The following is a 144,179-nucleotide window of genomic DNA, read 5'->3' on the forward strand; positions in this document are numbered from 1 at the left end:
CCCACTGGCCCAGGCACTCGAGTCTGAGTCAGTGTCCAATGAATGCCCCAATCATCCAGTGGTACTGCTGTTCCGTCTCTCTTAATATAGTTTTTGTTGGAAACATATCATGAGATCTCTGATTGAGACACAAGTGCTATCCTCATCAAGGCAATAGTATTTTTTGAAGAACAAGATTGTTTTGTAGATTAATACTGACCCTTGATTCCCATGAATGTAGTTATGCCATCATTGCTTTTTATGCATATTTAAAAGGCAGGGTAGAGCAGGTCTAGGTGTTCCCAGAAAACAGATTGTTTATGTCAAAAACCAATGCTGAAATAGTAAAAAATAAAAAAAATTAAAAAAAAAATAGAATAGATGTAGTAAGTAAGAACTATATTGAAAATCTTATTTTTTAAAAAAGAACAGCTCCCCCTGCCCTATCCTGACAGCTCCCAGGTGGGTTAGAGTCTGGAAGGCAGGAGAGAGCCTCCCAGGAGCTGCATGCAAAATAAGGACAAAGGTGAAGCATCACCAGGGTTATGTATCACAGGTTACTTCATCTCTCTGTGTCAGAACTATTTAAAAGTGTGAGAAGCATTATTTTGTTTTATTTTCTTTAAATTATGTTTATTAGCATGTGATACAATCTCGGTTCTCCCAACAGCCTGTCCTACTGCCCACAAACTGTGAGAAATACACAACACTCGCTGAGGTGTTACTCCCCAAGTGAGGGAGGGGGAAGGACTTTTGAAGCAAAACAAGGAAAATAATTTGGGCCTGCAAGATCTGCAGTTTGCAGGATGTCAATCAAGCTTACTATTTCTCTGCTTTGGGGAGAAAAAGTCTTCTCCTACTGTTTCCCAGGAAGGAACAGCTGCAAGAACTGAAAGTGTCTGCATCTATTTTCCTCAATAAACATGGGAATATTTAGTTTCAGCAAAACCAGATGGTTTACGCCCTGCGAATATGCTGGCATTTGACACCAGCAGCCAGTTTCACAAAGTGCATGCAGAGAGTGGGAAAGAACTCCTCTAAACTCTGGGACCTGACACAAGAAATGAAAGCTCTGAAGGCAGAAATGACAGATTGACTAAAAACCCAACCTTTATCCAGGGATCTCCAAGTGCTCTCTAAATATCATTAATCAGACTACATAACAGTCCATGAAGTGATTAAATTTTGACACACATTTCTTACACTGAGGGTTACACTCAAAATGAGAAGGTAAATAAGTTCCTCGGGGTTATGTGGTGAGTCATGGTCTGGTCTCCTGCATGCTCTGTCTACGTCTCTCCTCACTAATGCATCTCCAGTGTGCTGTGTCCTCAGCCATATTCCCAGGACACGATTTTTAAATGTGAAACCATTACAGTTAATGGCACAGGGACAGGACTGCAGTGTTTGCAGCATAAATCACCATAGCTGGGGCATCTGAGTGCTCTATGGGGAATTTATAACATGCTAAAGAGATTTATGAACAGCCCTCAAACCTCTTGCTAATGGCGGTTGCAGTGGGTGTTAAGTGACTGAAGATTCTTAATTATTTGATGATTTTTATTGATTTGTGTTATTATTGCTTAACATGACTCTGTAGTAACAAGGCATCTGTCAATCTGAGAGTGTTTTCCAGCCAGTGAATTATTAAAGTGTGTGATTCTTATAGGTGCTTACTGTTCTGCTGGACTGCTGGGAGGCTGATGTGGTTTGCTCAAGAATACTCATAGCTTGCAGGGCAAGGCTACAGAGGAGCTTTGGGCATCACATTCAGTGATGGATGCACCACATGTTCCTGAGCCAAATCTGCCCCTACTGACTCTCTGTAGGCTTGGGAAGGATCTCTTTTTACCTGCAGTTTCAGGGGGAACCTTCCCACAAAAGCACATTAATTCACAGGTTAGTGAAATATGTATTTACAGCGAATCACTAGGTATTGCTTCTCCTTAGAGCTACAGCCATGAGCCCTAAAGGGGTTCTAGTCCTGGTTCAGGACACAGCAAAGGTCTACAGTATCTCCTTCAGTCTCCTGGAGAAGAGCTGTGTTGTGCTCCAGTTTATCCCATCGTCTGCATGATGGAGGGTGTGCCACCGAGCACACCTGCCCTGCAGTTGAGGCAATGCTATAATTTAATATACTTTGTGATCAGCATTTTAAGAGTTTGAATTTGCTATTTCTCCATTATGTAATTACATAATAATAATAATTTAGCTAGCATAATATACGTGGAGTTTTGCTGTTGCTTCTTATGTAAATTAGAGATATTTAGCAATATGTTGCAAAATGGATATGTCTATTTCAGATTGAGATGTAAGAGGTTACTTTGATTCAGAATAAAATAAAAAGATGTTGGAAAGACCTATTTTATAAAGAAATGACTATTTAATTATAACTCTTTATCCCATGGCTTATTCACTAAAGTAGAAACTGCAGAGCTTCTAAGTGTTTAAATTTTAAAAGAAGACTAAACAAAGCCCCTCTGTACTTCTGTCTCTTTAGAGAAATTCAGATATTTAAATGTAGGTTCATAAACTGAAATTATATACAAATGGGGATTTGAGCCTGAATTTTGAAAAAGCAGCATGAACAACTAACTAAACATTAAGGAAATAGCTAATCTTTAGGTAGAAAAGAACACTTATTTTAGTTGTTAATCTGCTTATAAGAAAGAGAGACACTCTATATTTGAAGTGTGCTCCAGAAGAACTTATAAGGAAACTTAAAGTCAAATTTACATATCAAAATGTGTCAGACAGCTTGACTTCTGCTAAATTGTAACAAACACTTCTCATTCCTATTAAATTATGTGGCATTTTATTACCTATTAAGTAATCTAACTTAACCCTGTTGTTCCAAAAATAGTTCACTCACATTCAGTATGGCTCAGAACAGGAGGTGGGTGAGACCACAACAGTGAGTCACATTGACAGGTTTAAGCCTTGAGTCAGCAAAACCTGGCCTTACTCTCAGACCTGGGTGGGCTTGATTCAGGGTAGGCCATAGCTGTCATTTGAGTTTGGGATTGTACACTTGCTGTCCCAAAAGTGTATCCCAGAAACACACGTGGCCGTGGCTGGCCATGCTGCTCTTTCCCTGGTGCCAGCTTTGGCTGGCGTTGGTCATTCCAAGCTCCTGCTCTCCCACCCCACTGTGATTTGCCATCCTTGCCACTGTGCTGATGTGTTTCTGGGCCTGCACTGCAAGTCAGGTGTCTGCAGTGATCCCGATGAATAACAACTCCCTCTGGCTCTCTGGAAAGCAGTACCTTTAACCCACGTTGCTCTGGGTGACCTGGTGTACAGCAACCTCCCAAAGACGCGTGTCTCAGCCCAGCTGAGGACTGAACTCTGTGCTTTGAGGCTGGAACTGGCAGTGGCTGGTGGAGGGGGGGCTGAGCAGCCCCCAGAGCAGTGGGGTAGCTGTACCATCAGCGGGCGAGCAGGGAGGCTCCAGCCCCAGCTGCGGCTCTCGCATCCTCCTGAGTCATCCCCTGACTCCAGATAAGCGTTGCGCCTTATCGTGCCTCAGCCTGCCACCTGCAAATCAGTGATAACAACATTTAAATAATTCAGAAGAACGTAGCAAGGCTTAATGGAGGTTTGTAATATGTTTTAAACTCCTTACATACAGTAGTGTGGAATTTAAGGTATCGCTGTTACGGAGCGTGTTGCTAGTAGTGCTGTCTTCCTTTAATAATCCCTGCAAACTCCCTGTCTTCCTACTCTCATTATCAGTGCTAGGCTTTGGTGTCATTGTGTTGCTTGGACACCTTCTAATTTAAATATCATGTTTTGATTTCTGAGTGATAACTTCAAACACCAATTTTCTTCTGTTACGCTATGCAGCCTTTTGCTCATTTTAATGAAACCTAGCAACCATAATGTAAATTGGAAATAACTACAGCCCATTAGACTATTGAAATCTCTGAAGATTTGAATTATTCACTATTAACAGAACTTGTATAATTATAGGTTAAGATATCACTTAGGCATTTAGCATACATCAGCTCCACTGTTAATTTTTAGCTCTTGATCTGTATTAGTAACCTCAGCTTGCTAAATTAAAGGATATGCCTCCAATTAGCCTAAATTTAACATTCAAGAACACATCTCTGGTGGGATGATGCTTTTAAGTTTAGAAAATCCAGGCAATTTCAGCTGATCTACTAAGTCTCTATCACAAGTGGAAGAGAAAACATTTTCTTACAAACATTTCCGTGACTTTCACAGGGGTAAAAGAATAAAGAACAAAGCTGCATTTTTGTAAGATCCAAAGCCAAAAGTGTGACAAGCATTGCAATCCCCTGTCCCTGTAGGGATCCCAAAAAATTTGTACCTGGGACAGAGGCAGTTGGGTCATTGAAAGACGACCTTCAGAAAGCAAAACACTTAGTCTGAGGCAACAAGAAAGCATTGAGATACATAGAGAAAAAGGGAGAGCACTAACATTGTTAACAAAAAAAAACCCAAACCAAACCAATAGAGTAAACAACAAACAAGCAGAAAGTTGTTACTTTTGCCCAAGAACCTTGCCTGTGTTTAACACATCAGGGCTGAATAGAACACTTCTGTTTGTGCACTGAACAAGTTAGGTATGTACTACAGTGCAGGCAGATGTGGCACCTGTGCAATGTGTGGTTCTCGCAAAGTTTGGTGCTCTAAAAACAACACTGCACAAGCTGAGTGTCAGAATTAAGCAGCGTAAATCCCTCATTCAAAGCTGAGCTCCTTTTTTGGGATTGTCCCCAGGAATCTTCAGCATCTTCTTTCCAATTAAATGACCAGAGTGCTTTCTGATCAGAGTAAACTGTAATTGTCTGGTTAGGGATCTTAATAATAGGATTTCAGCTACCACTGGGAAGTTTTAACTCCTTCTTGAGGTTAAGAAACTTGGCTGCAGTATCTTTGATAACACTCAACATTTGTCTTTTTTCTTCTGAGAGCAATGAGATTACTTTCTGTTTGCTAGTGTATAAGTTAACTCTTCTGTTCCACCAGCAAGGAAAGATTCCTGGTAACCATCTGTGTATTTTTCATACCATTTGATCCCTGCTTGAGATGATTTGCTCGCAGTACATAGTCCTAGGTGATCACACTTCCACTTCTGGAAAGCCCTTTTAAAAGAGGTAGCTAGAAAATGGTTTAAGCTTCAAAGCAGATGATGAGTCTGTTCACATGTGCTGGTCAGAAGTTGGAATAGAATCTTAAAGCTTTTGTCTTGGCCAACACTGAGAAAAAAATACAGCTTTTGACAGTGTCATCTCTTATATCCATAAATTCAATAAAATACATTTCAGTAAACATGAGTGATCTTGTTAATGAGGAGAAATGCAGTCCACTTGGTAGCTGTATAATTGTGTCAAAAGTATAATTCAAAAAGTGGTTGCTAATATTGATGAGTGTCTCCATAGGGAAGCTCTGGGTGATAACAAATCCTCTTGCTGGGAAATCTGCTTATAAACTTATAATGGCAACCATTACAGAGAAGGGAGAAAGCACTAAACTGGAAAATGCTATTAAAAATGTAATAGGACCCAAATTATTCAAAGATTAGTCATTACATTCATTCAGCAAAACTTGTTGCAAAGCGTGGATTTTATTGGAAACAATTGGAATCAAAAGATTATACTACTAATACCTAACTATGGTGTATCCAGAGCAAATGAAAAAGAAAATTAACATTTTCAGCTCACAGCACACTGAGGATTTTTCCTCAGGGTTTTTTTCTTTCACTAAGGAAATTGGACTGTGTCGTATAAAACCTTTTGTCATGCTAAGAGTCACTGTAGAATGTGCATCTTTTTAGTTAGACCTCCAAAATTATGGGGGTGCCTCGCACGTTAGACAATTCCTTCTGGCCATGCCATATTCCAAAACCATAATGCCCATAGTTATCCTGCCAGCCTCCAAATGAGGGCTTTGGTTGATGAATCCTGAGATTTGTGACATCCTCCATGTGCTTGCAGTCCTGTTTCTGAGCAATCAGGTGTGGTCCGAGCACAGGCAGTACTGGTACTCCCAACGCCTCTGTTTCAGGAGGCTCCTTGAAGTTTTCATTCCTTTGGCTGTATTGCTTGTCCCTGATGCCAGCATTATTTGTGTCCCATGTAAAGCAGATGCCATCCAGTATAAAATCCAATAACAGCTCTGAGAGTAAGGACCAAAACTGAGGTGCCTGACTAATTCAAGGCAGCTCACTGATGAGCACATGGGATTTTTCATCACCCTTTGGAGGCTGCTTACTCTACTCTGTGGTTGCTGGGAATGCCTGTATGCCTGACTTGAGTGCTTTGAATCACCCTACATGGACAGAGACTGACTTCTCAGCCCTTGCAATGTCTCAGTAGAGCTGCCTAAGCAGTCTGGCCTCCTCCTCTGCCTCTCCTTGTGTGGGTTTATGCCTGAACCCTTGCAGATTTCTCTTTAAAACTGTCAAATGTGTAAGGAGTTTGGATTTCTCTCATCTACTCTGGAATTTTACCTTTAATTACTTAGAACAAAGACTTTTCCCATTCTAATTAAACACCTTTTGCCTCCAGTGCAGACTATTTGTGCTTTTACATGATCATTTACTTTTAAGATTCTGAAAGCATTTTTCACTTGCATACTCCAGATGGCTTGCCAGTGACAACATTCATGCATTTAGTTCTTTTCTCTCATTAAGCCTGTGGATTTTCAAAATATTTCTGGAACACAATCTTACAGTTTTCTCTCTCTCTCTCGCTTTTTCTTTTTTCCCTTTGCCCTTTTCAACCCAAATGCAAGAAAAAGTACAAAATAGCTGTTTCCATGTCTGACTTTGATGTTGGGGTTTTTTGGATGGGGGAAGAGTGGAAAGGGTTCAGGCAGAGCTTACTAAATTAGTGATTTCAACAGTCAGAAATACAACGGGCAGGTACAGTACTGCTCAGTTGCTGTAATACTTTAAATCTGACCTCCTGCCCAGCCTTCCTGGGTACATCTGCTCTGTGAATTGGAAGAATGAGCCAAACTATTGACAACCTGAGCTGGTAAGGTTTCCTCACACAGCATCACACAGATGCAGTCTAGCCATACCAACCCATTCACAGACAAGAAAAAAGTGTCCTGCAGCTGGTTAAGGCAGGCAGAGCCAGCAGCTGGATGGGGTGAGGGAGAACCTGTTCCATGCAGGGCACAGCCTGCCCGGTGTCCCATAACATCTCTAAATGCCTTTTGTCCCAGCTACACCTGTGCACCGATTAGTAAGGCAGTTAGAGCTGGCATGAGTTACACAGGAGGGAGAAAAGTCATAGAAATGTGTCAGTAAGTAGGAGTAGGACAAGCAGACTAATTTTTTTCCTTTTTTTTGTACTTCCCCGGGTGTTGCTTTTCTCATTATACCACTCTCTGCTAGTGGGGGAATCCCATTAATGCAGACTCTCTCTAAAGGATCAGGCCTGATCCTCCCTCTCAGGTGGGCTGGCATCCTTCTGTTGACTTCTGAATGGGGTGAGAGTCAGACCCACTGTGTGGCTGGGGAAGGGGAGGTTTTGGAAAACAAATTATGCTTTGTTAAATGGTTAGAAGACATGCTGACTTAAATAAGCACTTAGCTCCCATTTACACTTGAAAGTTTCGTCGTGCTGGTAGAGTTCTGCCAGTAAACTCCTCCTACATAATTAGAGGCTCTTTGCCTATAAGATGCATTCCAGTCTGGCAAGCAACATAAGCCATAACATCAAAACCACCACTTCTTTTTGATTTTTTTTTTTTTATTTTTTTTTTTCCTGGTGTTATTGTGTCTATGTAAGAGCTTTTGTTGAAGTAGTTATGTCATAAATCAAAAATCACCCTAAAAAACACAAAGCCTTCAAGTACAAACTAAAACCTTGTCTACCCAGCCAGATGTTACCGTGCTTTAAATACAGTTATGGAAAATCAAGGTAAATTTGTTGGAACGTGCTGACCACAACTGAACAGTCATCAGCGATGAAGTTAAATCCCATTCATCACTACATGAGCTAACCCTATATCCAGAGTGGTATAATCTAATTTGACTTTTTCATAGCTGTGGTTGGACAGGGACTGTTTAACTTGCCTTAAACTATATCAAATTTTAATAGGGCCAGAATGAAATCTGCTTTATTTCAGTTTATTTTTCACTAGCATTATAACATATTTATTCTGACATCTGTTACTTTGGTTGTCATCTCAATTAAGAGTGTTAAGCATTCTTCCTTTTAGGCTTTCATATTCATTTGCCTTTTTTTTGATACCATGAACTCTAAGCAAATCTGAGATCCCAATGGGAAAGAAATGTTTGTCACTTTGATACTCCACTGGATCTTTAAATGCAGACCCCGTAAAATTGTTTAATTGCCTAAGTTAAACTATTTTCAAGCATTAATATAGCGGATTATCAATACAAATGACAATATATCTTCTTAGCTGAGTATCACTTTCTAAAGGATGTCATTAGGCACACTCAGATCCACTTTCCCCAGCAGACAGTAGTTTGGTCTTTCATTTCTAATAGTCTACCACATTTTAATATATTCCTTTCACATGAATGTTGCTAGCTTTCCCCAATAATGCTAATGTTGCCCTTCAGAAAACAATTACAAGCTTTTATAACTGGCAAGGCTAGGACCTGAAGAAGTAACAGAAATTTATTTATTAGGCCCCATAGAAAATCAATACTATCTTACACATACAGAGCAAGTTTCACTCACTGATATCCAAAGTCCATCTGCTAATGAAGGACTGGAGACAGATTTGCCCCAGAACCAGTCACAGTTTGTTAGTGAATTCAGAGGAGGTAGATGTAGGCCTATACTAAATAAAAGAGAAACCTAATATTTCTCTGAGGTGCAATTAATTCTGCAGTGTGATGTGGACCAGTTCAATCAGCTCTGCTTATTTCCCAGACATGAGAATGCCCATGACCATGCTGTGAGTACCAGCTAACAACGTGACAGCTGAACAGTTTGCTAAGCCACAAAGCAGGAGATGCACAATGCTATATCCCGGTGATACCACTGGCAAATGTGACTGGACCTCATAAATAGCCAAGCTGGAATTAAACTAGGCATTTTATCTTTATTGCAGAAAGCACTGGGGGTTTCCTGCTTGCCACAGGTAGGGTTTGTGCCTCACTCCAGGCAGGTATTGTGGCTCACGATGCATTGGTACTGCGTCTGTCGTGTCACTGTGACCCCTGTAAGACTTAGCGTGACGATAATGCTTGGAGAAATCCCTGCCACCAGCACTTAAAGCTACAGAACGGACAAACTGAAAGGCTGAACCAGGAACCAGGAGTGCAGTAGAGTTCTGGCACATGCTTCAGTCATGGGATACTAAATAGACACAGCAGTTTTCAGAGGACCATGAGAAAGTCAAACACTTGGATATATTTTTGTATTATTTTTTGCCTGCAAAAACAGCAAAAGACTAGTGGCTGATATTCCACTTCAGGCCAGAGCCTCACATTGAAATAATGAAATCCTTGCTTCACTACTCAAGCAAACAGACCCAAGAGCATTTTTTCTAAACACAAACAAAAGTGATGCAAATGCAATTTTGTTTCTGGCACACAGCCTCCATGTGTATTGCACCCATTACTTTTGCTTTGGTGGCAGGCTGAACACAAAATATGTATAAGCCTAGATGGCTGTTTAAGGTCAATCCTGCCAGGCTAACAGTAGGGTTTTCTCTGACCATCTATTTACCATCCATCACTGTCATCTGTATCACCACAGGAGAGTACCATCTCCTCTTTGCTCTAAGTGTTTGCTGTTATCCTCTGCAGCACCAATTGATTTCCCAGTACAGATAATAATAAACACCCATAACAGTTACATAACCCACCCACAATTTTCCAAGAGAGGACATAAAAAATTATGCCTGTGAAAAGCAGAACCTTCGTCTTCAGAGACTATTGTGTAATTTTGGTAAATAGTCTTAAATGTATAATTCAAGTGTAGAAGTGGGAACTACGCAATTCCAAAGATTCATTAGTTGTTATGTAGCTTTTAGCTCCAGGCCACTGAGTGAATCTGGACCACATGAGTAGTGACAGAAAGTTGTTACTGCCTGGCAGCCAAGGGGAGAAGAGGTGGTGTTTCACCCCACTCAGGTTTTTCATGGGCTGCTGACCACAATACAAAGACCCTGGACTGAACAATGTGCACAGATTAATCATTTGACTCTGATCTGGGAATTATCCCTTTTGATCGGGGAGATAAGCAATTGCCCTGCATGGCAAGCAGTCTTACCACTGTCCTTTCTGTATTTATCGTATGAAAAATGAATCCACGCAGACCTGTAGCCAGTCCAGACTGTCAGAGTTTGGGTCATTGATTTCAGAGTGATTACCACTGCTTATGCTGCTGAGGAGCTGGCACAACAGGGTTTATATCCATTGATGGAAGCCAGATTTTTTTGTGAGCATTACATATACCTCTTATATATGTCTACCATAGATTAATTCTCCCATCTTTTAAAGTTATAAAACACGTTTCTCAAATTGCTTGCAATCAATCAATATCCAATGCACTGGATTCTTTTCCACCCTCTTGCTATACCAGATTTCATTAATTTTACAGCACATTGGAGTAAAACACAGAGGTTTACATTTTTGAGAGTGCCTTATGGTATTTTTGCTGGGAAACTACTTTCAAAGTTGGGTAAGGGTTTTTATCTTTTTTTTTTTCCTGTGCATTCATTAATCCAGTCTCAAATTCTGCTATTTCTGTCCTTTTCAACATTTGATAGATAAGAACAGGACATAGCACAGTACATTTAGAATTCCCATTTCACTGCAAACTTTTAATTTGCTCTATAAATCACATAACTCATTCTGCTGCTAGTGGAAGATATGTGTTCCCAGCAAATGATATACCAGGTATTAGTGGTGTTAAACTCTAAGAACTCTAACTTACAAGAAGTGCACCTGTCATTACATGTTTCAAGACATGGGCAGAACACTTTTTTAAACTGTCTCAAAGGAAGCAGCATGGGTGCAGTCTCATGCTTAAGAACAGCCATTTCTGCTTCTTCACATCACATGAAAAGCAATAAACAGCTGGTGTGATTAATGAAATTAACCACAACCTTCTCCAACCTGATCTGAGTATTTACTTAGTCAAAGCAGTTCTTTACTTCCCATGTGACAAAGCAACAGCAGTTCCTATAATAAATAAAAAAACCAATAATAAATAGTTCTGAGAATATGAGCTTTATGAATGTTTACTGAATGTTTGAACAACAGATAAAAAAAACCCCAAACTCCTCCAAACATGACTATATAACCCCATGTTTCCCTGCCCTGAGTTTCTGGATGTGAGCCGTAACGCCCCAGTGGCTCAGCTCTGCTCCGGTGTGGGAGAGAGGAGGGGACACAAACCCACGTGAATGAGGCCACTGGCCAAACTCCCCGTTTGTGGCACACCTCTGAGGCACGCACGCCCACAGAGGTGTGGCTGTGTTTTCAGTGCTGTAGGGCAGCCGGAGATAAGCTGGGGAAAGAGCCTGGGCAAGTGGAAGATTTGCATCTCCTGATGGAGAGCCCCATCACAGCGGGGTGATGACAGACCCGACGTGGGAGCCGTTTCTCACGGCTGGCTCATGGTCTGCACTGTTATCAACCTGAGCAGCACAGGTCAGCCTGGCAAAACAGCACCATGTTTACCCTTTGGTATTCCTAAATGAGATGTTCCAATATCCCTTTTTCATCTCTGCAGCTGCCATTTCATATTTATGTGGTGGCCACACATCTTCTCACCTGCCAAGAGCCTTTTACTCACAAAACATAAAATAAAACCTCAAAACATCTCATCCCAGCCACAGCAATATGGAGTTTTTCATCATTTACTTGGTTCTCTTTTCAGCAAAGAAATATTTCTTTGGGGGAGAGGCACAGGGACCTACTGATCTACTGACTTCAATGTCAAATTGGCAGATCACACGTAGTCACCCCAAAGCTTCTCTGTTGCCAAGTACCCTACTTTTCCATGGCTTAGCAACCTAACCTCCTGAAGGGAGATTTACTCAAGTAACATGCTGCTTTTCCCAATAGCATTTTCTCCTGCCGACACCCATCTTTTCAACAAGCAATTCCATGACCATTAGTGATTTGGCTTCACACTGGACCAAATAAATGTTTTGTGTACTTGAAGAAGATCTGCTGCATTTGACTGGAGCTGCAAATAAAGCAGACTAAAACACAAAACCAACTTTGGCTTCAAGGAAGAAAGTTCAGTGAAGTAAAAGTTTGGTGATTCTAACAGAGGTTAAAGTTATTTGACCAGGGTTGAATTTGAGCTTGTAAGAAGGGCAAATTGAGAACATGCAAAGACTTGAAGAATAGTTCCATAAACAAAAAAGGTACTTTATCAGATAAGCATTCACATTAACTTTTATTCAATCTCATTCAAGGAAGTTTTTTCTTTTGTACAAACAGATCATGTTAAGATTAGTTCTGAACTCCTAGAGAAAGTGGTTGTCTCTGTTTCTGAGCCATGACTGAATCCTCAATGAATAGAAGACAAAAGAGAGGTTTTGTGGCACAACAGCAGACAAATGAAGAGCCTACAATCCTGGGAGGGGACTGATGGGGCAAGCCCAAAGAGAGGCAGAGGCATCACCCTTTGCCTATCAAGGGAAGTCTGAGGTAAGGGAAAGGCAAACCTTTTTGTCAAGGTCTGGTGCAGACAGGAGAACCTTACACCCAGCTTGCCAAGCTCTTAGTGCAGGGGCTTCTCTTCCAGAAACAGGTAAGCTCCTAGCTGTGGCCTTGCCATACAGAATACATGAAAAAATAATACAAATAGCGTCCACCATACATTGGGATTAAAGAGGGAGGGCTGTGACATAATGCTGATTAGCCCATGACTCTATTCTGCTTTTTTTGCTTTGTTCTTCTTTCCCTAAAGTTTTCCACTGTTTTTATGTTTTCCTCTCTCATTCAAGCTGTGTTTGAGAAACCATTCCTCTCCATGGACTACAGTGGTCTTTGGATCAAATCCTACAATATATTTGCAGCTTGTTAAGTTACTAAACATGCTTGTTTCACAATCTTTGTGCTATATATTGCTTCATCAGATGAAACAATGATAAAATTTGATCATATGGTCTAATTCCAAGGAAGGCCAATACTCTACCCTAGTCATAACTAGCATGCCAGCTCAGGTTTTTAGTCCTTTGGAAAGCTGGGCTCCTCTAAGCACAGGCTTTCACTGCTGGGAGGTGGCCAGATTTACAATACAATAAATTACTTGCTCCTGGAGAGAATTGTAATCAGATAAATACAGTGAATTCTTTATACTGTCTGGAGGCAGTCACTGAACAAAACCCCATTTCATACAGCCTGATGTGACGGAGTTAGTGTAATTTTATAGGGATACATGCATTTTGCATGATGGCTTACTTTTAAGGATGTTTATTTTTTTCAGTAATGATCTCTAGGTTACCATCACTATTAATCCAGGGAAAAGCAACTTGTGGCTCACAGTCCCTTGCCCATATCAGTCCTCACTCCCAGTACATTCCAAGTATGATGCAAGTCTAAATTTATGGCTCATCAAAGCCCATTAAGTATGGGAAAGGTTTTCTCTCTTCTGATTTAAACAAATAAGTAACCATAAAGAAACCAAGAAGGAGAAAAAATGGTTCAGAATAGGTTTCTCTGCAGTAAACACTCAAAGACTGTGAAAAGACTATGCCAGTATCATTACCAGAAGATAAAGCTGGCATAAAGGAATAATACATATTTCAATGTTGTGAACAGTGAGGAAAAAAAAGAACCTTGCCCATATATAAAAGATGGTGGGCTAGTTTAATCTCAAACCCATAAGTGTGAAAAACATTTGGGGTTTCAAATGACTGCCTCAGCTGCTGCTTTGGACAAACACCTTTAATCAATAATTAAATTAGTAAAATCATGAGTTAAGTTGTTTGGGGTTTTGGGGGGATTTTTTGGGGCTTTGTTTTTTTTGGTTTTGGTTTATGGGTTTTGGGTTTTTTGGTTGGCTGGGGTTTTGCTAGTTTGCTTTAGGTTGTGGGGTAGTTTTTTTGGTTGGCTGGTTTGGGTTGGGGTTTTTTTTGGTTTTGTTAAATTTCTAAAATACTATACTTGCCTTAAGACACTAAAACTGCCTCCGTGTCTGAGAAACTAAGTGCCCACAACCATAACACGTTGGCTGCTTCTGCAGCTTTGTTAAGGAGACCTCACTGGCAGGGTTAGGGCCAGCTCAGTGCTTCTCAAGCTAGGATTATAATAAATATATGGCGACTTTGATACCTTTTTCTTGCTTTCCTTCCCCCTTCCTTTTCTTATTAGCTTTGGTATCAAAGACCTTCACCCTGTAACTCTTGTTACTTGGACTTCAGAATAAATGCATTCAGTGCCCATGAAACCCTACAGAGAGCACACTGAACATGGGTTGAGTGAGCAGAGGAGCACACTCAGTGAGAAACAGCTCTCATGCCTGTAACAATTCCTCCTAACTGCATCTGCACATCTGTCATTCATCTCTCTCTCTTTATATTTGCTAGCAGATTTATTAATATCTAGGCCACTAAGCAGATTTTCTCTTCAAAACCTGTGGCCCAAATTCTTAAGAACACACATTATATCCCCTCAAAAGGACAGAGAGGAGTGTGTCTGTTTACATTTGATTAGAAAGCACAGCCAATGAGTTAAATTATGACACATTTGCAAAGAAACAGTGGAAATTTGCTTGATTAAGAGAAAGAGTTCTTACAGATTTCTGTTTTCTGGTCAGTATCTGCCCTGCATTCAACTTGCCTTATGATGGTTAATTCTGTCAAAAGTATAAATATTACAAGCTAGGGAGTCAAGCCTACAAGCCAGCAGCTGTGTCCCCTGCCTCTTCATATCCAAAATGCTTCACGTTAAAGAAAACTGCAGCACAGCTACTTAATTGTTCAGCCACTTAAAGGACAACAAAACAAGTTAAGCATTTCTGAACCCTAGTCTTGCATTGGCTGCCAGTTCCCTAAAGAGCGTCTTTTCACCTTAGAACATAGTCCAGAACAGTAAGAGACCCCACAGTGAAGCCTCACATACAGGAGCACTTAATGAAACTAACACCCAGCGGTTTAAGAAAGACAAATTGTGCATTTCAATTTTCTTGAGAACATCCTATGGACACTGGAGTGGAAGGATTTTTTATACTGATGGCACAGGCTGGGAGAGTGCTCACCTGGTTCTGTTCCCTGGCCTTAGCTAATAACTTCTAGCATCACCCTGGGCACACTAATTATCTCCTGGTTACATTTAGAAAAATCCCATTAATAGCTTTTCAAAGCTGGCTTTTTTTTCAGAATTCTTGATGATGTGACATGATTAAATTGGGATTAAAGGCATTTCTAAAAATACATACTTGTGCAGACACATGTTGTTGGGTCCGATGCAGGAGAGAAGGTTAAATTATACAACATAAGCAGAAGTTCAGTGTATGCAATCGTAACAGTCCTTGCTGGACTTAATATCCATGAATTAATGTATGACAGGGGATAAATGCAGTGGGACATGGTGTGATTCCTGACTCCAGCTCCTGCTCTCCCTTCTGTGAAGCAGCTCCCAAGCCTAGCAGTTTACAACCCCCACTGCATCCCTGATTAAATATATCATTGCTGCTGGGGTGCAGGGCACTGAAAAGCAATGGAAGAGGCCACATACTTTTATTATGCAAGAATGCATCCATTTTGGTCACAAATGTAGGGATTAGCAAATCTTCAAGATGGAAGCAGAAGATCAAGGGTCAGAACAGAATTTTCCTGTCCCTAGCATTACATAAGTAGCGAACATTTGGGATCTCTCATGCTATCTTTTTTTTGGCTTTTTAAAAACCCTTTTCCTTTCCTTTCGTTGAAGCCTCTGACACTGACCATTATTCAAGTCTGAATCACACAATTGTTTGGTTTGGGAGGGACCTTAAAAATCATTGAGATCCAGACCTCCTGCCAGAGACACCTTCCATTAAACCAAATTGCTCAGAGCCTCATCCTACCTCACCTTAAGCACTTCAGGGGTTGGCCATCCACAGCTTTTCTAGGCAACCGGTTCCAGTGCCTCCCCACCCTTACAGTAAATAATTTCTTTCTAAAATCTAATCTAAATCTGTCTTCTTTCAGTTTAAAGCCATTCCCCCTTGCCCTATCACTAAAATGATGAAAATCTTAACAGGTTAATGGCATCATCCTGTGCGGTAAACTTTTTAAAATACAGTAGATTGGAAGAGTTCTTTGTCACAAGCACACAGAGTAGCTGCCTTTGACAAAAGAAATTTTTTTCAATGTCTGCTTTTAGCTTCAACTGTTCTTCAAAAGTGGATCACCCAGTGCTGACTTAAGGCAGTGGTAAAGCTTCCACATGATTTCAGTGACCCAACCCTTTGCCGCTGCTTTTATTCGATCCACCCAACACAATGAGTCAACTGATTGCATTTAGGAATTTGCTGTACACCTGTAATTTATTGTGCTGTCATCTCAGAAAGCAGTATTGTTGAAGAATGACATAGTCTTTCCTTTAGAATTTACTGCCCCAATAAAATTATTCACCCAACCTCCAGTTCCTAGAAAACTCCACAGAGAAAATCACATTTTAAAGAGGGTCCTTCCTTATCAGTAACAACCAAGTAAAAAGTGAATCATTGCACAGGACTCCATGTGAAATACAGATGGCCTTAGAGTGGCAATCAAACTTAAAAAGTTCATGTTTCACAGAAAACATTAAGCTGGGTTGTTGGAAAATGTTGCCCTCACACTTTGAAGCATTTTTTGTTTTAATGTGGTTACCAGTTGTTTCAGGATGCAAGGAGGAGCCCAACCCCCACACAGGGTAGCTGTGATTCAGATAAGGGAGATGCTGAGTCTCATGCCAATGGCTGAGTCAGATGAGTGACAACACAGAAAATCCAACCCAGCCTTTGCTTTGAGTCTGGTACCCATTAAAAGCCACCTCCCAAGGACACGTGTGACACAAAGCCACGATCATGAATGAGCACAAAGCTGGTTTCTCCTAAACCCTCCCACCCACGAGGCTCAGTGTAGAGGAGTAGGTTTGCCAGGACTGAGGAGGTCCATCCTCCCCTTCCCATGCTGTTCGTGATGCCACCACTGGGCACAGCACACACACCGTGTGACTCAAAGGGAAAGCAGCCACACCACGGAGCTGCTGCCCCCATTGCTCCATCAGGAGTGGCGTGCTTTACAAACACTGATGTGCAAAGACCCAGAAGTGCTTCTGCTATGGATTTACTACTCCATTCAAGAGTCAGCAAAGTTATGCATGAAAACTCAACAGCCTTAACATTCTGCCAATGCCTCACAGTTAATGTCAAAGAGTTTTGAAGAAAAAAAATCAATTCCAGAAACTTGAAATCCCACTACCTATGAGATCCAAGTCCACACCAGTCCTCCTTTTTTTTTTTTTTAATTAGAGAGAAAGCTCAAGATTGTTCAGCTATTCAGCTGAATGATTAAAGTATATAATTTGCATGAGTCTTTAGAAGATATACAGAAATGTAGAGCACCATCCAAATTTTGCCGCAAATTTGCTATGGCTCAGTCACTTAAACTCTCAATTCTCCCTTATTCTTGCCCATAAAGTAAAGCCAATTCTAATGACTGCTCTTGTGGTAGAACTACTGGAAGATTTAATTAGCTAATATTCTTCCAGCAGGGGAAATACGTAAAGTACTCAGCAAATGCTGAATGTTATGACTAGTGCAGGAACAGTGGTGGATAGTAAGAGTGCCAGCCCTTTTAGCTGAGGGAGATGTAGAAAAAGATCTGTTTATTGAGATGGAACCAAAATTGAAATGGGTTCAATTTTTACAAATTTCCACAATTTCACATTCCAGAGCTTGCTTAAAACCCCAGACATTATGAAACCACACAACCTATTTGCCACTTTTTGAAACCAGGAGAGTGACTCCCTCATCTCCACAAACACATGTCAGTCTTGCTTCTACTGCTTCTTCACATACAACTTTCCATTACATATTTTAAAATCTCCATGGCAGGCAAAATGAATTAGTTCAAAAGTCTTATGGAAAACTGGTTTATAGACTTGTTTGATAAATGCTGTGTTTCAGCCTAGGATGGTTTTTCCTTGCACATTAACAGATGAAAGCTACCAGAAATGATGATAAAGCACGGGGTAAGAAATTCAGGTAGTATAAAAGTACTCTTCAGCTGGCTTAGGATGACTTATACCTTGAGGATCTGGACAAGAACCAAGAGGAAGCTTGCCAACAGAGCTTTTCCTCAGCAACTGTCTCTTAGAGAGGCCGTTGCAATCCCAAATAATTTCCTCTATTAAACCCCTGTTCCAGCTCAGGAGTTCCTTCCTTTTGCTGTAGCAATGGGAAAATGCAACCAACAGCATCAGATCCATCTGTACAAGTAGTTTAACTACACAGATCCATGATTAGTATTTTAATTTGTGCACTGTGCTTATCAAAGAAGCTTGAGAGCCAGCTTCAATTCATAAGGAAACATATTTTTCAAAGCCATCTAAGCCAACATGTTCACAAAAGAACACTATCTGACTCACTGAAATCAAGATCCTCCTCAGCAATAAAAACCTGGGGAAAGAGAGGATTTGCATCTTGCCCAGGATGTCAACAGGATTTGCTCAATGACAAGAGACACACTGATCACTGGCAGCCTAAAACCAGCACAGCAGGCATCAGCAGTTAGTCCTGTCCTTGTAGATACCTTAGATGTGTTCATAATTTCCCTCATTTCATCAGTTTCATTAAGATGAGAATGCTCACATCACCAAACATATACATTTGGTGAAACAAGCTTGCATGATAAGATTACACTCAGTACTGGAGTTTCACTGCTACCAGAACGTGCAGCTCTGTGCCATCAGCTGCCATTACTTTTGTTCTCAGTACCCCCATGCAAACAGGCCCCAGTACATAGTAAGTGATGGCAACTGACATGGGAGGTGCCTGGGGCACAGAGAGAAATTGATGTTAGTGCTTCTCTGCTGCTAGGATACAGTCCAGGTTTGTGGTTTGGGCTGTGGTCATTAAGGAGCCCAGCAGATTAATATTTTTTCTTATTTCCCCCTTCACTGTAGCATTCAATTTTGCTAGGTTTATATCTTGCACAGAAAAATGTACTGCTAAACATAGATGAGAAAAATATATACTACATACAGAAAACATATCCTCTAGGAACCTTCCAAAATAATTTCCAGGTATCATATTTTTCTAGTTACAAAACAACACCTCAGTATCTTCAGCCATGCATAGTGACATGACATAAACCTAACAGTCATATCAAGGAATTTATCCGTTTCCATCTTCTTTCCTGCTACCAGCTGTATGAGAATCATTTACTTAAAAGCAACTTTGGAACACAAGTATTTTGACCTCAAGTATATCAAAACACCTTCAGGCAACCTCCCTGCAGGATCAGCTGAGTATAGATCCATTTCCACCATGACATGAAGAATAATGTCATTTGATCTCAGTCTTTTTATCTTTTCTAATGCTTTTGTCTCTTTTGCCTACTCCTCCTGTTACCTGGTGTGCAATATGCACCTTAAGAGATCCAGGGTACATTGTCTCAGAGAAACAGCAATTAATTATTAAACCTGTCTCTATAACAGCCTTCCAGGTGTTGAGACAATCTGTAAGCTAAGCACTGATGTTTATCTCTGTAACACAGCACTACTGCATGAAACCTGTCAGCCAAACTGCTGCACAAGCCTTTTCATTTTATTAATTTTTATTTTATTTTTTATGAAATTGCCTTACAATGGAAAAATGCCTATTTACAGAAGAAAAAAGACAATTTGTTGTTAAATCCTCCCTTTTGTCCAGTTCTGGGCAGGCATTTGTCACCATACAAAACATCCCACTGATTTCAGCACTGTCCTTATCACCTTTGCTGCGTAAGCAGTCAGGAGCTGGAAACCTGGAGCCAGGCTTCAATGCAGCACTTGCCATTTCCAAGCCAGCTCATTTCTTGTGGGATTACACATGTCTACACATCATCTGACTAATTTTGTCTGTGGAAGGGGAATGGAGTGGGTGAGGGCTGAGAATCTGCTGCCAGCAAAAGAATCCCAAAATTGTGGGGTGAGATTTTGTGCCCTCCAGTTGCCAGATAAACTTTTGGGGATTAGATTTCCTTTGTCTGCCTTTTTCAGTATTATTGCAATTAGTTTTTTCATGGTCTGTAGCAACACATTAAAAATCCCTTTCAGGAATCTAAAACTATTGTCCCAATCACAGTGCAAAAACCCTAAAATTAACTTAATAAATGCTAGAAGAGCCCAGGTTTCTTATGGGTTTGTTTCTCATGATTATTTGGAGGTACAAATGGAGGCACTTTTTTTGGTGCCTAACTACTGTATCTGCCTTATGAATTTTTTGGTATCTTCTAAGATAGAATGTATCTGCTGCTTTTCTTTCTGGCATGTGACTCTAGGGTTCCTCTCTGCTCCAGCTGGCTGCCTGCTCGTACAAAACTTGCAGGAATTCAATTAGCTTTAAGCCCACTCTCCAGCAGCCAAATTAAACCAACTAGGGTGTTCCACAGTTATCCAACGATGTGCAGAACATGATCACCCTATTTCCTGAGGAAACCAGACTAGCAATTCCTCCTTCTAAGAGCTAATCACTTGCAATGGATGTTTGAAATAAATAGAAAAATGAGAAGATGGCAAAAAGGCCAAAGTTAGGTAATAAGAAGTCGAACATTCTATTGTGCAAAAAATGAACATTAGTCACAGTACAACGCTGACAGCTGGCACCAGCTTTGCAACCATGCAAGGCATTTAAAGAAAGGATGGGCAGCCAGGAGGGAGGTGGCAAGGTGGCATTTTGTCCCAAATCATCTTATATATGCAAGGCAGCATGGGGGAAACTCCACTTGAAGGGAGCTAGTAGACGTATAAGCAAAGGTGTCAAATGAGCAGGGATGAGCTTTTCCACCCTGGATCCATGTGCTGATCTAGGGAGACTGACCTGCCTCCAGCTTTGCCCCAGCTCCAGCTTTGTGACTTGCCATTCACCCCACTCGTGGCTCATCTTCTATCTTTCATGGAAACACTCCTGCTGCCTCAACCCAAATGGAGCAAGGGGAAACTTACTTTGTAAATCCACACACGAGCAGGTGCTGCTATGGGAAGTCAGCAGACAGTAACTTTCTGCATTGTTTGCAAAAGAGGTGTCTGCCCACAGGGCAGCTGGTCCTGGGGAGGGACTATGTTTTCAGGCACCTTCTGTACAAAAGTGAAATGCTTGCACTTTCCAGTATCGGGAAGGGATAGGGAGTTAATGTGTGTTGAGAGACATCTCAATGTGTTTCTGGCATTTTCTGGGTTACAGGAGAGATCTGAGCTCTTTTTGCATGGGTGAGTACTGCAGTTTTGGATGGAAAGAAAACCCAAATTTAAAGAACTCTTGTAGCATGTTTTGGCTGAGTGAAGAGCAGCAGCAAACAGCTGCTGGTGTCTGAATGGTAGGAAATGTAGGCCACAATGACAGAGACAGGACACAGAACAAGGTTCTGTGGAGCTAGGACTGCTCACAGGTTTGACTGTTTCAGTATCCATGAGGCAATGTCATGCATTCCATTTGACCAAGTGAAGGTGAGCCTGGAATAAATAAATGTGAGAATTACTAGCTGAAGCAGTAACAAATAGACACGTACGCTTTGCCTCTAGAAAAACTGCTCTTCTTCCTCTACCTGCATCAAGAGCAGGAGCTGGCTCTTATCAGCTTTTCCCTTTTCTAGCTCTCTGCTACCTTGTTCCAGGGAGCTTTTTCTCCCCTGGCTAAGCCTGATGCTTTAAGGCACATGAAGGCTTTAAAGCTGCTTACAGATTGCAAAGTGACCTTTTTTAGACTTCAGACTGAGATTGACTCATGTGAACTCAGTCTCTGAACATGGGTAGCAAATTGTCTTTCATATTTCTAAACTGTCAGATAGTTGTTAGTTATAAATAATAAATGTCACATAGCTTGCAAAATACATACCCAGCCTATCTAAAAATGCTTAATGCTTGTGGTAAGTTTTTTATCTCCAAGTATTGTTATCTTAACTAGTGGTTTTTGCCATTGGCCTCAGAACTGCCTATATGAAGGAAGGAGAAAGGTAAATATCATACATTAAACTCTTACAAGGTGAAGAAAAGAGAAGGGGTAATCCAAAGAGAGAACTTGGATGAGACCCAGGAGGAATGAGGATGGACTTGTGCATGTATTAGCCATCATGGTTGCAGAAAAGCTGTGCTTTATGCCTCCTTGTTGCCAGACACCAGGCAGGAGGATTTTCTGCAAGCACCATCCTCATCACCTGGCCTCTGGGAAAGGCAGGACAGGAGGCAGAGTGGGTCCCCACTCCTCCCAGCTGCACCCCAGGGCTGACTGCTGTGCCAGTCTGCAAGGCAGGAAGGGGATACATATCTTGGCTCCACGTGAATGTTGCATGATTCCTCTTTCCTCTCTGCAGTTCACTGAGCTCTCATTTCCTACGCCTCTGCTACTGCAGTTCAGGCTGAAAGATAGTCTTCGTAATGCCCAAGCTTGTTTGCTTTCTTTGGGGATGTTTATTTAATATCTCCTCACTAATGAGTCAGGTTTTTTCTGTGATCCACAAGGCATCAATATTGCATGTGCTCAGAGACCTGAAGGCTCAGAAATACATGGATGCTAAGCACTGTGTATTTCAAGCGGCAAGCGTTTTGTTAACAGCAACAGCTAAGCAAGCCAGGGAACAGCCTGAACTCCTGGAGTCAAAGCAAGATCAAAGCACAAAGGTTAATGGGCAAAATGCCACAGGAGCCATTCTGCAGTGGGAATTTATGATTTACAAGCGTACCAGCAAAAGACTGCTTTAATCACTAGATTACGCTAAGTACTTGCCAAATTTAATACAGTAAACCACTATTTTTTTCCTACTTCAGCATCAAAAAACTTCCCTTCTTAAATATAGAAACATATAATCAGATTCTTATCAAATGCTTTCCCCCTGCTTCCCCAAGAAGAGTATTAATATTATTGATAACACCATCAAGATCTCTGAGAAAGAGGCCCAGAGGATGAGGGCAGATTTTACCTCTTCCTCCCTGTCCCTATCCTTTTTTCTGCCTCCCATGACTATTTGCTTAGAGGCACTTGTCCCATTTGCCTGTGCTGCCCTCTGGGTTATTTTTCTCCATGACTTGGAGCTGTCCTTTGAGCACAGAAATTCCCTGATGCCCTCCCCAGTAGCCCTGTGTACCTCAGTTTCCCAGCATGCTCCTTGGACAACAACTTTGCCAAAACAAGGAGGGAGGGGATGTTGAGGAGCCCCCCAACCACATATCCCCAGTGCCAAGGATATGCCACTCAGAGGGTCACCCCACAGCCAAGGGAAGCTGCTGCAGGAGAGAGGCAGCAACCCTGGCTCACCACCTCCTGAAAATGGCATGCTAAAAATTCTATTGTGTGCTTAAATGGTATTTATAGATGCCATCAATCACAGAGGTCCTAAACACATTAAATCAAAATTCATTTAAAAACCAGTGATCTTCAAGACTCCTAAAAACAGCTCAAAAAATGATGCCATTATAGCCCTCTCCTAAATTTCATGGTTTCAAGTAGGTCTGTGATGCTCGGCAGGGCTTCATTTACACTGAAGCTCAGTGCCTGACACTGGTATCCATCAAAAAGGGGAACAGAGACAGCAGGAAGCAAACTCAGACTGACCCTTTCTGTTACAGGGAACAGAGCTCACAGCTCCCTTACCTTAATGAAACAAGAGTCAGTGATGTAACATCAGTACACTTTTAGTGTAGAATAAGCTAGAATCAGTCTCACAACCTTCAGAATTAGTAAAAAAAAAAACCAAAAAAAAAAAAACCCCAACAAAAAAAAACCCCAAACAAACAAAAGAGAGCACAAAACCAGAGCCCTATCTCTAAGCCAAGGCAAACAGCTGACCTCTTGCTCTGTTTTTAAACTCCAACCCACCCCTCCCTGTCCCTGACCATAACTGGGCACAGCTGGGTGCCCGCTGCTCGACTCCAGCTGGGGGGAGGTTGAGGCAGCAAACAGAAAACATATGTGAACTACAGACCTTGCTAAATTAGCTGTATGCAGTATTTTTCATTCTTGATGTGGTGGCATTTTGGGCAGTGTTGGAGTGCTCACAGGGGTGCAGTTTCTTTGGCTAAAGCTTGCTTTTTGGCCGTCTGAACCTAATTTATGCAGCTGTAGCAGATGTGCCATAGCCAAGGACACAGGGATAGCAGCAGGCAGTACCAGTATACCAGCAGTATGATAGGCACAGCTCCTCAGTCATCAGTGGACACATATATTGCTATCCTGAGTTTGACTCTTTGGTCTAAAATAAGTAACCCTCTTGAGTTTGGATTTTCCTGGCTACTTGTGTTTTTATTTATGTTTACCAATTCACCAGCGCTGCTTGCAAAAATAAGATAGCACTTACAAGCTATTCTCAAGAGAAGAAGCATTTTACATTCCAAGTTTTACTAGAGCAATGGTACTAGAAGCAGAAATAAGGAATAAGCTAGCGTGTCTCGTTGCAGTAATGCTGCTTATTCCCTGCATAACTAACCTACAAGGGTGGAGGAATACTAAGTACCATGTAGGCCACTGATTTTCTTATTCACGCAAAACCTTCACTGCAAGTTTAGGCAGTGCCTATACCTATTGTACAACAGAGTATTACTGTGATGCAGTTTGCTTTTTCTTCATTAATGTAATTTGTTTCTATCCCTTCCTCAGCTCCTCCTCCGTTTTTTTTTGGTTTTTTTTGTTTTTTTTTTTTTTTGGTTACTCTTCTGCAGATAGTCAAACCACAGGCAGCTTTCTTCTAGAACTTCTAGAAACAAATCCAATTAGTTAACATTGTGGATGGATTAAGATTTAAGACTCCACAGAGGAGCCTGGATGGTAACCTTTTACGTTAGCTAGTTCTTTTTCAAAAACAAACAAGGATGGAGGGCAGCACCACATTTAACTTGGGGACTGGTGGGTGGAAACCACCAGATAATTAAAGATCTCTCTTTATCGCCCTTGAAAAGGGAGGGTCAGATAAGGCAGGATATGACCCATTACCGGCAAGGACAGGTATGTAGGTCACTGTGTCTCATGGAAAGATGCAGAGCAGAACCCGAGCAGCAGCCTGCACAGTGGCCCAGATCAAAGAAGAAATTGGGGACACCTTCACACAGAGCTCTGCCCATGGATCAGGGAACAGCAGAAAAAAGAAAAACACCATACCCAGCTCTCTTCTCCCTCTGGAAAGACAAATTATCATCTGGGCTGCTGTCAGGAGATAGCTGATAAAAGAAGTAAACCTTTAATTAAAAATTCCTAGGATTTTTTAAGGGCCAGAAATAGAGAGGGCAAACAGGTGCAGGGAGTATGCAGACAGCTGCATGTACAGCATGAGTGACTTCTGCTTGATCCCACTCTTCCTGGAGTTCTTTCATCCAGAAAAACTGTCAAAGTGAGGAGAAGGGAACAAAGATTTCCCTCCTAAGGCATGGAATGCAAATGAGGCAGATGGCAGGACTAATACAAAAGTTTCAGCCATTCATTTCTTGGGAATGGGTTAGGAGAGATCTGAATCCGGCTTCAGCAGGGTGAGCTACCAACTAGTCTGCAGCTCTGGCTGAATAGCTGATACTGCTCTTGGAAATAAAAGTTGCCAGCATGTAGATGCCAATAAAGTCCACACGGTCAGCTAAAGCTGATTGCATGAGAGAATGCTGGAGGACCAGCTACCCAGCAGGAGCCACTAAGGGTGGAAAGCAGACAGTCACTTCTCCACTGCTTTCTAGTGATGACTATTTAGATCCATGTGACTCCAGGAGGCACCATGCTTGTCACCTGCCGGGCAGTTCCCTTGATTATACGGTGTTGCACAGCAATAGGACCTGACTATTTCCCTGGACCAAGACATAGGTATTTCAGGACACAGTATTTTAAATAACTGTTTATACAGTAACAGCTGGCTGCAATGAAGTCATCAAGTGTTTCTAAGGTTACTTAGTACTGCAGAAAAATCAAAAAAGAATCTGTCTGAGCTCCTTAAACATGGCCTGTGTCCCAAAGGGTGCTACAAAACCCATGAAAGTGGCAAGGGCTCAGCACTGCAGCAGAAGTTGCTTTGGGTGCTAGCAACCCAAATTTTGGCAGTCTTTGATCTAACCAGCTTGAATATTGGGGGAGAATCCTAACACTGCAAAAGCCTCTTTTATGATGAGGGTGATTAAATACTGGAGCAGGTAGAAAAAAGAAATGGTAGATGCCACACCCCTGGACACTTCCAAGGCCGGGTTGGACAGGGCTCTGAACAGCCTGATCTGGATGAAGATGTTTCTGATCATTGCAAGGTGGCTGGACTAGATGGCCTTTAAAGGTTCCATCCAGCTCAAATATTCTATGATCTCAATTGCACCAGCCATTCATTCTGCTCTCGTCAAAAAGGTACTGCTGCACTCTCTACTTCTGCTGCCACCACCTCTGAGCAGAATGCTGCCAGTTTATCAAGAATATCTGCCACCAACAGAGCTTATTAGAGGCTAAGAGCTGTCTTCTGTGAACATTGAGTTGGAAATGAATTTTCCTTTTGCATAGTAATAAATCTGAATGTTGCAACCCCCTGGAAAATAATTGTTTAGGATTGATCATAATGGAGAAATAATTTTTTTTAGAGTATGCCTGTGGAGTTTTTGTGTCATTATGAAAACAAACATGTTATATGGAAGAAGGAAATTTATTTTTTAAAGTCTCCAAAAGTGAAAGTAGGACACTTCACTACCATCCAAACTTTGCAAAACATTAATTTCTGTAGAACTGTGTTTTTTACTGGCCTGCAATAGCTGTAATTGGGTATTGGTTTTCTGTCCAATTCTAATCAGTATAGCAATATCCAACAAGGTGTGCTGAAAAATTATATCACATTATGTGGGCAAAAATGTACTTATAATGTATTTGTAATAACAAAAGAATGAGGTTGATAAATGTAGTTTATTTCACTCCAGGGGGGTGGTATGAGAGATCTGCAAAAGGTGGGACCCAGGTGAGCCTGTGCTAAAAGAACTGCAGGAAGATCTGTACCATCAAATCTCTCCTAGGGAGCAGCAGACAATATGAAAACATTAGATTAGGGGCAGTGTGGTCATTTTAAGCCACTTTGCATTTAAAATTGCCAAGCAAGCAGAAGGTTGAGAGACACCAGGAACACAAAACCTGTGTTCCAGTATTAGTAAGTCAAATTGTGAACTGATGTCAGGAATATGGTGATGATGATGATGTCATGAATTTCACAATATTTGGTGCAGTTTCCTACAGCTCTTGCTCCTGCAACTGTTTCCAGCCTTAAAAGTTTAGAAAGTATTAACCAAGCACTTCAAACCAAAAAAGTAAATAAAAAAAGCCCATCAAACTAATTATTAAACTGCCCCAAACTCCCAGGGTTTTCCAGCAGACAGCTCATGCTCTGTGATGGTCTGAGTTGAGCTGATAGTGCTGACTGCTCAACTGGAGAAAATTTTATTTTCTTGAGGGGAAGGTGACTAAGAGGGGGTATCTGTTTTTAAAGATAAGAGGCTAAAGTACAGTGGCAGTGTGGTTGGTAGGAAGGAATAGCTGTAGTTTTCACATGGCTTTTTTTGTCTGTGTGAGAGTTGGAGCTAGGAGAAAGCCTAAAAGTGGATCCTAGCTTTCATGGCAATCTTTACTTGCTCCCCATCTCTTTCATATATTTCTTACATAGCACTACAGAAGTTTTTGGACACCTGGGAAAACGCATCACTAACTGGGATATATATACACATATACATGTGTGTATATATTCATATATATCTGTATATGTGTATTTTAAATATCGGCAACCCTTTAGTCACCTTGGGCTTTGTAAAAAGCAAGAGCCACAACATGCAAGAGGTACCAAAATAAGAATGTAGCTGCCACAAATCCATCTTTAATCCTCCTTTAATTACACGGGCTAGTGGGGCATTAACGCTGAGACAGTGCCATGCCGCAGAGAGCTCCAGCAAGCATAAAGGAAGCAGCAGCACCTGATGATGCAGGACAGTGTGAAGTGAAGGCTGTAATTAGGAAATCACTTTATTGTGAAGCAGGCAGCCCAATGAAAGCAGCTGATGAGACCAACTGACTGCATCTGTATTGACAATAGCCTGCTAGCATCGTTAATTTGTCATTGCTTTCCCCCCATCCCAGCTCATCTCTGAGTGCATAGAATGAGGTAACCTCCCCACACCATAATGACCAAAATCCTCAGTGAATTGCTTTGCTAGAACTGGCCTGAATTTCTGTGTTGTGGTGGCCACTATGTCAGGTATGGGGGGGAGAATTTCATCTCTGGGCTCACCTATGGCAAACAGCCAAGAAAGGATGGCTGCATCCTACTCCTGCTTCACACATGCTCCCTCATGTGTGAAGGACATGGAGCAGATAGAGAAAATACAACTAGGCAGTGATAGATGCAGAGGAGTAGACTATGCTCAATCCCAGAAGAAAGATAACAACAAATGCAAGGCACTTCCACAGAGCTCTTCCTCAGCAAACTTAAAATGCTCCTCGCACAATTTAGTGAATTCATCACTCGTGGCTCTTCTGAGAGGGGGTCAAATTCCAATGACCCGTTGTCCTCTCAGGAAGACTGAGGCAGAGGGAGAGAGCAAGGTGCTTCTTTGAGGCCTGACACATGAACAGAAAATGAGTCTGCTAACTTTCAGTGCTTAATTCTGAAAAATTTAGCTTATATGCCTCAAAAAGACCTTTGGAAATCCCTGACTGATCTGTCCCTTGCATCTGGTACCCCATACTCTTTTCCTCTCTGAGGGTATTTTGTGCAGTTTGACTTGGAGAAACTGAGAGCTTCTCTGTGTATGCCGATGGACTAGCCCCCTGCTTTTCAGCTCAGCTGTTAATGCAAGTGGAAATACACCCAGGAAGAAGTTTGCCCTTTTGCTGCCCTTGATGCACCTAGACCGAGCCTATGGCATTTTGGGTCTCAAGAGCTCTCAGTCTAGCAGCTTGTGAAAACATTCTGAATTTACTACCCTTTTAACCAGCAAAGAAAATAAATCTTCCTTGCTGTAAATGCTAATGTTGGTGCACTGAGAAATCCAAAGGGAGGCTGCAGAGGGAGAGAGAAACATTCCCCATGCGATGATTAAAGTGCCAGTTCATGAAAGCTGACGTCAGCGCATGCTTTCAGGGTGGCAGAGCACTTTGCATTTATCCTTTCCTTGTTTGTGCTCCATCTGGATAGGCTCCAGTGGGGAAAAAAAAAAAAAAAAAAAAAAAAAAAACCAGAGGGAAAAGGAGAAGATAATGCCTTTCTAATACACTTCTGAATTCCTTTGGTTTCACACAGGGAGGAGGCTCTCAAACATCTAGATTCTGCTTGCCCAGTTCAGTGAGATAAAAGAAAATTAAGGCAGCCAGTGCTCGGGCCAAACTAAGTCATAATTAGATTGTCATAGCAAACAGTCAGCTGGGGCAGCTCAAAGGAAGACCAAAGGAGAGCACACGGTAAATAACATCTTCTTAGGATTTGATGACTTGCAGGGACAACCCTGTTTCCCATCAAGAAGATTCATCCCAACTAACAACTGCTTTCATATAAAGTTTTGAAATTTTGAAACTCAAAAAAGCTACTCAAGTAAGCTCCAAGTTTCTGCTAAATATGGTCTGGTGGGAAGACACCCAGGAGCAGTTCCCCAACTCCATGGTTGGGAGACAGGATAAGCACAGCCAGTGCTAGGCTTCCTATTGAAGCAGATATTCCTTCCCTAGGACAGAGCAGCACAGGAATTGCCACAAACTCCTCTTTCCATAAATGTTTGGTTTGGTTTTTTTTTTTTTTTTTTTTATTTCTGAGCTGCTATTGGAGTCAGTGGGAAAGGCTTACCCAATCACTATGGTCACACACATGCTGCAACTGCTCCAACAATTACACTGCAGGGTTTCTTGCTGAAGATGGCTACTGATAATTTGGTTTTAGAGCTACACACTGGTACTGTCAGGCAGCAGGGATGATGATTGTGCACGACAGTGGTTTTGGTCTGTGGTCACTCTCATAGCTAGCAAAATTACTTGGTACAGACAGATCATGTTGATAAATACGGGAGTTAGCTTGGCAGTAAAGCTGCCTCTTAAACACTTTAAATAACAGCTTTGCATTTACTGGAACTATTCAAAAGAAATAACTTTTCTTTCTCCTCAGACATGCTGATGATTTAGTGTTAGTTCACATTCAAAAGTCAGGATGGCAATACAAAAACATCAAAAGGTTCCAAATCAGTAATATTTTTCAGCTGAAAAGTAAGTCAAAAGGCAGACATCTTGCAGTGCTAAATATTCTGAAAATAAATAGCCTTTGAAATAACATTCTGAAATGAAAACTTGCAAAACTTTTAGGTCCACTTTTCCCCATTATTTTTCTTTCATCAAGTAAAAAATGAAAGACAGACCAACAAGAAAAAAAAATTCTCCATTTCATCAACCTAATTACTTCTCAGTAGGATCCACTTTTTTCTGTTCTGGAGGACATACCATCAACCATGTAAACAGATCTGAGATCGGACCACTAAAAATCCTGACTCTTCTACTCCACTCAGTGTGCAAGGATCCCTTCAGAGCTCGGCGCAACCTGCAACCTTGCACCTGGCAGGCTGGAGGTGGAACCTGCAGCTAATCACTGGGTGTGGGAATGCAGATGGGAGGGCAGTCAATTTCCCTGTCGTCTCCCTTCCCCACCCCACAATTCTCGGGTCCCCGGTTTCCACCGCAGCGCTGCCCAGTGTCTGTGTGTGCACATGGAGCACCGGGGCGGAGCTGATCCCCAGAGCAGTTCGCTGCTCCCCACCCCTCTCTCCCCCCTGGAACAGACTGCCAATATTTTGCCGAATTTGCATTCAATCTAAGGCGGAAAATAGGCGTTAAACTGGCACAGCCACCAGCCCCTCTGTGTTAGTGATCCAGTGATAAGTTGTGCAGTGGTTACAAAACCGGGCTGTGTCTGTGGAGCCAGGACTGCTGGGTTTAATCTCCTGCTCAGTCACTGACTCATCATGTAGCCTGGAGAACATAGTTTCACCTCTCTGCACATAAATTTCATCATCTTTCGTTGGGGGGGGGGGGGAAATAAGGCGGGGGGGGGTAATAAGGCTATCTCACAGGAATGTCGAGACACACAAATTACTCTCATGAATATTTGTAAAATTCTCCAGATGATGCTTCAACAAAGGCAATAAGTTTTTTGTTGTTGAAGAAGTAACAGCAAGGGGAATGTCCTAATTGTCAGGCTGGCTTATTTACTTACCTTGTACCAGAGATTTCTGGCAGCTGTAACAGAAGGATGTCTCAGGTAGGGGAAAGGGTGAAGGGATTGTTTGACTACTGCAGTAGGATCAGCAGCAGGAAAAGGTCAGCTCAAGCCACAAAAACAAGTACGTGATAGATGAATGTTATGTCAAAGGCTAAGTGGCATTTGTGGCATTTTCAGCTCAGATGCACAAGCAGCTTATGTAGATGACACAGTGATGCAATAGGTATGTCTAATCCTGTTATCAGTGTTCCACACAGTGCCATGTCATTTCTCCAGAGTACATGCTGAACTCTGGTTTGGGACTTTAGAAGCACTTAGATACCTGAAGTTCTGCTTTTGCGCCTTCTCACAGGTGCCATTTTTCCTGCCTACAGCGAGGATCTCAGTGTCTGTCCTCCACCTGGGGCTGTCTGGGAAGCTGCTGGGTATGTCAGCACCTCTGATCCCCAGAGGGTCTGGGATGAATCCTCAGGGACATGACACGATTCATGCAGTCACTCGGTTTGGCTGTGGGATGTTTAGAAGCTGCTGTAACCCAGGCCCTAGGGGCTGTACTTGCAGACAGGCAAGGTTTCCAAGGGTTCCCAAGTCTGTGCTGAAGTAATATAAGATGGTTGCTGAGAGAGCTAAGGAGAGAGACAACCTGGAAACTTTCAAAAGATGCACTCTTGATTTTTGTTGTCTAATCTATCCCAGCTGTGTCCTCCCCACTTACTCCTGTGTTTTCCTTTGATCTGAAAACTGATTCAGAGGATACCTGCGGGCAGCCTGGCAAGTGCAGGTAAATCCCTCATGGGTGGAGAAGAGCTGCTGAACCCGGCAATTCCTGTGTCTTTAACCAGTGCAAGAATACAGAACATATCTTCTGTCTCATCCACCCGCTGGTGAGGCCCTTACACAAGGCCCAACTTCCCTGCTGCTGTTGAACTGAACCACAGCTGAGCAACCCTGGCTGCTGTTTCACTTTGAGGATTGTCTCCTATCACTGCCTAAGCCCATTGGGGCCCTCAGGTGGTGCTTTCCATCACCTAAGCAACACAAAGGGTAAATAAAGGGCTTTCCTTCATGGCTAGTTTTTAACACCAAAAGGAATTTTTATAAAATTTTTGATGGTTAAGATAGAGATACTTTGAAGGTATCATGCTCCTTTACAGCCATAATAATTTTACAACAATGAGAAAGCACTCTTAGACGTCTGGAAGCAGCTGGCTTCTCCAGCTGAAATAACTCACTCCAGGGTCAGCCCATGGATCAGTGGCAGGAATTTCTGACTTCTCACAGAACCATGTCCCTGAAGCACCCCTAGTCCAAAGAGACTATTAAGTCCTTCTTGTATGGAAGCAGAAGGCCTGGAAACTAAAAGCACCCTATCACAGAAACACATTCATGGATCCCATGCTTCATCCAACAGAGAACATCAGCACACTTTCATACCCAACTGCTACAAATCCTGCTGAAGGCCTGCAATTAGGGAAAACCCATAGAGTTCAGCAAATGATGTTTTCTCAGTGAACTTAATGCAGTTATGACTTCATCATGAGTGACAATTTCATAGATCACAGAAACGGAAAGACATAAGGAAACTTCCTATAGCCAGTGAATAGTTCCAATCACCCCTTAAAAAAGCTCACTTATGTTTAATAGGATATATTTTCTAAAACTGCTCAAGTCCTGTGGTTTTTTTGTCTTTTCCCTTGGGGTACTGTTCTCTCCAATGGTCACCACCAGAAAAAAATTTTTGTTTCTGCTATAATGGTCATCAAAAGCATCTGAAGATCATTTTCAAAATGAGTATGAGAAATCTGCCATTCTCAGAGAGATGGTGAAACATCTGATATCTACCAAAGTTAAGAGGTGGCAAGGACACTTAAATGGAAGATACTCAGCATGTGCTAAGTTAAAATCTGCCAGTCTTTCTTCCTCCTTCTTCCACAACGCCCTTTTTCAATACAGACTCCTAGACTCCTGCTAGAGATGCTTCTCAGGTCCCTGGTTAAGCAAACCAGGTGCTTGGAACAGAATTAGTTTTAACACAATAATTCACAGGACCATCTCTCTCTGTTGTGCTCAAAGATCTATGATACCCAGAAAATTTGTTTTATTTAAATAATATATGAGCTACTTTATGGATAGATCTTTTTGTCCTGTTGGTCCCAAAATCCCAGATACCTTCCTTCTAAAAACAAAATGGGGTGCTTGGAGGGGGAGAAGAGCAAGCATTGCAAACCCATGATCCTCCAGTAGCAAATTCATTAAAAATTCCAGGAAGAGTAAATCACAAATATGAATAGCTGTAAAAATCCAGAGCTTTTCCTTTCTTTAGGTGGGGTTGTTTCACCTCAGTGTTTTAGCAGAATATCCCTCAAAGTAACAAAACTCTTGCCCAGATGTCCCAGGCTATCACATACTGCCTAGCTGTTAAAATGACATAATTTGCCATTTGCACATGTCACCACCTAGAAGGTGGTGGGAGGAAACATTTAGCAATCTCCAAAGCTGAACTTTCCCTCTCTTCCCTAAGTTCACTGAGCACCTAGACTGGATTTTGGGGCAAACTGACGCTAGACCTGTACGAAGAAGAATGAAGGCACTGTACCGTGATGAGAGGAAGTAGTCCATCAGCAGTAACAAAGAAGGCCAGAATTTAAACTCCAGAACTGCTGAAGCTGTAGGCAAATGTTTGCCGACACTTGTCAGGCTTCATCTCTTCCCTGTTTGAAGAACAGATTATTTCTCAGGACCAGGGAACAGAGTAATATTTACTCCAATTGTCCTTCTTGACAACCTGAACAGCTGGCCAGTACCCACAAAGGTCCTTTGGATAGTGACCACTCATGTGGGCTGAGTTGTGGCTCTTCTCCAGAGGAATCATTCATAAAGCCTGTTTTCTTGGGGTGTTAGAAAATCACAGAAGAGCGCTTTTCTGTGTTGGGCAAGACAACCACTGGCCAAAGCAAAATCCTTGGCTAAAATGGCATCCAACTGATGCATTTTTCCATACAAGACTCGAAGTTCTTTCTAAGCCTCTCCTTTTGTGCTTCAGTCGGCAGTCTGTCTATTCATTATCTGCTGAGGCAAAACGCCATAAGGGCATTTGAAACCAAGGGCATGTCCTTGCAGAAAACAGGAGAAATGGACAACTGACAGGTAAGATTACTTCCTGATTTGATGTGACATTGAATGCAAAGTATCTAGACCTAATCAGCTGTCAATCATTCCAGATTCATGTTACCTTAATAAGCATGGAGGGATCATTCTGCAGTAACATCTTCACTTAAATGATTTTGCTTGTGGAACAGCTGCAAATTGCATGGTTCCTGATTTATTTTTTTTAATGCCAGCACATTTCACCACATACTTGAGTCTACAGAAGAAAGATGCTAGAAGATACCTCCATAGACTAAATAAAAACCTGCTAGTTCCTGGTCCAGCTCCTACTGTATTTGTGAATTAAAGCTACACCAAAGCTACAGAAAGTATGGGAAGTCTCCTGTTGCATTACCAGAACACAACCGATATAATTTAAGCATCCATTAAGTTCCCAAAAGCATCAGCAAAGGCAGCATTCCTTACAGGGCCAAATGCTGTAGGGAACTGCAGCTCACCATTCAAAAGCGAAATCACCCAGGCTCCTGCACAAGAATTATTTCCACTCTAGAATCCTTCAGGATAGTGAATGAGCTAAGAGCCATCTTTCCTCTCACTTCCCAATGGGCTGCATTTCTTATAATTTAGGTTTTAGAAGCTCAGAACAAAAATTAGCTTTCTAAGTGAGAAAAAGGGACGTTCAGTTATTTTAGCAGGGGGCACAAGCATGAAACCCAAGAAGCACTTGTACCCATCTTGAGGCAGGACAAACCTGATGTGAGAGACTGCAGCATTTTGTAACTCTAACTCATGCTCCAGGACTCCCACCCCACTTCCTGCATGCACACATGATTTGGAAAGGTGAATCAGTACTGAACTACTGTTCTTGAGTTTCCTTTGAAATACCTAGTACTGATGAAAAGTTCTGTAGAGAACTATTTTCTTGTTATTTCTTCCCAAGCCAAGAGTTGTATGAGCAGTGGCTATCAAAGTTCCCAGTAGGGAAAACAACTCACAAGAACAACATTTCGGGATGAGAGGACATAGCAGCCTTTGGATATTTGTTCAGCTTCCGCACAGATGAGGCTTATAGTTTTCCAATGTGTATGAGGCGTAGGTGCTATGGTATACACTGAAATCTTGTCTCTTGGTTGGAGGTTATGCTTGCTTCCATTTCCCAAGCTAAATAAATACCAGGTAGATACTTAATGAGCCACAGCTAAGACAGGGACAGGAAGAGCAGTCTGTGCTGCACTGGAACAAGATGCAACTGCTCCTGGTTCACATTCTAAATATATCCCCATTTTGTGCTGCATGTAGAGCTCACAGACACACATCTGTGGGTAATATGCAGGTAAATAAAAGTCCTACTATTAAGAGCCCCTATCTTTGACAGCAGATCAAAGAAGAGGAGAATGCAACCACAGCCCCTGAAACCTGACTGTGCAAGTTGTACTCTGCCCACCTCTTTTTACCTTAGCAAGGACACTGTCAGAAGTGAAATGGAAAAAGGAGAAGTCTGAACACCTTCTGCATGCATAATAATAAATTTAGGAAACCCAGAACACTTTCTTCTGGGAAACATTATAATTTTCTACTAATCTGCATTTCTGGAGTGGAAATGTAGTAGACATCACAAAATATTGCACCAGTGCATACCTCATTTTTGCTTCAATAAAATTAAGAGGTTATGTATTTAACATAGGAAATAAGAAAGATATTGGGAAACGAGATCATGTGGATCTTGTGAAGAACCTTTTGTACTAATAGAGCACATGAATTGGCCTGCAAGTTAAAAACAAGGAAAGTCTAATTTCCAAAAAGGATGGTCTCTGAACTCCTGATTAGAATTAAAAAAAAACCAAAACAAAACAAAAAGTGAAAAACAAATTTGCAAGCTCTTCTGTGGATAATAACCAGGGAGACCTGAACACAGCAGAGGTCCTATGAGAAGGATTCAGCCAAGCTAGCTTGCAGGAACCACATTTTTGTGTAGACCCCTTACTAGATGCTAGTGAAGAAATTCATCATAAGACTCATTCTGGAACCAGCTCCCATACAGGGGAGGGCAGGAGGATAAAGGATGTCCCTGGGCTGTTTAGCCCTGGAGGAAAAGTGACAGATACAGCCCAGCTCCACACCCAGTCCCAGATGGAAGGAGCCTGGAGTCCAAGGCAGTGCAGAGTTATTCTATCTGTGCTGCCCAGTACTGCACCAGGGATACCATGTGGATCCAAGTTGTTCAGAAACCAGTTTAAATATGTTTCCATGGCATTGTACTTGCCCATGTAGAATCACCTTAGCACCTTCAACGCAATGGTCTTGCTGGAATATAACATTAGAAATTGCTGTTTATCTCACACCTTACTCTTGGATAATACCAGGTTGTAATCATGGACTTCTCTTTAACATTTTAAATAGAGGGTTTATAAGAGAAAAGGACAGATGCACAATTAAGAAGCCAAGATGCATGAACAGGTGTTCTTGCTTTGTGCAATTGAGTAATATTCATGAAAGAGAGAATTGGACCCCAGAATGAAAGAGCTTTTCACACTTTGTCCTGGTTGCAGCTGGGATAGAATTAATATTTTTCATAATAGCTGGTTCAGTGCTGTGTTTAGGATTTTGTATTAGAATAACGTTGATAACAAATCAATATTTTAGTTGTTGCTAAGTAGTGCTTACTCTAAACCAAGGACTTTCATATTTCCATGTTCTGCCAGTACAAGAAGCTGGGAGTGAACATGGCCAGGATAGCTGACCTGAGCTGGACAAAGGGATATTCCATGCCATAGAACATCATGTTTACTATATAGAGTGGGAGAAGAAGTCCAGGAGGGGCTGATTGCTGTTCAAGGACGGGCTGGGCATCAGTCAGAAGGCAATGAGCAATTGTAGTTTGCAGCACTAGTTTTTCTTGAGTTTTATTCCTCTCTCTTCCTTGTTACTTCACATTTCATTACAATTATTACATTTTACTTTATTTCAGTTATTAAAACTGCTCCTATCTCAACCATGGGTATTACCTTCTTCCAGTTCTCCTCCTCATCCCACTGAGAGGGACTGAGTGAGCAGGTGTGTGGTACTTAGTTGCCTGCTGGCATGAAACCACAGCATTACTTTGAACTTCATCCTCCACCTGATGGTCGCCAGAAGATAACTCTTAAATACATTACTGATCAACATTATTCGGCATAAAAATCCCTGGGCAACCAAGAAGCTTCATTCATATCCAACAGGTTTATTGTTCTGCTACTCTCTGTGTCACAGCAGAGAGCAGCCACATCAGAGAACGATGTTTGTTCCACTTGTGTTACAAAGGGGTTGTTTTAATGTTATTTTCTGTGTCAGCCTTACGTTGGCGCTTCTTAGTTCTTCTTCGTGACACAACCCAGCCAAGTAAAGAACCCACCAGGACCCCAGCTACTGCAGTCACAATGACAGCCCAGTAGGGGACTGAAGATTCTGTTTTCTCCAAGTTGAGATCTGAATTTCCAAATCCACTATTTCTTCGTGTGGAAAGAAAAGGTTTCTCCTACAAAGGGAGAGCAAAGGTTTTATTGACCACAGATCACTCAACGGGCAGTATTCCAACAATATGACACTGCCCCTTCTCAGAGAGAAATGGTAGATCTTTAGACAATCAGCTGGTTTTGCCTTCTCTCTATCTTAGCCCAAACATTGTCCTGCTCTGAAAATTCTGAGAACACAAAAAAGAAGCCACCTCAGAATCACGAGTGGTGGCATCACTTCCTAATTCGCTTGCTGCAAACAAGCAAATGGAAATACACAGACACATTAGAACTAGCTTTAATGAAAGACTTTCCATTGCAGTGAGGATAAAGCTTTTTGTCTTAAATCTTAAGTAGATTTCCCTGTCTGTAACAAAACAGGGTATATTTTAGCTATTTAAAACCTTCACAAAGATACTCTTTTAAAGAGCTCTACCAGTGTGAATAAAGGAGAAAAAATAGAGGTGATTAATGGAGAGAGCACCTTGACCTTTACTTACAGGGTTTGGACACCTGAGTTTTGATCTGTCATAGGTAAAGTTGTTGTAAGTCTGCTTTTCACCAACTGGCTCCAGCTGAAGAAGAGAAAAGCAATGTTAAACTTAATGATGAATCTTTTGCTTCTCCGACTCTCTTGATTCAGACAGTTACAACTTCTTATCCAGACTTTTGCTGCTTGCAGTAATGAAGAAGTGTGGTAGAAGGAGCAGAGGAACGTTTGCAAACATTTTAACACTTGTGAACTGGAAACATTAAGAATCTGGTGTACTGGCTGCAGAATAACGCCCTTGGAGCAAGGAACAGGATAAGCATTTCTTCCTTTTGCATTGCTCTGAATACAATGCATATTAAATGTTCAGCTAAAGCAAAGTGGTTCACTCTTGCACCCAGTTCTGCCATGTACTCATCTCAAATGGCAGTGTAAACCACAAAGGAAAAAAACCCATATGACAGATTTTAGACATATTACTTAACACATTACTTAAAGAAAGGTGCCTAGGTGTCATGGTGATGGGAGTTACTTCAGAAATGACAGAGTTACAGAGAGAGAACGGGACAATGCCAACCTTTACAGTCTTCACTCAGACAAGAAATTCCCTGGGAATTTTAGCTGAGGCTGGGTTCACAATCTTGCAAGAAGTGACTTACACAGAGCCTTTTATGTTATCAGTTGGCAGCTAAGTTGCAATAGCTGACCATAGGCTCCCCCTGAGCCCATTTCCAGCACAACATAAAATATGCCCAGGCTAATAGCAGGCAGTTGTTCTTGGCCAGGAGTGCACATAACACTGGTTGCCATAGTTAAGCTAACAAGTAGAGGCTTGCTCAGTCATGTTAACTGAGGTGTTTACAACTGTTGTATGGACATGCCTGAAGTAATGACTACAAGATTGGTCCATAGAGAGCTGCAAAGTTGTCATCCAGCACTTCTGGGAATGCATTACAGAGCATGGCTGTTGCTTCTGCTATTGTTCATACAGGCATTTACTGTCCTCAAGGGATTAAAGTGTCAGCTGCATGCTGAAGAGAAACAATAGAACAACAAGACCAGCACAACATGCATAAGATTCTCATATGGAAACACTGAGAATACTTTCTCTCTCTTGTTAATTTTTAATAAAAAAAAAAAACAAAAAAAAGCTAGTTAAAACAAAAAAAAAAAAAACCCCCCAAAAAACAAAAAAAAAAAAAACCCCAAAAAACAAACAAACAGAAAGAAGCTAGTTAAGACCAAAAAATAAAAATATATGAACCACAGAAAATATAATGAGGGAAGAGAAGAAAGCTAACAAGTGAATAGAAGATTAGAAGCAAAACAGGATGCCAAGCTTTGCTGATTGTTGTAGGGTCCTGATGGACTTTTTTATGACTCCTAATCACTTGGCCCACCCACCAGCTAATGCAGCGAAGACTGAATTTGGTAGTTTTTTTGTACCTTAAAGGGAACAGCTCTGTTATTTGTACAATGTGTGGCTCATATCTTGCAGCATTCTGCCTGAGGGGCAACTGGTTATTTGTAGATAATTGTAATTCTTCCCATGCCAGGGCACTTGGTAAGGATTCTGGCACAGAGCCCAGACAAAAGATTATAAAATACAAAATTCTGTAGCCACCCGTGCTGACTTCATCTCTATGCAAACTGTTCTTCAGGAGCATTAGCTTCTGGGCTTTGAAGATGACAGTATCCCCGAGTCCATGAGCATACAGGACAAGTTCTGGAAGAAACCCACAGCTCCTCTAGAGCATGTGGCAAGCATGGAGGCAGAACACAAACCAAACACTCTGTCCATGTGTCCCTTCACCTCGGCCAAACACCTGACAAGGTGGGTTTGGGACCAGTGGAAACCCCTTAAAACTGCAGAGTCCTCTGACCTCAGAGAGCAGGAGCACACTTTGTTTTGCATGATGCCAAAAGGGCAAAGAACATTATGGCGAGGGAGAGACTCTGCAAGCCATCCCCATCCCTGCATACCCACACAGTGGCCAGGCACAGTCTGGTCCTTTATGTGCACTGACAAGAATCCGTGTCATTTGGCCATAAGCCTGCAGCCTGTCGAGCTTTTCAGGGAACAGGGAAACAATACAGCCTTACAGTAAGCTTGCACAGCCTTGCCGTACAAGGACTGCAAGGGAAAAGCAGGGATGTGTTACAAGAACTAGATTTAAATAGTAAACAGTAATATCTGCAGTTGCCATAGACCGACAGATCTCTATGGGAGGGAATAGTTGTGCTTTGCATCAGTAAGAACCTGATCCCTGCCACCACAGTAGAAAGCTTTTTGTCAATATCCTTATATGCGTAGGAAATGAGTGACAGTCTGGACAGAAAAAAAAAACAACTGGTGGCATAGGAAAAAAGACTGATGGTGATTCAGGAATGAGTAATGGCCAATAGGAATACCACATGGCAACAGAAACCAATTTTAAGACCGTCATGTGCCCAGGTACTGCCCATTTTCTTTTTTTCTTTCTCAGCCATGCTCCATTTGAATTTTTCATTTGCTTGGGGTTTCTGGCCCACCATTAGCCCTGTTTAAGCTTTGAAGCAGAGTGAAGCCTACCAGCCTGCTGTCATCTGGAGTCCCAGACAGGGAAACCTGATGAAAAACAGGCAGATTTGCTGTGTGTGCACAAATCAATTACTCTGAGCATGTGCTTGCATTGTACATTCTATAATCCGGGACCTACAGCTCACATGCTATGCTGGGCAGCTGCACAGATTCCTGCCTTGCATTTTCCAGTCTTTACTTTCAAGCTCATTTCTTATCTCACTCAAACTTTTACTTGGACAGAAAAGAAATTCCCCTCCATTTATGTTTGTTTCTTGTGCAAACCAGGATGCAGGATTTCTGCTAGCACAATGTATTTGGCTACTGGTGTTTACCTGACAAGGGGAGAAAATGCTGCTGTGGCATAAAAATGCCGTAGTCTTCCTTCTAATGCGGGGAAACAATTCTGAAAGCAACTGTGACTTTGGAGTTATCAAGTCTGGCATGTACCTCTGACACCTTCTTCTAACACTATTCAAAAGCTATTCATTTCCCCCAAAATGACAGATGGAATGTGATTATAAGCATCTTAAGTTTGATTTCAGCCCCCCATTAGTTTCAGTGACTCTACTAAAACTGCCTCATCAGATACAAGAGTGGGTGGTGCAACATGTCCACACTATTAATGGCAGCAAAAATTCAGTCACATATATGTTTTCCTAATAAATATAACAGGATTCACTGAAGAAGAGCAAGATCATTGAACAGACATTTTCAGCAAACCTACAGAACTGAATGTTTAACTAGGCTGACTTTTTGTTTTAATGCAAGTTATTTACCAAATCAGAAAGGAATTTTTCATTACATTAAGACTCTTGAGACTTCCCATTTTGAATGAGCAAAGACCTACAATGTTTCATGCAATATGATCACTTTGGATTACACTCCTAAGCAATGCAGAGAAGAACCTCAGAGTTGAGCAACCCCCTCTTGTTAGGATATCAATTTTATGTCTTGCTTACTCTTTTGTTTCAGACACCTTTCTCATGATCTTTTGTAGATACTGCTACCACAAACACATAGGGATCTAAGTTATAATCCCTTACCATATTGTTCCAGAGAGCCATGGCCACCTCAGCATATCCTCTTACACTGAAATGAAAGCAATCTGCAGCAAAGAAGCTCAGATCTGGCTTGCTGGTCTGCAATAAAAGCAAAAATTTGTTTCTCAGCAAATTTCAATCTTTGAGATCTGACATATTATATCTAATAGTGTACTGTACTTGATATACCCACTTCACAATTTTGGTACCTTCCTAAAGTCAACATGCTCATGTTTTCACACTGGAAATAAACTTAGGTGCTCCTAACTATGAGCTGATTACTGCACCTTGGGACCTTCTGTGTAATGCACCCTGCTCAACTTCAAACAAAAATTTTCATAACAAAGCTAAACTTATCATTAAGCCAACAGTCACAGCTGTTACATGGACCCTGCCATTGACCCACATTCCATTTTGTACAGAACTGATAGTAAAGTGCTTATTATTGCTTTTTAAACTTCTGTGACTCAGACTTACAACATTTCAAGTGTTGAAATTTCTGCTGAATTTCAGACAACAATAAAAATGGTGGGCTTATCCAGCTGTGGTAAATGTCTCTCTTAGGAGGAATTTGCCTCATCACTAGCTGTATGGTGACCATTGGTTGACCTTTTAGGCTAACAGAAAAAAAAATGGGGATGGTATGAAAAAAGTATCAGTACTAAGCAAAACCGGGTTGTTTTGATGAGGATTCATGCTGGATATTTGTATCCTAAACTACACAGCATACATAATGCTAAGGCTGGAGAAAATAAGGAGAATCAGTGTTTGGTTTCAAAGACTGCTTCCTGTTTCCATGCTTGGATAAGTCAGAGATTCAAGTGCTGGTCTCCATTTGAAGAAAACCTGAACACATTCCATAACCTAAATCGGGAAACTGTGGTGAATGCTAACCAACCTCCTCAACAAGAGAAGCAACATGCAGTTCAGGGGCAGTCAGAGGGTGCCTTGTTTATGGGTGCATGCTATGAATGTTTCCTAAAGCCATTTTGATTCACAGGCAGCACTGTGAATCTTCTTGCAAGACTTCCTGTTCTCTCCTCTTACCACGGATTCCACGCTGTGCCTCTAGACTGTGCAGAGAGAAGAAAACACAGTCCTTGTGCCATGGACCTTACTGGCCCCTGCATAATGGAGAAGCAAAACAGGACTCACACTATCCAGGGGCAGCAAGGTGTTCCGGAAGAATGGCTGGATGACAGCAGCAAAGTCCTGCCGCTGTTCGTACCGACCGCTGCTGATCAGCCGCAAGGCTTCAGCCTGCGTGCAGTCAGTGAAAACAGAGCAGTTACTTGCAAGGCTCATCCAACATTTGTCAGCTAGCAGAAACATGCAGATTAAACATCTTTCAGTGAAGGAAGCCATAAATTGTAAAGTGTAAATCCAGCTCAATGTTATAAAGCAGTCAAGAAAATGGCTAAGAAAATAATTTGGTTCATGAGGAGATTTTTCATGAGGAAAATGCACAGAAGCTGATTATTTCAAACAAAAAAAGGTAAAAAATACCAAGTTGCTTAATTTAAAAAAAAAGAAAAAAAAAATCAAACCTTATAGAAACCAAAATTGCATAATTGCAATGAGATTAAAATTTGCAGAAAATTATAAAAAAAAAAGAACAAGGTCAACATTTTTAGAAGTGACAAATGAGTCCAGAATGCCAACATGAGGCTGAAGTGCACTTGATTTTGCAGAAAGGTGTGCTTGAATTAAAATAATACTTAAACATTGAAAAATTACCTGCCACTTTCAAAAATTATGGTCACAGACATTCATACAAATAAAAAAAACCCCATCTCATTGTTACTTGCCATCTTATGGGTATAAATGCTAATGCTCCTGTTCATATCTCAAAACATTCCTAATCCCTCTTCCTTAGTTAAGGAAAATGACCCCTCTAGTAGGCTTATACAAGCATTACCCTGGGTGAATTTCTTGAGCTTTGTCAGATTCATTGGACTACAGCCACTGCCAGAGCCAAAATGTAGAACATGATGTGATCTGATACAGTGATTCCTGTATTCATAAGAACATCGATGGAAAAAGCTTCTGCTCCAATAGCTATTTATAGCCTCTGTTAATTTTGAGTGAATCTTATGCCTGAGGCTATGAAAAGTTACTCTCAAATAGCAAGCTGGCCCATGGTTGGTTTAGTTAATTTCTTCTGCTAAGAGTAACCGCAAAACAGCTGATGCAAGGTCATTTGTCACTCTTGCAGTGACATGTTAATTCATGTGAGCTACTCATTGGACTCATAACAGACAAACACATATCAACAAAGTAGCCATCATTGCTAAATCCTTTTTGGCTGTTGAAACAGCAGCTGGAAACAGATCTGGTCTCCAACTGCATCCAGCTCAGATCTGAGGTCAAATCAGAAAGCAATGTGGAAAGTCTTGCACTGCTACTAACTGGTTATCTGGGTAGGGTTTTGATTAGGCTGTAGCCGAGTTGTCTTCCAGTTATCTCTCTCTGTACTGCTGAGGATATGCACAACAGGAAGGGCAATGAGGGAAGCAATATGAAGAGACACAAGTAAAGATGACCAGTTACAGAATCAATGCATTACCTGAAAATCTCTGTTAACTCTCTTGATTTCCTGTAATTCAGAAGAATTTTCCTCTGGGTTTAAGAAACATGGGCAAACTTTCCTTCAAAGAAAGAAATACTAGAGTTAAAAGCCAGTATAGAATAGTTTATTCACCACTGTGTGTCTGCTTCAAGAAGCTCAGGATAGGTGCTCAAAGCTCATATGCAGAAGGGAGAGCCACCTTGGTGGCTTAGGAATGGACAGATATGTCACAAAAGAAAAATCTCTACTGACTTACTTATCAAAATGAACACCTACCACAGGCAGAAAGAGCTGCAGGATCTGCAACTCTTGAGTCAAATGCAAAACAGTGTTTAGTGTGCCACACAGCAGCAGGAAATCATACGTATTAGAATAAGAAGAAAACCCATCCCATGAATGGGCTTACAGTAGAGTTTCAGACATCTGGGAGTGTAAATTTAAAAAAGACAAATTTTTCATGTAGTCTAAGTCCTTGCACCACTCAGTTTTATTATGTTACCTTCATAACAAGAGGTAATAGCTTGTGCTTCACTGAAATTCATCTTCTAATAATGTGCTTGGAATGAATACGAAGATATTGAACAAGACCATCAATTCATTATTTTCCCTTCCAGTGTGTTCCTGTATTTTTAAAAATCTCTGCCTAACTTAATTGGAATTCATTTGACATCACCTGGCAACTACTGGTCTTTGTTATACCTTTCTCTGCAAGATTAAAGAGCCTTTTCACGTCCATTCTGATGCCTTTAAAGACACTGCTGCTTTCTAAAACAAGTCTCTCAACCTTCTCTGAGTTAAGATTTTGGTCTCCTTTAGGTGTGAGGAGCTGTTCCTGGTTGTGCTCTGCTGCATGCAGCACAGCCTGCACCAGAGGTAATGCAACACTGGATACAAAGAGAGGAATCAGGGATGTCAGCCTGTGCTGCTGACCAGCAGATGGATGGGTAAAAAAAGCCTTTGAAGTTCAGCAATCATATGTTGACTTGTGCTGTGTCATGCTGCCTTACAGCTGAGAAGTGAGAACTCTGCTATCTACAGGTGCAGGCTTTTTAGCTGAAGTATTGCAAGAAGTAAGAGAGAGTTGATGGGAACTAGTGGATCAGGTAACGGCAGCAATGCACATAGCTTGGAAAGCTCAGTGTGGATGTCCTCCTGTAGAAATTGAGACAGAGCCAAAAAAACATCGCTTTATAGGCAAAGAGCTGTTTTGCTCACTTACTTAGCTGTCAAGGCACACTCTGAAGAGCTTGCTGTGATTTGACGCAGCCCAGAGAACTCCAGCATCTCCACCATGTTGATAAAGACTCTTGGGAGCTGTGAGGATTATAATAACCAGACACACAGACATGTTACAAATAACAGAACATGATACCACTACAAAGAGCAAGAAGTGCCATCCGTAGGTCAGGGAGCCAGTGCAAACTGCACAGCCTGCAGCCAATGGCATGTGCAAGGATGATGTATAAAAGGAGGGGGAGGGAGAAATACAGTGGATGTCAGCCAAAAAAATTCCAGCAGCTAGTACAAACTAGCTGAAATGCTGTCTCGCTCCCTGGGACATTTCCATTTGCTCTAGGGTAAATGAAACTGTTCATGGCTGGTTTAGCCATGAAAACTGGCTGCAGGGTCATGGTATGTTTGGTCCACAGCATAAATATTGTCAAACACACAGTTTTTCTGAAACTGCAGCTTCTTTCTCAGGGCATTAGCTAGTACAGTCATTGAAATGCAGCACTGAAGAACAGTCTGACTCCACCTATTTGAAAGATGACCTTGTATGAAACATAATCACTGACAGTCTATCAGAGGTGAGAAAAACATCAGTGTACTTGCCAGGAACATAGCTTGCTAGGGTATCTTAAAAGCTTACCTCCTTATAGAAAATATCCAGAGTGTCCTGAAGGTGCTTTACATAGTTTTGCACTGAATAGGTCTCCTATTAAAAATAATTTTAAAAGAAAAACCAAAAAATTGAGTCAGTAATTTTCAGGAAACAACAAGATGATCTGTAAGATATACCAACTCGGTGCTCCTTTTTTCTTTTGTTGGCAGATGTATTTCCAGATCAAGAAGTTTACTGGTACATGTACAGAGGTTATATAGTGCTTATGTTTTTATAACATTAATATATTCCTCTAATCTCTGTAGAAAATCCTGAGGTATCTTGGGATGCTTTTCCCTGACTATATTGATCACATTTTTGGATTTTGTGCTGTCTTTTATGGGACCCAGAGCCTTATGAACAGAAGAAGATCTTGTTTTTCAAACTGCCTATCTGGAGAAACTGATATGAAGGCAGTCAGATCCCACAAAGCCCATAAGCAAAACAACTTTGTGACTGTAGTTACAGAGGTGTAGCTGTGTGGACAAAGGCTCCAGGCAACAGCCTGTAAAGGAAAGAGCAAAACAGAGAACAGTGCTGGTCATTTCAACAAGCTGGGGTACAGACCCTCAGACTGTGCCACACAAACAGTTTCAGAGGGCATGACCACTCACAGCTAAAGAAAAGACATGTTTTTCCCTATAAGCTGATGTTATTATTTTGGGTGTCATTCTGAAGCAAGAATTGGGCATCCTCAGTAATTATTGTGCGGAAATGTTTTCCAGAAGACTTCACTTGTGTCCCCTCACATGCCTGAGACACCACACTGATTACTTTGTCCAGTTAAGCAGGGAGAGCTCTTCAGCTTAATCTTTGTGTTTTGTTCAATATGAGCAGGTTCCTAGTACTCAAATAATGCATTTCTCCAGAGCTGCAGTGACCCAGTATTAAAAGATGTGCACTTGTTTCTGATACAATAAAGATGAAAGGGGCAGGACTTCTAAGTGCTTTTTAAACAAAGAGGAACTTTGGCTCCCTGAGAGAGAGAAAGGCTATGTTTCCAGGGCTGGTCACCTGCCAAATGCCTGGATGAGCATGCCTAATGCAGAGATACAAACCTTGTCCAAGCAGTACTGGCATAGGTCGCTGCCTCCAACAAGGATGGTAATCAGCTTCCAGTCTTCTTTGAAGTTAATTTTCTAATGGCACATAAAATAAACATATTGCAGCATCCATTGCTTAGGCATGCAGAGGTAACATTCACAAATGGGGCTAAATGGGCACAGACAGTAGGGCAGAACAAAGGAGGTATGCTGAGTTAAGCTGGCAAAAGAAAAGCATCTCTCCAGGGGCAAAATCTGAACTGTTTGCTAGTCTGCTGCAATTCACCTTGGCTCCTGTAAGGAAATTCCCTTCAGCAGACAAACTCTGTCAGGGTAACCAAGCACGGAAATGTGTCTGTGGCAGCAAGCATTCCTAAACGAATGTCACCTTCAGAACAGGGGTGGACAGGAGAGATTTGCCAGCCATGGCTGCACACTGCAGGCAGCATGGGGATAAAGACGTGTGGGAATGGAGGCTGGAGTGACTCATGTGGCTGTGGAAATGGAGCTGCTGGGGATCCCTGCCAGCTGGGCAAGAATTACCCCGTAGCCAGGAGGGGCAAGGGGTGCCCCAGGGAACAGACAGCTGGATTAAAATAGAAGAGTCCAGGAGGCTGGTGACTTCACTGAGCTCATATAAGGGCAGCTGCAGCATCCACGTCACCACAAGCTAACAATAGGCGCTGCTGAGAGCTGGATCTCATCAAAACATTTTGTAACATTCAGTACAAAGAAAGGAATCAAAGGCAACTATTTTTAGTGTAATGCATTTACATAACAAACATCTGCGAAAGGATCCCACAAATAGAGGGAGGGCCTGGGAATCACCCAGGTCTGAATTCTCCTCTTTAACCAGCAATTTGCTCAGAAAGACTTTCATGAAGAGGCAATGTTATGGCAGGGATACACCCCTCTCCCTTTTTTAAAAAAAAAAAACAACAACAAAAAAAAAAAGCATAAAAAGCTGTGAATAAACTAAAGCACGACAGCCTCTCCTCTTCTATTCTATTGAAAAGCCATGCCAGCTCTCTTCACTCTGCCAAACAATTGGCAATGCAGAGTAACTGACAGTGGGGTGAGCATGCAGCATCCATCAAGAGTTCTGGCATGGAGAGCCACATGCTTTGACAAATCCTGCTTATTCGGTGCCTTCCTTTCCCATTCAGTCTGAGCCAAGGAGCACCAGGCACTCCTGTTCCCTTAGAGGGAATGCTCTCCCTGAACCAATAGCTCACACCCAGACAGTCTTCCACTCAAATTCAGCCAACACTCAGAGCAAGACAGCCTTGGGTTTCTCAGATTTCTTCCCCTCCCTGCTTTTGATGCCCTTTGTTGCCCTCAGTGGAGATGGCACAGCAGACTGGTCCACAATGCTAGATCCCCTACTAATTCCCTAAAAGATCATGCTGCGACAGAGATTCATCCATTTCTGAGGTTTCTGGTCACTAATTAATTATTTGCCTGCTCAAAACTAGACTTTGAGAGGGCTTTTTCTCCTGCAAAGACTTCATATTCCCTCTTCCCAGTATTGTGGATATTGTGACTCATGTTGGTCTGCAGACCTACCTGCTTCAGCCATTTTACACTCAGCCTTTATGACCTTCACCTTGAAGGTTGCTGCTCAACAAAGCAATCCTGTGATCTTGCCAGAGCCTTCAGATTTCTCCTCTTCCTCAGTACCATCCTTATATCTCCTGGCTGCACTGCAGCCTACATTAGGGGTAATTCATCTGGCACATTCAACTTGGAAAGCACAGCAGAGACAAGGGCTTTTCTTTCATCAGTAAAGCATGCTTCATGACTCAAGCATCCCATTAACTACAGTCATCTCCCAGAGACCCCGACAGCATAGAGGTGTGGCGCAAATCCCACTCACCGAGCTGCTTCTCATCAGCTCCACCAATGCATGTGCTTGGGCTGGCATATCACTAGGAGAGAGAACAGAAGATGTTAGATGTGTGCTCCAAAAGCACATCACCTTCTTGATCCCCACTCCTCATCACAGGGGATCTCAGCATCAGCAGAAATCAGAATAAGGAAAGTGATGCCTGAAAAGGCTGAGCAAACACTGAAGGACCAAGTTGCACAAGTGAATAATCTGATCTGAAAAGGTTTCAGCTGGGATGGCTGCCAAGTGGCAGGCAACTGGTATGAGTTCTTCCCATCTCTGACTTGGCCTTAGTACATTTTGTTTGGGAAAAAACACTAATACCCAGATGCACAGAGACATTGAGTTGCATAACTCGCTTCAAAAATCTAGTGGGGGAGTTTGGTGCTGACACAGAAGCTGGGCACCTAACCAGCCTTCCTGATCTGGCCTTAAATTCCTATGGCTGGAAGAAAGTGCTTACATTGTGGGACTGCCAGGCTCGAGAGTCCCAGTCCAGCTCTGGACAGGATGCAACATCCACAGGCCAAAGCACAAACCATGCTGAGACACCAGCTGGAAATGAGCTCCTGATATACTAGAAAAAGACTGTGCTTGAGCTAATAAGCCCTGCCTGTCTCCAGCAACTACACAAACACAGTTACATTATTTGGATTCCTAGAACCATATTGATCACGCTGAGTCAGCTTTGCTCAGGGAACCTATGAAATATTTAGTAGCTATACAGGCTTTGATAGTTATCCTAAATCTCTCTTCCAGCAGATTTAATTGTTGTTAAAGGTGTCACAAAAAGCTTTGGAAACAAATTCTCTGAGTATTCATGGAGCAGGCACAGTGTAAGCCATACAAATTCTGATATGTTTTGGTTGTTAACAGACTAGTAAATTTTTTCTTCAGGAAGAGAAAGGAGTTATTTCTCAGCTGTTTTGTTTTGGTTTTTTTTCCCCTTTGCACTGCAAACATGGATAATTTTTAATGCCATTAGGGTAGAAGTGGGCTTCTATTTGTTAGTTTCAGGCACATTCTCTAGAAATCAAAGAATAAAAGAGATGCTCATGAATTTTTTCCTCATTACAGGTATTGCCTCACAGTGAATTAGGGACCTGTACACTGAAGACTGGGCCAAAAAAGGTACCAGTTGAATTACAAGCACAACTAAGGCATTGGCTCAAAAATTATGGGCAGAATTGGACTAAAGAAAGGAAGCTTGTGTCTAATTTAGAAAAAGATAGCAAATAAATCCCCCAAATACTGAATTGATTAAAAAAACCAAAAACCCGAAACTCATAATTAAAAACATCAGATGGCAGAAACATGCTGAGTACCAGCAGGTCATCAGCATTACCTCAACCCTGACATGCATCACAAAGGTAACCTGCCAGTCCATCACTTCTCACTCCTTTGGGATTGTCCTTACCGTGCTGCAGCATTTCTCTCCGCAACGTTGAAGCCAGCTGTTTCCTTAGAACTGCCAGTGGAGAAGCCAAAGAGGTTCGGATTGAATTTCTTCAAGATGTCTTAAAAAGAGAAAACACAGTGTTTAACCATTCACAGTACAGCCAGCAGTGTTGCCTCCCTGCAGAAGCAGGAGCCCTTTGAGAGGTGAGAATATTGACCTGTATTTTCCCCTCATTCACTATGACTTACAGGAGCTAGAGACACACCTGCTTTGGAGACTCTAGTTACTGTCCAAATTTCATCACTGCCAATATTTCTCTCAATGGGCCTCAGGAACCAAGGCCTGGTGGCCCAGGAGATGCATAGATGGATCCTGGGCAAATCACTAGTCTTGCATTTGTCAGAATATTTGTGATTGCTTTCTTTCATGTACCAGAAGCAGATTCCCTGAATATGGCCCTCTACCTCTCACTCTTCCAGCTAGATAATAATACTTGTGGCAGAGAAGGGAATTTTTAAAATTTTTCTAGATTTCACTGAAACTTTTAGTGGGGAAGCATGACGTCTGAAAACTGTTATTGTTACTGTGTCCTAGTACTGCTGTCTGAAACCTCTTCATACAATCTCATTTATAATGCATAAATGAATTGTGCCTTCTATTTTTCTTCTAACACAGTGATATGCCTGGTACAAGGCAAAGCACATCAGATTTTTTACTGACAATGTCAGGTATTGTCAAACTGCTCCACAGCATGGATCACATGCAAATAGAGCAGCCATTGTAAACCAAGTGCCTTCCAATGTATTGTCACATTGACCACTTAATAGTTTCTATGGCAACTACAGGCCCAATTACACAGAACACTAGGGCAAAAATTTATAGTACTTTTAGATTTTTTTTTTCCACTGCTATGTAGCAACTTGAAATCATCTGGAAGAACCACAGCTTTGCCAACAATCCTGGCTAAATGGACTGGTAATTGTTTCATAACCCTTCATTTGTCCACAGACATTACAGTCAGTCACTGGAAAGCACAAAAAAAAAAATAAGGGAGGAACAGGTCTGCCATGAACTTCTGTCACCTTTAGCACATTTACTCCTAATTCTTTTGGCCAAAAGGACGATACACTCACATGCAGGTCCTGTAATGTGGAGGGGCTGAATCAACTTTACAGCTAATCAAGTCAGTCTGGATCTCAGCTCTCACTCACATGAACTGCTTATACCCACAACAGATGGACATCCTCACTGTTTTCAATGAATGACCATTTCCAGATGTTTCCTAGCACGTACTTAAACCACTTTCAGTGTAATACTCAACTTTTGCTTTTCCAGGATACTCACTGGGTAAAGTAGCCTGGATCTCCAGAGTGTCATCACCCCCAATACTACAAAGGGAAAGAACAAAATCACCCAGTAGGGTTAATCCTGCAGCCATCTGTCTTATTGTCACCACATGTTGTTGTAGCTGCCCAAGAAGGAAAAAATAACCTCCCCTTCCCCCCCCCCCCCCCCAAAAAAATACTTGCTTCAAACAGGACTAAGGAGATAAACCACAGGAATTCAGGGAAAGCAGTGAAAGGATAACTCGCATTAAATAAAGCAAGGCAGCACTAAGATAGAAGCTATGCCTTCAGGCTGGGAACAGACCATATTGGGAGAACTGATTTTTCATCTGGACATGCTGGGATACCTACCACAGAAAGGCATATTTCCTCACTAAAGCTGCTCCATGTCACCTTGCTGAAGCTCCATTTGCACGCAGTTATGCATAGGAGAGACTGCATTAAATATTCATTAACAACCTATTTGCAATGCTGCAATGCCAATGACATAGAGCCTCTGCCTCACCATTCAACACTTGTCTGTGTGCAGAGCCAATATACTCTTACACGTCTTGTGGCAGCCCCTCCTGAAAATATCCATGCCTGCAGACACGTGCAAAGGGATGAAGAAAGAGCAAAGAGGACAATGTATACATGCACACACTTATCAACCATACGTGTGTCCATAGGGAGCAGGCAGTTTCCTTCCACTCTAGCATGGATATTGAGCTTCACACCCTCTGATGTGCATTGTTTTCCCACTTTGCAATAGCAAAGGTGTTTGGAACATCTTCACTGAGTATGCATGCAGTGCTCTTGCCATATTCATGCCAACCCACACCCACTGAGACCTTCCAGCATTACATACGGCATAGATAATCACAGCAACATTTTGAATAAGCTCCAGAGAGACTAGCAAAAGGCTAAAAGGTACTGTGACATAGAACCATGCTTGTAGCAATCAGGTTGTGATAACACATATGCACACAAAAAAAAAAAAAAAAAAAAAAGAAAAAAAAAAAAAAGAAGCAAGAAAAAGCCCACAAAAACAAACACAACCCACACCCCGCCCCAGACCCCCACTCCTTTTCTCTTCCAGTCCTGACTCCTCCAATCCTTACCAAGCAATAATTGCTGTCAGCACCCTTCCCCTGAATTTACATATACAAAGATGTAATTACACAAGCAGATGACCCACACTTTTAACTGTGCGCACAAAAACAGAGTTAAAAAAAAAAATAAAGAAAAGAGCACTTTCACTCACCTCCAGGAAAGTCCCCTCCAGTCTGTTTGTAAGTCTGGTACTTTGGCTCCTACTGCAGTCTGGAAAAGAAGGAAATAACAACTGATAAAATACTGAAAGAAAAAAAGCCCTATGAATTTAGGTAAGATAGACACCGTGTTTTGAAAGTGCTGAAACATTCTTCTAACATTACTCTGCAGCCAGCCAAGCCTTTGCAATATCCCAACTTTAGCATAAGTGGTCTGTGTCCTTATTCACCACCACACCCTGGCCTGTGGGCAGCCCTGCATCTCCCATACTTCAATTTTCTGTGCTTCTCCTCATATGCAAAAGGAACTCATCTAAATAGCAGACCATGGAGCATCAGAGGAGATGTAGTCCAGCCAGAGGACATCAGAGTGTGAGGTCAAGGACATAAGAGTTTAAAGTTGCTACTCCTACTGTTTTAGCAACCCAATGGGACCCAGATTAAAATCAACGGGTTTGTATTTGTTTGGATTTTTTCTGATGGAAAATGCTTCATCCTGGCATTTCCCAAAGACAGATGATTTTGAGAGACTTAATAACCCAGGAAAAAAGCCTCAAACACTGATGAAAAATCCCCATCCAGTTTTAGCTGTACATAAATCAGAGAAGCTGCTTTTTAATCTGCCAAAAAACCAAATTTTTGGTGTACAATCCATTTTTCCTCTCCTGGATCCAGTCTGCTACTTAGCACACAGACTTGATGAGGTGTAGACAGGATTTTTTTTGCCAGTATAGATAAGCATGTTGGTGCATCTATTGCTTTCACTGTGCATTGGTGCTAGAGAAGTCAGACAGATGAATTCTAACCAGTGACATGACTAAATTACTCAATTTTTCATTAATCTCCAACTGTAGCTAGATTGAGACAGCCTTTCTTCCTGCACTGTGAACTTTCATATCCTTCAAAATTAAATAAATACATAAAGCCATCAGAACAAAGACCTCTGTGCTAAATTTGGGTGGCTCACAGGATGGGGAGAGACCTCTAGCAAGGTCAGCACCCTGACTCACATTCAGGGCAGCAAACATGAGAAGGGGTTCTTCTGCAGCTTTACAGTTTTTTAGTGGTCTCACCTACTTTTGTATTCTTCAAAAAGCCATGGCACCAATTCAGCCATAAACACTGACTGCATTCTGGGATCTTAGGAGTACCAGGAGGACAATCCATGCCTTGGTGGACTTTGCTGCTGCAGTGCCCCTGTGCCAAGGATGGTTATCCCACACAATGTGCACGTGGCTGCTGTGGGAGGTGTGAGTATGTGCACACATGTGGAAAACACTCTGCCACTTTTTATGCCCCCCCCCCCCCCCCCCCCCCCCAAATAAATCACTCAATAAAACCCCCTAACACACCTTGCTGTGGCAGTGGCAACTGGTAGGAACTGCATGAATAATGACATTATGAGAACCTGCCTTGCTCAGCTCTTGAGACAGAGATCTCAAGCACCATAATCTGGCCCCTATGACTATGGTTTTCTGAGATATTTCATATATGAAAATAACTAATATGTTTAAAACAGGAGATATGTGCTAGTGCACATGCCTAGCATTTGATGTGGGGGAGGAAATAAAGCAATTAATTTTAAGAGTCATGGCAATGGATAAAAGGGAGACTTGTAGGGCTTTACTGATTTCTTCTAAAAAAAGCTCAAAGCTTTACAGCAGGGGAAAAGCCAGGATTACATCAGGTCAAGCAAAATCAGGTTCAGAGCTAATGAGAAGGTGCATGATGCATAATGAAGGCATGCACACCTGGCTGTAAAATAAGCCTGATCATTTAAGGGCTTCAGACCCTTCAAGTCCCTCTGAACTCAATGGGAAGAGAATCTGCTGGAATGAGCACTGGTTTAGTTCAGGAGTTAAAATTCATGGAAACTGTTGACGCAAATGTTTGCTTTCATCCCATGCCAGAACAATTCTGCAGGGCTGTGTAATTCTAGAATTTTTTTCTCGGAAAACTTCAGTGCAGATCTGCAGTATTCCCTGCTATTTTTTTCCTGGGGTCTATCTGAGGTTTTTTTGTGCATACTTTTTGTTTTAAACCTCCATTTCTTAGTACTTGAAATACATCAGAGCTGTAACTGGAAGACATCTAGGAACGCAACCCAGGAAGCAAAATCTGAAAGCAAAACTCTGAAATACAGAAGTATCAAAATTATGTCAAGTGCGAAGCATTTCATTTTGCAATCAATTATTTCCATGGGAGTTTTCAGCAAAATGTCTTCTTGCATCAGAAATATCAACTGCTTTCACTTCTTTTTTTTCATGTCAGATGAGACTAATCCTATAAACAGACACTTCCCTTTTCAAAAACACTTGAATAAACTGTATGCAATAGAGAAAGGGATCCCATTTCTGTCCTGGCCTGAACTATTCATTACTGGATTACACAATTGCCAATGTCACTCATACCCCTTCAGGCTATTTCTTTGCAGAGGGAACCAGGTAGATGAGTTTTGCTTTGCCAAGCCAAAGCAATTTGCTTTCTATCTGATGACGCCTGACGTGACAACATCTGGGTAGAAATCAACAACTGCTCTTCTCATTGCAAACATGGGAATGCAGCAGTACTCACAGTCAGGGAATCTCCAAGTGCTCCTATGACTTTGATGTCAGCAGGCCGTAGCTCATGGACTAAAAAGCAGTAGGAGAATAAAAGCAGGATTACTGACAACTGACAAAATACTGTTTAATAGAATAAACATGCAAGTCTTAGGTTGCAATCTGATGGCATTTTTGCAGACTTTTAAGGTAAAAAAAGCTTCAGGTTCTGTGTGTCACCTAGGAAAAATGCATAACTTCCTGCCTTTGGTTGCAACAGTGCATTACGTTAACATGGAAAGAAATGGAACTTAAAACAGCTTAGGTTAAAAATGAAAACAGACAGGATATGTTTACAGATGCATACATTCAATCTCTTATAACTGACTTACAAGTTTGGGTGATAGATCAAGATTTCCTATTAAATATCTCCCTGTAAAATCTTCAAACTGCATACAGCACTTGCACTGCACTGCTTATCAGAGCACATTCCAGCTTGTTAAGTCACTGACCCTCCTGAGCAATTTTAATCTGCCACGTTGCTGTATGATGAATGATGTATAAGATACATGCATACAATAAATGTGATCACATTTATCCACAGAGACACACCTGCTGTCATGCAGAACTCACTGTGAATGGCAAGACAGACTTCTTCCCTTTGCTGCTAAATATATCAGCTTTTATGGTTTACTTTCCATCTAGGATGTGCAGTTTCAACATCTTATTGCTTTTAGAAACAAAAGATGAAGTTTTTCCTATGTGTGATTTTAGGTTGGGCGTTCCTTCTCACCTGATGTTGGGACACTAGTGGATGGAGTGTGACCAGGACATGACAGTTCACTGCCCCAATTCTGAAACGAGATGAGATTGTTTAGTCTTGTAGCTAAAAGATAATGTGCAATTCATATATAGTATAGTTGTACAGTGTAGGGAAAAACCAAGTTAAAATATAGATCCTAGTTTGGTGCCTATGTAGCTCAACAGTCTTTTTACACCTCTTTGTGGAACACTATCCAAACAATCATTACTTCTGGTGACATTTTCTAGCCAAAGCATAAACTCTACCAAAGGCAAAACATTTCATCTTGAAATACTGTTTATGACAAAGTTCCATAAGGATGACTATATTTCCCTCTCCACTGCCTACAAATTTTGTCCATGACCTACAAGTTGGGGTCTCCAGGTTTGAAGTCTTGCTCTATCTCAAAAGATATCAGATGTAAAAACAAATAAAGGTGAACAATAAAATCCCCTGCAAAGTTATCATGTTACACTAATGTATTATATTATTAATGTATTATTATATTAGCTGGTAAAGGGTTTGAACGTAATTTCTAAGAGGAAGAATTGAGGGAATTGGGGTTGTTTAGCCTGGAAAAAAGGAGGCTCAGGGGTGAACTTATCACTCTACCACTGCGTGAAAGGAAGTGTGATGATGCAGGAGTCTGTCTCTTCTCCCAGGCAACCAGTGAAGGAACAAGGGCAAATGGACTCAAGTTGCACCAGGGAAGGTTCAGGTTGGATATTAGAAAAATTTCTTCACTCAAAGAGTGGTCAATCATTGGAAGAACCTTATATATTCTATTATTATATTATCGTTCCCCATGTACTTTCCCAGGAACCTATCCTTTCCCTAGAAACTTTCAAAAATGGCTTGCTTTTACTGAATATAAAATGTGAAAAAACTCAAAGCTTTAAAAGTTCCAGCAAAGAAAACCGTTGGGTTCTGAATAATTGTACTTTACCATACATTTTTAGGTGACATAATACTTATTATGTATATTACACCAGCAGAAGATATTGAATCAAACACACATTGCATAATACCTTAGTTCACCAGCAGAGACAGCTGGTTAATGTCTCCCCATGCTTTTTGGTAACAAGCAACCATATTAGCCAAGAAGGCAGCAAGGGAAAAACTGGAATTGTTACAGTGGCCAGCCCTTGCAGGAACAATGATAGCTGTGTACACAGATCAAAAGGCCAGCCCTGCTAGAAGCAGATCAGGCTAGGGATGTCCTGAGGTCCCTTCCAAGCTCAATTATTCTGTGACTGCACAATTCTACCAGAGTAAAATTGCATAGACCTGTGGTCTTCAGAAAGCATGGTTGCTGTTAAAAAACATCACGACAAATTCATCTGTTCCTGTAAAAAGAAGTTGTAGTATGCTCCACTATCAACCATTAAAGTCTGGTTGCAGAGGCTAGAAAGGACAGATAGGCTTATTTTTAGATCAGAAAGTGTTACTTTACCCTCTCTCTACTTCTTTATCACTTCAAAAGCTGTTGCTGCTGAGATTCGGTGGAATTACCTATTAAAGCATAACTCTAGCTCTACTGATAAAAATCTCATATCAGTTCTGCAAACTACGACTTGCTAAGACAATGACTGCTGTTCTTTGTGACCATCATGGCACTTAAACACTTTGGTAATTGGGTTAGTCATGAGCACCCCCAGTATGTCAAACTAGCCCAGTCCATTTTGACTGCCAAGCAAATAACTGCTCCATTTCTTCAAGTCCTATGCACAATATCTGTTTCTGCAGTTTATTGAGCATGCCTCATGATAGCTGGTCAGTCATGGTGGAAATTAAGTCCCTTTGAAAAATGGAATTCCTATCACTTTTGTATAGGGTCACACATCCAATATGTAAAGGTGACTGCCCTCTACAGGATAAGTTTACTTGAGTGTAAGGAAGAACAGTGCCTCCAGAGGAGAATATCTAAACCTTCCTCACGTTATTTGGGGGTCAGGATTCTAAGACAGCTTCTCCATACTGTGAAGAACTTGCGATCTGAATTAATTATGCATTCCAGGTTACTTACTTTTGTTACAGTTTTAATACAATTGCACCATTAATATAATTAATTTTGTTTGGCTTTTAGGAAAACATTTGTTTACACAATGAAAAGGGCAATGCAAGGCAGAATTCTCTTTCCAAAAACTGGTAATAGTTTATATAATCTATAAATTCAGGATGATGTGTTAAAAGATGAGACACAGCTTTACATAGTTTGCCTAAAATGCAGCAAAAGATGCAACAATTACCTTTATTGGCTCTCTAGTGGGCTCCACAGGTGTGTAGTTGCTATTCCTGTACGTTCCCAGGAAGGGACTGTTCTGGAGAAAGAGGAAACAAAATAAGAGAAACAAGAGAAACCAGGCAATGAGCGCATGGCACAAACCATAGCAAGTGATATCAAGGTATCATATAACCAAGAAAGTAATTGCTTAAACTACAAAATGGGAATCTGGACTTTGAAAACATGCTTCTTCCTTAAAATTAATAAAAATTGTGTTTAGTACCTTAGGACAAAAATCACACATGCCAGATGCCAATTGCAGTTCAATATTTTCCTCTCCTAACATTCCAAATTAGACTTTATTAGAAGTTTAGTCCTTTCAAAAGGTGCTGATGTAGAATCTGGACAAACTGGGCATATCTTCTGTGTCGCAGCAGGCAGATGAAAGATTGCTTACTGAAAAGATCATTCTTTCCTCCAAGGGAGGCTATAGAAATTTCATTGTTATTTTTGTCCCCTACTAATGCAGCATGCATTCAGGAAGACACGCACATCATACAGGCTAAAAAAATTCACCTGGAGGCTCACTTACCTCAATCAAGAGAAATTCCAGCATCTGCATAAAGAAGTCTTAAAAAGCACTAAAATTAGAAGGCAGGTTTTTATGGTACTTAAGGTTGCCTCAAAGCAAATACTTTTCCATGGCTACTGGCACTTTTATCAATGACCTTTTCATTGCATTTAGGCTTACTAAAGGCTTACCATTTCTGCAAAAAAAAAAAAAAGGTCATATATCTCTTCAAGGGATATAAAACTTTTCTTTGCCTACTTCTGAAAAGCAATATCTTTGAATAAGAGTGAAAGGAAAGAAGCATAAAACCCACATTATTTGGCACTGAAGAAGTTGCTGAGTTGATTTAAGCTGCTTGGAAAGAATGCTGGGTAAATGAAGTAGGATTAATTTGAGCAAATCAGAGGACTTCTGAAATATGCTGGTTAATAACTCAGGAGATTTTCCTTGTCTGACAGGATGGACACAATATGGACAAAAGCCTTGTGCATAACTTGAATGCCTGCCTCCAGACCTAAGAGAACTCAGAACTCAGCTCCCCAGTCTGTTCAGTTCTTCAGCCTTCTGGCTGGAACTGCTGAAGAAAGGGAGCCAGTTACTGCTGCCTGCAGCAGTCATTTCCACGTGCTGGTACCTAGCAACTGTCCTGCAAGTTCAGCAGCTTGTTTTGTAACTGCAGAAGCAGCTTCTAAAGAGTCTGAAGTATTCCTCTTATGGATCAGGCCAGGAAAACCAACCTGACACTAATCCAAGAGATGACAGATTCTGGGTTTTCAAAGCTCCTGTGATGCCCAAACCTCATTGATTCTGATGGGAAAGTTAATGCAGCATGTTCTGATGTTTGCTGCTTGAGCTGCCTCTGTACTTCACAAACAACGAAAAACAACCTCTGCTGCAGCTGCTAACACACAAATCAGCATGTTGTGAATCAGTATTCACGGCACAGCAAAGTGGCCATGGGACACCAGTGCAGGTATATGAGAACACCTGCTTGCTCAGAGGTAAACAGAAGCTTTAAGTAAGCTTATTCCAGATAGACCAAATCCCTGCTCTCTGCAGCACACACAGGCAGTACAGCCTCCTGACAGCCAGCTTCCAAAATGTGGGCATGTTTACCTGAGCTGGACAGCCAAGGACGATGTCAGCTGAGAAATCAAATGAGTCAGCTTTCTGGCCCACAGGCTGTAACTGAAAACAAAGACAAAAGAACGTGTTTTTTAACCATGTCAGCTCATCTTAAATTCATAAAATAATTCTAATTAAAAAAACTCCAACATAAATATACATTTCAAATCTATAGAAAGGTGCCTGTATTTACAGACCTAGATTTATAGCCAAGGCTGAAAGGCATCTACTTCTCAGAAAGAACATGGCAACCGCAAAACAAAAGAGCAGCTCTAGAAAGAAGCTTAAAATGGGAAGTGGAAAGCTACAGTGGATCAGTTTAAACTCCTGGAGGATTTTGGCAGGCACATGAAGTACCTTGGAATTTTGCCAGAAGGCAAGGTCATAAACTTTCTTCTCTTGCACAAAAGACATTAAGAGTCCCTCAATTTTTTATAGCTAAGCTTCATGATGGCATCTCCAACAAAAGGTTGTTTATGTGTAGAAGATAATACCAAATCTAATTAGAGGTACTGCTTGATGATTGCAAGCATATCAGTTGTTAAAATATTAATCCAAAGTATATGGAAGTTACTATTCAGGATCCAAGATACTGCCTCTGACTGCTGGGTACTCCTGCACTGCCATGCTAAGTAAAATGGGTTTGTTTAAGCAATCTTTAGTGACTCATCTTTATTGAGCTTAACTCATTTCCAAAAGTAGTAAAACTGAACTGAATTAAAGCCACTTTAATTCCTAATGAGACATTAACAACACAGGGATTTGAAATAAACATCTAAGTACTCTGTTTTAAATTGACAGATGCAGTTACAATTCTTTATTTGGTCGTTTCCCATAGCAGCCCATAGAAACATCATCCTTATTAAATGCTATTCTGCCTTGCATAAAAGTGGATGAAAAAGACTTGAAGTCACAAAATGACTGTGATCATGCACTGGGAGCACCCCTCTCCTCGCTGCACACTTAAAGAACCAAGAGATTCTAGGCAGAGAGTAGTGCCAAAGCCAGAGGGTATTTAACTAGTTAAGGAGAGACAAATACAAGGTCCAGCATTATTCAGGCCTTAATTGCAATGCTTATTACAGAAATATTTTAATGGCAGTCAGGTCTAGGTGAAGATCTCACTGTATGCAGAGCCTGTCAGCTTACCACAGTATTCCACAGAGCCCTGGCAAGCTGAGAATGGCCTTTCTGGCTCGGATGGAAGCAGTCAGGTGCAAAGTAGGAGATGTCTGGTTTCTCATCCTACAAATAAAAGCATAAAGGACATATGAGTGTAGAAAAATCCCCACACTTCCAATTTGGAGTTGCTGAGGCCAAATTAGAACCAGTAAAGAGAGATTGATGTTACTTGTTCTCCCTGCTCCATTGCAGAAAGGCTCCCAATTGTTTGGCAATACAAACTGTTCTTTAGCAGACCCACGAACTACCAGAAACACGTAGCTAGAGATGACTATGTGCCTCCTTGGGCAGATCCATCCAGAAGCAGTAAAACCACAATTTTCTATTATGGGCACATATCCTCTTCTGGTTCTGCAATAAGGATGAGTTCCTCTGCCTGGTTCCAGTTATCATTAGAACTGGAACCACAGGCAGCATTATGCTCTGCAGTACCTTCTGCACAGCTGTGAGTTTTGAAAGGATCAAGAAGCAAGTAAGTGTTTGGTGGAAAGCAGCCAGTCTGACCAAGCACACCGGAGCAGTCTCCTTTCTAAACAAAACTATACTTTAATACAGGGTTAATACAGGTACTGGACGATCTGAAGGAAATGGAGTTTGGAAATTTAAGTATCTTTTTTGTCACATGAATACTGAGATTAGGGTCACACATGACTGAAACAAGTTTTTTTGGTCAGAGCAGTTCTTCCTCAAAAGTTGAACAGGTTTTTTTCAGTGTGGTTTGGCTTGCTTTTTGAAGGACTACTGCCAAAATTTGCATAATATCTTTTGCCATGTTTAGAGACAGAATTTTCAGTTCAGGAACATCTGAATGTTGCGATAAGAAATTGAAAGAGCATCCTGAACTTCTTAAAACCTGAACTAATGCTTGTGAGACTACACAAAAAAAGAGTTCAGAAATATTTTGCTTCTTCTATTTTCATTTCTGTGCTCCCCACCATCAGTACCAAAATCCTTAGGGATGACTTCTCAGGGTCACCAGCTTCACACACAAACAAAAGCTTCACGCAAACAAAACAAAGGAGGCCTGTGAAACAAATTTGTCCGTAGCAGCACCTTTTCAAACTTTCACCAGGTATTGCAAACATTTTCAGAATCAGTCCAGTTCAATTATGCCAGAACAATTCCTGATCAATATTTTGCTCCATCTCCTCTTAGCTCCAGGTACATATGAAAATAGTTTCAGCTTTAGTGAAAGTTTGAGTATTTTCCTACATTTACAGCTTACTGGAACTTGCCATTCAAGGAACTGAGATATACATCAACATATACATATGAACTACATAAAACTACTTCCACGATATCATAGGTAAAATTCCCTTTTTGTCAGACACAGAAAAATAAGTTATTGGCATAAAGGGGAGCTGATACCATAGTCTTCACTGAGCAATGCAGCTATGTTGTTTTATGAAGTGCAACTTGATAACTTGTTTTTTATTAATCATGTTGTATTTTCAGGAAGAAAAATATTTATATACTTCAAAGAACATACACAAACACACCTCTTAAATCAAATTTTGACTCATTTTCCAAAACAGCAATTCATACTGACAGAACAATACGTAAAACTAAGAACTGCTTACTATATGAAGAAATCTGCTGTACTATACCAAAAACCAGCAACTTCTCGTAAGAAAAGCACAGAACAAAGTGAAACTATTTCAAATATAGTCTCTATAGGTAAGATACCCATTCTTCATCCTTTAAATGCAGAAATCACCTTTACATCATACCTGATCAAGAGGAACCTTCAGATTTTGGAGGAAAGGCTGGATGACGACTGTGAAATTTTCATGTGTGTCATATCTGCCGGACTCTATCAGACTCTGAATGCCAAGCTGCAAGAAACAAAAAGCCACCAGCAATACTTCAACAACATCTCTGCATCATAACTACTTTCTTTGTTTGGGTTTTCTGAGAGCACTGGAATCAAAAGTAAGTTTTCCTTGTGAACTTAAATAGCCACAGCCGTTGGCAAAAGAAGGCTGAGATGCTGCAAAGGAGCTGAGAAGGCTGGAACACAATGCTGAAACTGTTTGTCAGGGACAGGGTTTTGGTGACTAAACTCCCACCGATTAACCTCTACTCGGAAACATCATTTTTCTGAAAACCGCTGCTGCTAGTTTTGGTCACATGATAGGTTTGGATAGCATCAAATGAGCTCCTGCTGAATTCCTAGTTTGGGTAAATATGTTGCTAGTCAATCAAGAGCTCACCTCTACTGGAAATAAAGTAACTGTACCACTCTTAGTGGTCATACCTGGTAGGCTTTGATGGCGCCCCTCACCATTGTGAAATTTTCTGTGTTTTCTTCTCCTGTGAGAACACAGCTACACAGATAACTGTGGGGAGGTTAGAGGGAAAAACAGGAACAGAGAATCAAACATCTGATAATGCAGATACTGCCCTTTCTCATGCAATGCCCTCACAACATGGATGTAACAAAGGAATCTGTACAATCACACGTCTTTGTGAAAACATCTTATTGTCCTTGCTATTGTAATTTCAAACTTTAATCTTATTTTCTGCCTCACATGAATGATACTACTTTAAGTAATTTTGGTTTCACACTCAGATATATCAAAGTAGTGCACACTGTGTAGTTTGTTTCATTAATTTCACCCTGGCATCCAAAGGCCCTGCAGACTGACAGTGGCGCACACCAGAGCCCCTGGGGAACTAGAAAACAGTACTTTGAAGTGTACTGACTGTTTTATTTCTGAGCTGACACTTTTCCAATCAACAATTCCTTTTGCATTCCCAAGACAGAGAATTTGTCTCTGTCTGAAAGGTCAGTAAAGAATGCAGATTACCCATTGCACTAAAGCCTCTGAAACAGGGGAAACCTGTCTACTCCTCAAAAAATATATTGCTCCTGAAAAAAAAGGCCTGCAAATCTAAATGTTTGTGCACTTCAACCCCATCTTTAAGAACCCTGTTTCAGTAACTTTAATCCTAGCCTTTGAGGTGTACATTATGTACAGTTCTAGATATGGAAAACAGGTCAAAGCCAAGAGAAGGAAATGCCATCAGGCAGGGTGATGTCAGCACTGTGTGGGAAGGAAGTCCACAGGACTGTGCTGCTACCTTTAAACATCAGTTCAGATTATGAGAGAAGCACAAAATAAGAATACAAACAGGACAAAAGGAAGACAAACAAGCCTTACTCTGCCAAGTGAGTGGGACACTGAACTGAAGGGTCCACAAATAACTGTCTCAGAGCAGTAATGTCCCCCACATCAACCAGACTCACTAGAGCTTTTGGAACCTGAAAGGTAAGTCAGACTTTGGTTTAGAAGAAACTGGTTACACAGCCCACAGTGCATTTATTTTACCCCAAAGTCCAGCCATTTGACACTGTTTCCCTTTCTCCACCACTGGAAGGACAAAAAATTAAAAAGATAGAAAAAGGAACAACCAAACTCCACCAAACTCCCCCAACTCAGCTTTTGATTTTTTCCCCACACCATGGCTCAATATTACTATCTGTCATTTCAGACTGCATCTCACTACTGCAGATCGACAAGACAAAAGAATATGTTTTTTGTACAAGTCAACAGCATATGTTTGTTGCCACAATGGAAAAAAAAAAAAAAAACCAAAAAAAACCAAACAAAACCACAAAATCAAACAAACAGAAGAGCTAGCATCAGGCAGTCATGTTTCACTGTGATCTAGAATGCTGGGGTAATTTCAAAGTACTTGCCTCCTTGTGCAGAATATCAAGAGTTTCTTGAATCCTTTTGACATAATTCCCAGCTGAGTAGTGATCCTGACAGAAACAGAAGAGACACAAGGAATTTAGGTTGGGAGGCTGGAGAATCACATTATTTCACTTCCTTTTCTGCCCTACAACACTGTGGTCAGTAGAATGTTCTTGCTTCTTTCTAGAGGCTGGGGATTTTAAACATAGCAATTAATCCAAAACACAGGGAAGCTCGGTGAAATTTTGGATTTAAAATAAACCTTGTTGCGTAGCAGCATATTGAACCCAAATCCACTGGGCCCTTCATGTAAAAATGCAAGAAGGAACCCCATCTGAATGCATGCTGAGCAGCAAAACCAAGCAGCCACAAGCATGCTCATAGCCAGCTGATAAGCTCTCAAAATTATGTGAAATCATTGCTAGTCAAGGTCATAGCTATAAATAAGGCTATAAAACTTGGCAGCAGCAGCAAAGATGCCTAGCAAGGCTCCTGCAGAAGAAGCACATTTCTCAAGCACAAGGGGTTGCAGGAGAATTGAAAATTCTCATAAGAAGCGAGCATATTAAAGGCAAGAGAGTGAGAGCTGGCAGTGAAAGGTGGCCTCTCCCTGTTGCCTGCCCACTCAACTCCCATGACCTCCTTATGGCAGCCCTAAAGGCTTCTCCACAATCCAGAGAAGCATAGCATTCAAATAAGACTGAGCACTGCAGCAACTTCCTTCATATATACACCTCACCAGCTCCTAGCACCTCCCCACACTGTGAGTTATGGTGTGATGACAATTGTAGGGTTGCACCGCTTTGAACTACCACTGCCATTCTTGGATGTCTAAAGAGGCCAAGCTAGAGCACAGCAGTTACCACATCAGAGGAGTGAGGCATCCCTTCCCCTCCATTTTTTGCTTACAGTCAAAAAACAGTAGTCAAAGCAGTGGTTCTTATCCTGGAGTAAGCCAGACAATACAAAACCATCCTACTCTGCTGCTGGCAACTTTTTATATCAGGGTATTGCCAGCCACAACCCCTGTCAAAACATACAGCAGCCCACATATAATTCATTTTATCTCTGTTATGGCTTTATGATTTCCCTTGAGGTGTTTCTACACTGACACCACAGTTTAGGATAACCAGTGTCACTACTCACAGGGTCTTTGCAATAGATGCACAGATCATTGGCTCCAATATGCACTGTTATGAGCTTCCAGTCAGCACTGAAGTCAATCCTCTGTGCAATAAAGAAAAAAATAACAAGTCTGAATTTCTTTACCTTTGTGATATGCACATGGTGTCATTGCAGGTGGATCTGCTGTGTGAAGCAATGCCTATTTCTATTCATTCTGTAAGTTTGAAGGAGTCCCACATAACTTACCTGATCAGTTTTCATAAGACTCACAAGACTTCTTGCTTGCACTGGCAAGTGCCTGGAAAGGAGAACCAGTGAGTGAAAGTAACACCCGTATTGAGAGATCAACATTAACAGGCTTCAGACATCTTAAATCAAGTTGACAGATATTAGAAGGGTTGAGTGAGGACACAGTAGAATACTCATGTTGCTGTGGTCAAATTACAGGTTCACATCTTGGTAATAAAGTCAACATCAAATCAAACTTGATTATATCATATTATTGATGAATATAGATTTTACTCAAGTTCAGTAATTCATCTGGAACCATAAGTTCAGCTCCTATTACAGTGCTTAGCACCTAAAACAGCTGAAAAGCCAGATATGACAACAGTTGTAAGCAGAGGGCCTCTGTAGAGCTAGGCTGCTATCAATCTATTCCTTACAGACTAAAACACAGGAATCCCCAGTCCCAATACTTAGCTGACCACTTGACAAATATGTCCCTGAAAAACATAGGTTTCAGAGCTCACTGTGCACACACTCCTCATTTTTGTAGCCTGCACCTACAGTATGTAACTATACACTATGTGCACACAACTTTTCCAGAGAAATCAAAAATCCAAGAAACCTTCAAGGTTACTCAGACAAATTAAGATGACAGCTGTTTTCCTACAGCCAGGTGAACACTCTCTCTTTTTTCTGTACATATATATATATATGTATATATACACATCCACAGATAGACAAATAGGATCGATTAGATAGATAGATAGATAGACAGATAGATAGATAGATAGATAGATAGATAGATAGATAGATAGATAGATAGACAGACAGATATCTAAAGTGCAATGAGTTTTGAGTTACCTAGGCTGGGCACTTCAGCTTTGTTTGACTGCCCTGACAGATTGGTCTTCAAATATGCATAGGGGAGAGAAGAGAATGGAGTCAGAAAGCATTGACCTTCCAGGCAGGTCTGTGGTTCAGAATGAGCTGCATCTCCCTCCAGGATCTTGTTAAAGACACTGGCTATCATTTCTGGGAGCCTATCAGCTGACATTAATAAGCATGTACACTTGTTTTGTATGGCAACCAGAGTTTAGCTCCCCTTTGCAATGCTTTGTTTACTGTAGGAAAAAGAGAGGTCTCTCACCACACTGATCTAACACTGGCATGGGAGCATCTACTGAAGAATGAGCCCTGTCATACATCTACTATGTGACACTGTGTGCACATAGTAGTTCTTATCACCATTACCCTTGTCCAATGTCATAACCTACTTATTTATATCCCAAAGCTATCACAAGCCACAAGTGGTCACAATTTCCTTCTGCTCTTACTGTGGAAACCCCTAAGCTAGGCATTGTCTGCAGTACTGACACAGAGGAAAACACCACTTATTGATCTGACAGTCCAGAACATATTTGATTTCTCATTCAGTCAGTGAGATGCTGATGCATCTTAAGCCAATGCAGTCAGCAAGATCCAATGACATCTCGAATGAAGCAGTGCCAGTAATGATCCATCCTTGAATGGCAATTTCAACCAAATTTAGATCTTGACCAACGGAAACAGTTTGCTAATGGGAAATACAGATATTCACAATTCCTATCACCTGTTTTCTCCTCTCACTCTTAAATTCTTAACCTCCTTTTTTTTTTTTTTTTTTCCCCACATGAAATCAGAGACCTCAGCCAGGCTCTGCTTCAGCAACATTATTCAGATATATCCTTAACTCTATCATGTACTTAAGCACTTTGGCAACGCATACAGATAAGGCTTAGGAACATTTTGCTGTATGAAACCTGCATTACTACATTTTCATCTAGTTCAATAAAGGGCTCTTCAAAGTAGCCATGGATTTAATTTTAAGAAGCCCTTACACCTGGTTTCTATAAGCTGGTAAGGCTGCAAAATTATCTGATTTCAGAAATGTCCCAGAACCTCTGGAAAGCACTTTCCAGATAACCATAAAGCAAGACACACCAGGTAACAATTCTTAAATACCAGCATTAGCTGGCGGACTTTTTTTGCCCTGTGAATCACTGGAAAATGGATGGTTTTGGCTGATGAAGAATAAATGCTGAATTGCACCATCATTCATCCAGGATTAAATACCTAAAGCAGGAGAAACGTTTCCTTATGTTGCAATAAATTTGAGTACTTGACTAGGATGAATTCATCTTCTCAGGTACATCAAGAACCAAAACATTATAGGACAGAACCCCAAAAGAAGTATTTGAGAGCTCAAAAATAGTATTTTACAGCACTTCTGCACAACTTTCTGCAGAGTTATGAGACAGAGAAACAACAGAAGACAAGCAGAAATCTGGCATAATTGTTGTCTGTGTCTCCTTGCTGAACATTTACAAAACATGGTTACAAAACAAAGACAGCTCAATTTCATCATGTTTATCCAGTCCAGTCACTTGCAGGGTAAGTGAGAAAACTAATTGGTATTGATGAAAGAGGCAGTTTTCATTAGACTAGCATCCATCAACTCATTTCAAAGAGCTAACAAATAGCTATTTAATAGCAATACCTCAGTTGCTGATACAAGCTGCCCTAAGTCATAATGGTGACTTGAGAGGTTGTGTATCCTGCTTCAAGTCCTCCCACCAGACCAAAAAGCCTTTTTAGGATTTAGCTGATAAAGAATATGAGACAGGCACCTCTCTTATTCTTTCATGCAACAAACAAAAGCTGGAGGTAATCTGGATATATGCTGCATACAGTATGTTAATAAATTCTCATTGATGGCTGACACACGTTTCACTGACATACACAGTTACCTTCGGCCATTACCAAACACAAAAATGCCTTCTTTCAGTTCTGTGGGGGCTGTAGGATATAGCAGGGGACCTAGCACCCTATTTCTGTCAGAAATCCAAGTATTTACTGAGATTACCAGAATGAGTCAGAAGTTACACAGGGCCTACAGGAGAGCAATAAAAAAACCTGATAAGTCATAATAATCTTTGCTTAGATACAGCAAACACAAACACCTCTCTTGGCTTCTGAACTTCACTTCCAAGACTCCTTTGGGAAGCAAGAAGAATTTTTCTTTAAACAAACAAATTAAGGTCTGGGTAATAGCAACTCACAATGTCAAATCTAGGCACGGTCTGCCAGATTCTGTGCCCAAACTATGACTGAATTCAAGCAGCCATCTGTTTTGTTAATTAAACAGCACCAACTTTGAATAAGTATCCAGGGATTTCTAGCATAAGCAATATAGAAAAGCTCAACTCATGCAGCTTCCCAGGTGTGACTAAAAGCAGAGCCAAATTCAGGTGACTGCAAGACATCACAATCCCTATTATGTTGGCAGAATGGGCTCCAACTGTAGCAGGTCTGCAATGCACCAAAACCCATGGATGATGATTAGTAATTATCTTTTCTTAAGATTCTAGACTGGCTTTTTCCCCATCTCTCTCCTGTCCTTTCCTGCTTGCTTATCCAGAAATCCAAGGCCAGAATTATGTAAGACTTCATCCTGTTTTACTCCTAGTTTCTCTTATCAATTCATTACATATTCAATTTCTAAAAACATTCACATTCTCAGAGATTTACTGACTGATAAATAGATAAATGAATAGATGTTGAACAGGAAGAGTAGAAAACTCCCAACTGTTTCTGCCAGTTTCTTGTTTGTGGATTTCATAATGAGGACTGTTAGTTTCATTTGAAAGTTCAGCTATGAAATAAACCCCTACGTTTAACATGTTTTGAGCCAATTTTCACTCTAACTCAACTGGTTCTGCTTGCTCTTCAGAGCAAGTTGTGACAGCACATAAGACAGTTGAAAGGCAATTAAATGAAGCATCCATCACCTACAAATGTAGAACAAAAAACTACATACTCAGCCAGTGCTCCAGGAACTGCCTGGTTAAGGAATGCATTGGAATCATTCTCATTCCCAATACCAGTTGAGTAGCCCATGATTGTGACATTGAACTCTCGAAAGATGTCTGAAAAACAGAGGTGACAATGAAGGCAAAAATACTCCAGCCTGCAGGGACTAGAAGAACACACCTGCACTGCCACAGTTTTGCTCTCTGACAGCACAACTGCTGCTGGTCAACCTTGATGGATTCCAAGCAGTGGGGAAAGGGCCCACCAGCTGCAGTGACTCAGACAGCAGTGTGCTTGCCATGCCCTGCACTGGGACCAGCAGATAAGATGAGCAGAACTGGGGACTATGGTGTGCAGTTCTCTCTCAAGTTGTAGCGGTTAAAGCCTAAAACAAAATTATCAGTCATACGATGTTGACTTTGTGAAGTGAGCGTGAAGGGTCCTTCAGCTCAGCCAGAGCTGGTTTTCAGCTGAAGTATCTGGGTCTGCTTCACTGCCGTGCAAAATCTCATACTACTGACAAATGTGAGGAACAAAGCCTCAGGTACATGGTTCTGATGAAGTCACACCATGCTCTCCATAGTAATTCCCAAAAGGAATTTGGCAGAGTAACTTACAGCTGTGAGTGAACACGGCCACATTGTAAACTATAAAATCTACTTCAATCTCAAAGACCAAGTTTAACCACATTTTAGCGAGGGCTTTAGCAAATGTAATAGGACTCAATTAATCAATTGCTTATTCAATTTATACTCCTATTACATTTGGCTTAAAATAATGGTCAACACACAAAGGAACAGTTTACTGGCCTCTTCGAATGGAAGTTTATTGCTACAGCTGATCCAAACTGAAAGTCGAGTGGCTCTACATTAACAATAGACAGAGCTATGTAAAGTTGCAGGTTTCAGCGAAGAGAAAATAAAAATTATTCCCTTCAGGTTACACGTATGATTAAGGCAGCATTATTTACCAAAGAAGCCTTTGCAAATATTTCTTTTGGAAAAATTGTGATGGAATATTTATTAAAAGTAAATGTTGAGTACATCATGAGCACGGACATGGCAAGGTTATTGAGAAATTCAAATAATACTCACCAAAGAGTTGAAAAGGGAGAGGGAAAAGAAAGCAGGCAATTTCTATCTGTTCTCAGCTTCACTAATGCAGTTCACTAATTCACTAATTTTATTTTTTAATCGTAGCATCCTGTTTCTTTTAAAGGTAGTTCTTGTTAATTACACTAAAGCAGCTTTGAGATACTTAAAAACTCTCTATAAATCTACCAGAAATTAGTCCACTGCATCTCCTCAATCTTGCCATTCATATCTAGCAAAGCATTCACTTACTAGGTAGAGTTGTCACATTCTCCAACGACTCATCTCCTCCAATACTAAAATGAGAAAGAAAAATCCCAGTCACTGACCTCTTATTTGGCAATAAACAAAGTGAAAACCTGCTACACATCTTGGGGAAAAGCAAAGGGTTATTAATTTGGTAACTATCATTTTATCAGAATGCATGGAGATGACAGAAGTGGAAGTACTGTTGGGGAGAAGAGGTGAGGTTTCAGTGCTGAAGATGCTTGTCAGAAAGATTTAATGCTCTTGCAGATGTACAGGGGTACTATCAATCATTCATCAACTGGCAGAAAAATGCCTGACATATTTCATACTCAAATACTTAATTCATACTTAAGTACTGCAGATTAGAAGGTCAACTTTGAGGCCCATTCCAGCCTCACAAAGCCCCTCTAAGGCAACACCAAATACAGACAGCCCTTGAGTGACAAGAGAACTTCAGCAGTAGCTCCTCACTGCTCCTGCTTTCTGCACAGGGACAGATTTCTCCAGCTTTTGTGTTGACAGGACATACTGAGGCCACAGTCCAGCTTACACAAAGGTATTAATACAGCACAGAACTGCTTCAGTCAATATCAATAGAGCTACATCACAAAAGCAAAACAATTTAGTCTTTTATGACTGTGTGTTGCTATAAGTGGCAAAAGTCCTCTGGCCAAACTATTTTCCATGACACTACAAAAAGTTCAGAAATAGAAAACTTTGAGAAGTCCTAAAATCAACCAGTTCTGACTTGTTTTGTAGATTTTCAACCTGGCATCCCAACATAAAAATACAAACTGTTGCAGGCAGCCAAAAATGAAAGCATGAGAGAGATCAAAAATCTTGCTTAAAATCCACTGCTGAAAATGCTTTCCGTAAAGCTACCCTTATGAAAAAATCTTGATACACCTTCAAGAAGTGCTAGCCTGGGAAGAAACCTTTTTTCAGCTTTCTGACAGCTGAAAGACCCAAAACACATCTCTTCATCACCTTGGCTGAAGACTTACCTCCAAGACAGTCCTCGGTATTGAGTGATCACATCCTGGAGGGTATCTGAGGCAATTCCTGAACCAGCCTGCACATTGTTTTTCATTAACCAAATGAAATTAAAGAAAATTACTAATGCAATAGTAACTAGCAATACAAATACATAAACAAATACCATTTAATAATTTAAATAGAATGACATGGTTGTTTTATTTACTTTTTAATTGAGTGGATGTTTTCCAAAGCTTTAAAAGGCATCTGACTTTTCCCAAGCCTTCCTCCTGAAGGATACAACAATACCTTTAATAATTATTTAAAAGCATCATGTTGTATTTATGACATACAAAATGTATGATGGAGCTGTGGAACAAAGATGTGGGTCTAGATGAGCCAAATAACTCTTTTAGGGTTGCATTAGTCAACAGTGAAGAAAACATCTCAATCAAACACACAAAATGGCTAATGATATGAAACACTACATGAACTCAGCAGAGAAAATAAGCATGTATCAGAAAGAAGCACCATAACTCATATATACCAGTTTGAAAACCATTGTGCTAAATTGAAAGATTTATAACAGAAATGGAGAAAGGAGGAAGCACTCTCTACACTTACCTTGAAGGAAGAGGCAAGCTAGCAACTACACTCCTCCTAAAACCCCTCCAGAATTCAGCAGCAGAGCTCCTGACAGCTGTGATTGTATAATTTCATTCTAAATCTAGGTGCATATTAGTACTTGAGTACAGTACTAGGCAGCCTATTTGCTGCTTCCTTAGATTAAACCTAATACTACCAGAATACTACATTTTCTTCTATGCATAAACTTTATTGAAATAACAGAAGATTGGTGCTCAGAATGACTATGTACAGGCCAAGTGCAGCTCTATGACAGCAATACACCACTGCATGTTCTATGAAAGATTTTATTCCCAGCTCCTACAGACTATACTTAGAAGCAGAAACACTGCAGGGCCCTAGATATTACAATACAGCAACCACAACCATGTACAGAATATATTTCGTTTATTAATACCGCAGGTTTACATCAAAATGCTTCTATTTATTTCAGTAGCCTCCCATGTGTGGGAGCTGTAGCACCAAGTCTGCCAGAGAGTTGTAAAGGGCTCACAGTTTGTACACACAATGTGTTTGTTGTTAAGGCTCAGATTGTGAGAAACCTATGTTCCAGTTACATCTTTGTGTCCAGTGTTTCCTTTGACTGGCTGTAGAATTTCAATCTTTGACCAGTATGAAAACATAAGGCAGAAAGACATAACTGGAATACAGGATGTCTGGATTTTGAAACATATTCCTTCTTGACTACCAAAGATAATGATCAGCAGCAAGAATTGTATTGTGATCAAGAAATCAGCTAAGAGTTAAAACAGACACAATAAAATGACTAAATATCTTCTGAAGTGCATTGAGTCAGAGGGCTCTCACCCCATATTTCCTTATCTCATAAATGCTAAAATTATTAAAATGCTATTATCCCAAACCACTTAGCTGCATTCTGTTCCTGAAAGAACTGAGGCTGAAAAACAGGCTCATCAGTCCCTTCCTATGCAGAAAAAATAACTTTAAAAAGCACCTAACTTTAAAAATATTAACGTTAAGGTTACTTTAAAAAGTAACCTAAGCCTTGTGCTATGTCTCATTCATTTCAACAGCATCTAATCTCTTCTGCTTCCAATCCAGCAAACTACCTAGGCACCTCTTTAAAGGATTTGCCTGTGTTTTTGCTGGAGTTCAAAAGCAAGTGAATACGTGTGTGGGGGGAATGGAGCGCTGGAAGACTGACACCTTCTTTCTTAATCCAGCTGCTAGATTATAATCCATGAATGAACAGATCTTTGCTTCCGGGTACAATAGCTATTTCCTCTCCACTAGAGCAGGCACATGTTTGCAGTTTTACCAGGAGTAAAACCACCATCTTCTTACCGTCAAAGAATCCCCAAGGGCTGCTACAATTTTCACATCAGCTGGCTTTAAGGAATGCACTGCAATGGAAAGAGATACAGTTGAACCTGGTTAAGAAATAGCTATTTTTGCCATTGTCATTGTGATGCTCTGTTACATTGTTGTTGCAATACCCAAGTGATAAATCAGAAGTTCTTTCCAGCTCATCTCCTGTGATGGTAGCGCAAACATATGCATATTATTCAGTACTTAAATGGTTAATGTCACTACTGAAAAGGCAGGAGAGCAAGGAGCAAAAAACAGTAAGTGGAAAAATTATCCAGCACCAAAGTGAAGGTAAAACAATGCAGAATTACACAAAGCAGGAACAGCACATTAAACACTTCAAAAGACTAAGGAAAAGACAATAGGAAGTTATTTGAAAAACCGAATACTGCTAAATTCCAGACTAACATGAATGAAGCTGTATTTCCAGTTTCTTTCCACGACATTTAGGTGGAATAGCTTATAAGCTATGTCAGCACACAAATCTGGATTTCATCACAAGTTATTTTGAAGTTCTCCACTGGCAGTGAGTTCAGTGAAGCTACTTAGTCAGAATGCTACCTTGTGTGACAGTGTGGGATTGTATCTGTTAAGCATCTTCTGAAAAACATGACATCCTTTCTGAGCAATGTTTTTCACAGCCCAGCAAACATTTCAGCAAAAAATTAACATTCATCTTGAAGGACAGCTGAAGGTAATTGAACCTTAACATAAAGCAGGCAAGACTACCTGAAGTTGCAGGAGGAGAGGATGGAGACCTGTCCTCACATGGCAGCTGGCTTCCATAATTCTAAAGAGAAAAAGAAAGCTGAAGAGCATTTGGCTAGCAAATACAGTCAGTAGAAACTAGGATCTTCCCAGCAGAGGCCAGGTGGATAAACCGGAGCCTCTTCAGCATGTAATTAACAGACAGGTCTTGGTTGCTCAATCCAATAGTCACATTCAGTATTGCTCAGAAGAGTACAGCGTCCTGTACTGATAAAAGTGCTGTTTGAGCACGTGTTCTTACAGGTGTTTTCTGATATATTTTGTCTAACTCAAGGAGTACGTCCCTACCTGTGCCATGCACTCAGCCTCCAAGTCCCTCTGGCCAAAGACTTATTTCCCCTGTGCTGCAGAACATTTGGTTACCATACAGGAACAGATGCAGCAGAGTAACAGTGGGATGGTGATGTTGACACTTACTGGAGTTTGGTTAGGGTATGTGTAATTACTGTTCTTGTATGTCCTCAGGAATGGCTCAGCCTACAAAACAAGGCAATCTGAATCAATGCAAAGCAACAGATGAACACATGGAGATTTCCATTCCCCAAACTTCGGTTCTCAGATGTCTGTAGATGATTAGCAGCTTGATGCAAATAAAACACAGGGATTAAAAATAAATAAATAAATAAATGGCCTTTTTAAAACCTGTGTAGCAACAGTGTAAATCTGGGTTATATTTTTATTACAGAAGTTAGAGAATGCCCTCAGGACCCTGCTGTGTGTGGTTCACAAGAAGCTTGTGGTCCCACCACAAGTTATTCCCAGTGAATCCTGCAGAGCTATCCTGACTGGTACCATCACTGCTCTGTTTTCCCCCACTGAAGCTCTGCCGTTCAGTGTGGATACTTGATGATCTTGGTTAGGTAGGCCAAACACCCTTCCTTTGTGTTTTGGCTGCCAGTGATGTGTGACTGTGAGGAAGTTGACTCCTGCTTGCCCTCCATCCTCTCCTGGGTGAGTGCTCATGCTGTTCTTGATGGCAGTGGCACAAACTGTGGGGAGGAGCAGATCACCCTCACAGACCCAGAGCTCCAGGCACTGCATAAAGGCTCCCACAGAGCCTCAGCCACCCCCAGCACCTCCACATAAACACAGACACCCTCGTAACTTACCTCAGATGGACATTTGAGGACAAGCTCATCATCAATCTTCTGACTATCTGTCTTCTCCCCTACAGGCTCCAGCTGGGGGGAAAAGGGGATGCACAGAGGAAAAGCAGATGAGTATCAGAGAGCAATGGGTGATGCTGTGCTGCCAGTCATTGGAAACTACCTCTGTAGCACAGCAAGACAACTGCAGGGCACTGCACCAATGCTGGCAGCTGCCCCCATGCACTGTTTCTTTGTGTGCTGAAGAGGCTAATTGCCATACATCTGGAATGTGGCCTGCTGGTCAATGTGCCTGGCAGGCATCATCTTCCTGAGACACAGCCTGAACACACCCAGCTTTAACACACTCGGAGATTTACTGGTTTGAGATGACTGGGCTAACAATTCAGGTGACCTTTCTTCATATGATCACTCTTTCCCTTTACAAACACAATTCAGAAGAGATATGGCTACCTAGCAGATCTCAGGGGGGGTTTTGCTGCCAAGGGCAGGATGAAGTGAACAAGGAGAGAGCAACACAACCTTTATAAATCTTACCATGTTGTTCCACAAAGCACGTGCAGCCTGGGAATGAGTCTTTTGGCTGAAATGGAAACAATCTGGGGCAAAATATGATTCATCTGGCCACCCCTCCTAGAAAACAAGATAGGTGCTGTCACAGAGGCAGCAAATATGCGACGAGCTGTGTATTCTGTCTTCTCCCTTCCAGTGAGATAACCCAGCAGATTTCTAAACAAAGTATCTGCAAAGGCCTCTCAGGCAAACAGAATTAAACCAGGCCAGGGAAAGTTAGTAACTCAGAACCAAGAAGCCTTTTAAAACTCTTTAATACACTATTCCCAAAGTAATAAGGACTACAAACCACTGTGACTCTGAGTACAGAATACCTGGGCAGAGATATCAATTTCTTTATTTCCCCTGAGATTTACACATTACAGTCCTTTGAAACATATGGGTTTTCATACAAAAGGTCATTTACCAAAGTACTGTAAAGGACTTGATGTATAGGGAATGTAGAGCAAGTGCTTCCTTATGAAGAATTTGACCTAAACTATCTACTTCACGCCTGTCCAATTGCAGTACCCCAAATCAAGGTCTGTATTCCTGTTGCCCAGTATCTCATATTCTGTAAAAACATTTCATGCAATTTTGGATGGTAACTGAATATAATAATTAATTACTATGTCAGGAAACTGCTAGTTACATTTACAGCTGAAACAATTTTGACAAGTCAGTGGCATTTCACCAGGATTTAATGCAGATGTGGTTTTCTTGTTACTTTTACCTGTGTTTTTGGCATTTCTATATTAGTCAAAAATGGCTGCATAACCACTGTGAAATCATCCTTCGTGTCATACCTTCCACTCTCCACCAACTGGCGGGTTCTCTCCTAAAGAGTCAAAGAAAAGTTGTCATTGTTCCTTCTTCTGTGTTCAGCTCATCAAGCTGAACACCTCACCCAGGGGTTGCCCCTCCCTCCTGCAGAAGGTTTTCAGCTTGTGCCAGGCAGCCAATGCAGCTGCCTTTTTGAGACACCCATCCCGGGCTCCTTTGCAGAGAGGCAGCCTGGGGATGGCTGCCTGACTGACACGGACTGCCAGCCTGCTCAGGGATTAGGTTTTCTGTCAAAAAGATGTCCTTCCAGAACAACTTCCACCAAAGTGTTTTTGGTTTGGCTGACACACTGCCTGAAAATTTGTTCCTGAGTTAACCTGTTGTTTGACTTAGCCTGATTTTCAATAATACAACTGATCCAAAAACTGCTGACTCTATGACATACTCTACTTTCTATGGCTCTGTAATAATTATTCTTCTCATCTGTTTTGTTGGTTTAGTGAAATAGAATTGTAAAGATCCTACTTTTTTTTTTTAACCACAACTACAAATACATCATTAGAATGAGTGGAAACTGTCCCCCATTTTCAAATTACCCCATCTGTGGTCCCTTGATCAGCAGAAGGATGACATCAAACTTCTAACAAATGCAATGTGCCTTACCTGATACCTTCTGTTAAAGTAGATCAACTCCTTTAACTCATTGGAATCATTCTTAGGGTTTATGACACAAGGGCACAGGATCCTGTGGGATAAGAGCATGGCACTGAGATTTGCTCTTCCTTTCCCCCCGCCTTGCTTCCAAGCTGATAAGCTGCAGGATTAAAAGCTCTGAGAGGAATTTATTTGAAAGACCATTGAATGAGCACACTATGTCCCACCCCTGAGTTTCTTCATAGCCCCAATTCTTGAGCAGAAACACATTTATTAAGGATAAATTAATGAACAGAATGTGAGAGAAAGTTTCCATGCAACCAAAAACCACACTGTGCACCCATGGCAAGGTTTCAGCAGCAGGAGTCATCTCTGTGAGGAGAGGCCAGGGCTGCCTGTTCTGGACAGTGCTCCAGCAAACCAACCACAGGGTATGGCTGAGCTGCTCAGCCAAGCTAGAGGTGTCTGTGAAAACCTACCTAAGAATGGGAAGAAAACACCAGAGAGAGAGGAGAGAACGAGAGAAGGAACAAGGAAGAGGTGCTCCATGGCAGAACAGGCATTCCTGGAAAGGACCACAGTCTGTGGATGCACATGAGTGCAGGACTCATGCTGGAGCACAGGACAAGAGTGAGCAGGAAGGAGTGGCAGAGAGATACCAGATCCAGACCCCAAGCCATGCCTCACTGAAGGAGCTGAGGGTTCCCTGTGACAGTAACAAGGGTGGGGGAGAGATACTTGGAGAAAAATTGAACCTGGGAAGGAGGGAGGACAGGTGCTTTAACTGTTCAACTTCTTTATTTGTTAATTTCCCAATACCAGAATCAGTAATTAAACATTTACGCTCATGGACAACAAATACAGTTAAGTTCCCCAAATCAGGTCTGTTTTGCCTGCAATGATATTTGGTAGGTGACTTCCCGGTCTTTATCTTGACCCACAAATTTTCTTGCTCACAGTTCTTGTTTTCTCCCCATTGCTGGGGTAGGGTGAATGAGCAGCTGTGGGAGTGCTTGGCTGGCACCTGGGGCCAACCCACCCCAAAAAACTGTTGACAAATACACTTGTGCAACATGCTTTGCTTCAGCAGACTGTGCAAGCATCCTTCAAGATGGAGTTGCCACAAATTCATTCTAATCAGCTGAGAGTGTCAGAGGTTATAGAGTGTATCACAGCAAGGCTGGTAGAGCACCAAAACAATCACCAGGACTGGTGCAGAATTTTCCATCTTTAGAGAGCCATTCTAACCTGAGACATTTTAAGATTCTGTGAACTCATGTTGGCCACTTTTATTCCTCCCCTGAGGTTTTGATCTTTCTAGCACAAGGATATTTTTGGGATGTTCCATCTTCCTGGGCATGCCCCATCACTACTTCAGAAATCCAAATTAGAAGAAGGACTCCTTTCAAATATCCTGACAGTGTGACCACAGTAAAGCATCCCTGCAGCAGATACATGAGAAATATACACAGATCCTACTGTGTCTAAACTTGTCTTAATGGAGACCAACTAACAAAAGCTTTTACTTCCACAGTACATGTATATGAGAAGAGTACAAATCTAAATTGTGTTTTCAGAAGTTTCAGAAACATATGTTTGGCAACATTAGTAGACACATCTCTTTGGGTTGTTTGCTACTCTTAGAATAAAAAGAGAAGTCTTTCAAGATCAAGAACCTCCTTCAGGTGGTTCTTCTACTCAGTAGAATGGCATTTATTGTCCCACATGGGCTCTGCTTATCACCCTGTAAACTTGGCTTGCTGCCAGAGAGGCAAACGTTAAATTCAGCATGGCACTTTAAATTATGCGGAAAGATTACAGCTACTGTGAGACAATCTAATCTTAAAGGCTTTGCTAACTATCCTGTCCAGTGATTAGGGCCTTGAGATACCTGTGCACACTAGCCAGTAACCTTTGTAAAAATAAATAAATAAAATTTTTAAAAGAACTACAACTGGCTATTGGGAGTACCAGCTTTTCTGAAAACAAGCAACTCCTGCCAGAAGAAACTCGAGGGGACAATGCTGGACTCTATCTGAGTCACCAGAAGTCCACTCAGGGTGCAGGCCTGCCATCCCAGTAGTGGACTAACACTGATCTGGAAAGGATTGTTGAGCCATAAAGCAACAGGTGGCACAAAGAAGCATCCAAAACATCTACTCGAGACACTAAGCTGAGATAAAACTAATAATCAGCAATGAGATTACAGAGACTGAAAATTGCAGAAGCAAGAGGGAGAGTTTCAAGTGCAGAAAAGTAAATCTGTAAATACAACCAGAAAATCTTGTGTCTTAGTGTCTTCTCTATTTTCACTAAAGAATGCCCAGCTAAGCTTTCTCTGCCCTGGCTTGAAGTCACTTGCAGGGTAAACGTGGAGTCAAAAGTGCCACCTTCATAAGAAGCAATAACAGCAGGGCTCAGATACAGAGGCAGCAACAGAGACAGCTTCTTCTAAATGCTGTGTTGAAACCAAAATGTAGGGACGTGCACAGAGAAAGATTTTTGGTAGTCAGAAATACTAGATCCTTTTCCCTTTAAGAGAAAACTTCCCACGAAGACGTTGCAGCCTCTGTGAACAACGAGAGCTGTAACATAAATCATCTGCAAACCTCATAAGCAGTTTTGGGCAGTTATTGTTTTTCGATTGATGCAGCTCCCGGAGCCTCACTATGTAAAGCATCGTCACCAGGTTCACATATGCCCGTGGAACCTGCCAAGAGAACAAACTAATCCTTAGCAAACTCCTGGAGCACAGAGTGCTGGTTTTGTCCCTGCACAGCCACAGCAGACCCTGGTAGCAGCCTGCTGATTCAAGCATTGTGTATTATTTATAACAGAGGTGTTCAAAGTACTTTCTCAATAATTCATTCCCCACACAAGCAATACTAAATTACAGCCCCTGCCTGCACTGCCTAGTTCTATTCTAAATGTTGGTAGCTGGTCACTTGAAAACGATGGCTTCAAAAAGGTCCAAACAAGTTGTTATAGGTCTCAGCACGACTCAGACACCTGCTATCTCTTTAAGTATTCTCATAATTCTTCATATTGAATATCAGAATCTCTCTTAATGAGCACAAAAATATACTTATTTGCAGTTTAAATAACAAGCAAAGCATTTTCCATTCAGTTAATAATGTTTGCTCCACATTGTTATAATGTTTTTGATATTATTTGTCCACAGCACATCAACTACAACTAAGAACATCCTTATTCCTTTGGTAAAAGCTTCACCAGCCCTTTTTGCCTTTCCCAAAGATTTTCCTGTGAGCAAACACCTCTGGATACAGTAGTACTCTGCAGATGAAAGCAAGGAAATAAATTGTTAATCAATAATCAGTGACTGCTTTGAAAACAGAACAAAATCCCTGCTCCCACATACGAGAAAAGTTTGCTTTACCTCTTTGTGAAGTATGTCCAAAGCTATTTGTATATTGTAGGTGTAGTTTTCAGGAGAATAGTGTACCTGTTAAAACAAGATCGTTGAATTTTATTATTAGTTTACTCAGGCAGGGACAAGAATGACTAGCTGGAATCTCTCACGGTAGTGTTTATGTTTCTTACTCTTGGGTCAAAGGTAACAGAATCATAGGCAAAATGGTCCTGTCTCTGCTTTTCTTCCTTCCCATCACAGCTATCTCACTGGCAAGAAAAGATCCAGCAGCCATTGGATACCAGTGAGGGTGAAAATTCACAGGGTATTATCAGACATCACAACATCCTCAATTCCTAGGCTTGCTTGGGCTGGTCTTAAAAGCACAACTAACAACTCATTAACAGGGGTCAGATATAGGAGAGAATATGAGTTTGTGTAAAAGTAAGTTTATTTCTGCTGCATGGAATATTAGAACATGTCTTCCATATGCTCCTTGCCTGCCACAAATAATAACTGGCAAAACTTACATGTTTAGCTGGGAATGAAATCACTTCATATACTTGTCTTTCAGTGCCAACATTTCCTTGTTCCATTTTAATGGTTTAAACACTCTAGTTTTATTGTCTCAAGTAATCCAACACTTATTTTTTCACTTGTGGGACTACAACAGTCACATAAACTTTCTTACGAGAAATGCCTGTCTTATTTTCAGCCTTTTTTCTCTCTCATTTAATTTCATGCAGAAGCTGATTGAGAGCCCCACTTGCCTACTCTATAGAAGCAGACAGCTCAGATCCCTTATTCATTTCCTAAGGCACAGCTCACCAAGAGTGCTGTGGTTGGCACTATTTGTACTTGTGCCACACAAAGATGACTGTGATCTTGGATGCACACGCTGCACACACTCCCTTTGCCACCCACCCCAGTCACGTGAACAGGCACTTTGTGTTTGGGTTGACAGCAGAAGGTAGGAATGGTTAATTTGCTCCTTCCTTGATTTATAACCATCTTACTGTGCTGCTTTGCTGTTCTTTCTGATCCAAAATTAATCATGAAGGATGACAAGTATGTGCTCAACAGCCTGTGAGTAGGTAACCCTCATCACTGTGAGGAGTCTGCCACAGCCTCTCACCTCCTCTACAATCATACATACCAAAGGCCAGATACTGTATGTATGTTATATATACATAATATATACTACATTACATATAATTGAATTAGCATGAGCTAGTGCTTAGAACTTTTCCCACAGCACTGAAAATATTGAGAGTATCAAGTAAGACTAAGGAGTGTGACAATGCAAAGAGGAGTAAAAACACTTGGTATTTTATCTACGGGAGGTAAAGGGACTGTGCAACAAAAAGTTATCCTAGCTGGCAGCAAAACAAAGCCACAACAATTATGTAATTTACAGTGTTCTAAAGGTATCTTTAACATTATTGAAACATTATGCTGAGCAACATGAAGGTCTCAGTGCAGTTACATTGCAGAGCTGCGCAGTTAAGAAGTATGTTATTTTGGTCTCACCCACCGAGTTCCTCCCTCTTACCCCCTGCAATGCATAAAGACCCCGTGGATTGACTGGCCCAGTTCATGCTGCAGGGAACTTACTGGATTCTCGCAGATTTTGCAGAGGTCATTTCCTCCTATGAAAAGTGTTATGAGCTTCCAGTCATTCTGGAAATCTATTCTCTGCACAGAGAAGGAGATGGAATGGAAGTTTTTAATTAAAAAAAGGAGGGAGATGCCAGCAACATACTAAATACAAATTTCCCATTTCTCAGAGTACGTGGCTATCATTCCCTAGGCATCCACAACAAAAACAAGTTTGTAGTCATGACTGAAGATGTAGAAACTGCTGTGATCTAAACCAGAATTACAATATCAATGGCATCATGGAAAACTATTTGCTTCAGGAAAATATTGCTCAAAATCTATCTGTATGCTTTTCTCAGTAATATCTTGTGCATACAGAGTGACTCTTCTGCAGTCCTAGAAATACATCTTCATAGCAAAAATTATGGTATGTGTTTTACTGTGTGATAAATAATGCAGCTATCCTGCTGGTAAACCCTGGGGGACAATATATTTCAGACTTGCTGTGAGACAAACTGCAAAGAACAGTGGGGCAATATTAACTCTATCTAACAATAATCATAAAATATTGCAGCACTTTTTGTTTCTGCAAGGATTTTGCAAAGGGATAGCTAGCTAAATAGAGGTCATTATGCTACAGTAAATAAACACCTTCCTAGCTTTGAGCAAAGGTTCGGATATGCTTAGTAGCATGTTGAGGATGTTGTGCTCAGTATTCTAATGCTTTAATTTCAGTGCAAAACACAGGCAAGAAAAGCACCAACTGTGCATCAGCCTCCAGTGGTTTAAAAACACCTTTCTTCAAAGGCTAGAGGCAATATATCCCTGCTAGTAAACACACAGTTCAGTAGTTTGGTGTCAAAATGTGAAAAAAAATCAAAAAGAAGGAGAAACTTCCTCCTGCACTCAACAAGTGCTTTAAAAAGTGGGGGTAAAAATGATCTCTTAAATCAGAGATATATGACCTCTACTATGAGGTCATATATCTACTGCTGCATGCTTTCTATTCAGAAGGAACTTCACGAGTTATAGAAAAACATTTATTACCTAAATAAAAGATATTTCCATAAATTTCTGTAAGCTTTCTCAGGCCAATAAATTTGGCAGAGTAGGGTTTAGAAACTTTGAATGAAAACCATACAACCATTCATTGTTAGTTGCTGCTCCTAATCTCATTTCAGACGCATCCATCAGATGGAAATCTTGTTTACAAGAAAGTGAACAAAGAAGGAAGGTACTGCAAATATTTTTGCCAATATGTACACACCAGAGTATTTACACTAAACATGCACACAGATAACTTGAAGGCTTTTTGGCTGCTTTCCAGCTGAGCCATTGGAAAACCAAACTATTATAGTGTAACTTAGGTCACTGATTGCATAGCATATTTGTCAAATTACAAATAGCAAACATTCAAAGCACGAGCCGAGGTGAGAAATATGTAAGCAATCCTCAACCTAATGTGTATTTTACAGACCATTAATCAAATAATTCATAACAATAAATGTGTAAGTCAAAAATCAGCTGATGACTAGACGAGAGAAGGGACTAATTTATTTTTTTAGAAAACAAGTCCCTTCCTCACTTCATGTTCACTCCACACAATTTGCTACTTGAAAAGCGTGCCCTCAGCATCCTAGCATGTATCATTATTGCTGGAAAAACCACCTGCTTACAAGATAACTAATAGCACCACAGCAAAATCCTCACAGAGAAAGGGTTCTGTTATCTTGCAGGGTGACACAGGTTGGAAGCAGAAGCAACAGCACTGCATTTATAGCCACTTGCAGTAAAAATGATGAAAAGATTACAGTTGCTTGGGTTTGACAGTAGCTATCATATGCTGGTACAAATTAATTTAAGATTAAGCTATAGATTATTTTACACTGAACTCACGCTCTGTACTGGGAAGTTTCATGCTGTACCCTGCTGTACCTAAAACTTTAAAGTTTGGCATTCACTGTTGAGATCTGCTTTTGGTCTGTTAGAAACTAATGATGCTCTGCCACTTCATTCTAAAGATATTCATGACATGTTGAACTCACAGTATCATTCTTCATGCGGTCCACCAGTTTCCTAACCTGTTCAGGAACATCCCTAAAAATAAAAGAAAAATAAAACCATAAAATACATTAATAAAAATTTAAAGAAAGAATCCTGCACAGGTAACAAAGCAAAGAGGAAAGCTGACATGAATGGACATCAAAAACCAAAAAACCCCAAAGAAAGTCCAATTTTCATTGAATGTAATATATGACATCGCCAACAAAGGCTATGTTTTGAGACAGGGATGGAAAAAGAAAAAAGAGAAAATAATTAGCATCCAACAGGCACTGGGCTACTTTGCAAATGCTGCATAGTTTCTCTTTTAACAACTATAAAGAAAATGCACTTTTCTCTTCCCACCATCAGACAGATGCTATCAATAGACATAGCTCTGAAGCATCTGTGCTCATACCAATGTTATTATACAGCTCCAAGGCACTGAAGTAGGTCTTATAAGAACAGCTACCAGTGGAAAAAAAAGTAGGATATGAATTGCACTGAAGAGGGTGCACAGTTATCTCTAGATAATTCCCGGCTCTGGCAGACCAGGAATTAAACAGCCCACAACTTTCTCAATCTCTACACAAACTCTTGGTCCTGATGACAAGAGGGTTTGAATGTATCTCCTAAAAAGTAGAGATATCTTTTGTCTGATTCACAACAAGACAGCTTTCTGAGTAATGCCTGTAAAATGCTGTGGCTTTCTTGGCTGAAAATGTCAGAGAAAGTATCTCTTTTGTTGCTAATTTATTTGCAGTTTTTCTAATCATTGTCAAAGTCCTCATCACATTTCTTTGCCTTCATGCTACAGTTAGGATAAAAAATATTTGCCTATTAGACTTACTGTGCTCCTGCCAAAGTCCAGGGTTTGGGCAGCAGCACACTAAGTCTAATAGGCAAATATTTTTTATTCACAAGGAATTTTATAGAAAAAAATAAAATTCCTATTAAAATGAAATGTTTTCCTCTTACTCTGCACGAGCTCCAGCCACAGCTTGGTTTAATGAAGCATTGTGTGAATTCTGTGTTCCAGTGCCAATGGAATACCCTATCAAGGATGGGTTGAACTCACGAAGAATATCTGCGGAAAGAGACAGCACCCTGAAATATTGTTTCCTGCAGCAGGTAACAAATGAGGCAATAAAGGTTAGACTTTAGTAAAAGACTTTAGGAGATAGCTATTAAAGGTTCATTTTTTTTAAGTATAATAAACATGGAGATTCATCACCATACAACCATTTCCCTGCCCTCAAGATTTCTGAATTTCATGAATTCAGATATGTCATGACCTAACACAACCATCTTGGCTAGCAATGCCTTTTTGCCTGGTAAGCAAGGCTGGGTAATCATATACTCAGGCAGGAGAATCTCATGCCATCATGCTCTAACTGCAGACAGGTTGGGATCAGATCCTTTAGCCTGATGGCCCCAGATGTATTAACCCCAAAGACCCCAGATTCCCTTCTAGATCTTAGGTTACAAACCAGCCTTACAAACACCTCAGATCTAAAATGTCCTGACCTTTAAAAAGCATGTAAAATCTGATCTTGTAATGTGATTCTGCCCCTGCCTAAAACAACTTTCCCATATAGTCAAAATAGTTTCTTTAGGCTATGAGCTAAGACCTTTGATTCATCTGCGACCAAACACATTTTAGACAGAACTATAACCAACAGAAAATACTGAAACAACCAAAACCTAGGAATTACAAAACACATAGTTAAGTCATGCACAACATATTACAGCCTGGTTGTTAAGCAACTTTTACTCAGCAGTGGACATTAAACACAAAGGGATTGCTTGTGTCACACTACAAATTTTAACCTTTTTCTCCTGTCTCCTTTTATAATAGCAGGCACCACATATTTATCAAATCTACATAAAAAGCCACTTACTTGGTAGTGTCGTAACTGTGCTTATGTTTTCATTTCCTCCAACACTGTTAAGAAGAAAGAACAGGAAAAAAGTGTTGGTAAGGTACGGTGGACTCGGCAAGGCAATGGACAAGGTAGGAGAGTGCCCCCTTTTGGGGTTACCGCACAGGCACAGAGCACGCTGCTGGCCGTGCTGAGCCCAGCCACGCTCTGGGTGCCTGTCCCAGGGGGCACACATCGGAGACACTCAGCTCCAGCAGAACAATCATATTAGAAGCCCTGTACAGCAGCTGTCCTTTCAGCTCCTTCACGTGTTTTGGCATATGTTTAAACCCAGCTGAAATTAGATTTTCTTTTCAAAGCTGCCACCTTTGCTACAGTTGTATCTATTAAAATATTTATAGCTTCCATGTTTAGTTAACAAATCTAACCAAAACAGAAAGTTCTAGAAGCATATATTTCAGAGTGATAAGTAAAATCAATACCTTCACCTTCCTCACACTCACATTTCACTCAACTGGAAGAATACTCCTAGATGGTGAAATTCACCATTATGTCTGTGTGCTCTTTATTCTCCTTCATGCTGAAAAAAATACTAGCATACTTGTTGCAAAAAAAATCTCCATGGATTACTATTAAAGATCAAAATACAAAATGTTTGACTTAGAACACCTCCATAGTGTCCCTTTAATGTGGAACAGATTTGAAGTGCAAATGGAGGTGCTTGAAGCCAAGCTGCATGGTGGCACCATGGTCTAGTGAAAAGTGAACACCCTGGTCTAGTGAAAAGTGTCCCTACCCATGGCATAGGGGTTGGAACCAGATAATTAAGGTACCTTCCAACCCAGGCCATCCTATGATTCTGCGAAGGTGTTTAAACTTCTTCTAAAGTTGCAGTGTCTTAGATTGGTAAAAAATTATTAACAGAAGATCAGTCTGACAAGTTGGTGTTAAATTATACAGTTGCAGATTCACTAGTGAGCGTGACTGCCTTTTTCCAAAGTCTTTTTGATGTGTCTAACAACATGCTGCATATGTAAAAGTCTGTATTGACTCATAATTGATAAACTGTTCTTCATGACGTAAGCAATACTAGGAAAGGATCAAGGAAAGAGATACTGCATATAACAGCAGAAAATATTTTTTGTAGACTACATTTTAAATGAGACAAATGGGTGATGTGGGCCACACTGGGCAAGAGCAGACAGGGTACAGAAAGAGCAGGGACAGAAATGCAGAATGGGTAAGTGATGCAATGGCAATGGAGTTTAGAAGACCCTGTTCCAGGGTCTTCTACAACCGTGAGATTGAAAAAGGACTTCTTAAAAAGGACCCCATTTTTCTGTGTACCCACGTCTGTTCCACCCATGCTACATTGTACTCTAGATAACCACTAGTTGGAGCATTTTCTTTATCATGAGTAATAGTCCAGCCATGTGCTGTCATGCAAAATGATCCAGTTTCCAGAAGCCTTCATTTGCTACAAAAAACAACTATATTGATCAAAACTGAAGAAAATGGATTCCCTCCCACTGAGGGGAAAATTTCTGGGACTCACCTCCAAGAAAGACCTCGGTACTGAGTCAGGACATCCAGAACATCATGGGGTCTGGATCCTGCCCCATTAGCTGCCTGGAGGAAGAAAAAGAGTTCACCTTCAGAAAATAAGCATTGCTACAGTAACTAGTTCTCTGACTGATCCTAGTGAGAATAATTTAAAAGCACATTAATGAAGCAAGCTATGTCATCTTCCCAAAATAGAACAGATTCCTGTTCTCAAGAAGTTCAAAGGCTGAAGGTATTTTAACTCCACTCCAGTGAACTACTCTCTTCTATCAACTTCATGATTAGATCAAGTGGGGGAAAATTACTTGAGAATGTTCAAAATATTCATATAACTCTAAATTTACATAAGGAATAAATATGACAGTAGTGGTTCTGAATTAATAATTTATATAATGTTGCTCACATTAAAAAGTTGTACAGTGATTTTACGTCTTTCCCAATTCCTCCAAGGAAATAGACTACAAAGATTAAATGTGATAATTAGCACAGAACATGTAGGAAACATGAATTATTATATGAACAGTAAAGCAGTCACCACTGATTGGAGAATCACAACCAGACAAGGGGTAATGAGCTTACATAGTGCAAGGAATAGTGTTAAAATAAAAAAAAATCTCAAGGCAAGTTCCACTTGACACACCTGATGTTCTATTGCAATTTTAATCATATATTGAATTAGTATGAATCACTATGGCTTTATAGGCTTTGGTATTATCATATATACATTGTTCATAACATACAGAGACACAGATATACACAATCAGATACACAACTTTTTGTTCTTCAAGCTGCTCACTAATAGCTTTCAGGGCCAATACCTTGGGAGCTGCCAAAAATTGAAAGAAATTGTAAAGAAAAGCAATTGTTGCAAGTCCATTACTGCAGAATAGTTTTGCTGCTACACAATCTAATCTTATATTTCTTCCTTGTGTGGCACTCTTGTGGACTTCAAATGGGAACTTTGCACTCAGATTAGACTCATGATCTGACTATCAATCAGCCAAGGCAGAGTATGGAAAAAAATGTGAAAAACGTGTTTAGCTTAATGCGGCATAACTGTATGTATACAATTTCCCAGGTTAAAAAATCAGAAATTTCATTGCAAGTTTTTCATTGCTAACTTTATCAATGGCTATCTAGTGATCTTTACTTACTGTGAGTGAATCTCCCAGGGCAGCAATCACCCGAATATCTGCCGGTTTCAAATTATGAACTAAAAAAATAAACAAAAGGTAGTGTAAGGGAAAGAACAAAAGAAAACTACAAATTGTGATGGTTATTAAAAGTTTTCCTCAGAATAAGCATAATAAATCATTGCAAAGACAGAATTTTTAATATCCATGACAGCATCAGTTGAGAATGACAGAGACTGATAGGCATCAAATCACAAATTATTCTTGGTACGATAGCTGAGCAGTAGCTACAATGACAAAGGAAGCAGCAAGATTGCAGTCTTGCATTTGTTCTTCCTCAAATTTCATTTAACTGGTGAAAATGACTGAAAAGCAGGCACAGCTCTGGTGCCAGCACAGATTCTGAGGAATGACAAAACCTACCCAAGCAACTCCATATGGGTTTTTGCATTAACAAGAGCCCCCTACAGTTTCTTTTCCCCTGGAAATGAAGGACCTGACTGCTCCCTATCTTTTCCATTGTCACTTCTTTGTTTGTACACGGAAGATGCAGCTGCATAAACTTTCATCACCTTTGAGGTAGTGAACTCACATCTTCCTGTACAACCACTCAAGTTGTTCCAAAAAGACTCTTAAAAACCACAGTCACCAAAGTGTACTTCTGCAAAGAAAAGAGTACTTCTCCTGAATAAACCCAAGTCTGTTCTCCTTCTGTCATCAAATGAAGTAGCTCTGTGACAAAAAGGCATAGTACTATACCTGAAACTGGAACTGCATCAGAGGGAACCCGGTCAGGACAGGGCATGTTTGTTCCATAGCTCCTCTCCTGCAAAGACAGGGCAAAACTTCACATCAGTCTCACTCTATTCTGGTCATGCTAAACTATTTACATCTCAGAGCATTAGATTAATGGAATCCTCATGTATTTTGTGTACAACTACCCAGCTCAGCCTGCCCTCAGTCTGTGCCTTTTGGAGGCAGACACAAACTCAGCCTGCTCAGAAGTTGTGCAGCCTTACAAGTGCAGCACAACTCTTGCCTACTAGTGGGGCTAGTTGTTTTGGACTCTGAGCCATGTTGTGCTCAACTATGCAACATTTGGTGTGCCCATATCCCAAACATCTTTTGCAAGAAACTGTTTGAAGGTCCCTGAAATATCCTAGCACAAAACCATACCTTGTCAGCAGGCCATGAGCCTGCCTTCTGCATATGCGGTCCTGTATGTGCAGCCAAGGGTTTGCCCTCCTGGCTCTTTTGGGTTGCAGCCTACTGACAGAAATATCCCCAAAATCTACTGTTAGTGAAGAGCTGACCGTCAATATACCAGAGCAAAGCACTCAAAGATGTGCTTTGGCTCCAAATCTCTCAGCAGTATTCCTTCAGTAGGATAACTTGCCTAAGGAAAAGATACTTGTATGTCTTGTCCCATTTTTCTGGATGGGGTTTTAAATTTTTAATTAAAAAATGCAACAAACAACCACAAACATAACATAATATTGCTCCTTACATCCTCAACACCTCCTACACTACAGCTATTTCCAAAAATCAGAGTGGTAGGTACCATTGCCTCATGTCAAGGTCTCTACACTCCAGGTAACCAAAAAAACAGATGGCACTATATTCAAATGTGAACAGAAATGCATCTTACAACTCCAGTTACAAACAGGCCATTTTGTCTAGATGGTCTAGGCATTGTGTTCTGAAGCATGAAAATGAACATTATCAACTCACTCTGTTCCTGCTTGGGAACACCAAGTTCTTCTCAAAATCAGAGTACTCTGACTTAAAAAACACAATCATGGGTCTTTTTCTCCACACATATAGACTGAAATTATCTCACAAAAAAAAAAACCAAACAAACAAAATATAGACTGAAACTATCTCACAAAAAAAAAAAACCAACCAAACAAACAAAAAAACAACAACAAAAAAACCAATATTCTTGTTTTATTATGGCAATAAACAAGACTAAATCAGACCCACACAGTAGTTGGATCTAATCTAGTTTCTTCCATAGTAAGACTAAATAGCCTCATTTTCACTTTCTTCTTATCCCAGGGAAAATAACATTTTTATCCAGATATTTAGCATAGGCTCTTACAATTGAAGGAAAGACTCACTTTAGGCTACCTGAACACACCTACCTTACTCACACTCTACAGAACTCACCAAGGAGAGAATGTGCTATTAAACATCTGACTATTTAGTCCAGCACAGAAGTAAAAAGCTGGAGTTCTGCATTTAGTTTTCCCAGGTAGCATTGCTTATTTAGGCTACAACATGCTCTTACCCAGCTGCCCCACTCCCTGGAATACACCCAGTCCATTGACGCAAACAGTCCTGCTATACCTGAGGTGTTTCTTTGTGGTTTGATGGCCTCAGGGAAGAGGAGTAGTTACTATTTCTGTACGTAAACAAGTATGGATTTTCCTGCAGAGTGAAGAGAGTATGTTTACCAGCGCTGGTGGAAACACATCAGCTGACGTTAAAGTCTTCTGGCTACATTTTCTGAGAGAAAAAATCTTTACAGTATTAATTTCTGAATGAACATTGCATCAATGAAGTAAACCAGGTTAGACTTGAAAGTTAAGCCCAGGTCTGAAGCCCTATCCTAGGTATGCTCTAGGCACAGCACCACCTCCTGCCTTAAACATCAAACAAAACATAAAATTCTATGTCTTTGATATTTTAATTGCTGTTCAGAAGCTTTTGGATGCCAGTAATATTTTATCACTACCAAATTATTGAAGTCAGAGCTTAAATGCAAAAGCATACAAGAACCTGTTCTTTGAACATGAGATGCTCCAATCCTGACTACTGACATCTCCAGGGACTAAATGAGTAAACCGTGGCAACAGAGGCAAATCACAGAAAATCTAGATTATATAAAATATATGGATTCAATTTTATTGGTGACACAAATTTGAATATTGATAATGCACCTCATACCGGCAATTAATAAATTCAGATTAGCTAGATATATTTTTGGACCAAAAAAAATTTGACAGAAATTATTTAACTAAATTTTGTCAAAAGTTCTTTTTGTCAGAGCTTCATCTATAGAAAATAAAGACTCTGTGTCAATGAATTTTAGGAACACAGCACAGTAACTTGGGCAAACGCACATTCCCAAAAACTTCAGAAAACAAAAACAGTATTTGAAAACTTGGAAATTCTGCAAAGAACAAATAAAATCACAGAATAACAAGGAAGCCCCTTTACCTGAGATGGACACTGGACAATTTTTGTGTCACCATAAGGCTGCTTCTGTCCAACTGGCTGCATCTGGAAAGGGAGAGAACAGAGGAATTGTACACATGCTGTGTGTGGGAGGGAAGGGAGAGGAGCAGCAATGCAAAGGCTCTAGTGCCTGAAGTTCTCCACCAGGATCATAAACATATATCTAAATATATGTATTTAAAAATATCTTTTGCTTATGATAAATATTTATCTATGCATAATATACCACATGTATACCTACAAAAGCAAGGAACTGAAAACAAGTCCTCTCACGTGAGCAGTCTTCCCGTCATGACTAAAACTTTCATCCAAACATTAATTTGGCTTTTGAGAATGCTGACTCTGTAAGTGTTGATTGTTTATCCTACAGTAAGAATTTAGTGCAATACAATATCCTACCTTTCAGAACTGTTTCATTATCTACACTCTCACACATGCTAGGTAACACCAAAAGGAGCTTTCCTACTCCATACAGAGACTTAATAACATTTATGTTTGTTTGCCTTCTTGAAACAAGATGGAGAGGGGATTATTGTAACAAAAAACTATGGAATTATTCAGAAAATAGTGGCAGCACAAAGGGGCAAATACCAAAAATAATCACTTCACCTGTTCAGGCAGCTTGCTGAGTGCTAATTAAATTGCAATCACACACAGAGGAATTGGCTGAGGGTTTAGATCCCTCAGTGCATGCCTGCTCAGCTTGGCACCAGCAGCTGCCAGGACCAGCAGCCTGCACAAGAAGCAGGATGTAAGGGACTGGAAAACACAACAGCAGCAAGCTTGATGTCACCAATACACTCTGCACAGGAATGCTATATTCTACTTTGATTCTTCCATCAATGAAAATAACACGAAAATTCAGAGAAATAGAGAAGAGGCTTACAGAGTTTATGTTCTTTGAGAGAAACATTTGAAGAAACAGTCTGCTTTTTTGTAGGGGAGTCGGGGAGAATGAAACTAATTTCCCCAAAACGTGTAAAATAATGACGCTCAGAGAAAAGATACATTGGGATACTTTCCCATCCTCCTAGGAAGAAACAAAGTAGCTATTTAATCCCATTCTTAAAAGAAAATGCACTTCCAACACAGACTCATCCCACAAAACATGGGATACATACAATACAGTATTTCTTGAATAGAAATTAAGTTCAAACAAGTATTAGACACTTGCATGTGTTGGGAGTGGCGTGAAAAGAACAAATTTCTCCAGAAGGTAGTAAGTCCCAGCTGGCTCAGACACTCTGCTCTCCCAGCAAAGGCTGGCAGGTCCCATGCAGCTCAGCTGCACGGTCCTGGCCAGGGAATGGGGCACCAGGGCTGTGCTGTGGCCACCAACCCGCCCCCGAATTCTAGCACATCTGTCATGCAGGCACAGTGTGTGGGTCTGCTCTGGTACTCTGCAGGTTCTGAGGCAGCACAAACCCCTGAACAGAGAGAGGCATGGGCAGCCTCCTGCCATGCTGTTCACTTTTGGGCTTTTGCCTGGTTTTAGTTTTTTGGCTGCAGGATAGGGTTGGGTTTTGTTTCTGTAATACAAAAAAGTGCCAAAAGACAAGCTCTTAGCCTTATGAAGTTCTTCACATACATGAATGCAGCTTTGCCCTCAGATATATATCCAGAGGTAAAATTGAATAATTCTGGCAAATGCCTATGATCAGGCTCTCTGTGGTAAACATCAAAGCTGTCCAATTACACAGCTTTTCCAATGTCATTTATCTGACGTTCTCTGACTACACAGCCAACCCCTCTCAGTTTTCCAATGTCATTTATCTGACTGTTCTCTGATGTGCTTAGCATATGATTTGCATTGGTCCTAGAGAGTCAGAACAGTTTTGGTCAAATATCCAGCCCTGCCTAGGACAAGCCCTTAGGACATGATGGCTCAGCTTCTTCTCGGTCAGGCTGAAGTGCAGCCCTAAGGCAAATTGCCACTAGATTTTCAAGGTTTTGCCCTTTGGCCAATAAGCAGGTAATTATACCAGGAAAGAGGCTGGTACCAAGCCTCAAAACAAGGTCCTGACAGCCTGGCAGAGAGCAGGAGAAGGTAAACCTCTGAATGCAATTTCATTCTGCTGTTTCCAGGTCCACAAGTCAGGATCCTGATTTTCTATCACCTCCCAAGACTATGTTATGGGTTTTTTAAAATTTTTAAAAGAAGTCAGCCTAAACTGTTGGCTAGATTTCCCAGCAGAACTGGAGAGACCTTTATCAGGCGAGGACACCTGCTAGTGCTTTTTATGCTGAACGCATCTTTCATATCTTCTTTTACATCACAGCAGAACACATGCAGACAAGGCAATCACAGGCAGACAAAGGAGCAGCCCTGAAAGGCTCCCTTCTGATGATTGCTACTGCATTCTGAAAAGTCCACCTAATCAAAGTCAGGAAAAGAGATGGCAAAATTAGTTGAGGGAGTTGTTACCACACAGTCTTCCTTCAAACCTGTGGCAAGATGTGGGTTTGCCACATTTTGCTCCTCCTCCAGCTCACCTAGGCTGCCCCCTCACTAGAGTAATCACCTCACATTGAGAAAAGACACTGAAATAAAGCAAAGGTGTTTGTCTCCCTTATGACCGTGCTTTGGTTCTGGTGGCTCCACAGCATGCTCACTGCCCAAATCTGGGTAACTGGCCCAGATGCAGCCAGCCTTAAAAGCACAGCTTCTTTTTGCTTACGGTTTTTCACCTCTGCTATTTTCACAAAATGAAAGCTCCTGGGCAATCAGAGTGACAAGAATAGAGTAGCATGCCGCAGAATGGGTTGCTCAAGGACAGAGCAGAGGAGGACAAATAAAGTCTGTGCAGAAAAGGATTAGAGACAGAGAAATGAAACAGAGGGCATCTATTTTATGATGGAAGAACTGAGGTAGGAACCATGACATCATCATAAGGAATATCACAGATAACAGCAAAGGAGATAAACAGACCCAGCACGGCTGTTCCAAGGTTACCACTGCAATAGGATATCAATTTTTAACTCCTTGGCTCCTACTAACTAAGTCCTACTAGCTTTAACTAAAAGACAACATATTTTAATAAAGTGACTGTACTATTCTTCTAGATACATAGTCTGGTGATGGTAGAAGCCTATTCCTGCAAATCCTGCTTCTTTAAATGATATGGGCTACAACAGCATTATCACTGCTTGAGGTAGCATTAAAGAAAACAGCTGGATAGGATATCCAACTCTAGAGGACATAACAAGTGCTCCTCAAGGTTGTCTATCACCTTTTCATCATGAGCAACAGCAGCATAAAGATGATGGTTAAGGAGAAGACAGTGGCATAGGACTCATTAGTACAGCATGGTGGGGGATGCAGGATATAGGACAGAGTAGACAGGAGTATTATTGCTATAATGTCAGGTTAGGACAAGCCTCAGTCATCCTGTGCTGTGCTGTCAAAGAAGTAAGATTAGTAAAACCAGGATATCTCACAGCTCATTTAGTCCATGAGGCTTCCCAAAGGGTTACTTTGAAAACCTTTCTGAAAAGTCCTTAGTAGAAAGTAGCAGCAGAGTGAGATTTGTCTTGGAAGTATAGGGCATTAGCATTATTCAGGAGCAGCCTCCCTGCGCAGCTGAGGATAGCAGCCATGGAATAATTTTTGTATTCTTCCTTCCCCTGCCTCTTTGCTACTCAAAGCCTGGCTCGTGCAGGGTTGCTACTAGTCATCCGGACCAAGTTCAGCAAGAAACAGTCTCTGTGGTACTGCTTACCATGTTGTTCCAGAGGCCCACAGCCATGAAAATGCAATCTTCCAGAATTTCTACTTTTGTCTTTGATGTGGTAACCAAATCATCCTTGCCCTGAAAGAGAAAGTATCTTGAGCATCATAAAATAATTAAGAGTATGGAAAGATTAGTTATTCAGTGACAGAAGTTCTCAATCCATAAAACAATACTCATATCCACAAGAAAATCAATCTTTGGTATTCTCATTAAGCCACTTGCCACTGATGCCAGTTACTACTGGTGTGTCAAGATAGAAAAATGCTGTTTCAGTAAATGCTGCACGTCAACAGGACAAGAAGAGCAGAGCAATAACACAGCATGGTCACAACAGTGACACAAAGTAGAGCAGGAAGACATAGATGTGAACACATTAATCATTTGAATAAACAACACTGCTAGTTTATACATGCCTTTAAAGATTAGAAACATGCAGAATTTGTCTTAAGCGGGCATGCTGAATTTTAAATGAAATGTAACTGCTGGAAGAGTTTGGAAGGTTACACATGGTGGCCTGCAGGCATACCACAAACCAAAAGAAATAAAGACTCCACCTATGACACATGATGGCATTCAAAGAGCAAGTCACTAACAGAAAAAGTAAAGCCATGAAAGTTAGAAGTCTGCTATTTGCATACAGACCAGCCATCTACAAAAAAAGCCTGGCAAAAGACAACCCCAGCACCAGCAACAAGATTTTGCAACACCACAAATCCTTTGTTTTCCTGGAAAAATAATTTCTTCTCCCAATTCACTTTGTTCTGATACTGATCTGAGGGAGCAATGGAATTACCTCAAATTCATGGAGCTGTTATCATGATTCTCAAAATCATGACCATGAGTCATTATCAACCCATTTTACAAAAAAACACTTAGTGTGATGGATTTTGATACCTCACACCAAGTGAGCAATTCTCCAGAAAGTAATATTCTCCCTCTCCATTCAAGATGTTAGACAACCTTGACCTTTCAACTTCCCTTTAAAACCACTTATAACAAAACCATGCCTGACATCCTGGGCAATCCCATCTTCATTCCCTACTGCCTACACCAGAAAAACAGTGAGTTCCCAGACTCCTTGCAGGGATATAACTGTACTTTCTAATAGTTTACAAACACCTTTATCTTTTGTCCCTCTAACCCTTCTAAATACTTCACATTACCCACCTTTTTTCCTTTGTTGTCAAACACCTGAGCATAAACAGGGATGACTATGTTGGTGACTACAAAGATATGGAAAAATCAGCAGCACTGACAGCTTCCAGACACTTGTGCTTTTAGGTGCAGAGGTGCCATAGCTTGATTTATCCTGGAGCATAGCATTCAAAAAACACAGGATCTCTGACTTGTGCTGTTTAAACCAAGTTCCACTCTCAGGACTTCTGTGTCTGGTCCTGAGGTATGTTCTTCCTGTGCCTGACTACCCTTATCTTCCAGAATTACACAGCCTAGGACAGGAAAGCCTGAACACTGCAATCAGTCTCAGCAGACACAAATCAGAAAGAATGGAGCAGTTTGAGTTTACTCACCAGTCCGAGCAGCAGATTTCTTCCTTGGAGAGAAGGCTGAAGAACAACAGTGAAGTCATCCTTTTGATCAAACCTCTCAGACTCCAGTAGTTTTTCCAAAGCATCCTAAATAGACAACCATTTAATGAGATAAGTATTATTGGGTAGAGAGTATAATGTACATGTGATTCATCAGGGCTTAAAGTACATTTAAATTATCCCCATCCCTAATAAACCACAGAAATAAAATTGTGTAATCCAGAACAAACACAGTAATTTAATGAAATCTTGTTATACAACAACTCAAAAATCCTTGTCGCTATAAGAAAGATGGTTTACCATCATTTTCTTTAAAAGGGCAGCAAGCTTAGCAAGGCAATGAAATGTCATGTTTATTGCCACCTTGGCATGTTTAAAAGAAACTCTACACAACTGTCTTTGTCTTAACAGAAAATTTCCCTCCTCTAAATCATGTGGCATTTTACTGGACAAGATGGATCATTTCTCTGATGGGATATGAAAAATCCTAGGTTGCCAAAAGTTATACAGACATTTAAAACTTAAAGAGATACTAAGATCACTCAGGTATAGAGAAAATTTATTGTCAATATTCCTGAGAATAATGGGATTGGAATTGCTATGGATGTGTGATAGAAACTTCCTCACTGCTACTCCTCCCTTACCTTCTTGCTTCAGGCAAATCTGGCAAATGAATAGACATGTCTAGCAATATGAGAGCCAAACAACAGAGAAGATGCTATACCTGATAGGACCACCTCAGTATGTTATCATGTAATGTGGAGTGTTCAACATAATTGCACTGATTCCTGCAGAAAAGAATTCAAAAACATGAAAGACATTATGAATTTTTGATAAACAAGGTGGATAGCATGAATTCTTCTAAGCCACTGACAATCACATACTAAAGACTAAATTGTTCTGTTTGTAGAAAATGCTACATGGAACATGCTAATTTTTGATATAAACATAGAATTACATATACTCCCATATCCAGAGCTTTGTATCTCTTTTTGATTTGAAAGCCTAGTCAGTTGACAAGTATGCCAGACTTAGATTAGCACAGGATCTCACAAGCTAGCAACATGCTCAAGTTTAAAATAACAGCTGCACTGGTTTTCAAACATTTCCCTCCCTATACTCACACAGGAAAATTGAACAAACTCAAAATACTTCCACAGGAACTTTTTCTTTAGTCTTTGACTTGAAGACCTGCATCTAGAAATGTGGATGGAAGTTGCAGAAGTTTATACATGCTAAAGGATGATTGGCACTGTCAGATTTCTGACCTGCAAGGTGAGATCAATATACTGCATATTTTTGAAGCTAGCTGGAGAATTCTGAGAGTTCCTAAAGGTGTAGATGGGAACAATATAAGATACACATAAGATTAGTCAGGTTCCAGAAAAATATACTCCCTTGAAATTTCCTGGATGGACTGGAATCTGAAAAAGTTTCAGGGGGGTTTGCAGATATAAGCAATAAGTATCTGTCAGGATCCTTTTCACAGAGCTTAGCTAAAGCCATAAAATGAGTGTTTTCTGATAAAGTGCTATTATCACTGCTAGTGAGTGAAAGAAATATGAATTCAAGACAAGAATCTTACCCAAGCCTAACAGAGGAACCTCATAAAAAGAAAGTTACATGCCTAAAAATGGGGTTCATGTACTACTTTCAGTGCAGATGCTTCTAGTTAGTCAGAAATTAGTAAAAGAGGGAACTTTAAACCCCATTATGTCCCAAACTTCAGTGCTTAAAGTTAAGGCACAGGACTGAAAGTGTCAACCACTATTATCCTCTTTGACTCTTGAAATTCCACATTTTGGTATGGATTTATATTTGTCTCTCAAAGCACACTTCATAATGACAACTTAGCAACCAAATGCTGGAGGTCCTTATCTGGGACAGGATCTGGGACTGAGGTCATCTAACAAACTAGTGGGAACTGTGTTTATCAACCAGATAAACACAGCTACGAGAACACGCTGACAATAAGAAAGAAAATTGCTTTAAGTACAAAAGCAAATATAGTAATACCTCAGAGGAAAAAAAAAATTAGATCCATTTCATTTTATTTTTAAGGCCTTCAATACGTGGCAAGGCCTATATTCCTGAACACATCTTTTCCACATTTCTCACATTTTACACCTTCATGTTTGTGCAGGAGAAATAAGCTAGGGTGCCCTATGCAGTCACTTCTGACAAGGAAAGCTTCTCTCCCTGTATTTGTCAAGTACATGGTTACATAGCAGCCAGACCTCTTCCCCTGTTTCATCAGAACATCTCTGAGGCTGTATACTTGCAAAGCTTGTGAAACACTTCAGGATGACTATATTAGTACATATGGTGTCCTATGCCACGAGCACAGGGAAAAAAATTACTGTGGAGTAAGACAAAGTGTAATCTCACCAGCTGTAAACTACTACATCATAACTGCTGATGTGCACACTCCTACTCCATACTAAATCGGGACATAAACTACTCATGCTTTTGTTACAAAGTAATGAGCAAGACAGATAAATAGATGCAGTTACCATAAGGAACTAACAACCTGGAAGTTCTCTACCCTAGCATACCCTAAGCCTAAGTAGAATCTTTCCAGCAGCCTAATAATGTCCTTTAAAATCAGTTGTTCATATTGTGAACATTGATATGTAGAAATTTAAACTTTTGAAGCACGTACAGAGCTTCTGACTTGAGAGTTGCAGAACAAAAGTACCACTGAACAAAAAATTGGGGGTAGCTAGATGATGCAGTTTTGTGACCATAATCCAAGTGCTAGATCTGGCTGGGATAGAGTTAACTTTCTTCAAAACAGCCCATACGGTGCTGTGTTTTGGATTTGTGGCTAAAACCATTGATAACAAACCAATGCTTTGGCTCTTGGGGAACAGTGCTTGTACAGCATTGAGGTTTTCTCTTTTTCCATACCTCTGACCCAATATTTAAATATGCTGTCCAATTTGATAGGCTAAAAAGCACTAGCTTCCTAATAAAAATATATCTTTCAGAGAGAGAGCATATCAGAAACAAAGTGAAGACTTAAAATCTTTTACATACTTTTGTATTAAGGGCAGAAAAACAGTTCAGCAGACTGCATCTTAGTCATAAAGTCAGTGCATACACACGCACTGTATAGGTGCAACATATACAGTTGCACTGTCAGTTGCAAAGTCAGTTGCACTGTATATGTTGAACATGAGCAGGAGACAGTGACAAGAAGTTAAGGAAACCTGTTACCTGGCATTACTGTAATCTTGGCACACAAGAGAGGCAGTTGTGAGCTCAGTGGAATCCACTAGATTTACAAAGGCCCTGGGAACCTGCAGTTATAAAGTAAAAATTATTCTTGCTAGATTTGAAATTAAAGATCAGCAAGCAGCAATTATGGTAAATTACATCTAGAACTTCACATGTATTACCTCTGGGATTCTGTCTACATAAATCAATGACCTAAGCCTTTGCCAATTCTGTCCTGAACCCTGATCCTACGCCTGCAATCTAGGATCATCATTTATGAAGTACTTGTGACCATGCTTTTTTGACTGAGACACAGCAATTCATTTTACATAACCAAAATGGCCACCAGCCAACTAAACTGTACTCAAATGAACTTGGGACTACCATTTTTGTGGCAACATAGCAATGCAAAGCTGGGAACGAAACATCCTGCATAATAGCACAAGCACTCGTGCAACCTACCACACCTATCCCCTGTGCAGAAAGCAGCTTTTCATTTACATAATGGTATTTCACTTTCATAAGTGCACATAAACAGATTCTGAAAATAATAGTGGAGAGAATCTGAAGAGAATGTGTGGGTGGAATTTCCCCCATACACAACATTTGTCAAAATCAGTTGGAGAAAAATGAGTGGTTGGGGTCTGATGCAACCAACTGTAGCAGGTTTAGAATATGCTGTAGGCCTTCAATGCAGCAAAACAAAATTAATGGAAGATGCTATTGAAATAATTCAGTTAAACAGTTTATAGTCTGCTTTAGTAGAAATCTATCCTCATCTAGTCTACTATCATTAGTAGATCAAGACACAGCACAGAATGCTTCCCAGAAACCATCCTAGATAAGCAGATAAATCCTAGCTCAGCCAGCTAGAAAACCTTTAGAAAGGCTAGGATTTTTAAATTATCACAAAATGGGAAAAAGGTCTATTATATGTATTTTAATAGATGCTTTCCCTGGTCTGTAAAAGTCATCACCAGGGAGTCAGCAGCCTGTGCACTGCCTGGGTGTTCCACACCAGTAATTAGATACCAGTTACTTTCACCAACAGCCCTGTTAAACATAACTGTCAGACCTAGACAGATGTACTCCAATTTTCACAGAAATAATTTTTAAAATACCCAAAGACTGAGTGGTACATTAGCTTGTGTTGCAAAACAGAGCAGTTACCCATCCATCCTTTCAGTTTGCACGCATCAGCTTTTTAAAAACAGGAGTAAAACATTTAGTGAAAACAAACGGACCCAATGGGTTCATGTTAATGAGACTGGTGTTCTAAGTCATGTGAAGAGTGATACAAGCCCTAGTCTAGTAGGGGAGACTGGAAAAATACACAAAGGATTCAGCTATTCAGGGTTGATGAATACATCTTACCTCCTTATACAAAAAATCCAAGACAGCTGTAAGTTTTTCCAGGTTTTCCTCTATGCAGCTCTGCTGTAAATGAGATGAGAAAGGGCATCAAAACTAGTAGAAAAAACAGTTGCCCATTTCCTAAAAGTCACAAACTCTGTGTGTTGAGCTGTGTACTGAAGGGTTATTAAGAAACACTCTATTCTAAATTCAGCCTCAGTCAGCAACAAGTAAATAACACGGGAACTAGACTTGTAATTTAACTGCCTATAAATAGAGAACTTGACATATAGTAAAAAAAAAAGATAGGGATAGAGAAAAAAAGTATCTTTATACTTGAAGGTGGAAACCAGTTGTTCTGCTAAGACATCTCAGAATAGGGATGGCAAATTAAGTACAGATGTCTATAAATACAAAACACATTGTGTGCCAGGAGCTTCCATCATTGGATCGAGGCATCCCAGCATCCCACACCTAACTACTACTTTGGTTCTCTATGGCAGAGAGCAGAGTATGGGAAAGTGTCTTAACTACCTACTTTGACTGCTAAACCACCCCACAAAGCACTTACCAGTTGTGTGGAAGCATAGGAGGAACATGAGGTTTCAGCACTAAAAAATACTGTGATCAGTTTCCAGTCATTTTGGAAGTCCATCATCTGGGAGAAAAAAATAAAGGAATCACATGACAGGTGACCTATTTGCTATTTTCCTCTCTCACACACAATTTCAAAATTGAACTGTGGGCTCAAAACCAGTAAGATCAAGCAGTAGCCCATGGCCCAGTCCTCACTGTCTTGGTCCCTTCCATTTGACAAACCATCCAGCTTTTCCTTAGAGGACACAGCAAATGGATAGTTAGGCATCAAGTGGTGCAATTAAAGCTGAACACACACCTACAAGAAACTCAGGATAGAGCCTGAAATTGCTGCTGCCATAGGAGGCTCTACTGGAAAAGATGGGCATGGGCAGCTTAGCACAGAACTTGATATTGTCTCTTTCCATCACTGTTGCAGCTTGGCAACAGGATTACTGTATATGAACTGCTGAGAGGGGTCACACTAGTGGGACAAAGACTGGAATAAAAAAATCTGAGAGCTAGAGCCCTGCTCAGATGTGCTGTGTTTATTAGGCAATGCTGTACAGTCCTGAAGAGCCTTGGTTAGAACCACACAGTTCTACAAACATGCATGCTAAATCCCTGTAGAGCAAAGAGGCAACAGCAGAATGGCCTCAGCAAGTACATTTTCCCATTATTTCAAGACTATTTTATGAAATAACATCATAGTTAAGAATAAAGGAGAAATTAATGCTTAAAGCTGCAAGATGGGACCTAAAAACCACTCAGCCACGAGGGATAATTCAAGCTCTCACCAGCGTCACCAAAGCATATTTAGGTCTTTATTGGCCTTTTTGAAAATATGTTCCTAAAAGACCAAAAAGGAACTGAAGAGACAAATACTGAGAATTATTATTTTGGGTTGACTTCTAAGAAATACTGGTACAGAGTTACAGAGTGTAGCTAGCAGAAGTCTCACATTTTTAGCCAACAGAAAGCAAACATGCTGGCTTCCCTACCAAGCTCTTCAGCTGCTTTGACAAAAGTAAAAAAGGTGGGATACTTTCAGAACAAAACTCTGTACTTGAAAAGCACAGAATTGATTCTTATTTACAACAGAAAGACTGAAGTCCATTAACCTCAAGAAAGGGCATTTTTTGCTTTGAAAGTTTTTTGAGCGCTGTTTAAGTATTAAACCATTTTTCTGCCTTTTTCTGCTTCAACACCATGCTTTCTGAATTGTCCTGTGCTTTAAACAAACCTGATCCACTTTCATGAGCTTCACTATTTCTTCAGCTTGATGCAGGAGGTCTCTGAAAAGAAGAAAGGAAGAGAGAAATTATGAAGGCATCAGTAAGGTTAAAGCTTTGGCTGATTTTTACCATTGAATCAAACACCTTTTGAGGATCCAGGTTGGATTAATCTTTTCCTAAATGTGTTATGATTAAACAATTGACTGTGCTACCCAGAGAGCTTTGGGTGATTAGCTCATATTCAGGTACCTGACTTCCAGACATGTGCACTTAGATAAAAACAGCAGCTTAGTAGGCACACCTCAACTTCTATTTGAGCCAAAAATTTGTTTTGCAGCTATAAAAGAGACCTGATTTTAACTCTGGTGATAGAACAGACCCCAAAGCGGGGCTTTGTTCCTCCTGATTCTGACAGGTGCCAGCTGAGCCACAATGACAGCCTCTGCCAGTACTGAGCACAGTGAAGTGCTCCAGTACCAAAGATTTCCATCCTTCCCCTTATACACCAACTGCCCAGCCAAAAGCCCCTCAGACTCACCTGGGTTTACTGTTTGGCATCTCTCCTGCAGTGCCAGCTGGAAGGGAGAGATGTTGGACCGAGGGGTTGAAGGTGCTAATGAGAGCTGAATGACACACACAGGTTAGGAGATTTTTCCATCCAACAGACTGCTACTCTGCTGATTCATTAAACACTGCTGAACTAAAACAGCACCAGAGCATGTAAAGTCTGAGGATCTCTTGGCAAGCATGAGAGGTACAGTCAAGCCGTTCTGCAGCTGTTTTCCTTGGTTCTATTCCTCACCTTGTGAAGTGAAGGCTTGATGTCTAAGTTTGCCTTCAGACTCAAGTCAAAAACCTCTGTCCCCATCTCATGTCAGCCACAAATATTGTAGGTGGGCTTAAATAGAGGCAGCTGTAGAAATGAAGCTACTGGGAAAAGTTACCCAGGGAGACCATGTTTTAAACCCTTTTTACAGGGAAATAGACACCACACCAAGGAGTTAAGATACTAGGAAGATGATGTGGAGGGCAGGGCCCTGGAGCTATGTATTACACAGCATTTCAGTGGGCATGAAACTTTTACTTGCAATACCGTTTAAGCAAGTAAAGGCTGACTTCAAAGACAGCCAACAGGCAACAAATTCCCAGATGTGGCGCAGCTATGGCAGTTTCAGTATAAATTCTAAGCGCATGGCAGTTCTGAGCAGGCAAACCCATACAAGATTTCACTGGGCCAGCAGGGGTCACAAGCACACACCAGCAGAGACTGTGTAGTGGGTAGAAATAAGAGGCCAAAAAACCCTGTTGGGCATTTAAGAATCTTGCAGCAGTCTGTTACACCCCTTCCTCACTGCTGTTTGTCTACCCAGACAGTCTCTTTAAAGCCATCATGGACAACCCAAGCTGGCTGTGCTCGTGTCCCCAGCTACACCACCCCTCAGGTTTCCCTTACACCCCTGCAGTGTGCCTGTGCTGCACCTGCTCTGCAGCCCAGCAGAGCTCTGGAGCTCCTGCCAGCAAGCTGTTAGATTAATCTGATGAAGTTTTAGTGTGACAGAAAAACGCACCTGCTAAAGTTGCCATGCTTATTTCAAGGAAGTTCTTTCCTGAGCTATAGAAAGGGAAGAGAAAACAGGAAGTTCCTGTTATTCCATTTCTCAAAGAAAAATTATATTACAGCACAGCAGCCTCAATTTCTTATTAGTTATGCTGCATCTCAGAGTGAAATTCATGGCAGCTGTTGCAAGTAAGAATGGAGCCTTTCTTTCCCCAAAACTGTCATGTCATCAGCTACTGCTGAGTAAGAACATAGTCTCAGATCTCAAATTTTTGTGTCTCTTTACCCTCTCCATGTTGCAGTACTTGTGCTTGCTTATATGTAGGTATAAGTGATGGAGGGGCCCCTCCGTGTATACCCATGTACAAGTGCACACAGATGTTTTTGCAACCATTAAAAAAACTTATTCTTTAAAATTTATCTGTGCAGCACTAAATCCTCCTCTTCAAGGCTATGACTCAAAAGATCTGCACAGACCTGCAGCTACAAGGTTTAGCCATATGTTCACTCACTGATTTGGAGCTGCTGAAGGAGCATGGGAGAAAGAAATGGTGCAAATCTTGTCCATGAAGCACTGGGAATCAGCCAAGCAGATTGGGTATCAGTAGTCCAGGGTATCTGGATTACTGAGTTCTTTCTTAGCTCTGATAAATCCCTGCTTTCTTATCTCTAACTAGTGAATTATTATATTTACTGCCTAGGATTTATCACACAGCAATGATTCTTAATCAAGGGTATTGCAACCCTTAGATAATTCTATATCCTGCATAAGTACAAAAAACATGTTACCAAAGGACAGGGAAAATTTCAGTGTCTCAAAATCCTTTCTATTTTACAAAGGCTTTTTCCTCCTCTCTATAAAACTAAAAAAAAAAAAAAATGCTTGGGCCTAACTCCTGCACTATGATACTATAGAGATTAGGATAATGAAAATTCTAAAAGCTAACTATTAATTCTTACCTTTGGAGAAAATTCTCACCAGATCCTGGTGTCTGTGAACAAAGAAGCAATAAGAATAATATTAATTAAAGTGTAAACTAGACCTAGGTACGCTGTTCCCCTACCATATTTCAGTCCTGTTAGAGATAGTATTGTTTTCTACATACTCCTTTCCATTATGTTGTAATGACTCACATATTTAGATTATTTCCCAGAACTTCCCTATTGCAGTGTATTTTCATAATCTGGTAATCCTTTCTTAGTTACTGCTTTCATTAATGATTTTTTTTACGTATGGCTTAAAATAGAATTTGATTTGTTGAAATCAAATTCCATAAAACTAAATGCTATTCTGGGCCAAATTTCTCTGGATCTACTCCCACTCCTTTTCAACAAGGGGCATGACCTGAAGTCATTTAGATAATTTACATAGATGGTACTCAGACAGAAGAGTGTCTGTTAAAAAGAAACTACATCAATAGAGGAACTTCACTGATTTCAGAGAGTTTCATGAGGAAACAGAGATGTTTGCACTAGGAAAGCAAACATTCCCTAAAAGAAGATAATTTACATGTTTTTCTATGGCACCCCCACAAGCAGCAAGGACACCAGCACAAAGAAGACTTGTTCCAAAGGGCCATGCACCTGATATGGGTGAAGCACCCTTGCATTCAGGACAATAATTTTTTTTCAAAAGAGAGAGGTACTCACAAGGAGTCCAGAAGTTCTGATTTTGAAAAGGAAAAGTATGATATATTCATGGATACCATCTCAAATTTGAAAGTTGTTTCATAATAAGAAAGACTCTCCCCCATTTTTCACAGTCACAGCCTCTCCAATGGCTATCAATTTTTGCTCTACAGGCATTTCTACACTTCCTCAAAGCACGAGAATTGTAGTTAAATGCTTTTAATTGGGCCTCAAATCAGTTTCAGATATTAACTTCCAACTACTAAGGAAAATAAAGATCATCCAAATCTAACTATATTATTACAGGCAGGAGAATTTTACCCCCATCTCTACAGCAGAAACATATCTTTGTGATTCTTGTAGACCTTCTGCCTTCTAGGTAGGAAACCAGTTTCTACAGAAAACACTTGATGAGATGGAAAATCTATTGCATTTCTCAAGAATTTGTATTTGTCCCAGTTTGAATTTTCCCAGCATCTTCTTCCAGTTATTCAATCTGTTATGCTCATTGTTAGGAAAATCCATGCACTCTAATCAAATATCATGGTTCTCTGCAAGAGCACTGTGATCACATTTCCTCCTGCACGAAGTCAGTTGGCTATGTTTAGACTCAGGGCACATTGGAACACTGAACAGCAGGTATTTCCAGCCATTTTTTCACCAGAAGTCTTTGATGCTTGTGGAAAGATTGAAGTTCTGAACACCCTGAGACCCCAAACTACATCATCAGCTGACTTCATCATCACAACAGAGGAAATGGGTCACATTCAGCACATTTCCTGCTTGTACTTACTCTTTGCAAACTTCCTATTGCAGTGACTGCTTTAATGTCAGCTGGCCTTAGAGCATGAACTGCAGAAAAGCAAGACTTCAGGTTACAAAAAAACCCCAACACAGTAATCCCAAAAGAAGGTTACATTCACCAGTATATTAAAACAAAGTTGGCTAAAATGGTAACAAGTCTATACTGACCACTTTGATTGGAGGTTTTAAACTAGTCAGAAAGCAAGAAGAACTCTACTCAGGTGTTCAGCAAATAATTTGGCTGTTTAGAGGCACTGAAATGCTCAACCATCAAGCAAGAAAAGATCAAAAAAACACTGCTGGGAATGACTGAAGTAATAGTGGCATCCCTAATCACCAGCTGAAGAAACAAAGGTAGAAAAGTAATCACAAGTGGAACAAAAAACTAAGGAGTTTATAGAGCCTAGCTCCACTTCAGTCAATCCCATACATAGGCATCCCCACAAACAGCTGATTTCTGCCCCAGCCCATTCTCAAATAATTTTGTGAGGGAAAGCAGAGAAAATATCAAACACAAACCTGAAGATGAAGGGGTCTCAGGGAATGTCGCCTGCTCACATGAAAATTGCAAGCTTCTTAGAGCCTTAGACATAAACAAATAAATATGGTTGATTGCTTAGATCTAACAGAGAAATTTGTTGAATGAGGGGTCCTACAGGCTCCATTCTCACACGTAACCAAGATTTTACTCATGTAAACAACTTCAAAGAACAATTACACGTCTGTTAGAAATACACCAGAACACAGATCTGGACAGCTGCATCTTCAATTAACTCTTCCAGAACTTGACACTTTCTGCTCAGTTTTCTTACTGGCTGCCACAGCACTGGGCCTGAGCAAACAATGACATGTGTTGAACGCCTCCTGCCACATCCATTGCTGCAGTGACTGCTGAATCTGGAAGAGGTCATAAGGACAGCTACTGCAGGCATCTCTGTGTGCCAATGGGCACCCAACTGACACAACAAAACATCTCCAATATGCAACAGCATATTGGCAATGAATGAAGGCAGAATGAACCAATTCTGGCTCCTTAACAACACCTGGCCAGGTGTTCAGAGAAGGCAAGGATGTGAGTGATATTCACTCAGCGTAGAGACAGCTCAGTACCAGCAGGAACATTGTTCAATGCCATCCTACATCCTTATGGTAGGCACAGCCCAACATCAAGTGCTTTAAAGGGACATGAAAGGCAATTCTTGCCTCCTCACGTGACTTGGCAAGGGGTTCCCTCATCACAATGACCATGAGTAGCTGTCTGACCATCCCTAACACCTAAAGCTTAAATCTATATAGTGACACAAGCCACCAGGGTCCCCACATATTCCCTAATGCCTAGCTGGAGGACTTTAAGGGTGCAAACACTTTGCACTGTTATAAAGCAAATAAGAGTTTAATTCTGTGTTTCTAAAAGAGAACAGAGCATCTAGGAACAAGTGCTAACCACAAACGACCTACATACAGGATATGCAACCTAATAACAAACATTGCTCGGAGAAAACCTCATTTCCTGATTACGTTCTGTAATCTTGCAGCTGCACTATCACATTGCTGACTCACTGGCTTTGCATTTCTTCTTTGCAGAAGCAGTTTGGAGCAACAAGCTGTATTCTTTCTTCTGCCTGCCTCAGAGGAAGCAACAGCTTGACAGGTAATGATAGATATTGAAAACAGAAAAAAAAAAAAAAAGTTGTATTCATACTTTACCTCTAGTTTTTCATATTCTTCCTGATCATCTGCATTACCTTAAAAACATTAAATAAAGGGTTATGCTATTTTTTTTTTTACCTTAGGAAAAAAAAAAAAAATCTTCATAAGACTTAATATACATAAAAGCACAGAATCTGGAGAGAAGGCACCTTTCTCATTTGCCCTACTTTCCAAAGATGGAACATCATCCCAACAACCAAACATATTTTCTTTGATTTTGTATACTAGAAAAAGCTTTTTGCTATTATAAGCAGGTGAGATCTCTTGAAATTAGTGGAATGTGATGAATTTATAGCAACAGGTGATGAACTGCTTGTGGATCCCCTCAAACAACCCCATCCTCCACAGGCCTTCCCTACCTGCTTTCCTCTTCAGCATAATTCATACACTGCTACAGTCTCATTTTATCCAAATTTAGAGTAGTTTGAACATGTACAAGGTGAAACTCCTTAGAAAGGAGCAAGTCACATTAATCTACATCTTCCACAGTCAGGGAGCAGCATAACACTGTTGTGAGTTTGCCATAGTGATACAGAAACAGCTGTTTCTCTTCTCTTAGTAGAGTGTTGGCAGACAAAATAGCCTGTGGAGCCAGGAGTCAGGTGTGTAGATGTTTCAGTAAACATTATTCTCTTTCCTTGAGCATACACTTGGATTTATACAAATAGATTTTAGTTTATTCTAAAATTTCCACAAAAATAGCCACAAAGCCTAGGTCAGCTGAACTTCAAAGCACACCCTCAGCTGTTCTTGCCTGCCCCACTGAAACCATCAGCATCCAGCAAGTCTTATACAGAATGAGAATAATTGTCCTTTAACAGTCAGGAGCTATTTTTGGAATATTTAGCCCTGCTGAGTACTTCTGGCTTGTACACCTTTCTTCTCATGTCAATGATAGAGTAAGAGCTGAGCCAGCTCAGTCCAGCAGGTGAGACATCCTCGGGTGTAGGGCAGCCAGCGGTGCTCACACTGCAGGAAGATGAGCCTGGCACGGGCAGGGGGCTCTGGCAGCCTCTGGGAAATGGGGACCTGTGCACACAGGTCAGTGTGGTGACACAAAGCCACTACTGCTCCCCATGACTGCCTCAGCTTGCCAGCTGTGCCATACTACATGACCATATTCAATGAATGGCGGCAACTTCTATACGTGGAGATTTTTCCCTACTTGTGTTTCAGCCATGAGCTATTTGCCAATTTATATTATTTTTACACTACTTTGTAGAAGGCTGAGACAGTTTCTTGGCTGTTGTGTGACATGTTTCTAACATTTCTGCCTGTTCAATCTGTGGGTTTTGATGACGCTTTACTCAGGACAATAAACAGAACTTCAACTCTGTTTGGGATACTGGAGGCAAAAGCAATGAGGGACTTGTTTGCATCACACAAATCTACTGCAGGAACTCAGTATCTGAGAATTTTAACACTAATGTCAACTACATTTGAGAATAGTTCCTTAGGTGACATTGAGAGAGAAAGAGGATCCAGTCCCAGTTTCCAGGACTCAGGGAGTTGGAGAAACAGTTTTAATGTGTCAGACTTAAAGACTATCTAGTCTAGGATTTTGCCTCTGACAATGTCCAAATGCAGATGTTTAGGCAAAGAATAAGGAAAATACAGTTATATTTCCATTTTCTGTCCTCCCAATTACCCATACTATTGTGTTCCCCGAGCAAGCAATTACTTAATGTTGATGAATTCTTTTCCCATCTTTCTTCCACAAATTTGCCTATTTGTTTTTCTAATACTTTCGCACTTTTGGCTTTCCCCAAGAACTGTGGCAAAAGATGCTTCATCACTCAATTACATGTTGGAAAAACTACTTCTCATTTGTTAATAACCTGAATGTTTCCTTGTTGCTCTTGTAAAGAGTAGTCATTCCCTAGTTTCTACAAAACTTGCCATTTTGCATGTACCTGTATGTTTTTATCATATACCTATCCCTTCTTCTCCAGGCTGAAGAGAGAGTTTCTCTGATCTCATGTTGAAGTTTTTCCTAAGTCTGACCACTCTCCCCCTTTATCCTTCTCCTAGGTTTTACCATATCTTTTTTGAGATGAAAAATCCAGACCACTGTCAAGATGCAGGTGAGCCATGGCCCTGCACACAGCAGCAGCAATGTGGTTTTTATGCTGTGCTCTTTCTAACTCCTGGAATAATTTCTCCTGACTATCACTAGCACTGATGTCTTCAGACAGTTGTGTTCTGGGGCCAAGCAGTATCTATTCAGAGTTCACCATAGCACACACATAGATAAGAGTAATATATAAGGGGAAAACTTAGTCTAAATTTTCATTCTAATCATCCTGAATAGCTTTGCACCAACAAGTTACAATCCACCCTTATCCAGATCTCTTCTGAACATCTGCAGAGCCCACATCCCAACACAGATCAATACCAGCACCACAGTTAATAAAATAATCACGTTCATATTGCTGCTTGGTTCACTCCCTTGGATGGATATCATCTAATCCTGGCAGTTCTTTTACTATTTGTCATCAGTTTGTTCAAGGATTTGGTCATTACTCCTCTTGTCCCCTGTGCTGAAAGGCTTGGAGGGCAAGGCCTTTTTTAAGCTGTTATACAAGGACACCAGAGACAAAAAGAATGTGTCAGGCTTCAGCCTTCTTTTATACATCAGTCAGTCCTACAGACTCCATCTTTCAGAAGAATTTGAAAAATAATTTATTGTTTTTCAGTCCATTAGCAATGACTCACTGTTTCTCTTCAGATTAATTTTTGTCTTTGCTGATTAAATTTTAACCTCTTCAGTTTTCTTAGTTTGTTTTGGATTTACACTTTCCATAGGATAACTTTTTTAACTCCTGCTACTCCCAGTATTATAGTTACTCCCTTACTATACCACTGAATAATTCTAACTTGTATTTTCAATTTTCTTGATATAAAAAAGAAAGTATTTTTCAGACAATTCTCCCAAAATTTGGGAGCCTTCCTCCCTTGCTCTTACAGTTAATATGTTTCAGCAAACAATTCTTATAGGCTGCTATCAATCAACATCCTTTTTCCTGAATAAAGTTTTCAGAGGAACTACAGCCACTGTGCATATTTTTCACTAAATTAAAAAGCTCAGATGTTATAATTTCTTCTAATTACTTTGGGAATCAAAACCTTCTAACAGTTTATTATTTATAATCCTCTGAAGATAGTGATCATCACAGCCTACTGCTAAGGTAAAGCACTATTACTTTATTCATTCTTTTCTTACAGGCAGAGACCTGAAGCACAGAGCCAATAAAGCCAAAGCATACACAGCATTTTCAGTCTTGAGCACCTACAAAAATATCATTGGCACCAAACATGGACTTCAGAGACCCAGTATAGGAAATGAGGACTCCCCCCTACCATGAACATGACAGAAATCTGAACAATGCCTGGAATGCCAGGATGCTGACTAACCTTTCAATTAATCTTTTATCAGTGAAAAGAAGATGATCACAGTCATGAATTCAGAGAAATCCTCTGTTCCTTGCTTAAATTTCTGCACCATTTTGGCACAGATCTCACTGCTAGTCTAATTGTTTGGTGATGTTTCTCTCGCCAGAATGCTTCAGTGTCCTAGACACAGTCTATCCCCAGAACAGTACAAACCAATGAATACATCTTCATCAAAAAATGATCAAACACACCCAAAACTGCATTTAAGATCACAGTTTTACTCACAGATTTTCTTCATCCTGCTTCTAAAACTCCTGCTATACACCCACCTTGCAACAACTAAAAATAGAGATTCCCAAATACTGTGCAATGCAAATTTTCAAAGGGCCTTCCAAAACTTACCTTCTGAGGAGAGCAACCAAAGGAACAGCACACCTAACAATAGCTTCATGGTAACCACCTCTATGAATGACAATCCTGGAGTGCTGCGTGTTAGATGTCAAGGCTGAAAAGAAAGAAATTCTCTTCCTTTTTCTCCTTTATACCTTGAAAGTTGATAACTCAGCAGCCATAAAACTTATTAGCTTCTACCTTTGGAAAGCAAAGTGACAATGATATCTCATTTAATTGCCCATCCCAGGGTCAAAGAAGGGCACAGCTTCTCTCACTTTGTTCAGACAGAGCTGGCCATTTTTCAGGAGAATTCTCAGCAAATCTAAGGACCAAGATCACATGAGTCAGCTTCCAGCAGGGTCAAGGCTCTTTCAGGCAATACATAACATATTAGTTTGGCATTAGCCTGCCTCTGCCACTCAGGGAAGTGCCTCTGCTCCTGAGGTGACAAGGATAACTGAACCCTGTGCAGCAGCCCACACCCACCCAAAGACAAAGGTTGTGCTCTTCCTTTTGTCTCCTTCCCTACCTGTGCTCCTTTCTTGCCTTCAAACAGACTCATGCTGTGCCTGTTTCTCTTCTGCTAGTTCCTCTTCTGGCAGATTTTTCTTCACTGGTTGTGCCCCACCAGTATTTACCATGACAGAGCAGTGCCAGACACGCAGGAGCAGTAGGTCTGCCCTCACACTGCACAGGTCTCCAAACCCCTCGCTGTGACACTATTACAGTAGCAGTCACTTCAGCGGAGTCAAAGAGAGCGCAGCTAGACTGTGATACAACACCCCCCAGTGAGACTACCACTATGCCTCAACTACAGCATCAGGGTCAAACCTCTGAAGAGCAGCCTGCTGTCCTCACACAAAGCACCAGAGTGACCTTTGGCCTCTTCCGAGCCCACTGACACCCAGAGAGATCTCCTACATGAATAATGGGAGTCTGCTTAAGTAAAGAGCTTTAAATGCTTAAATAAGCCACTAACACCCCCAACTCAGGCAGTCTAACCCATCCTTCAAAGGGGTTTTTGTTTATTTGGGCTTTCTGTTCTTTCATGGTAGAAATTTGACATTCTTTGAAGGAACATGTTGGAGGTAGATCTTGTGCTCATTTATTTTAAAAAGCCAGGAAAGCTGTATTAATTCTCAACATGAGCAGCTACTGTTCAGAGCAACATGCAAGGAGGAATGTACATAGACAGGGGAAAGCATTCCTCCACCCCCAACTCAGCAAAAGCATACCAGCACAAGGGGCTTCTCACCTCAGAACAGCTGCATGTCCAAGTCTGAGAGGGATGTGCTCATTCTGCTTGGGGGACTCACACCTGAAACAGTCTGACATCCAAACTTCTTTGACCAGTAAGGTAAAGAAAAGTTAAAGTCTTACTCACTGTCAGGGCACAGCACCACCCCAGCAAGCCCTGCCTGGGCTGAGCTGCAGTGGCGGTCCCAAGCACCTGGTCAGAAGGAGGGAGGGGGTGCAGGTGAGGCTGGTCAGGACCATCGTCATCTCTCAGTCAAAGAGGCATTGCACAGTCTCAGCATGGATTGGAGTTACCTTTGGTGGGTTTTGTCATTATATCCAAGGGTTTGTGGCTGCTTCACTCCTCAAGGGAAAGCTCTCGCTATCAAAAGTCTGAGAAACAGACTTGAAGACCTGGAAGTGTTTAAAACCCCAGAAAGCCTCTTCCTCATTGCACACCAAGAAAAACACCAAAAGGAAGGTTGCAATAATTCATTCATTTGCCATAAACCACAGATCCAAGAGTAAGTTTAGCCTTTAAACGCTGTGACATGCTCCAGAAGCAAAACAGCATTAACTTCAAGGCTTGTAAATCTCTTGTAAACACTCCTTCCCACCACCAAAGGATCAAAATAACTCCTAGACTGAATAGCAAATAACAAGTGGCAGCAAAGATCAAAAAAGTTTGCAAAAAGGAGAAGAGAGAATGTTCTACTAGATATAGAAGGTGTCAGAGAAAATTAAGGCTTTTACATTACTGCAAGGGCAAAGCTAGATGCAACTACAGAAGGCAAGGAGAGTTCCAGATCATAAACCAACCCTCAGCTGATGGTATTTAGGAACGCCCTAGGGAACTGCAACCATGTAGCTGATTACCTAATGATCAACACAGAACATCTTGTGTCTTCCCTAAAGTGTCTATTGCTGCTCAGGTGGGACAAGGAGCTAGCTAGGCCTGGTAGTTAACCCTGCCTGAATGGTGTGAGTCTTCTTGCTGCTTGCCCTGTATGGAGAGGGCTCATAACACAGCTGGCACAGAAGAGTTCTGAACGAAATTTGTTGGTGAAAAGCAGAAGTTTTGTGCCTTGCCATGTTCTCAAGCAAAGGACCTGTTTCGCAGGTCCACACCCAACTGTGCAAAACACCACCAAAAAAAATAGTCAAGTCCCAGTTATAGTTTTAAAGCCAGCAACACCCAAACAGATACTCAAAAGGTGCTAAAGCGTATTAGCCAAACTCTTTGGTTCACTGCTACATTTTTAGGTGGCTTATAATATGTCTAAAGCTTTACCTTTCATACCTGGTATGGGAGCCACAGCTGGGAAAGCCATGGGATTTTTTTTAGCTTGTCTTTAAGCTTTTCCTTACCTCCTCTACCAAACAGAGCTTTTTCCAGTATTTCTTTTATTCATACAGAGTACCAAAACCCAAAAACTCTTTCAACCTAAGTCCTCACCTATAAGACCACTGTTTTAAAATACAAATAATGAAAGTATGGCTGCATATTAAAAGAAGAAAATCCCCAACAATAAAAATAAACAGACAAAAAGCTCCATAGCACTTAACCACTCATAATTAAACCCAAGATGTTTGTACTTGTTCTGAGTAAGTTAGGGAGGTAGCTTACTCAATTGCTAATAAGCAAAAGTCATATGTCAGTGGATAATCTTATTGCATCCACAAAATTATCATGTTACACTGGCATAGCAGATAACTTCTTGTAGAAATACAAAGCAGACCGGGTTTCCATTTCATTTGAAGATACAGCCTGTTTGTGACCTGTCACTGCTTCAGCTAATCCTATTGCCTTGACAAAGCATTACATCTTGAATTTTGTATTTAGGAAGCATATCCCTGAATTATTTCATCTATGAAGCATCCATCTGTGATGGGTAGAACATGACAGTGCTTACTAAAACGTCAGGAATAATTAATATACAAAAGCAAGACATGTCATGTGTCCTTGTGATGTTACGCCATTGCCTCCTCCTGCTGTGATTCACGCTGCTAGTAAATTTAGTGCATACTCTGGACCTAAACAGAAGATATTCCTCCTCAGGGGAGTTCAGACATGCAGTAGAGGGTGAGGAGATCAAGTGAGGCCAGGGGCAGGCAGGGACATGAATCATCGGGCAGCAGTTCTGCGGCAGCAGGCAGGAGAGCCGCACAGCTTGAAGGAGGCTGCTACCACCTGCTGGAGGGAGCGCAAATCCTCCAGGGAACGAAGAACACAAACGGGAATGCGGAACTGGAAAGCACTGATCTGCATATGGCCAGGTTACTGAGAGTGGGCAAAAGGCCTTGTAATGCTTAGTGCACTCCTCTAAAAAACTCAAGCTTTTGGAGAGTTGGCAGGTGAGAAGGAAATAAATTATTTCTAAAATGCCTTTAGAAAAGAAATCTTGGTTTAAAAAAAAAAAATGCAAACACAAGGCCTCAAATACACTTCCCTAAATTTTTCTAAGCTCAGTGCATGGTTGTACTCTGACTTTTATAGTTAGGATCTGCATAGCTGCTACAGCAGACATGGCAGTAAGTCTAGGACACTGCTATATATGGCAGTAAGTACATAAATAAACAAGGTCACCACTGCAATTATACCCATGTTTTGGATGGGCTATGAAGCAGTGCTCTCCTGCAAGGACCTACCAGCAGCTGAAGGCAGAAACATAACAACAAAAACTCTGATCCAATGTTAATAATTGAATGAAACTTGAAATTTCTTCCTTGTGCCTTAAGCAGGGCACAACCTCTCACACAGATTGTATGACTGCTTGCTGAGGACACAAGCCCTTTAGCCACTCATCTGTGGCTGGCACCAAAGTACAGCCTAAAGTCCATCTCCACAGACTGCTCAGTGCTGCAGGGAGGCTGGTGGTGTCCAGCCTGCCTTTGCAGCTTGTGTATCTGCCACAGGTCTCTCAATCCCCACCCACTGTCACAAAAACATGCTGTGCCCTCTGCAGCAAAAGCTGGAACTGCTCCTCACTGCCTGTTCTAGCAGCTGCTGGGCCTTTGATACAGGCGAGATGCAAATCATGCTGAAATCCTCCCAGCTCCTTGGGGCAGGAGCCCCTGAAGCCTGAGGATAACTGCAAGGCTGCTGAGGACTCTGAACAGCCAGAGAACAGCAGAAGCCAAGATTTAAATATCCTCTGCTAAAGACTCTTTTTACTGACTTTTCTGTATTGTGAGGATTCGTTTGAGTAAGCAGCAAGAAGCTGGGGACCAGATACTTCCTGTGGCCTCCCCAGTTGGCCCCTTGGTTATCAAATCAGGAGATAAAGCTTATTTCTGGGGAGCCCTGTTTACAGCCACAGACTTGAAAGGGTTCACCAGCGCTACCACAGCCTTGAGAAAGCAAGGCTGGCAGGAAGGCAGATAGAAAAAGGAAGCAGTCTGCCTGCCTCTGATAGACAGTGACGGCATTCGATGGAAGGCACCAGAAAATATGTGCTCCCTTCCCGTGTCTCTGGGTGAGTTTGTTGCTGCTCACATGCAAAAAACCTAATTCTCAAACATTTCCTTGGAAATCAGGCACCTAAATAAACACTGCTATGAATTGAAGAAGTCTCAAAGTGCTGTGTTTCTCTGTAAAATGAAAACATGAGTATTCCCTTTCTCCCATTCTTTTCCATTAAGCTATAAAATTCCCAAAGCAGTGCCAGCTTTGGCTGTTTGTATTCACGCCACAAAGGGGCTCTGTTGTCAGCCAGAGCTGTAATTGCAGCAGCCAGTGTGGGAAGCTCCTGACTCTCCTGAAGCTCTTCCCACATGAAGGTGCAACATATAGATTCTGTGGGGTCAGCCTGTCTAGGTGCCATGGGTCCCAGACTTGCCAGTCCGTCTATGCACATCCTAAAAATCCTCTGTTTACCTGACTCCCCTGCAGAAGTTCATTTCTCAGCCTGTCTTTACGCATCAAAAAACATATTCCTTTGACTCCAGTGAGCCAGTCCCAGATGTGCTGTATTCCTTTTGCATCATTAATACTTGTGCTGCTCTTGAAAAAGGAAAAAGAGAAGACTGTCAAGTGGTAGCATAGCGATTAAGACAGGGAGAGGAGCTAAGGCTGCTTTTCCTCATATGGGATAAGACTGTTTGACTTTTCTGGCTGCATTTGCACCAAACTCACAGAGACTTTTACATTCCACAGCCCTCAGGGTTGCTCAGTTTTTGTCCATTAGCAGCAGAAGCTCCTGGAGCCAAGAGCATACGGCTTGGTGTGCTCCCTTCACGAACTTCACACAACACAATTTGTGGCAAACACGTCCTCCCATCGTAGTGTTCACCATCTGTGCAATGCTCTGATCTGCTCTCACCTGTTTTGCGGCCAAAAGAGCCAAACATGGGCTGTCCAGGTGCTCTGTGTCTTTCTTTCACCCGATGAGTGGAACTGCATTGAGGCAAGCATGGGGCTAACAGAGTCAGTGCTTAGAGAAGTGGGCTGAAAGGCCTTTGGACACAGACACACTTATTTTACTAAGGGACTGTGCAAGGCCAAGCAGCTGAAGCCTTCTGTAAGTGTGAAGAGGTGCTTACAGAAACTAAATTTCCTTTTGTGAGGCAAAGAAATCACAGGAGAACAGTAATCAAACACCATCAAGTCAATCTTAAACCCAAAGTCACACAGAGCTCAGCACTCCAGAAAGGGAAGCAAGTAAATGGGCATAAAACAAATAGGAGGGGTGAGCATACAGAAACTGTGGAAGGCAGACTGGGCCAGAAATATTTACAGTGCAGGGCAGAAAGAGTATCAGAGGATACTCTGCTAGAGCACATGGCCAAACTGCGTGAGGAGGGTCACGCCTGCTTTAGCCAGCTGCATCTCTCGCAGTTGCCACCAGAGGACACCAAATTCCTGCATTTCCACTCCTGAACACAACAAGTATCCTGACCTTTCGGCTGAGAGTGGGGAGGAGCTGTACCTCCAGCCCTTAGGAGGAGAAGTCCAGGCCAGGGGATTCTTGATGTGACCTGCCTTTGTACAGGTATACCACCACATCCTCCCTCACAGACAGAACCCAATTCCAAGCTTGCATGTTTTCAGTGACTGCATGCTTTGAAGACCAGAAATAATGCAGACAATAACAGTGATTCAAACCAACACTAGATGATTGGAGACCAAAAGCCACTGCCAGCTGAACAGATGCTCTTATCCCATATTTCCATTGAAAGAGTCTTCCAAAATTCACAGCTCTGCCAGGCTTCATCCTGACATTTCAGCAGAATATTGCAAGAACGCCATCAAGTGCTAGAGGCCTTTGTTTTTAAGATGGAAAGGCTGGGCTCTGGAACCAGCTATGGGTGCAGGCATGGGCCTGTCCATAGGATTTTCTGAACAATTAATGTGCACATTATTGTTTCAAGTGATCTCAATAAATTGCAAAAGCTGCTCAGAATCAACTGGATAAAATTCAATAAAAACACAGCAAAGTACTACGATTGGGAAGGAGAAATTAAGTGCACAAATGGATGACTTGGAATAATTGGTTAAGCAGCAGTACTACACAAAAGGATCTGGAGGCATTAGAGTGGATCATGTAATGAGCCAACAATATACTGCAGTTGCAACAAAAACATTTCTTTTGGGATATATTAATAGAGTGTCATAAGTATGCCACAGAAAGTCATTATTCTGTTTTACTCCAAAACAGTGCTCACTAATGCTAAGCTTTGTATCAAATTTGGGGCACTAGCAGTTTCAGAAAGATGGAGTTAAAGCAGACCATCCAGCCCAACAGAAAGCTTAAGAAACCTTAAGGAAAGCTGGATGGACTGGGGGAGGTTTTCTTGGGAGAGAAGAGTAAGGATGGCTGCTCTGATGGCTGTTCCAGCCAGCAGCAATTGCCCATGCATCTGTTTTCCCTGGCAGCTCAGAAGAAAGATGGGCAGAGTGGTCCCAGATCAGTGTGGAATGAAGGCAGACACCAAACCTGGGACTAGTTTGGGTTTCATCTCAAGAGGCATCTCTGTTTTTCTTACATAAGGGGGAAGGTATGCAGGTGGGGGATGGGAGGGGTCACGAGTTTTGATGTGACTGTCAGTGACAACCTGGAAACTTGCTTTCAGGTGAGGAATGGTCCTTTTAACACAACAAAGTGGCACACCCACGAATGCATACACAGACCACACCTACGGGAACCTGCTTCCACAGGGTTGTTTGTACTGCAAGCAAAGGAGAAAATAAAGATTGGAGTCGGAGCTTGCTTTTTGCCCATTCCTCCCCCCCCCGCTCCCCTGCCCTGGTCAATCTGTCCCCATGAATAGTACAGCAAGGCTGTTCACATGTTACTGCTTTCTATGGCTCCTGGGGACCTTCGAGGTCCTGCTATGTCACTCCTGTAAGATTCCCAGCCCTTACATCTGGTTTCCACCAAGCACCTAAATAAATTTGGGCATGTCCCTGTTCAGCAAAGACCTTAAGCTTATGCCTACACTTAAGCACAAGCTTCAGAGCGTTTGTACCATGGCTTCTGCAAACAAGGCCTTTACCTTAAAAAACATAGATAAAACAACTTTTCATTTAGCTAAGCTCAAATGCTTCCCTCAAACTCCTTGAATCTACCTCCTCTCTGACACTGAGAGAGATGCCTTGCATAAGAAGACTCCCTTGCTTCCTCTCTGCTGTAATTTATCAGCTCTTCCCTGCTCCAGGGCACGTACCTCTAGGGACAGATGAAATCTGTTCCTGTTTGTTACTGTGCAAAGCTAGATCTCAACAGCAGTGATAAAGGCCCTTGCACATCCTAGCTTGCTTTCTGCTACTTCCCTTTTCTCTGGAATTCATACTCCTTACCCGCCCTTGCTCCCTTCCCCCTTCCCTGTTTGCTCATACTTCTGGAAAGATGACTGAAGGCTAACCAATGAGTAAGACACTGCTGCACGTCATCGCCTGTCTGCTGCAAGAAGGGGTGAACAAGTTCGTTTGTCCACAGGTTAAAGTGAGGTTGCCATCCTAACAAGCAGCATGTAATTGGGAGACCAAGCAGTGGGAAACCTGCCCTCTCTTCTCTCTCGTCTGGAGCTTTTAATTTCTCTTGTTTTCTTCATTGCGTACAGCACTTTATGCCTGCACAGCATCTTTCAAGTGAGGATCTCAAAGGGTTTCACAGACCTTAATTAAACCTCATAAATCCCTAATTGATAGATGAAAATTCTGAGTCACAAAAAGGTGAAGTGATGTGCTCATGGTGAAACAGTGAGTCAGTTGCAGAGCTTGGAGCAGGGCTATGGCGATCCCATTTCAGTACTCAGCATCTTCCTCGCTTGCCAGACTTCATGGAAGACTTGGCAAGTGAGTCCAACAGCTGCCTGATGCAGCTCCCAGTGGCCATTCAGCCACTGGTGGGGAACAACCATCAGTAGTGGCATTTGGTGCTGTGGCACCAGACTGGCTAAGGGTGGAGGCTGGGTTGCAGGAGTATTGTATTATCTGGGAACAGCCCCAACCACCCCATCCCCACCAACCGTGACCCTGAAGCCAGCCTGGAGCCCAGGGCTCAGTTAATGGCTATTTCCAAATCCCAAGAGGGTGACCACCATCCCTTCACCCTGTCCATATGGTGGTCTGGCAGGGGAAGGGCCTTCATGCCCTGATATATCCCTCTAGAAGCAATGCTATTATCCCTACCATGGACCCACAGGGACACAGTGCAGTTTGCACCCAGGGAGCCAGGCAGGCACCTAACCAGCTCCTGGCTGTCAGCTGGCCTTGGGCAAGTCCCTTCTTTTCTCCTTTGTTCCCCTCTCAAGCCTTTGTTTCACACCCAGAGCATGCAGGCTCGGCAGGGCCGGGACCCTCCCGGCTGGGCGTTTGCGGAGTGGCCCTGTCCGAGTCTGGCGGGGCTGGCAGGCCAGCACAGCCCTGCCCGCCCATCCCTCCTCGGTGCCGGGGAGCCGGTCCCTCTTGGTGGACATCGTCCCAGTCTGCTTTCCAATTATAGCATTGCAGAGCTGCCACTGTGTTTAATTGTCTGCGTTTTATAAACACTAAATGGCCTTGGCTGACGCCCGAGTTAATGATCCCCTCCAGAAGCGACTTTGGCCGGCCGGCTCCCAGCTGGGCCCTCACCACGCCCACCAGAAAGGTTCAATTAAGAAAAGATGGGAGAGGATAAAAACAAAGAAACACGACTTAAAAGATGATGATGCACCTGAGGAAATGACACATCTCCCCTCCTGTCTGCCAGCAAGCCGTGATGCCGCTGCTGAGTTGGGTTTTCCTGAAGCAGAGGTGCCCTCTGCTCCTCAAACCCACCTGGCAGCTGCGGCCAGAACCAGCTGCCCACACCTCAGCACCCTTTCTCAGCCACCCCAGTGACCGCCTCGGTCAGGGGCCAACAACAGCAGAAGCCTGTAGCAGGACGAACAGATCAGTTCACCCACTGCATCAAACCTACTTCTTTCCTCCAGGTTTTCCCCTCGCTTAAGTATTAGCAAAGGGAAAAAACCCAACAGAGCTCACCTCAAAAATGCAAACAGAATGAAAACCCCCAGAGTAAACAGCCAAGGCTTTTATGTTAATGCAAGAGTCATTGACAGCATCAAAACAAAGGGAAAATCGCTGGGTCAAATTTGCAAATGATGTAAATAAGCCTGTTGAGTTTCAGTGAGGAGCTGAAACAGACTGCCATACACTATGTATATAGGTATATGTGTATATAGGTATATCTGCTGCCATCATTGCCCTCCACTACTGTATCCCAACTCAGTGGCACAATGGACACTGGAAGGGGAGCAGATGACACTTCAGTAGGATTCGTACATATCACTGCTAAAGCTCAGCATTTCCATTTTAAAAAGAAAGAAAGGAAAAAAAAACCAAAAAAAAAAAAAAAAAAAAAAACACAATGAAAAACCCAAACAGGGCGAGTGCACAGCTGCAAGGCGGCTTGGGTAATTGTGCAATGCTGGGAACTCTTAGGTAGTTAATAATTATACTCAACCTTCGGTCTAGTTCCTAACAACACCCCTAGGCGTGTCGCTCTTACAGAATAAGGGCACACGCCCTGCTGTGTCTCCTTGCTTAACAGGAACACAAAGTACAGTAGTAGGAGGTGTTTCCTTGAACTCTGAACAATTGGACATTTAAGGATTAATTACTGTTAAGGAGCTTTGGACTGGCAAACACACTAACTCAGCTCTTGGCTGCGTCTCCCAGCCAAGTTCTCTCAGTCATCCTAATTAGACATTCTGATACCATCTTTAATTATATGATCTCACATGCTATTTTTTTTTTCTTCTTTTTCTTCTTCTTTTTTTCTTTTTCTTACCCTGAACCCCTGTCTCCTGCAGCACGCCGAGCGGGCAGAGCACAGAGGGGTGAATTGGTGGTGAGGAAGGCGCTGGGCTGGGAATCACTCCTCTCCAATCCTCTTGGTGCAGCAGCAAGACCATGCATTGTTGGGACCCGAGGCGATCGGGACCCGAGCTCCCCACGCTGCTGAAAACACCCCAGGTCTTTCACAAGAGAGAGGAAAGCAGTGAGCCTGCCGCAGCTCCCTCACTGCTGTGGGCAAGACGGGACCTATACTGTATTTGTCAGTATTGACTGCAGCCTGGCTGGAATAATCCTGGGCCGAGCGATATCCCGCACCAGCCGCAGAGAGTGCGTGTGTGTGCGCATGTAGATACACACGTTTGCTCTCCTGTACACACCTTGATCTTATTGAAACAACAGGAGGAGCATATTGCACGTTATTAATGTTTTTCACCTTTGTAAACATTGCATTTCTGGGGCGCTGCTCCTGCGCCCCAACATGCAGCACCCAGTGGCACTGTGGGCCTGGCACCCTCCCATCCTGCTTTGACCCAGGGCCTGCCAAAAGCTGCTGAAGCTGCTTTGCATTCAAGCTGATCCTGTTGGACTGCAACATCCTTCCTAGGAATGGGTCTGGCTGCATCCGAGAGTCAGTAACAGCCATCACCTTTTTTCTGCGTGCTGTCATTCTGTGCCCGTGCTCCGGCAGCCCCCCTTCCCAAGCGGCAAGGAGGGAAGTTTTGGGCTGCGTGCTTTCAACTGAAACGCTGCTCTGCTGAGCTGGAAACTCGGTATCCCCTGAGGTCAGCCGAGGTTCACTAAGCTGGGGAACTCCTTAAATGGTATCGTCTGAAAAGCCGTCGCCCTTTGTTTTCGCAAGCAGCACAGAGCGAGATGGGTGACCGTTTCCCAAATCCTGGGTTCCCAGCCTTGTGTGAATGTGGGGGCAAAGAGGCTCCCTGCTCTTCCCAGCGGCAGCCTGCTCCCTGGAAATGGCTCCAAGACCCAGCCCTGCCGCTAGCGGCCTGAAGAACTGGTTGGCCCCAGCCGGGAGGGCGCGCAGCTCCCGCGCTCGCCCCGTGCTCCTGGGGCTGGAGAGCCTGGCACACCTGATCCAGGCAGGGTCTGTGCCCTGCCCGTCCGTCCTGCTGGGGTCCTGGCTAGCCTGTAGGCATAAGCAACCACTGAGCGCTTCGTCGCCTCTTCCAAAATCAGGGGGGAGGAAAGGAGGCCCTGACTGTCCCACAGGCAGGCAACAGTACCCCACACAGGGAGGAGCCCTCTCCTCCCGGCTCCTAGGCGTTCCTTGCTGATTCAGAGTCAACATAATGGGGCTGAGATGGCGCCATTGATCCTGCTGGGCAGGCGGAGCCGCTACATGGTAGGGATTAGTAATGGCTTTCTTCCCCCATGGCACTGGGTCACAGCATTTAGCCCTTTGTACAGCCCCACAGTAGAAACAGTCTGCCTCCCTCCCTGCCACCAGAAACGTGCCCATGGAGCTGCCACTGGTCCTGGGGAACAGAGAAATGGCAACAGCTGCACAAAAAAATTAAGAGTTGTAGCCACGTGACAAAATAAAACCAGAACTGGAACCAGTCACCAGGTGTGGGGGATAGACCTACCCTACTAAGGCAGCCAGCCATACTCTGAGGAGGTCCTTCCTTCAGTCCTCTAGGACAGGCAGCCCTGTGCAATCAGGGGTCTCCTCCAGCCAGGTGCATCTTGGAGGACCTTGAGTAGCCAAGACCGTCACTGTACAGCACCTGCTCTGTGCTACCACAGGACAACCTTGCTCCTTGTAGCTGCCTGGGAACAGCCAGGCCACAGGTGAATACAGCTCTAGCAAACCCCTCACCTCCACCAGGATAACAAGAGCAGGGGGAGGAAGATCATCACTCCAGGATGAACACCCATCCCAGCTGCAGGTGCTGACAGAAGAGGACACCCGAGGTCAAGGGAAACACCTGAAGCTGATGTTTTGAAGGCATCACTCTACTTTCCTATTCCCTCCCTTTTACCACAGGCAGTGTCACAGGCAGATCTTCATTTCCTCAGCTGCCAGAAGCGGAGAATGTAATTAGATACCAGTACGGCCTCAGAACAGTGCTCAGAGCAGAGATTTAATCTCAGTCCTTGTGGCTCACAAGCACGGTGTTCAATCGGAGGCTACAAAAGGCAGCCAACGTCTCCCATCACCCCCGTGACCTGTGGCAGCCAAGGAGGAGTGAAAGGTTGCAGCCTCTCAAGTCAGCATCAGCCTAGAACAAAGGCTGTGGCAACCAGTTCCTGAGGCATGGGACTGTGGTGCAGCTCACTGCTGGCCCCGATGGCCTGCCCAAAGCTCTGGCTTTGAGGGGTCAGAGCAGGGCTGTGCCTCACTTGACCATAGAGCAGTCTTGGATGTGAAGGACTCATGAGCTCACCTTTCCCCTAGATTATTCATGGGCCTCTGGCATGTGGACCTTTAAAGCCCACAGGCTGGTGTCTGTTGCTCTACTCTCATTAACATGAAACAAAGAGTTTCAAAACTAAATGAAGTACATTTCAGAGCGGTAATATTATATAAACAACTCAAACAGGAATTAGTGAATTAGAGCACCCAGTGTTTGAATAGATTGAGCTACCCAAAAGAAAAGAACTGATCTATTTCCTCCCTTTGCCCAAAGTCAGCATCTCCTGCTGTGGTGGCTCTCATCAGTAATCACCAGCAGGAGTGTGTGTCATCATTAGGAGCCACTGATGAATTTCCCTGAGTCTGGGAGCCCAACCAGGATTACAGAAATGGGGTGGGGGGCCAGAGGGAACTTTTTGCTCAGTAAATGGATTGTGCCTGACCCACGAGTTCACCTAGGATCATCAGCTGTAGATTCTTATTTACCTTTCCAGGGAACTTGAAAAACTACTTTTGTCTGAGAGGGGAAAAACTGTAGGGGAGCCTGCAAATGCAGATAGGCAACAGTTCCTGGCACTGCCTGTGGACTTGCAGAGTCATTTGTGGGATGCAGGATCTAGATCACATCCATGTAAGGCCTGTCTCCCTCTCTTCCCCCACGCTAGTCTGTGGAATGGAGCGTGCAAAATTAAAAAGGAAATCTGACACTCACACTGCAACAAGCTGAACAGTTTACATTCTTGTCTGCCATGATAGCCTCCTCCCAGCTTAGTCTTTATCTGTTTGACCTTGCACAGCCAGCATCAAAAGGCTGATATTTAGTACAGTGGAATTCTGGGATTCAGATGAGATAGCACTGTGAGGGTGAAAGAAATATGCTCACAATATGTTCCTTGAGGACTATGTGGAATGAAAAGCAGAAACACTGAATGATTGAGTTTGGAAGGCATCAGAGGAGAGTGTCCAGTCCTCCCTTTTGCTCAAGCAGGGTCAGTTACAGCAGATTGCTGAGAGCCATGTCCAGTCTAGTTTTGAATGTCTCCAAGGATGGAGACTCCTCAAACTTCACTGGTCAACCTATGCCAGTGTTTGACCACCTTCACAGTAAAAGTTACTTTCATGTCCTCTGTTACCAGTTGTGGCCATTGCCTCTCATCCTGTCACTTGGCACTACTGGGAAGAGTGTGATTGCATCTCCTTTGCTCCCTACCCCCATCAGGTATCAACACACTTTGGTAAGATCCTCCCTTAGCCTTCTTTTCTTCATAGCCAAATATTCCCAGCTGTCTTGGCCTCTCCTCTCAGCCTTGTCCTGTCTTCACCAAGGAATATCCTCCTGAGGTGTACTGGATCTCACTACACTGGAACACACATGAAAACCTTTCATTTAAACCTCAGCCCTATGAGAGGGTGCCAGCAACTTCCACCCCTCTGATAATCCATCTTCACTGTTCATTGTCCTGACACTGGCCAGGCACTGCTGAATGAGGCCCTCACTAGTGGCATGTGAGACTGAGCTGGAAACACTTGGTATGATACGAAATTTCAGGACATAGAGACATCAGCAGAACAGGATCATATAGTGTAGTGGTTTGGTTTTGTTGGTTTTTTGTTTTGTTTTGTTTTGTTTTTTTTTTTTAATGCATCATTTCACACACTTTGGGGTATCTGATGCAATAACCATGTCACCGTTTTTCTCTGTCACATCCTTCCCACATGGTAGTGGAAACATTACTTCAAACCAGTATTCTGGATGCCCTCCTTTCCCCTACACTCCCACTCCAGCTCTGCTTGCCATTAAGCTTTCTTCAGACTTAACACATGCTTATTCTTTCCATTGGCTGCAGAATTTCTGCTGTGTTCCTGTAGCTGCTCCTGAAGGTTCTAGATAAAATTTTTAAAGGGGAAAAAAGAAAAAAAAATCACCAAAAGCCTTCATCTGACTTGAGATCCTCTGGCATGATATATTCAGGCATGATATATTCTCGGCTTTCTCTTGCCACAAAAGCTCTGTTCCAGGTGGGTCTCCACTCCATGTAAGAAGACCAGGCTACCCACACATGCTGCTTGGAGAGAGAAGCCAGTGCTTTGGTCAAAAAGAAATATGACCACAAAGAGAACTCCAGAGATGAGTCACATTCTGGGAGGGGGAAAGGCAAAAGAGTACAGGGAGCCTCCTTTCATTCTTGTATGCACTGAAGACATCATTGGGATGTATGCTGATCCTGATGGAAGAGTTTTTCATGCAGATGTCCCTCACAACCTTTCCTGCAAAAGAAATGGGTGATCTCTCTTCCAGTACAACTCTCCCTACCCTGTGGTAAGATATAGATCACTCCCTCTCATCACAGGGTTAGGGCATTGCAGGGCAGAGGGAGGATGAGCCTGTTTCAGAAGGAGGGGAAAGTCCCTATGTAAAGTGATCTAAACCAAGATGAGGATGTTGGGAAAAACATAATTTCCATGTCAGGGTGGTAGAATTTGGCCTCCCACAGCTAGAAGACTGGTAGAAAAGAGTTTGCTCTGCTGTGCAATTTCATCCTTCAAAACCAAGTTGCAGTAACTGCTGTGGCCATTCCGGGGTCCACAGCTAAAGATGATCAAAGGCAGTCACAGCCAGCCACTGCTGGGAGAAAATCAGGTGGGAGGCCAGGCCTCACAAGCAGCATTTGCAGTCAAGCAACATTAGGCCTTTCTGAAGGGCACTGTCAGCAAACAGGAGCTTAAGGAGCAAGAGCACATCCTCCTGTTAGTCTTTTTTTGGGAGGGGGCAGAGGATGAGGAGGAGGTCTGGTCTGCCAAAGGAGCTGGTCTGACAGAATCGAGGCTGGATGCCTCTGTGCAGCAGCGTAATGGGAAAGCCCTTGGAGAGGCAGGAAATCCTGGAAGCACTCCCGTTGGAGAAGGTGTGTATGCAGTAGGAGATCAAATGGGGACTCCCCCATGCCCGAGGCCCAGTGCAGATAGATATTAAGAGATGATGCTCCTTTGGCATATTTGCTTGTAGTTGCCATGCCCCCCCCAGAATATCTGCTTTTTCCTTTAGCCATACCAGGACAAGAGCATTTAGAAAAAGCTTCCCATAGGCTCTCCCTCACCCCTCTGTCATCCTTGACCCTGCAGAGAACCCTAAGGCTGGGTCCTGCTCTAAAGCTCAAACCCTCCTACGCTGATTTCATGTCAACTTTCCTACAGTATGGATTCCTGAGAGCTGAGCTCATTTCACACAGGCATGTGCATGTATTCCCTCTTCTGGTGACTGATACCTCCAGCATTCCCTGTAACTTCACAAATAGTTTCCATACACTTCATAACTTAGCCCAACATCTCTCATCTCCTTCCCCAAAGTACTGTGAGAACACAGGGGTTAAAAAAAAAAAAAAACACAAAAAAAAAAAAACAAAAAAAAAAAAAAAAAAAACAAAAAAAACAAAACAAAAAAAAAAAAAACCAAAGTGATAAAGAGGGTAAAAAACCAAGGGACAGGGACCAGCAGGAAACCAGAGCAGACATTACTCCTAAGGAAGTCCATGAGTAAGGAGAAGCTTGGTCTGGTGCCAGCTTGGCAGGCCATGATTCATCTATCTCCTCCCCACTGATGTTTAATTTTGAACTTGAATATGACATCGTCCACTCCTAACCTGATGTATTTGAGTTCCTTCCACTCCAGAGGCTGAAGCTTTCCCTAGGCATGCAAGGGAATTCCATCTTAGCCTCCTCCTTGCTGCCAGTGAAGCAACCACACTCCCCACCCCAAGTTTTCAGAGCAGAAGCTTTGACTCCTTCTAGTTGAGGAGATTTAAAACAAACAACAACAAAAAAAGTCAGCACACATTTTTTACCTCTATCCCTTTCCTTTTTGAAGCTAAGATGAAAGGACTAGTGCTTTATTTGCTATTTAGCCAGGTGGGCTGCTCTGCTAGCCTCTGCCCCATCTGCCATTGTTGCAGGTAACAGCTGTCGGGATTGCAGCTGCTCTTGTGAAAGAAGCCTTGACCTGTGCTGCAAACAGGCACCTGGCAACGCTGAACCCATTTGTTCACAGTGAAGGAACATGCGAGCTTTTAATTGTTCATGGCAAAGGGAGCTTTTTAATGACTTCAATTAACAGAGAGAACTCCAGTTAGTTCTTGCTATACAAAAGTGTCCACAAATGTCATTAAAACGAGATTTACAAGTGTCATAACTCTCAGCAGCATAGTCAACAATACAGCCAATCATTACAACTGAGCACCAAAAGAGAAGGGGGGAACATCATACCACTGAGGAATTGGATGAAAAGAAAGGAGTATGGGGGGAGAAGGTGCAGAGGAAAAAAGAAAAGTCATTTTTTCTTTTCAGTCTAGATTGATTTTATTCTACAAAATGCTACTCAGTTAAAATTGTAAAAGCGAAACCATTTTAATATGTTCTTTCTTTTGTAGCAGCAAGCTTTCTCTAAACAAGCTTTTTGTTTTAGTGCAAATACTGTAGGCCTGTAATTCAGTAAAATAACAAGAACAGAAAAGAGACAACACCAGAGAGAATGCCTCAGGGCTGAAATTCCCCAGGACTGCAAGAACAACATCAAGACCACTACGAGCAAAGAAAGGTCCCACTTCAGCAGTCATCTTTAAGAACCTCTGTGGCAGAAACTATTTCACTGCAGACAGACAGTAAAAAAGAAAACCCATGATCTAAAACTTTTGAGGAAAAAAGATAATGGTGCCCCCAAACCTTCAACAATCCTCATGGTCACCTATTAGTCACTGAGACTTCATTTCACTACTGACACCTGCTTCACAGCAGCAAAAGGCTACTGATGCTTTCCATCTGTCCCATGTGAGTGGAATCAGAACCAGGCCCTTTCTGTATCTGAGGATCTTAAAGCAGACTTTAGTGACACTAGTAACTTATCTCTCTAATAAAGATGCACTATCCCTTACTGATGTTACTTTGAACTACACAGTATATCAAGATATATACAACAGTTTATCCTCTCACTGAGCAAAAACAATTGGATACCTATTTCCTACACATTTTAATATGGTTTTAACATCAAGTAACCACAAACAAGAAAGTGGAATAACCCTTTAATCATACAGGATAGGAGGGGAATAATTAAGTAAAACAGGATTGGGTTTTATTATTATCTTGTACTCTGAGATTTGTCCTGAACTCCACCTACTGTTCACAGAGGAATGATAATGCATCTTTAAAAACATATCTCTTTTTACATTTTATACAGACAACAACAAAACTCAGATTATTTTATTTAAGGAATCAAAAAAATTATTAGCCTAAAAAAAAAAAAAAAAAGAAGATTGTAGAATTTTTAATGCTTTCTTTATTATATCCAAGTCTTGAACAGAAAAACAAAAGATGTAAACATGATAAATAAATAAGAAATAAATGTGTATTGTTCCCCCCACCTCTTAAAATGTTTGACTTGGCCTTCCTAACGAAAATGATCTTGTGTCATGATAATAAGATTTCTTACATTTCAGAAGTCTGTTTTAAAATGAAAAAAAGCAACAACCAAAAGGGGGAAAAAAAAAAGCAACAACCAAACACCAGGAATGTGATTTGGGTGGATGTTAAATTAGTGGCGGGCAGATCTGCTGGAGCAGGCACAAGACGGCTGCCTGCCAATAAATAATAAGAGACCAGGGAGAAGGGAGGTGTCTTAGGTTTGTTTTCATTTTTTTTTTTCTTTTCATTTAGGATGAAGGCCAGGTGGATCCTACATACAGTAAGCAGCAAAATTAAAGGTTCAGATGAACTAAATAAATCATTTAAATAATAATTACAAAAACACAACAGAGAGCTACTGTCCCCAGCATGTTGGTCCCAAATCCCATCACACCACAAGTGGATTGAGACTTACCCAGTCTCCACATCTATAAGAAAGGAATATATGAAGGCAATGCCACAACTGGGAAAGGAGAAGGAGGAATGAGGGCAAAATTGGAATGGCAAACATCACTTAGAAGCTGAATGTTTCCTTCAATGCAGCTGTTACTACTCCTCCCAGTTTGGCACTGATGAATTTAGGATGTTAGGAGAGGCTTTGTTGGGACAGTCATCAGGGGGCTGACCCACTACCAGCTGAAATTCCCTGGGCCTTTTTCTATTGACTTCAACAACTCTGTCAGCACTAGGTACAACAGCTCCCACATCCCCATTACATGCAGAACATGGAGACACTACATTTAGGAATCAGCAGGGAAGGTACTCTGGAAAATAACATTTTGGGCATGGGAAGGACAATCAGTTTCCAAAGAGCACATTAGAAAACATTAAAAGACATAGGGCCAGACCAAAATGGGAGTGAAGTTGTACCTGCCTGCCAGAAACTAAACAAAAGTAAGGCTGATCCACAAAACACAAAAGGCTGGAGACCAGCAATCCCAACACAGACATTCTTTGAGGGACTTGAGGGAGAAAATGGACAGGCACAAGGTATCTGGGGCTTTTTCCAAACAGTAGAAAATAATCCTCTTTTTTGAGGAGTTTCCCTTGGCTCCCGTCAGTATCACAGGTCAGGAAAGGGAAGCATCTTGTTCTGTCTCTAAGCAGGTCAATGACCAGGCAGGAGGGCAGTGGAAAAGGACCAGCTGCAGCTCCTTTTGGCAATGATTCAGTGACCAGAAGCAAAGGTAGGTTTTTGTTGTTTCACCAGTTAGATCTGCAGAGACACCTGACTACTTGAAATCCCTGCAAGGGGTGGATGTTCCTGATCTGACAGGAGACAGCAATCCTGGTCAGCTAGCCTCAAAAGTAGCTGCATCATTTTAAAACTTGCCCATCACTGACTCAGAACATGTCAGTGCTGTTCCCCTCAAAAATGTGTGGAAGTGACATGCAGAGATGTTTTATCAACAGTTTTAGATTCTCAGTCCAGAGTGGCCCAAACAAGCATTTGGCAAAATGGAAACAGAGAAGCTGCAGTTTCACCTAAAGTGGTATCATCTATGTAAAACCCTACAAAAAGTGGATCCTTTGTGCTAACTATGGGAAATTTACGATCTACTTTATTAGAAAGGAAGTTTTCACGTACATGTAAGGACAGTACAACTCCTTTACTAATTTTACTTACTGTGTGAGCTCTATTTGAAACCTCTAGCACCAATATCAAAATGGAAGTGTTTAAGCAATATAGAAAAAGCCTGAATCCAATCAGCTTTATGAAGCAAAAGGATCCCACACATACTTCTGGCAGGTTTGGTAAATACTTGGGTTAAAAATAATAGTTATAATAAAAAAGCCAAAGTCCACCTTTAGAGCCAGAATAGTGTCCCATTGAATGGATTCAAAGAATGGGCAGTGGCCAGAGTTTGAGGGAAATTCACCCTGCTGAGTAAAGTTCCAGTTCCAAAGACTGAAACCTATTAATTCCCAGTGGAGTTGGTGGGGACTGCAGCAGTTTTGCAACTCATATGACTAGCCCTATAATTGTATGTTGCATTTCTCCAGGTCCAGCCTGAACAAGAAACACCACAGTTTCAGCTGATTTAAAAAAAAAAAAAAATTATATATATATATATATATATGTGAGTGTGTGTGTATGTGTGTGTATAAAAGAAAGAGACAAACTCACACCAAAATAAATAGCTGCCACCACAGCTTCAATAGGCAGGACCGAAGAGCTATCTCCTAAGTGGTTTAGCTGGCAAGCTGGGCAATCCTAGTGTGCACAGGGTCGTGGTTTGCCAGTGCTTTGACATCAACAGGAATTGAGCTTGGCTCCATGTGGAAATAGATTACACACATTACTGTTTCCAGTAGTGAACACGAGCACTGTGCCCTCTCTGAGCACTTAGTAGTAGCAGTCCAGCCCACAGGCTAGAGAAGGACTCTAGACTAGGGCAAGAGTCCTTTGGTTTGATTCTTTGTCTTCAGGCCAATCAACCACAACAAAAGATCAATCTGCAAAGAAAATGTAAAGAAAAACCAGAGGCCAAAAGACCAAGGTGCAAATAATGCTAATTGATTTTCCTCAGCTGTCAATCTGTCATTTGCCAGAGCTCGTCAGAAGCTATGTTTTAGTTCAAACAGGTCAAAACTTTATCCTTGCCATTCCTGCCTGGTCAGGAGCTGGGGCCTTGTGGCCTGTGCTGTGCTGGTAGATATGTACTGCTTTGTTTCCCAACAATGAAAAAATCAGCAAGGGTACAGCCAGTTAATTTCACCGTCTCAGCTGCTGCCAGTCTCCATCCAAGATTTATAGGCATGTGGTGCCACCTCTTTTTTTGTACCATGTTCTGCAAATATGGCCAAGGGGAGGGGAAGATTTACTAACAGGAAGAGATCAGCCTCTGAGTCAGGAGCCCTGATGGGAAGGAAGATGCAATACTCCCTAGACAGCAGGCAGCCCAGGAAAAGTAAACAAGCAGCAGACTTGATATCCAGCAAACTAGGGTAAAACCCTGCCAGTGACCGGTAAGTGCCAGCCCAGCAGCTTTTCTGATGCTACTCTGGCCCTGAGATGCTAACTTGGTTTTTCGAGGAGCCCAAGGGGATAAATATATCCACATTTTTAAAAAAAAGGCTTCCACATGAGACTTTTGCTGTCTCTGTGCCTCAGGCTAGAGACTACAAGCTCTGCCCTTGCTGCTGAGCTCTTGGGCTCCTCTTGGTCCCCCCAGCTGTCATCCTCCTGTCTGGGCAACCCTACGTGTTTCCCACAGCTATTCCCAAGAGGAAAGATCCTAATTAGACTTTAGAGTTCAGAGCAACTGAGTGAAATGTAATGGGATTGACAACATTGGAAATTATATGCAGAGAGAGAGAGAGCGAGAGAGAGAGCGCACAAGAGAGAAGTTGTAAGATCAACTAACCAGAAGGATTTAAGCACAGAGCACAACCAATCAAGTAAATCCACAAAGGGAAGGGACGACTAGCAACTGTCTGCAGCTCGCCTTCAGTCCTGGCCAGGAGCGCTCCCCAGGTCCATTACGGCCACAAAGAGGTTTCCACAGGCAGTCCCTACAGAGCGGACATCACCCTCTGCAAACAACCCTGGCGTGTCAGTCCCACCCTTGCCGTTTCCTGCCTCCAGGGAGCTGGCGTTGGTCCTCACTCTCCTTCCTGGAGCTGTAGCACTTCCCCATCCTTGTTCTTGCTGCCCTTGTGCTTGAACGATCCTGTGCCTGTCTCTAATCCCACGGAGGGGGCTCCCCCCATGGTGCTGTGGGGGATGTAACACACTGGCAAAATGGGGGGCCGCAGGGGGATTACAACGCCAGCAAGGTGGGAGAGTTCAAGGAATCTGAGGACTGGTCCCCACTGCTGCTGCTCCTCCGGTGAGCTTTGGAGCAGGACTCAGAAGGGGAGAGAGGAGACTCCTGATCCAACACGTTAGGGTAGGTGAACACCAAATTGGAAGAGCCAGGAGTGATGGCTGGTGTTGAGGTCACCACAATGGGAGTGTTGAGTGCCTCCTCCCCATAAAAACCTCCAGCAATGCTGATGGGCTTAATGACAGACCTCTGGGCTTTGTCAAGGACCAAAGAGGAAGATGGGATCTCTTCCTCCACCGGCTCCTGCTTCACCACCACCGCTCCACTTGCTCCAGTCCGAATGCTCTGGAGGCTGCTGGATGGTGGGCTACGACGTTCCTCGGGGCTGATTTTGCACACAGGGCTGTGAGCCACCAGCATAAACTCCAGCTTCTCCTTCTCCTTCTGGAGCTCAGCAATCTCCTTTTGCAGCACTGACTTCTCCTCCTCCAGTACTTCAGTTTCCTGCAGACAAAAGGGGAATAAATAAATAAAATAGCAAAGGCTCTGGAACTACTCCTCACCTAGAACAGGGCCACCAAGTCCAGATCCCATCTGGCACAGGCAGATACACCCCAGACTCTTCATAAGCCAAGCAGACACCAGATCACTGCCAGTCAAGCATCTTGTTCTTCGCGTGCCTATTTGTAGGCTATTCCCAAACATCACCAATCTAAGTGTTATAAAGAACCTTGTGAACTTGCCTTAATTTTCTGATGGCTAGTTTTTGCACCTCTGTCTTGGCCTGCGACTTCAGTCTTCTCCCCTGCTCTATATCTCACAGACACTTTAGCAGAGGATCCAAAACTCCTCCCATTGTTTTTTCATGTTAGGCTAGTAATATTCTTTTCACTTTGACAGAGGTAGTGTATAGCAGTCTCTCAACTGTTTCCATTTTATTTCTGTAGTGCATACTTCAGATTAGGTCTGACACTTGTCTAACTCTTGCCCAAAGGACCAACACTGGATCACCCCCTGATGCATCCTATGATTAATATATTTATCCTTCCCGTGGTCTCATCACGCAGATGGATCACAGTCAGCCTGGGAGCAGTTAGTACCTTCTCATGCAAGGAGCTCGTAGCTTCACAAAACTCACACTCGGCCCTTCAGGATATGACTTCCCATTTTGCACACTCCTCTCACTTCTATCACTTTAGTCATGACATTTCTATAGGATGTCCTCCTTCCCCTCCACTGAGAATACCTCCTAATTTGAGGCAGCAACACATTTCACAGGTGTGCTTTCACTGCTGCTGTGCTTGTTAACAAGACCATTGGATAAAACCAGGCTGGTTCTTGACCAGAAGCACTGGAGCCTTTCCTTCAGCTTATTTCACACACAACCCAATCTTGTCTTCTCTTCAACCAGTACCTTACCCACCCCTTGGTTCTTATGCTCAGCTCTACCTTCTCCAGCTTTACTAATTATTACTCGTACAGCATCAGAGCACACATCTCTGTGGTGCTTCCTTTTTGAAGGAAGTCAGTTACTACCCCACCTCCAAAGGAGGAGTAAGCCTAAAGGGTATAGCTCTGACAGGTACCCATAACATCTCCCTTGTTTTCTACGGCTTTCAGGTGATCCTACCTCTTCAGTGCTTTTGTCCTTAAAACCTGCCTTTGAGGCACACAGTGCCTTTCCACTTATGAAAGGTGACCAGAGTCAGGGCACAACACAGAGTTGTGCTAGTTGAGAGGAAGGGAAGCTAGAAGGGAAGAGACCTTCTAGGACATTTTGGGCACTTAAAGAGAATTTTAGGGTCCTAAACTCCAGGGCCAAGTCCCCCCTCATCAGCAGCTGTTGAGGTAGGAGCAGTACCCTTGGGCAGCCTTGGATGAGGAAGGCAGAGTGTGTTTGAAGCATCTTCCTCAAACACGCTGGTGGAGGAACAACAATGCCCTTGGAGCTGGTTGGAAAGGGTGGGCGACAAGGAAGGAGAAATGCATGCAGGGCACGTACCGCCTGGAGTTTCTCTGTTAGCTCTCGACGCCTGTTACGACACTTAGCAGCTGCCAGCTTGTTCCTCTCTCTCCGGATCCTTCGCTTCTCTTCTTCCTCAGGCGACAGCTGTGGGCAAGTGCCAAGAAAATCCAATCAGATCTGAGCAAAGCATTCCTTTAAGTTTGTGAGGATTTAAACCACAATGCAAAGGAAAAAAGCCTGATCCAGCAGGATGCTGAGCACTCTCCCTCGTCACTGATGTCAGCAGAAGATGAAAGCACACAGTATCTCTGCCTGCACTAGGTCTTAGCAGAAAGGAGAGGAGAAGGAGCAGAGCACAGGGAGAAGATTGTGTAAGAGGACAGTGAATCTGCACCAAGGCCAAACAGATAAAAGATGCTCTGATTGTTTCACAACTTGGGTGGTACGTTAAGCAAAACCAGAGCAAGATGTTGTAAGTGCCTCTTTCTTGAAAGAAAATATCTGCTTCTTCCCACACAAAAATAGTTGTTCTCTTGAAGGTCGGGATGGTGTATAGGGGGAGACAGGGAAATCAGCAGAGCTCCCATGAAGTCCATGAAGCAACAATGATTTATACCACCCAAAAATCTGACCTCAGATTTTTGAGCACTCAGCGAGATAACACACTGCTTCTTGCATCAGCAGGCAAGGCTCCAGTGATATCAAGGGCTTCCTGAGGCCAGCTGACATCCTCACTGATGTAAATCAGGAGCAAGTCCATAGGAACCCATCCAGCTACACTCTTGCGAAACCAGAGGAAGCGAGCTCCCAAGACCTGGTCAAAGCTATGCCTAGTTTTGGGGGTTTGAGACAGGTTTTACAAACCCCAGCAGCAGCAGATAGGTTTGTGCCACGGCCAAAGCCAAGGAGCTGTACAGCAGGGCACAGAGCAGGTGGACATGACCCCGCTCTCCGCTGTGGCACCCAGCGTGCAGGAGCCGTGCAGACAGCCCAGTGAGCCGATACAGCAGGATCCATGCAGACAGAGCAGCACGGGGATCCAGCAGGATCCACACAGACAGAGCAGCACGGGGATCTGGCAGGATCCATGCATACAGAGCAGCACGGGGATCCGGCAGGATCCATGCAGACAGAGCAGCACGGGGATCCAGCAGGATCCACGCAGACAGAGCAGCACGGGATCCAAACAGACAGAGCAGCACGGGAATCCAGGGCACGTGCCCAGCCCTTCACTCCAACCTTGTGCCCTACGCTTCAGCCTCACCCAGCCTGTGTGTGCTGCAGGGACTCTGGCCTGGTGACTGTAAACGAAAGCAAAACCCTGACACCTGGCAAAGCCCATATCAGATCTCACAGAGTGCCTGCACAGAATGGTAAGAAACACCTCTTCAGAGAAGCCCCAGTTTTAATATCGTCAAGGACTGTCAATATCACAAATGAGCCATTCACAGTTTTACTATCTTTTCTTTTTAGTGTTAGTTTTACTCCAACTTCAGCCTAGTTTATTTTGGCTTGCTCTATCTCCCTAATGTTGATGTTTGCAGTTTCAGTAAGTTAACTTCAGCCTCTGGGCATTCAGCTTGCTCATTTCTGCTTTTTTCAGGATCTGATCTGTGCCTGTGATTTCACCTGCATGTAACATGAGCCCCTGGATGCTCACTGAGCAACACAAGCAATTCTAGAACAGCAGGACACAGAATTTATGCCCAAAATCTTTTCCCATCAGCAGCTCATGATGTCCATCCTAGGGTGGGGGGTCTACCTCTATTCTTCTGGGCAGCGTATTTCCCCCAGTAAGGAGCCCCTGCAGGCACTGCTCTCCCTGCTACAGCTCTGCCCACTCTCTTCCCACCCCATACGAGTGCAGGGTAAAAATGTATTTGCACACAAGTATCTACAGTATGGCAAAGCACTGAGCATGCACACAGAAGCTATGCTGACTTGGGGCCCCTGAATAGAGTTTTTGAGAGCCTTTTTATGCTTTGGAAGCACAGACCTCATTGAAATATGTTTGGAGTAAAATTTCTGCTCCAAAGGCCTTCACTAATTTAAAAATTATCTGTTCCAAAGACTGCTTTGCAAAAATTGCAGAGACAGGGCAGAAGCCCCTAATCTGGATGTTCTTAACATTTTACCAGTCTAAAAAGGAATATTCCATCAGTGGTTGCTGGATTTGTTTGAAAGTGGTTGGATTTGGCACTCTTTGTGCCCCTGCTGTACGCGTTATTCGTAGCTTGTCCAAGCCCAATACGTGCATTCACTGTTGGGAACGTTCATCAAAACAGGCTCTTTTCATAAAATGTTACACAAGGTTTTCCAAAAAGGCACTCCGATGAGGCGTTCAAAGCACCAGCCGTGGAAGCCTGAGCCAAAGGGCCACGGTAAAGAGCCCGGGTACTGCCTTAGCACGTGTCTAATCAAAAGGACTTGGCTTTGAATGACCCACAATGAACGGCTTGCAAACAAGCCACAGGCCAGGAATTGCTTGGCAGGCATCCTTCAGCAAATAACTCTGAACAACAAATAAAGCAGAGAATATGGTGATCTCTTCACGGCCAATTTGTGAACACAGAGGCAGCATTTGTCAAACAAATTAGTTGTTGCTAATTATTCCTCCAGCTCTGTGAGACTTTCTTTGCCTTTGGACACCAGCCCTGCATGCTGGGAACAGGGAAGTAGCTCCAGCTGGTGGAAAAGGCTGGCACGTACCCGAACCACCACAGCTACTCCATCCTTCCTCCCAAAAATGGGTCCTCACTGCAGCCATACCAGCTCCCCACACAGAGGTACTGCTAAACTCTATCTTTAACCTCTTGGGTCTAAACCAGACAGCAACTCCACACAAAATAATCGGACTGTGAATCAAAACAGATGATGTAGAAGTAAAAGTAGGGCTGGTGAGTCTTATTAGAAACAGACCTCACGCAACAGCATGCGCTCGTGTCTGGAGGGTGCACAGCGTGTCTTACTGCACTGCTCTGCAGCGACCCACACAAATGCTGCTTGGGAACAACTTGGGGAGATCGAGTTCAGCCAGATCTTTTTTTTTTTGTTAAAAGAGAAATCAGCCTAGCACTGTTCACCAGACAGCCCCGGAGAAGGCTGATTCTTACTGAGGAGAACAACAGTGCTGATTTCCAGAAGATAAGATGCCTGCACATAGTCCACCAGATCCAGGGTTCCAGTTTGATAATCCCATTAGGAGGTTGAGCACAGGGCAGCAGTGGTACAAGCCACCTCATGCCAGTTAGAAAATTACCTCTGGGTTTGGAGCAGAAAAATCTCTTATGGGATCCCCACCAAACTGCTGCAAAAAGATCAAGCAATTACAGATTTATAGTGGGAAGGTGGGTTTAGACCCCAGTCCTCCAGAAGGCTCTTCATACTAGAGTTGAGGTGCTCTAGGGAAGCTGTTCCTCCCTGCATGCTGCTGGCTGCTACTAGGGGTATCACACAAATGGAGACTGGAGCAGTGCTAGCAGCTACAGAGCTGACAGAAAACACTAGCTGATGTAATTTGGTGTCAGATTTGTAAAGGACCTACATGAAAGCTGCTCTGCTTTCTTGGAGGTTTCCTTCTGCCTAGAGCAGCAGAGACACTCAAACTGAAACCCAGGGCTCAACTTCAGAGTTTCACCTGCTTTTGAAACCAAGCCACAATGCGGGCTGGTGGTGTGAAGTGTTGGATGAAGGCTGGGTAAATCTCACCATACGATGAGGAGGCAGCAATAAAAGTCACCCTCCAGCTTACACCCTACGCCACCCTAAGAAGCCCCAGCACGTGAACAGCACCAGGGACAGACCTCAGTGCTCCGCTGTGGTGCTGGGAGATCTCATGGTGGGGGGGACGGGGGGAAAATCTCTGTACATCTGTTTTCAAGGCACTCCCAGCTGCTCTCCCCACTGCAGTTACCTGCTCATCTCTCCGTCTCCGTCCCACTGTAGTCCCGATGGTTTTGATGACACCGGGACGCTGGAGAGCCGTGTGTCCGGCCACTGAGGACAGCGGGGGCAGCGGGTGGCTGTAGGGGTGCGAACGCGAGTAAGGGCTCGACATGGAGGTGATGACGGTGGGCTGGACCATCCACTGCAGGTCTTGGCTGGTTGTGATGGCGTTGATCGTAGGGATAAAAGCACTGCCTGATCCTGGCATATCTACTCGAAATTTCTAGGGAGAAAGACAAAGGAGAAGAGGGACAGAGAGCAGAGAAGAAACCGTCAATGAAAGCAGAACATAAGTGCTTATTCCAAAACCAGCTAGGCCCTCAGGAGCGGCACCAGTGAGGATCAAAGCGGCACCTGAAGCAAGAACACCAGTAGCTGGTGCTGCCCCTGCCTGCCACAGCCCTAAGGAAGGCACTGGGCTCAGGCACTTCCCCTCCAGAGCAGCCCTGCCCTCTCCCAACCCCTTTCCTCTTCCCCCACACAGTTCCCCAGCACACCCTAACCCAACCTCCCCTCCCAGGCACTGTCCCCACTGCTGCCACCTCCTGCCAGTGCCCACCACTCCTTCCGGCATGGAGCAAAAGGGGAATTAAGGAGTTTCTAGAGAAACACTTCTCTTTGAGCCCAAAGAAAAGGAAGAGAAACTTCAGTTCTGAAATGCCATTACCAAGCAGAGCAAATCTTCCTTTCACCAAAGGATAGCCCTGAAATTTGGGCTTGGTCCACACAGGGCTTGGTATGGCAAGAACAGCAGTCTGCTTCTCCTTCAGTAGCTCTGTGCTCACTGAGAAACCCAGCCCTGAGATGGTTACGTGCAAGGATATGTATTTTAATAGCAGCCTATAAAGTAGGTCTTAGGATTCAGATCGGACAAGTTCCCTGCAGCTCTCTGCACTGTCTAGACAAAACAAGGCAGCAGTAAAACCAAGGCAGCAGGTAATGATCGCCTCCAAAATACATGTACACCTTCTTTCAGACAGGGCTAAATCCATCTGGATAATATGCTGGCACTAAATTGCAAGGAAAACAATCGCTTGTCCCCGGAGGGGGAAGCAGGAGAGAAAGAATGTTTTTGTCTATGCTGAGCTCCTTCAGGAGGCTTTCAATGGTTAGACTGGAATTAACTCGCAGACAGGCCTTGCTCCAGCAATCACTGAGCAAGGGACAGGGCTTGTAGGACCCACAGCTGTCACCAACACTGGTCTGTAAGCCTTGAAATGACTATGAAAAATGCACATTCTTGGGTCAACAACCTAGCTTCCCAGAGAAGCGAGAGCCCTTGCATCAGCCTGACCTCAG

General features: G+C 42.0%; 2 protein-coding genes and 1 long non-coding RNA gene across 3 annotated transcripts in view; all 3 read right to left on the reverse strand.

The window, feature by feature from the left end:
* LOC121340674 overlaps window positions 1-3,497 on the reverse strand; it is a 6,349-nt gene extending 2,852 nt beyond the window's left edge. The window contains exon 1 of the long non-coding RNA XR_005953338.1: window positions 3,246-3,497. This is a non-coding gene — a long non-coding RNA (uncharacterized LOC121340674). The remainder of the gene's footprint in view (window positions 1-3,245) is intronic.
* A 34,122-nt stretch (window positions 3,498-37,619) lies between these two features.
* On the reverse strand, window positions 37,620-121,096 carry PLB1 (phospholipase B1). Its single transcript, XM_041413558.1, has 61 exons — window positions 120,990-121,096; window positions 120,239-120,487; window positions 114,865-114,947; window positions 111,067-111,104; window positions 109,879-109,942; window positions 109,349-109,407; window positions 107,887-107,918; window positions 106,937-106,980; window positions 105,907-105,991; window positions 105,377-105,428; window positions 104,129-104,215; window positions 103,579-103,641; window positions 102,205-102,287; window positions 101,282-101,293; window positions 99,710-99,773; window positions 98,968-99,072; window positions 97,427-97,516; window positions 93,690-93,752; window positions 92,817-92,897; window positions 91,227-91,293; window positions 90,489-90,547; window positions 89,327-89,400; window positions 87,790-87,833; window positions 86,867-86,975; window positions 85,894-85,945; window positions 83,864-83,944; window positions 82,277-82,342; window positions 81,489-81,589; window positions 78,889-78,970; window positions 78,176-78,280; window positions 77,428-77,523; window positions 76,894-76,965; window positions 76,202-76,261; window positions 75,746-75,806; window positions 74,993-75,051; window positions 73,072-73,139; window positions 72,071-72,114; window positions 70,735-70,843; window positions 66,897-66,948; window positions 66,672-66,752; window positions 65,528-65,593; window positions 64,989-65,089; window positions 64,082-64,163; window positions 63,555-63,659; window positions 61,792-61,887; window positions 60,634-60,705; window positions 58,972-59,043; window positions 56,714-56,774; window positions 55,955-56,013; window positions 53,374-53,432; window positions 52,129-52,172; window positions 50,803-50,902; window positions 49,374-49,425; window positions 47,513-47,593; window positions 46,443-46,508; window positions 45,792-45,886; window positions 44,570-44,651; window positions 43,159-43,263; window positions 42,007-42,102; window positions 38,411-38,485; window positions 37,620-37,933 (listed from the first exon to the last, which is right to left on the reverse strand). Exons 1-61 carry the CDS (start codon window positions 121,094-121,096, stop codon window positions 37,712-37,714), a joined length of 4,794 nt encoding a protein of 1,597 aa, XP_041269492.1. The 3' UTR covers window positions 37,620-37,711.
* Window positions 121,097-133,054: 11,958 nt separating this feature from the next.
* Window positions 133,055-144,179, reverse strand: part of FOSL2 (FOS like 2, AP-1 transcription factor subunit) — a 16,187-nt gene continuing 5,062 nt past the window's right edge. Inside the window, exons 2-4 of the mRNA XM_041413559.1 lie at window positions 142,849-143,103; window positions 138,972-139,079; window positions 133,055-137,473 (exon numbers count right to left, since the gene is read on the reverse strand). Coding sequence (XP_041269493.1) covers window positions 136,964-137,473; window positions 138,972-139,079; window positions 142,849-143,103 — 873 coding nt within the window. The 3' untranslated portion in view covers window positions 133,055-136,963. The remainder of the gene's footprint in view (window positions 137,474-138,971; window positions 139,080-142,848; window positions 143,104-144,179) is intronic.

This window comes from Onychostruthus taczanowskii, unplaced genomic scaffold (genome assembly GCF_017590055.1).
Source record: "Onychostruthus taczanowskii isolate IOZ18803 unplaced genomic scaffold, ASM1759005v1 scaffold42, whole genome shotgun sequence".
Taxonomy (NCBI): Eukaryota; Metazoa; Chordata; class Aves; order Passeriformes; family Passeridae; genus Onychostruthus; species Onychostruthus taczanowskii.

What these genes read in the sequence shown, in the direction of transcription:
- PLB1 (XM_041413558.1), bottom strand. Translation starts at nt 121,096, where the DNA reads ATGTGGTGGTATACCTGTACAAAGGCAGGTCACATCAAGAATCCCCTG. An exon ending in AAGCATGGCAACTTTAGCAG is followed by an intron (nt 105,992 to 106,936) that starts GTGCGTTTTTCT and finishes TGTGTCATTCAG; the next exon opens with CTCTCATTAGCACCTTCAAC. An exon ending in CCTATGCTTCCACACAACTG is followed by an intron (nt 103,642 to 104,128) that starts GTAAGTGCTTTG and finishes TCTCATTTACAG; the next exon opens with CAGAGCTGCATAGAGGAAAA.